The sequence below is a fragment of the Procambarus clarkii genome, chromosome 18 (genome assembly GCF_040958095.1).
Source record: "Procambarus clarkii isolate CNS0578487 chromosome 18, FALCON_Pclarkii_2.0, whole genome shotgun sequence".
Lineage (NCBI taxonomy): Eukaryota > Metazoa > Arthropoda > Malacostraca > Decapoda > Cambaridae > Procambarus > Procambarus clarkii.
Window position 1 is genome coordinate 42679214 of NC_091167.1, and position 144179 is coordinate 42823392.

General features: G+C 45.4%; 2 protein-coding genes across 4 annotated transcripts; both read left to right on the plus strand.

The window, feature by feature from the left end:
- The first annotated feature begins 28836 nt into the window (after positions 1-28836).
- GCS2beta (glucosidase 2 subunit beta) lies at positions 28837-107407 on the plus strand. Of its 3 annotated transcripts, none has more exons than XM_069326547.1 (11): positions 28837-28858; positions 66431-66568; positions 66962-67212; positions 70715-71017; positions 80231-80398; positions 85397-85459; positions 90412-90456; positions 92961-93096; positions 96964-97154; positions 104980-105123; positions 106444-107407. In XM_069326547.1, exons 1-11 carry the CDS (start codon positions 28852-28854, stop codon positions 106597-106599), a joined length of 1602 nt encoding a protein of 533 aa, XP_069182648.1. In that variant the 5' UTR covers positions 28837-28851; the 3' UTR covers positions 106600-107407. The 3 variants fall into 3 exon arrangements, with proteins under 3 accessions (XP_069182648.1, XP_069182647.1, XP_045592819.1); XM_069326546.1 differs by lacking the exon at positions 28837-28858 and adding an exon at positions 60448-60670; XM_045736863.2 differs by lacking the exons at positions 28837-28858; positions 90412-90456 and adding an exon at positions 60448-60670.
- A 7621-nt stretch (positions 107408-115028) lies between these two features.
- On the plus strand, positions 115029-135696 carry LOC123754444 (zinc finger protein ZFP2). The gene is made up of 3 exons (XM_045736864.2): positions 115029-115118; positions 124234-124681; positions 133841-135696. The coding sequence occupies exons 2-3, from the start codon at positions 124256-124258 to the stop codon at positions 135560-135562; spliced, it is 2148 nt and encodes a 715-aa protein (XP_045592820.2). The 5' UTR covers positions 115029-115118; positions 124234-124255; the 3' UTR covers positions 135563-135696.
- The last annotated feature ends 8483 nt before the right edge of the window (positions 135697-144179 follow it).

Genomic DNA, 144179 nt, shown 5'->3' on the forward strand with positions numbered 1-144179 from the left:
GTCATCAGCATATATGATCGTCGTGACCCCTGGAGGATACATCTCTGATGCTAATCTGTTCATTAATACATTGAATAAGGTGGGACTTAATACTCCCCCTTGTGGGGTACCTAACTGAAACCTCCGTTCCTCAGACATGTATCCCTGGTAATACACCTGACCTTTTCTGCCCTGTAGATAATCCCTTATCCAGTGTAGCAATCTCCCTGTTATTCCCAGATTGGCTAATTCGTATAAGATTACTTCCCCATTGGCTTTATCAAACGCTCCTTGTAGATCAACAAAAACTCTACAATTGTCATCCACATTAGACAAGCACTTTAAGAGACAATCCGCAGTACTTTTGCCTTTGATAAAACCAAAGAGATTACTGGACATGTTATCACCTACAAGGTAGAGTAGCCTATTTAACAAAATCCTTTCCATCATTTTACAAAAACAGGATATTAAGGAGACAGGTCTGTAGCCACCGTTTGACTTAGGGATAGGAATGATGACAGCCTCTTTCCATTTTCTTGGTAACTTTCCCTCTCTATAACTCATATTAAACAAATCAAGTAAGGGATTAGGTTTCATACCGGCTAAATAATTAAGTATGTCATACGTTACTCCATCTTTTCCCGGAGCAGTGGAACTGCCACTTTTTATAGCATCCAGTAGCTCATCGTGGGTTATCTCAGTGCATGTTATAGATCTTGTATTTAAGGCACATAAAGTTACTCCATTTCTAATATTTTCCCATGACTCAATGGTGACTCTCGTGTCTGCAGGTAAGGACTCCATACCAGCAGCACTTGCCCATTTATCTACTAACTCATTAGCAACTTTCCCTGGATCTGAGTGAGCAATGAATTTGGTCTTACAACCCCTGACTTTATTTACTGCTCTCCATATGTCTTTAAGGTTCTTAGTATTACCAATGGACTGAGCAAATTCTTGCCAGTATCTGTCCCGCGCCTCCTTCCTCACCTGACTGCATTCCCTAGCCACTTCCAACATTGTATTTTTCTCTTCATCCCTCATTCCATTTTTTAACCATGCTTTATGCGCACTCCGTAGCATTCTCTCCCATCCCTTGACTTGCTGATCATTGGAATATTTAAATTTCTTAGGTCCGTGCGTCTTGCTTCCCCTGCCCCCGTTATTTTCCCTCTGTACTAATTTCTCTATGTTCTGGACCATATCCTCGTAAAAACTATCAACGCAGAGCGGCGTGTAATGTTGATACCAATCTCCCATATTTTGAATAAAGTAATTTTTCATATCTTTATTAATATTTAGCCTTTTCCTTTGAAAGTGGACTTGTTTTTTCCCCAGTGGTAATTCAACGTTCAAGGCAAAGTGGTCACTAAGTAGTTCCCGAACAACCCGAGCCTCTCCCATAATCCCCTGAGAGTTTAAAACGCAGGCATAGTCAAGCCGTCCTCCCCTGATGTGAGTTGGTTCATTGTTTCCCAAGAGACAGGTATCTGGATGATCTTGTAGAAACTGTAACCACTTGACCCCATTAGTATTAATACTACCTACTGTCCCAAGGCTTGTGTGCCGAGCATTAAGGTCCCCAATGACCAGTGAAGGATTAGTATAAATGCAGTCAGGTAAATAGTTAGCGTCGAAGCAGTTCCTGGATACATACAAATTAACTACAATAAATTCCCCTTCCCTTAATGATAATTTAACACAGACACTCTCTATACCTTGCGTTTTTGATGGCGGTTCTACTAACTCTGCTGGTATGGAGTTCTTAACATAAATCGACGTGCCTCTGATGTTATTTGCGGCGAAGAGGTGAAACCCTTTATAGCCATTTAATTTCAATAATCCTTCATTCCTATCCCCTGTCTCCTGGAGAGCTACAACATCAATATCATTTCCCATCACATAACAATGAACATCTGTAACCCTGTTTCTCAAACCATTAACATTCCATGACAACACTTTCAGTCTAGGGTGATCCATTATTAATCAATTCAGTGCCTAAGTCATCCCCAATAAGTTCACTAAATGATAGCCATACCTTGTATAACATCTCCCACCTCCTCCCAAGTTCACCAGTAAAAGCGACATTGCGATTCTCAAGAGATTTTTTCAGCCCTGAGATGTCCATTATTGGCCCAAATGATTCTTTCATTTTATGTGTAATTATAGGGTTCTTCCTTTCCCTACGACTATCATCATTCACACACACTTCACTTTCCTTCATTTCATCACTCAATATTTCATTTTTGTCCTCAACCACTATATCCTGACTATCCTTCACCGTTTTGTGATTTTCCTTGACCTCCTGAACGTTTAATTTAGCCTCGATGGACTCGATTCTCTGCCCCAGATTTTGGAGGAACTCACCAACTTTTTTAAGTTCAGCCCACACTTCCTTGACCATATTATTATGACCCTCTTTCTGAGCCACAGTAGCCACTTCACTCACCGTTACACTGTCACTGCCGGAGTCCTGAGTGGTGGCGTGGCTGCTTGTTGCTGGAGCCTGCCTAAGTAAAGGTGACTCCTTTACCCACGCATTCGTCCGGTTCACTGGCACTGTTTGGGGCAGACTGTTTTGCTGTGCCAGATGTACCTAGTGTATTAATAAAAAACAAAAATAGATAAATTTCTACTTTAAAGGTAAGGTCTTCCGACATTAGTACACCCAAATCCTTTACATTGCCTTTTCGTTCTATGTTATGATTTGACTGAGTTTTGTACGTGGTTTCCGTTTTTATATTTTTATTTTTTTCAACGTAGGCAATGAGCTGAAACTTATCTTCGTTAAACACTTGCCGTGTCATCTATGCTGTCTACTCTCATCAAGATCCTAGTGTCATCTGCAAAGGATGATACAGTACTATAGGTTGTGTCCTTGTCTATGTCCGATATGAGGAAGAGAAAAAGTACTGGAGCAAACACAGTACCCTGGGGGACTGAGCTCTTCACGTTTGATGGTCCGGATTTTATTTTGTTGACTATTACACATTGGGTTCTGTTGGTCAGGAAATTGTAAATCCATCTGCCTATTTTTCCGGTAATTCCTTTTGAACGCATTTTATGTGCAATAACACCATGGTCACATTTATCAAAAGCTTTTGCGAAATCTGTGTAAATTACATCAGCGTTTTGTTTGTCTTCCATGGCATCTAATGCCAAGTCATAGTGGTCCAGCAACTGTGATAGGCAAGAGCGTCCTGTTCTGAAACCATGTTGTCCAGGGTTATGGAGATGCTGTGATTCCATGTATTTTGTGATCTTACTTCTTAGCACTTTCTCAAAGATTTTTATGATGTGTGATGTTAGTGCTATCGGTCTGTAATTTTTTACCTCTGCCTTATTTCCTCCTTTATGGAGTGGTGCTATCTCTGCTGGTTTTTAGTATGTCAGGGATAACGCCAGTATCTAGGCTCGCGGGGGCTAGGCTTCAAAGAATGTGAAGGGCCTGCGATAGCGGTTTTTTACAGTTCTTGATGAATATAGAGTTCCAAGAGACAGGGCCTGGTGCAGAGTGCAAGGCATGCTGTCTATGGCTTCTTCAAAATCCAGTGGGGATAGGGTGACATCTGATATATGATTTGATGTTGGTATCATATCCATGAAAAATTAATTTGGGTTATCAATCTTTTTGCTGTCATCTGAGAAAGTTCCATCTCCCTTTCGCAGGGGCCCGATACTAGATGTGGTTTTTTACCTTGATTTTGCATAGGAGAAAAAATATTTCGGATTTCTCTCTATTTCACTGATGGCCTTTTGCTCTCTTTGCCTCTCCTGGGTTTTGTATGATTCTTGTAGCTCTAGTTCAATTGTTTCTATTTCTCTACCTAACCTTCTTCGCCGTTCTTGAGATAGGGTGCGACTCTCAAGTTGTTCCGCGATTCGTTTTCTTCGCTTATATAGGGAACGACGTTCCCGTTCCAATCTGCATCTCTTCCTCATTTTTTCTTAGAGGTATGCGGTTTGAACATATTTCTAGTGCTACTGAGCTTATTTTTTCCAGGCACTGGTTCAGGTTTGTATTTTCTAGCTGTTCTTCCCAGTTTATTTCTGTGAAGTCCTGGTTTATTTGCTCCCAGTTTATCTGTTTATTATTGAAGTTGAATTTGCTGAAATCTCCTTCACCAGGAATCGGGACAGGTTTTGAAGGTCTGTTCTCCATGCTTGTCATAACTTCAATTAAGTTGTGATCTGAGTAACAGGAATTTGTAATCATTATGTTCCTGATTAATTCATCATTATTAGTGAAAATGAGGTCCAGCGTGTTCTCCTTCCTAGTTGGTTCTACTATTTGGTGCTTTAAGGCAAACCTGTCGCACATCCGTAGCAGGTCATTTGCATGTGCCTGTTCATTTAGGCTACTTCCTGGAGTTCTCTCTGATACAACTGTATCTGCTATGGTCTTCCATTTCAGGTGCCGTGGGTTGAAGTCCCCCAAGCAGGATGATGTTCGGGGCTGGATTGGTGAGGTTTTCTAAGCAGTGTTTTATTTTCATTAGTTGGTCTTTAAACTGCTGGTGATTCGCCTCCGGTGACTTATATACAAGAACAATAACTACATTTAAGATCTCTATTTTGATTATCAGCACTTCCACCATATTGTTTGTGGTGTTTAGCCAACCCGTCCTCTTAAAAAGAACGTCACTTTTGGCTCGTATGCGCGATATGGCTAAATTTGGACGTAATTTGAAATGAAATCCACTCACAAAAGTGACGTTCTGTTCCGTTTTCTATTTGAGCCGTCCGGCGTATGCGCAGAGGTTATAAGAGGACACTTTAAATTAACGTTTTTCATAACGTTTTGAAACTTTATGAGAATTTCCTGCCCACCTAACCTATCAGAGGACCCTTAACTTACAGTTGTTGAAAAAAAAATCCCAAATTTATTTTCATATTTTTTTCAATTTCAAATTACGTCCAAATTCGGCCATACGGGCAAACGGCCAAAAGCGACGTTCTTTTTAAGAGGACAGGTTGAGTACAAGCAGCTCAGTACAGATGAGTGTGTCTTTGATGTAGAGGCTGACCCCACCCTGTAGCCGGTGTTTCCTGTCACATCTGAAAAGATTGTACTCCGAAATCCATATTTCACCATCGTGGTAATCCTTGGTGTGAGTTTCTGTTATGGCTGCAAACACTGCATGTGCCTCATGTAAGAGGCCATCTATGAAGTGCACTTTGTTATATTTGCGTGTTTTTATACCCTGAATGTTGGCACATACAAATGATGTTATGTTTGTGGAAGTGCTGGATGCTACTGAACCAAAGACCTGTCATAAGCGGGTCGGGGTCTGCCCCATTGTCCGTCTTTAGGACGATTCGGAACCCAAGGCGCAATCTTTTGAGGGGGTCACCTAATCTTGCGATGATTTCGGGGCTCAACGTCCCCGCGATCCTGTCCTCGACCAGACCTCCTCGATTAACCCCCCCCATCTAGTTTACGAATATAAGGTATTGTTGGTTTCTTACGGCAGTATCATAGTTCAGTGTTCGAATTACCTCGTCAATAACCACCGCGACACACAAGTGCCACTTAAGTGTGAAATAACTGAGGTGCTTGTTACAGTTAGCTTCTCATCTACCATCATAACTTCCTTCAATTGGCTAGTTACTGAGACTGAGGCATAACTAGCCAATAGCGTCACCTGAACTGGCCAGTTAGATCTGAAGTAGTCTGGTAATTAAGAATGCTCTCGAGCAGCAGAGAGTGACAGTCAAGTCTAGAGAGACTGGCACCAGTCAGACCTGACAACTAGTTATCATTCGGCCTTATCAGTGTTGATGGCGACGGCCACTTGAGGAGCATGAAAAAATGTGATTTCTACGACACCAGCACCTTTCTTCCTGCCTACCAGCCTACCAGCACCTCTCTACCAGCCTACCAGCCTACCAGCACCTCTCTACCAGCCTACAAGCACCTCTCTACCAGCCTACCAGCACCTCTCTACCAGCCTACCAGCACCTCTCTACCAGCCTACCAGCACCTCTCTACCAGCCTACCAGCCTACCAGCACCTCTCTACCAGCCTACCAGCACCTCTCTACCAGCCTACCAGCACCTCTCTACCAGCCTACCAGCACCTCTCTACCAGCCTACCAGCACCTCTCTACCAGCCTACCAGCCTACCAGCACCTCTCTACCAGCCTACCAGCACCTCTCTACCAGCCTACCAGCCTACCAGCACCTCTCTACCAGCCTACCAGCACCTCTCTACCAGCCTACCAGCACCTCTCTACCAGCCTACCAGCACCTCTCTACCAGCCTACCAGCACCTCTCTACCAGCCTACCAGCACCTCTCTACCAGCCTACCAGCCTACCAGCACCTCTCTACCAGCCTACCAGCACCTCTCTACCAGCCTACCAGCACCTCTCTACCAGCCTACCAGCCTACCAGCACCTCTCTATCAGCCTACCAGCACCTCTCTACCAGCCTACCAGCACCTCTCTACCAGCCTACCAGCACCTCTCTACCAGCCTACCAGCACCTCTCTACCAGCCTACCAGCCTACCAGCACCTCTCTACCAGCCTACCAGCACCTCTCTACCAGCCTACCAGCACCTCTCTACCAGCCTACCAGCACCTCTCTACCAGCCTACCAGCACCTCTCTACCAGCCTACCAGCCTACCAGCACCTCTCTACCAGCCTACCAGCCTACCAGCACCTCTCTACCAGCCTACCAGCACCTCTCTACCAGCCTACCAGCCTACCAGCACCTCTCTACCAGCCTACCAGCACCTCTCTACCAGCCTACCAGCACCTCTCTACCAGCCTACCAGCACCTCTCTACCAGCCTACCAGCCTACCAGCACCTCTCTACCAGCCTACCAGCACCTCTCTACCAGCCTACCAGCACCTCTCTACCAGCCTACCAGCCTACCAGCCTACCAGCACCTCTCTACCAGCCTACCAGCACCTCTCTACCAGCCTACCAGCACCTCTCTACCAGCCTACCAGCCTACCAGCACCTCTCTACCAGCACCTCTCTACCAGCCTACCAGCACCTCTCTACCAGCCTACCAGCACCTCTCTACCAGCCTACCAGCACCTCTCTACCAGCCTACCAGCCTACCAGCCTACCAGCACCTCTCTACCAGCCTACCAGCACCTCTCTACCAGCCTACCAGCACCTCTCTACCAGCCTACCAGCACCTCTCTACCAGCCTACCAGCCTACCAGCCTACCAGCACCTCTCTACCAGCCTACCAGCCTACCAGCCTACCAGCACGTCTCAGCGCCACGAGTGACAAACTCTCGCAGCATCACTAGTAACAAATAACAGAGACTGAGCCAGGAGGTAATACTACATATAGTACCTGACTGACTCAGTACCTCAGCTTCATATGGTACCTGACTGACTCAGTACCTCAGCTACATATAGTACCTGACTGACTCAGTACCTCAGCTACATATAGTACCTGACTGACTCAGTACCTCAGCTTCATATGGTACCTGACTGACTCAGTACCTCAGCTTCATATGGTACCTGACTGACTCAGTACCTCAGCTTCATATGGTACCTGACTGACTCAGTACCTCAGCTTCATATGGTACCTGACTGACTCAGTACCTCAGCTTCATATGGTACCTGACTGACTCAGTACCTCAGCTTCATATGGTACCTGACTGACTCAGTACCTCAGCTTCATATGGTACCTGACTGACTCAGTACCTCAGCTACATATAGTACCTGACTGACTCAGTACCTCAGCTTCATATGGTACCTGACTGACTCAGTACCTCAGCTTCATATGGTACCTGACTGACTCAGTACCTCAGCTTCATATGGTACCTGACTGACTCAGTACCTCAGCTTCATATGGTACCTGACTGACTCAGTACCTCAGCTACATATAGTACCTGACTGACTCAGTACCTCAGCTTCATATGGTACCTGACTGACTCAGTACCTCAGCTTCATATGGTACCTGACTGACTCAGTACCTCAGCTTCATATGGTACCTGACTGACTCAGTACCTCAGCTTCATATGGTACCTGACTGACTCAGTACCTCAGCTACATATAGTACCTGACTGACTCAGTACCTCAGCTTCATATGGTACCTGACTGACTCAGTACCTCAGCTACATATAGTACCTGACTGACTCAGTACCTCAGCTTCATATGGTACCTGACTGACTCAGTACCTCAGCTTCATATGGTACCTGACTGACTCAGTACCTCAGCTTCATATGGTACCTGACTGACTCAGTACCTCAGCTTCATATAGTACAATTGTAACACCTTCCAACTCCTACTAATCCTCCCCAGTAATCCACCCTGGTAATCCACCCCAGTAATCCACCCTGGTAAGCCACCCCAGTAATCCACCCTGGTAAGCCACCCCAGTAATCCACCCTGGCAAGCCACCCCAGTAATCCACCCTGGTAAGCCACCCCAGTAATCCACCCTGGTAAGCCACCCCAGTAATCCACCCTGGTAAGCCACCCCAGTAATCCACCCTGGTAAGCCACCCCAGTAATCCACCCTGGTAAGCCACCCCAGTAATCCGCTCCAATAACGGTAAGTGAATCATCTCGTGTCTGCAGGTGTCAAAATCAGGTGGGGTTTTCTTCAGTTTCATGGGAGATGGTACAGGAGTTGAGGCGCCCTGTCACTCCTCCTCATCCACGCTGACGGCCCGGTCTCCACCCCCAGGCTGCCGGCCCCGTCTCCACTCCCAGGCTGCCGGCCCCGTCTCCACCCCCAGGCTGCCGGCCCCGTCTCCACCCCCAGGCTGCCGGCCCCGTCTCCACCCCCAGGCTGCCGGCCCCGTCTCCACCCCCAGGCTGCCGGCCCCGTCTCCACCCCCAGGCTGCCGGCCCCGTCTCCACCCCCAGGCTGCCGGCCCCGTCTCCACCCCCAGGCTGCCGGCCCCGTCTCCCCTCCCAGGCTGCCGGCCCCGTCTCCACCCCCAGGCTGCCGGCCCCGTCTCCACCCCCAGGCTGCCGGCCCCGTCTCCACCCCCAGGCTGCCGGCCCCGTCTCCACCCCCAGGCTGCCGGCCCCGTCTCCACTCCCAGGCTGCCGGCCCCGTCTCCCCTCCCAGGCTGCCGGCCCCGTCTCCACCCCCAGGCTGCCGGCCCCGTCTCCACCCCCAGGCTGCCGGCCCCGTCTCCACCCCCAGGCTGCCGGCCCCGTCTCCACCCCCAGGCTGCCGGCCCCGTCTCCACTCCCAGGCTGCCGGCCCCGTCTCCACCCCCAGGCTGCCGGCCCCGTCTCCACCCCCAGGCTGCCGCCTCCGTCTCCCCTCTCACGTTAACTAACCGTCCATACCCGCTCTCCATCACCCGTCTGGCGAGAGTGTGAGAGTGGGTGAGTACCTTATTAGCCGGGGTGGTGGTGGTGGTGGTAGTGGTAGTGGGGGTGGGGGAGGGGTGGGGGTGGTAGTGGTAGTGGTAGTGGGGGTGGGGGTGGGGGTGGTAGTGGTAGTGGAAGTGGGGGTGGGGGTGGGGGTGGGGGTGTGGTGGTGGTGGGGGTGGGGGTGGTGGTGATAACTTGGTACGATAACTTTCCTCTCGCCTTCGCTGTCCTTCCTCTGGCCTCAAGGCTGCACGGGATGAATGAATGGATGAATGAATACATGGATTAGATAATGAAATAATACATGATTGTCAGGCTGTGACTGGTCGTGGCAGGCTGTGATTGGTCGTGGCAGGCTGTGACTGGTCGTGGCAGGCTGTGACTGGTCGTGGCAGGCTGTGACTGGTCGTGGCAGGCTGTGACTGGTCGTGGCAGGCTGTGACTGGTCGTGGCAGGCTGTGACTGGTCGTGGCAGGCTGTGACTGGTCGTGGCAGGCTGTGACTGGTCGTGGCAGGCTGTGACTGGTCGTGGCAGGCTGTGACTGGTCGTGGCAGGCTGTGACTGGTCGTGGCAGGCTGTGACTGGTCGTGGCAGGCTGTGACTGGTCGTGGCAGGCTGTGACTGGTCGTGGCAGGCTGTGACTGGTCGTGGCAGGCTGTGACTGGTCGTGGCAGGCTGTGACTGGTCGTGGCAGGCTGTGACTGGTCGTGGCAGGCTGTGACTGGTCGTGGCAGGCTGTGACTGGTCGTGGCAGGCTGTGACTGGTCGTGGCAGGCTGTGACTGGTCGTGGCAGGCTGTGACTGGTCGTGGCAGGCTGTGACTGGTCGTGGCAGGCTGTGACTGGTCGTGGCAGGCTGTGACTGGTCGTGGCAGGCTGTGACTGGTCGTGGCAGGCTGTGACTGGTCGTGGCAGGCTGTGACTGGTCGTGGCAGGCTGTGACTGGTCGTGGCAGGCTGTGACTGGTCGTGGCAGGCTGTGATTGGTCGTGGCAGGCTGTGACTGGTCGTGGCAGGCTGTGACTGGTCGTGGCAGGCTGTGACTCGCTGTGGCAGTCGTAACATTACAGCAGTCGTAGCAAGAGTCGTAACACCTAAACAACGACCTCCCTCACCTTAGTCAGCAGAGGTTTGGGCGACGACACAGGAAGTCGCTGGCCAGTAAAGGTGTTCAGAGTTCAAGCCCAGATTTTGAGGCCTGGTTTCGGAGAGTGATGCAAATATACATTGACGAGGACTAAATAAGACCCCTCTTCTTGTTGTCCGGACAGGACAGAAGCGCTTGGGCACGTTTCCTTTCAGCTGAAGCTACTGTTAACCTATGTTATTACTATTAATAACAGTCAATAGATACCAGGGAGTTAGGTAATAGGTGTGGACTGCTATCTGATTAGGTCATTTCTGTTATCGACAACGGGAATTATATTCCTCAGTATAGAGCCCAGTATACCCAGTATACCCAGTATACTCAGTATACAATATTTGGGATGGGACGAGGGAAAGGAATGGTGCCCAACCACTTGGACGGTCGGGGATTGAACGCCGACCTGCGGAATCCCCACGGAGGTGTCGTATCATCTTTCGAGAGGAATTTGTTTCTTCTGAAACTTAAAAGAAAGATGCCTAGAAACCTCTCTGTGGTTTCCGACCCCTTGGAGGTGAAGATATGGCAACGGCGCAAAGCAGCGGAAGGGAAAAAGGAGGAGTGGCGAGACGTGGCACACCAGCACCACAGAGCACAAACAGCCTGGTGGATCGGCCGTGATACCCGCCATTATCTACGTGACTTAATGCCACTCTCCCTACCTTATCAATACTTCATATATATACTAGAATGATTGTTTAATTAATTCTTTCTGTGTACAACACGACCCGTCCTCACCAACACGACCCGTCCTCACCAACACGACCCGTCCTCACCAACACGACCCGTCCTCACCAACACGACCCGTCCTCACCAACACGACCCGTCCTCACCAACACGACCCGTCCTCACCAACACGACCCGTCCTCACCAACATCACGACCCGTCCTCACCAACATCACGACCCGTCCTCACCAACATCACGACCCGTCCTCACCAACATCACGACCCGTCCTCACCAACACGACCCGTCCTCACCAACAACACGACCCGTCCTCACCAACACGACCCGTCCTCACCAACACGACCCGTCCTCACCAACATCACGACCCGTCCTCACCAACATCACGACCCGTCCTCACCAACACGACCCGTCCTCACCAACAACACGACCCGTCCTCACCAACACGACCCGTCCTCACCAACACGACCCGTCCTCACCAACACGACCCGTCCTCACCAACATCACGACCCGTCCTCACCAACACGACCCGTCCTCACCAACAACACGACCCGTCCTCACCAACACGACCCGTCCTCACCAACAACACGACCCGTCCTCGCCAACACGACCCGTCCTCACCAACACGACCCGTCCTCACCAACAACACGACCCGTCCTCACCAACACGACCCGTCCTCACCAACAACACGACCCGTCCTCACCAACAACACGACCCGTCCTCACCAACACGACCCGTCCTCACCAACACGACCCGTCCTCACCAACATCACGACCCGTCCTCACCAACACGACCCGTCCTCACCAACAACACGACCCGTCCTCACCAACACGACCCGTCCTCACCAACACGACCCGTCCTCACCAACACGACCCGTCCTCACCAACACGACCCGTCCTCACCAACAACACGACCCGTCCTCACCAACACGACCCGTCCTCACCAACACGACCCGTCCTCACCAACATCACGACCCGTCCTCACCAACACGACCCGTCCTCACCAACAACACGACCCGTCCTCACCAACACGACCCGTCCTCACCAACAACACGACCCGTCCTCACCAACACGACCCGTCCTCACCAACACGACCCGTCCTCACCAACAACACGACCCGTCCTCACCAACACGACCCGTCCTCACCAACACGACCCGTCCTCACCAACAACACGACCCGTCCTCACCAACACGACCCGTCCTCACCAACAACACGACCCGTCCTCACCAACAACACGACCCGTCCTCACCAACACGACCCGTCCTCACCAACAACACGACCCGTCCTCACCAACACGACCCGTCCTCACCAACACGACCCGTCCTCACCAACAACACGACCCGTCCTCACCATCAACACGACCCGTCCTCACCAACACGACCCGTCCTCACCAACAACACGACCCGTCCTCACCAACAACACGACCCGTCCTCACCAACAACACGACCCGTCCTCACCAACACGACCCGTCCTCACCAACAACACGACCCGTCCTCACCAACACGACCCGTCCTCACCAACAACACGACCCGTCCTCACCAACAACACGACCCGTCCTCACCAACAACACGACCCGTCCTCACCAACAACACGACCCGTCCTCACCAACAACACGACCCGTCCTCACCAACAACACGACCCGTCCTCACCAACAACACGACCCGTCCTCACCAACACGACCCGTCCTCACCAACATCACGACCCGTCCTCACCAACAACACGACCCGTCCTCACCAACAACACGACCCGTCCTCACCAACAACACGACCCGTCCTCACCAACAACACGACCCGTCCTCACCAACAACACGACCCGTCCTCACCAACACGACCCGTCCTCACCAACAACACGACCCGTCCTCACCAACACGACCCGTCCTCACCAACAACACGACCCGTCCTCACCAACACGACCCGTCCTCACCAACAACACGACCCGTCCTCACCAACAACACGACCCGTCCTCACCAACAACACGACCCGTCCTCACCAACAACACGACCCGTCCTCACCAACAACACGACCCGTCCTCACCAACACGACCCGTCCTCACCAACACGACCCGTCCTCACGCAACACGACCCGTCCTCACCAACAACACGACCCGTCCTCACCAACACGACCCGTCCTCACCAACACGACCCGTCCTCACCAACAACACGACCCGTCCTCACCAACAACACGACCCGTCCTCACCAACACGACCCGTCCTCACCAACAACACGACCCGTCCTCACCAACACACGACCCGTCCTCACCAACACGACCCGTCCTCACCAACACGACCCGTCCTCACTAACAACACGACCCGTCCTCACCAACACGACCCGTCCTCACCAACACGACCCGTCCTCACCAACACGACCCGTCCTCACCAACAACACGACCCGTCCTCACCAACACGACCCGTCCTCACCAACACGACCCGTCCTCACCAACACGACCCCGTCCTCACCAACAACACGACCCGTCCTCACCAACACGACCCGTCCTCACCAACAACACGACCCGTCCTCACTAACACGACCCGTCCTCACCAACAACACGACCCGTCCTCACCAACAACACGACCCGTCCTGACCAACACGACCCGTCCTCACCAACACGACCCGTCCTCACCAACAACACGACCCGTCCTCACCAACAACACGACCCGTCCTGACCAACACGACCCGTCCTCACCAACACGACCCGTCCTCACCAACAACACGACCCGTCCTCACCAACAACACGACCCGTCCTCACCAACACGACCCGTCCTCACCAACACGACCCGTCCTCACCAACAACACGACCTGTCCACACCAACACGACCCGTCCTCACCAACACGACCTGTCCACACCAACACGACCCGTCCTGACCAACACGACCCGTCCTCACCAACACGACCCGTCCTCACCAACAACACGACCTGTCCACACCAACACGACCCGTCCTCACCAACACGACCTGTCCTCACCAACAACACGACCCGTCCTCACCAACACGACCCGTCCTCACCAACACGACCCGTCCTCACCAACACGACCCGTCCTCACCAACAACACGACCCGTCCTCACCACAACACGACCCGTCCTCACCAACACGACCCGTCCTCACCAACACGACCCGTCCTCACCAACAACACGACCCGTCCTCACCAACACGACCCGTCCTCACCACAACACGACCCGTCCTCACCAACAACACGACCCGTCCTCACCAACAACACGACCCGTCCTCACCAACACGACCCGTCCTCACCAACAACACGAACCCGTCCTCACCAACAACACGACCCGTCCTCACCAACACGACCCGTCCTCACCAACATCACGACCCGTCCTCACCAACAACACGACCCGTCCTCACCAACAACACGACCCGTCCTCACCAACAACACGACCCGTCCTCACCAACAACACGACCCGTCCTCACCAACAACACGACCCGTCCTCACCAACACGACCCGTCCTCACCAACAACACGACCCGTCCTCACCAACACGACCCGTCCTCACCAACAACACGACCCGTCCTCACCAACACGACCCGTCCTCACCAACAACACGACCCGTCCTCACCAACAACACGACCCGTCCTCACCAACAACACGACCCGTCCTCACCACAACACGACCCGTCCTCACCAACAACACGACCCGTCCTCACCAACACGACCCGTCCTCACCAACACGACCCGTCCTCACCAACACGACCCGTCCTCACCAACAACACGACCCGTCCTCACCAACACGACCCGTCCTCACCAACACGACCCGTCCTCACCAACAACACGACCCGTCCTCACCAACACACGACCCGTCCTCACCAACACGACCCGTCCTCACCAACACGACCCGTCCTCACCAACACGACCCGTCCTCACTAACAACACGACCCGTCCTCACCAACACGACCCGTCCTCACCAACACGACCCGTCCTCACCAACACGGACCCGTCCTCACCAACAACACGACCCCGTCCTCACCAACACGACCCGTCCTCACCAACACGACCCGTCCTCACCAACACGACCCGTCCTCACCAACAACACGACCCGTCCTCACCAACACGACCCGTCCTCACCAACAACACGACCCGTCCTCACTAACACGACCCGTCCTCACCAACAACACGACCCGTCCTCACCAACAACACGACCCGTCCCTGACCAACACGACCCGTCCTCACCAACACGACCCGTCCTCACCAACAACACGACCCGTCCTCACCAACAACACGACCCGTCCTGACCACAACACGACCCGTCCTCACCAACACGACCCGTCCTCACCAACAACACGACCCGTCCTCACCAACAACACGACCCGTCCTCACCAACACGACCCGTCCTCACCAACACGACCCGTCCTCACCAACAACACGACCTGTCCACACCAACACGACCCGTCCTCACCAACACGACCTGTCCACACCAACACGACCCGTCCTGACCAACACGACCCGTCCTCACCAACACGACCCGTCCTCACCAACAACACGACCTGTCCACACCAACACGACCCGTCCTCACCAACACGACCTGTCCACACCAACACGACCCGTCCTCACCAACACGACCCGTCCTCACCAACACGACCCGTCCTCACCAACACGACCCGTCCTCACCAACAACACGACCCGTCCTCACCAACACGACCCGTCCTCACCAACAACACGACCCGTCCTCACCAACACGACCCGTCCTCACCAACAACACGACCCGTCCTCACCAACACGACCCGTCCTCACCAACACGACCCGTCCTCACCAACAACACGACCCGTCCTCACCAACAACACGACCCGTCCTCACCAACAACACGACCCGTCCTCACCAACAACACGACCCGTCCTCACCAACAACACGACCCGTCCTCACCAACAACACGACCCGTCCTCACCACCAACACGACCCGTCCTCACCAACACGACCCGTCCTCACCACCAACACGACCCGTCCTCACCACACGACCCGTCCTCACCAACACACGACCCGTCCTCACCAACAACACGACCCGTCCTCACCAACACGACCCGTCCTCACCAACAACACGACCCGTCCTCACCAACACGACCCGTCCTCACCAACACGACCCGTCCTCACCAACAACACGACCCGTCCTCACCAACAACACGACCCGTCCTCACCAACAACACGACCCGTCCTCACCAACAACACGACCCGTCCTCACCAACAACACGACCCGTCCTCACCAACAACACGACCCGTCCTCACCAACAACACGACCCGTCCTCACCACCAACACGACCCGTCCTCACCAACACGACCCGTCCTCACCACCAACACGACCCGTCCTCACCAACACGACCCGTCCTCACCAACAACACGACCCGTCCTCACCAACAACACGACCCGTCCTCACCAACACGACCCGTCCTCACCAACAACACGACCCGTCCTCACCAACACGACCCGTCCTCACCAACACGACCCGTCCTCACCAACAACACGACCCGTCCTCACCAACAACACGACCCGTCCTCACCAACAACACGACCCGTCCTCACCAACAACACGACCCGTCCTCACCAACAACACGACCCATCCTCACCAACAACACGACCCGTCCTCACCACCAACACGACCCGTCCTCACCAACACGACCCGTCCTCACCACCAACACGACCCGTCCTCACCAACACGACCCGTCCTCACCACCAACACGACCCGTCCTCACCAACACGACCCGTCCTCACCAACAACACGACCCGTCCTCACCAACAAGGACTGGTGGACACTCACCCCCCCCCCCCCCCCCCCCACCACCCGCTGGTCTATAACATGTTGCTTCAGGAAGTGTTTGTCAGAGGAGTCTACCAGATTTTTGTTTATTTGATTTATTAATACAAGAGTATAACCATGAATGGTGCCCAACCATGCAAGTGGTTGGGCACCATTCCTTCCTCCCGTCCCATCCCAACTCCTTATCCTGACCTCTTCCAAGTGCTATATAGTCGTAATGGCTTGGCTCTTTACCCTGATTTTTTTGTTTGTCTTCCTGTCACCAACTATTACTATTCCAGGTATTTACTTTTGCTTATCAGTTTCCTCTGATACTTTAGCTTCGTGAAAGCTCCGAAGTGTGGTGGTAGCAGCAGGGCTTCCCCACCTCCACCTGTCTTCACACTATCTTATCTTATTGACTGATAGCCTAGTGGCAAGATTTAATTTCCTATAACACTTGTTAGTTTTGTTTCTGTTATTGTTATAATGTGCGGCTGTTCTTCTGCCACACTTTCCTGCAACTCTGCCCCTTTATTTCCAGTTCTATCTGCATTCATTTTGACAATTTTAATGCTACTCATCTCTACTGACCTGCTTTGGTTTCCACCACTTTGTTCCTGTTGGTCCACGACCAGTTTCACTAGGTGCCTAATCTTTCTGTACTCGTGCGCTGCTTTTGCTGCTATCATGGTCTCCTAGATATATTTACTTGCTTTTCTTCCCACTATCTTTACTTTCTCACTATCTTCTTGTGACATGTCCTGACTAAAGAATATAAATACGGAAAAATACTGGAGGGCCAGGTTCTAAATATACACAGAAAAATAACAACATACTGGAATGAACGATATGGAAGGAAATGCACAATAGAAACAGTAAAGAGGGCCATAGGCACAATCAGAGAACACTGTATGAACATCAGAGGTCTACGGTTGTTCAATATCTTCCCAGAAAGTATATGAAATATTGGTGGAACAAAGAAGACTTCCACTTCTTGAAGTCTTCTAGGAAAATGCTGGGCAGTTTTCTGCAAGAAGTACTGGACCAACCGGGCTGTAGTAGATATGTGGGCCCGCCGTCTGCTCCAAGCAATAACCTGTTAGACATAGCCCTCACAATTCATGCCTGGCCCACGGCCGGGTTCGGGGAGTAGAAGAACTCCCAAAACCTCAACCAGGTACATCCAGGTATGTCATGATCATGATAGTGCTCTTTATCCCTCAATTTCCTCTTTTCAGCTTGTATATATTTAACAGGAGTAATATTCTGAAAGATCGTTTTCACTGGTCGATTATGTCCAAGTTGGAACTTCCCTAATCTACATTAATGTTCAATTTCCCCTGGTTGTCTCATTAGACTATGTTTTGGTGAGAATTTACGTAATCTCTTTCTGGTATCACTGCCTTCTCCTTTGCCCTGTATCTTCATGTGTCAATGTGTCTTCCTCTTGGTAGTGGTGGTGGAGGAAGCAGGCGGCGGTGGAGTGCCTCTAGGTGTTAATTTGTGTCCTATCTTAGTGGGCAGATGTGGCGCTAGTGATACCCATTCTCCCCCTGCCCCCCCCCCTCCTCCTCCTCCATCACTACTCCCTTGCACCTCCGTCTCCTTCCTCTCCTGTCCCTCCCCTATTATTCCCCTTCCTTTCTCCTCCTCTGCTCCTTCTCCTCCCAATTGTATCCTTCATCTCCGCTTCACTTCCCCTTCCTCTGACCAGCTCCTCCTCCTCTTCCCTCCTCTAACTATCCTCAGCTCATTTCCTCCCTTATCCTCAAACTATTTTATTGATTTTGTAACGTAAATATGTTACTCCTATATTAGGACTACTGACGCTTGATACCGTGCTCCTCACCTAATACTCTTACACTGTTAATGCTAATACCTCCTGGACTGACGTATGTTCAACTCTGTAACTACTATATGTATTACACACAGAAATCACAATTGCGTGATGCATCAAATGAACAAATCCACAAGGGCCGTGACGAGGATTTGAACCTGCGTCCGAGAGCATCCTAGACGCTGCCTTAATCGACTGAGCTACGACATGGTCAAAATCGAACTTGAGCTTGTAAAAGTATCTTTAATTGCATTCAGTTGTTAAGTGCTTAATGACACACTAGTTTTTATATATGTGTTGATATATATATATATATATATATATATATATATATATATATATATATATATATATATATATATATATATATATATATATATATATATATATATATATATATATATGCAGGTCCCCAGCATGGAGGCTTCTGGTATGTTGGCCCCCAGCATGGAGGCCCCTGGTATTTCTTGCATATTTGGATCCTAGAATAATTTCCCCCCCTAGTCGTTGGGAAATAGGGTCGCCACGACCCCTCCTCTAGTGTGGTGGTAGGGTGGTAACCACGACCAGGATGTGACCATAGGCGGATGTGGTGGTGGTGGAGGTGGTGGTGGTGGTGGTGGCAGGAATTACTTAACACCCACTCCACGTGCGCGCGTACGCCCGCCCGCGCGCCTCCACACACACACAGCACTTAATGACCACAAAAAAAAAAGAATTACACTACCACCTTCGCCCCGTCTCACCCGGCAAGGTCACCTAGGCATTCCGTCCTCCTTATTTGTTCATTAATTACTCAGCTGCTTAATTGCACCTCCTGTAGCAGGTCCCTATAGCTGCTGGACACACACACACACGCGCGTCTTGGGAGACTTATTAGCGAACGTTTTAAGTATTTTTGTGTACTTTTGTACTTATGAAAGGATGATGACATATTTGTCTCTGTTCTTAGTTTGTTGAGCTGTTTGGCTGAGCTAGGCTGTGCCGTGCTAGGCTATGTTGTGATGTGCTATTCTGAGCTGTACTGTGTTAAGTTGTGCTAGGCTGAGCTCTGCTAGGCTGCATTATGCTAGACTGTGTTGTGCTAGGCTAGACTGAGGTAAGGTGTGCTAGGCTGTGGTATATGGTGAGGCGGGGTGGGAGGAGAGGACCCGCGGTGAGGGGGCGGGCATGCCCCCCGCGTGCCCGGCCAGCTGGTGTCAGTGATGGCCCCTAGTGACGATAATGCCCATTCCTGTGGTTTCGGGCGGAAGGTTGTAGATGGCGAGAGAAAAAAAACCCGGGTCACTCCGTCTCCATTCATTGAAGACTGGGCTTGATTCATGGCGCGGGTGCCGCCTCTTGTTTAGTCACAATAATTTCTTCTCTCGTTTTCCGTGCCTCAATGATCGTTTTGTTGTGCTCGTTTGGATATGATTTTTAGATTAATGGTGTTTTATTGTTATTGTCGTGAATTAATAAGTAGCGGGGTCACTACAGTCATGGATAGTTAAAGTAAATGTTTGTGTCTGGCAGGTTAGCATACGGGGCAGGGATGCGCAGGTGCCACATCTCCGGGGTCGCACCTCACTGGCGAAGGTAACATTCGTGCCCGAGCGATTCCCACAATACTTCGCCATCTTTCAAACATTTTCATCCACTAGGTGACCTGCTCACCGACTCATATGCACTTATATCAAATTTACACGTGTTCTCTTTTTCTGTTTTCTAAACTTATACAACTAAAGAAAAAATCCGGTTGGAAAGTGCAGCTCTGGGCGTCAGTGTGGTGTACTGGTGTGGCGGAGGTGTGAGGTGAGCGAAGCTTAGAGTGCAGGTGGATGTTATGGAAGGTGGGCGGCGGTGAGGGCGGGGACATGGCAGCGAGGCGGGCGACAGGTGAGGGCGGCTATGCGAGCCCTGGGTCGACCCCAGTGTGTGCTTCAGGCTAGGAAAGTCATCATTATCTCCCTCTCTCTCCCCCCATTCTCTCCTTATGTATGTCTCAATTCCCCCATTCATGCTAATGATGCCATCCCTGCTGCAGTTGTTTATGCTGGCATTATGACTATGCTGTCATTATAGACTTCTTGCTTCTTGACCAATCACAATGTAAGCTGCCTGCCTATCGCCTCTACTTTGACTATATCAGCCAATCAACACCCACATTACTAGAGTTCTGCCCTCACTAGCCAATCAAGCCCGGTGGTAGTCATTAAGCCCCCGGTAGTGGTCCGGTACCGCCGTTAGTGGTCGTGTAAGCCAGTAGTGGTCCACCACGACCACCACGACAACCTGTCCTCCTAACACAACTTCCCATTATGACCTAGACTTTACCTAAGGCTAAAAATTGTCGTACCAGAAAATGGTAGCGGCTCACGAAATTGGCACACTGTCCCGGTTTTTTTTGGGGGGGGGTCCTCTGGTAGGTTAGGATAAGGGCGCTTTAGTACGATAGTTTCTTGAGGTTGGGGAGCCATAGGAGGGCGGGCTGAATGGTCATCAAGTTCTCTCTAGCAGTCATTAATTAAGTACGTTTATTGAGACAATATAATACATCTCAAAGGGATAGAGTAGCTAGGCTATTTCTACCTATTCTTAGGCGGACCCGTCATGAAGCCTCACTGTTGAAGACATTAGGTTCCCGGTAAGTCTTGTACTGACTAAGCAGACCCCGGTAGTGACCAAGCAGGCCCCGGTAGTGACCAAGCAGGCCCCGGTAGTGACCAAGCAGGCTCCGGTAGTGACCAAGCTGGCCCCGGTAGTGACCAAGCAGGCCCCGGTAGTGACCAAGCAGGCCCCGGTAGTGACCAAGCAGGCCCCGGTAGTGACCAAGCAGGCCCAGGTAGTGACCAAGCAGGCCCCGGTAGTGACCAAGCAGGCCCCGGTAGTGACCAAGCAGGCCCCGGTAGTGACCAAACACGCCCCGGTAGTGACCAAGCAGGCCCCGGTAGTGACCAAGCAGGCCCCGGTAGTGACCAAGCAGGCCCCGGTAGTGACCAAGCAGGCCCAGGTAGTGACCAAGCAGGCCCAGGTAGTGACCAAGCAGGCCCCGGTAGTGACCAAGCAGGACCCGGTAGTGACCAAGCAGGCCCCGGTAGTGACCAAGCAGGCTCCGGTAATGACCAAGCAGGCCCAGGTAGTGGCCAAGCAGGCCCAGGTAGTGACCAAGCAGGCCCCGGTAGTGACCAAGCAGGCCCCGGTAGTGACCAAGCAGGCCCAGGTAGTGACCAAGCAGGCCCCGGTAGTGACCAAGCAGGCCCCGGTAGTGACCAAGCAGGCCCAGGTAGTGGCCAAACAGGCCCAGGTAGTGGCCAGGCAAGCCCAGGTAGTGACCAAGCAGGCCCCGGTAGTGACCAAGCAGGCCCAGGTAGTGACCAAGCAGGCCCAGGTAGTGGCCAAGCAGGCCCAGGTAGTGGCCAAGCAGGCCCAGGTAGTGACCAAGCAGGCCCAGGTAGTGGCCAAGCAGGCCCAGGTAGTGGCCAGGCAGGCCCCGGTAGTGACCAAGCAGGCCCCGGTAGTGACCAAGCAGGCCCCGGTAGTGACCAAGCAGGCCCCGGTAGTGACCAAGCAGGCCCCGGTAGTGACCAAGCAGGCCCCAGTAGTGACCAAGCAGGCCCAGGTAGTGACCAAGCAGGCCCCGGTAGTGACCAAGCAGGCCCCGGTAGTGACCAAGCAGGCCCCGGTAGTGACCAAGCAGGCCCCGGTAGTGACCAAGCAGGCCCCGGTAGTGACCAAGCAGGCCCCGGTAGTGACCAAGCAGGGTCCGGCAGCCAAGATGGCGGCCAGCCTGAGGCCTGGGGGCGGGCACTGATGCATGACCCGGGCGGGACCTTGCGAGGACGCGGGCTCCGAGCTGCAACTCTCGCTATTTCCTGCTTATGTAACAGTGATTTTCTCTCCCATTTTTTTAATTTTATTCATCATTATTTATTTATTTCCGTAGTATGTAAACTAATTTTTTTTTTCTGCTGGTGTCATTTATTAACATGATTTTTTTGTATATATATATATATATATATATATATATATATATATATATATATATATATATATATATATATACATATATATATATATATATATATATATATATATATATATATATATATATATATATATATATATATACATATATATATATATTGTGTTACATATCTTCATACATTATATTTCATTGTTTTGATTTTTATTATATATAATTTTTATGTATTTCTGAGTAATGTTTGACATAATTAGTCATGTTCATTGACCCATTGTCAAAGTTATTTTGAAAATAGCCTATATTTTCCCCTTACATCATATAGGACCTTTAAATGTCTCCAGGAGGACGAATATAGTGCTATGGATGTTGTATAAGGCATCATAAAAAATTATTAGTGTCATATAGGATGTATTAGGGACTGATTAATATATAAGGTTGTACATGTTATCAGGTTGGGGTGGGGGGAGTTTTGTAAATGGTCCAGAAGGCAGGGAATGTATCAGGAGAGGCTATACATTCTGCAGCCATTTAATTACTCTTGTCATCTATCTTATCATCGATATGCCGCAGATTTGATTACCCTTTAGGCTTTACATTAGGCTTTACATTGCGTCGCTTGTAAATTGTCTCTTGGATCCTTCCTGACTCATTACTCATTTTTTACTCTCATTAGTGCCTCTCAATTTATCCATGCTATTTTATAATCATTAGTAATATTAGTTTACTAGTATCTCCATTAATGTACACATACCAATGCTGCTCATTTCAATTTAGCTGGTTTGATTTTATCTGGAGAGGGGCTAGTGGTTGTGGTTGGCCATAATCCTATACCTAGCGTGGAGGAGGCATGAATTGACCCATAGTGACTCGCCTACTCATCTAGATGAGTATAAGGTGAGTTGACTCACTAGTTGACCTTGTTGTCCTCTCTGTTGCCTGACATACTCTTGCTCACTACTCTTAATGCTTTCCTTCCATTTCTTACACGTTTTTCTTTTCTGATATTATTCACAACCTCACTATTCCCAATTCCTATGTCCTCGCTTATGTAGACATTGGACGAGTGCCTATTTCCCATTTTCTAACATTATTTCACTACAGTATTATCCTCAAAGATCATCAGGATGATTACTCCTTCGCATCATTGTGTGGTAATGTTTCCCATTGATGAGAGACGTGGTGAGGCGCCTCCCCCGGGGCCAGGCTTAATGTGCCACATCCCTTTTTAATTACTGCTGGGCGGCAGGGGAAGAGCTGGGCGGCAGGGGGGAGGGTTGGGCGGCAGGGGGAGGAGCTGGGCGGCAGGGGGAGGGGCTGGGCGGCAGGGGGAGGAGCTGGGCGGCAGGGGGAGGGGCTGGGCGGCAGGGGGGAGGGTTGGGCGGCAGGGGGAGGAGCTGGGCCGCAGGGGGAGGGGCTGGGCGGCAGGGGGAGGAGCTGGGCGGCAGGGGGAGGGGCTGGGCGGCAGGGGGGAGGGTTGGGCGGCAGGGGGAGGAGCTGGGCCGCAGGGGGAGGGGCTGGGCGGAAGGGGGAGGAGCTGGGCGGCAGGGGGAGGGGCTGGGCGGCAGGGGGGAGGGTTGGGCGGCAGGGGGAGAAGCTGGGCGGCAGGGGGAGGGGCTGGGAGGCAGGGGGGAGGGTTGGGCGGCAGGGGGAGGAGCTGGGCGGCAGGGGGAGGGGCTGGGCGGCAGGGGAGGTGTTGGGCGGCAGGGGGAGGGGTTGGGCGGCAGGGGAGGCGTTGGGCGGCAGTGAGAGGGGCTGGGCGGCAGGGGGGAGGGGCTGGGCGGCAGTGAGAGGGGCTCGGCGGCAGGGGAATGAACAGACAAACGGATAGAGAGAAAGGGGAGGGATTAAGAGGGGAAGGTAAACAAGGAAATAATGAGGAAGCGAAAAGTTATGAGGAAGGACAAGCAGGGGTGTGAGGCCTCCACGAGGTCGTCACACAATATGGCTGAGAACACAGACAAATTTAACTGTTATATACGATGAAGAAGAGGAACAGTTCCGGATGGACCAGCGGATGTGGAGCGTTAAGAGTCCGGAGCCAGGAGTCTCCAGGGCCAGGAGACGAGTCTCTCCAGGGCCAGGAGACGAGTCTCTCCAGGGCCAGGAGACGAGTCTCTCCAGGGCCAGGAGACGAGTCTCTCCAGGGCCATGAGACGAGTCTCTCCAGGGCCATGAGACGAGTCTCTCCAGGGCCAGGAGACGAGAACCACCCAAAACTCCCTTGGCCCTCCAAGAGCCCCCTTCCCCATCCAGAACCCCCCCTTCATCCTCCAGAGCCCCTTTCTCCCCCCACTCTCCCGTGGTAACCCCGCCCCACAGTGAGTGTAGCTCCGCTATTGGAAGTGGGAAGCTCAATGCTGGCGCCTCTAGCCCCCTTCCCAATCACCTCCCTTCCCCCTCTTTCCCTCCCCCTCTCATCCCCCTCCAAATTTGGTTCGTGGGGCACCACCCCCTCGCGGCCAGACCCCGTGTTTCCCGCCATGTTTACACGCTTGACCCACCTCCCACAAAAAGTATACCCAGGCTTTTGTTTCCTGGTGATTCACGCGCCCAAACAACTTCTAAGCCCCCTTTGAGAGTCCTATTTACACCCTTTCTGGATTTATTGATTGGCTTCATCAGCTGGCAATTGCAAACTCAGTTTTAGATATTCAACTGAAACGATTTAGTGAAGTGTTATCATTGTGGTGGTGATGTCTGCCTGGTCAGCTGATATGGTCATTATGCAGCTATACGCTATAGTCGTGATGTCTTTCATTTGATAAGAAATACGACTCAAACATCGTCGTATTTCGTTCAGCATATAATCTGCCTTCAAAGGAGGAGTTGACTATAACTTCGGATTGCCTATAAGCAGTCCTAAGTACGGTGTTAATATTAGAATGTCAAAAATGATGTATTTAGCGTATATAAGGTCTCTGATAGACTATCATGCACCAGCTTTGGTCCTGCAAAATGGCAAAAGTATTGATAGACTGGAAAAAAATGCAAAATGAAGCACTCAGAATTATACTTGGCTGTCCTATAACTACCAAAGTTCTCAACATGCGGAAAGAATTAAATATACTTGGCATTCGAGACAGAATATTTGAAATTAATCTTATGATGGAACTAAAGCTTCTGCGTGATAACAAAAACAACATTGTGTCAGTTGCACTGTTAGAACACATACGAAATGGAACCAGCGAGTCTAAACGGATTCAAAGAACAGCCACTCATATTAAAATGATGGGACTGCACGATGTATATACAGATGAAAGAGTACAGCACTTCCTTCCACCCTGGCAGATAGTACCTTTTGACATCCTGACCCCTGCATACCCCACCAAGAAACTAATCACAAACAACCCTCATGCTCAGCTTGCTGCTAAATTAAGCACCATAGAACACATTCACAATATACAAGCTGAAAACAACATAGCACAGACCATATACACTGACGGATCACTCAATACAGCTACAGGGAGGGCAGGAAGAGCTGTTATTGCTCATCAACCCGATGGCAGCACAATTCAAAGGAATATCCGAATTAGTAACTGAGCGTCCACAATGCAAGCCGAGTTGGTAGCAATACTGGTAGCAGTCGAAATTATTGACAACACTGAAGTAGACAGCTTAATTATTTCTGACTCCCTATCCTCACTACGAGCAATAAACAGTTTGCAATCATGTAATAACGTGCTTGTCTTGGAAGCTAGACGTAGATATATAAGAATACTTAGCAAGAGGGTAAATATAAAAATGTTGTGGATTCCTTCTCACATTGGCCTGCAGGAACATGACGAAGTTGACGCCCTTGCTAAGGCTGAAGTAAATAAAGACAGTATTGAACGGAATCTTGAGTTATCAAATAGGTCCCTTAAAAGTGTCATTAGACGAGAACTCCTAGATGGATTTGAAGAAAGTAGAACAGTGCAAACTGGAACTAACAGGTCCATTGTTTATCACAATGAAATGTGTGAAGTAAAACATGTGTATGGGGCAAGTAACAAAGTCAGTAGACTAACAGATGTTGTCACAGCTCGTATAAGACTTGGTTACAAGTATCTCTGGCAGTTCGGCTTGTATAGGGATCTAGATGAAGTAAAGTGTAAAGTGTGTGGACAAAGACAGGGACACACACTCGAACACTATATCTTGGATTGTAGTAAAATTGAGCCATATAGAGATAAATCTAAGCTCACTCTATGATATGGCAACCTATCTTATTACCATGGATAAATTACCTGAAATCCTTGCACTGTATCCATGTTTCGCTTCCAGTAGATAAACGACATATGAGATGAAGAAACAAGTAGTGTATTGTGAAGACTAATAATAAACAGAAGCTCCCCTATGACTATCTCCATTGGTCAAACTATTATGTATTAGCAATAAGACCTACCATTAATGTATAATGACTTACTGTAAATATATAGCTCTTGTAATAACACAATCTCTGTAACTAGCTGACATTGTATCTATAAGGTGTGAAGGATAGATGAAATTGTTTATGTAATAATCTAAGATGAGGTCTGATAAGGCACCTTTTGTGCCCTCTGTAATGCTTTTTGCGCTACCGCTCACATGATGGGTATGGGGTGCACAATAAACTAGCTGCCTCCGGCGGCAACAATAAAAAATCAATCAGTCTGAGAACTTCGCCAACTTGTCAGACTGTTTGAGAAATTCTACAAGGTTTTGTTGAAGTTCTCATACACCAAGAACTTCAACAAAGCCTTGTAGATCCGAGCTAAAGTGAAATAAACACTAAAGATTCCCCCTATCATAGTAACCTGCAAGAAGAGCCACACATCTACGACTCATCAAATAAAATCAAGACTTATAGATGTTACTACTGCTCGGCTTAGACTCTGCTATAAGTATCTCTGGGAATTTACATTACCTGCTGATGTAGACCTGACCAAATGTAAACTGTCAACAAAATTATTCACACAAAAGTATTCACCATTGCGTAGACCTGATCAAATGTAAACTGTCAACAAAAGTATTCACACACCCTCCGTCGCTATGCGTGGAGTACGAAAAGAATGAATTTACAGTAAGGACACATCTTTATTAAATATTTACGAAATGCGTAATTTTTCACTCAAAATTATTTACACCAAACATTTTATCAAATATCCATCCCATCCTCCGAATTGACAGTACGATTTAATACTAAGTGTAATAAGTATATTTTCTTACTATCATAAACAATGCATAATTACATTTATGGGGCTGTTACATTTACCCAACTCCCTCCCCCGATTTAATTCTCCTCGTTTTCTGTTAAGACACTCAGTTTTCAATGTTATACACAAGTTTTAAATATCAAGAATTTCTTTTTCAGGTTTATTAAACAATAAAGATTTTATGCAAAATTTTAAAATATCCTGAGTTACTTTGCAATTTATTGACATATTTTAGTTTTGTTTTATTAGTTTTATAAAACTGTAATATCAATATAGCTATAGGTTAAGTACTAATTGTAATTAAGAAGCAATAAAATTATTATCTTCAAAAACTAAGAGGGTTAGGTGAGGTTGTGGTTTTCTATTCAGTTTTTCAGGTAAACTCAAATATTCACAATATATTTGGCAGTACGATTTAATACTAAGTGAAAATAAGTACAAATCTAACTGTTATGAATAGTACTTAATTGCACTGATTTGTCTCCTTACATTTACCACCCCATTTTTGGAGGACGGGGTGTATCGTAGATATATTATTATGTAGGTTTATATATATACTTGAGGTATGACTAGGGAGATACTTTGGTCTACGTCTTAAACAACCTAGGTATAACGAGCGACCGGTAACTGCTGGCAATCCCCCCCCCCCCTGGTGAACCGTCTCCAGCCAGTATTAGAAATGACTTCCTTATGTTTTAACATATATCATGATATATTCTGGTATACCTTGAGTTTTGATTTGTACTCTCCCTTGGGGAATACTGTATATACTTAGGTATTGTATGAATTAGAATTAATATTTGGGTTTTGAGCTTCTGACATGTGAAGGAGGAAAGTTGGGCGGATCTGCCATGTTGGTAACAAAGTCGTTCTCGGCCGGGTGGGCCCTTGGCCAGTCACTATCCTCCTGATTTCCCAGATAGGCGGAGGTCAGACGTCCAGCTCTTGAGTTGTGTTGTATTTTGTGGTTTACTGATTATTAATGTATATATATGGGTAATGCCCTTATAGTGGATCAGGCTACCGAGGTTCACCAGTTATGCCAGGTGGGAGGTGATTGGTTGCCGAGATGGGTATCTGAGGCTCGTAGGTGATTGTTATTGTGTTGTAGTGTGTTACGGAGTCCTCATCCACTACTCATGTATGACACCACCAACCTGTTACTTGGGTTAGTGTGGCACTGTACCAGGTTGGCGCCTGGTGTCAGCTAGTCTCAAGTGTGGGCAGTTGATGCCTGTTACTGATTTAGATAGTTGTGTTAAAGTACTTGGAGTTCCTTAATGCGATTATTTGAGATGTTTAAGCTCAGTTATGATTAGAGTATCAGTTGTGTATAGAGAACGTTAGTTCTCATTGTTTTACTGTGACCTGTTTATGTCCCAGTAAACTGGCGGCGTTTTAACCAGCCTTTTCCACTTTACCCCTAGACACACATTGAAACTTGGCCAGGCTATGGTTGGCCAGCGATGCTGTAGATCATGAGGTAATGACATACATTAAACTGTGTAACTAGCTTATCAAGACTGTAACTTGCTTAGTTAGATGAATGTTGGGGTTCAGGTCCTGAGCCCATTATGTACCTCTGTAACCTTTATCACTGCCTCCCACAGGACGGGTATGGGATCCACTGCCACCCACAGGATAAGTTTGTTTTTTTTCTACCACAGAAGTGGCAGCACATTTACAAAGTTAACCAACATGTATACATTTTCTTCTGTCCTCCATGGACATGGTTCGAGATCTGTTAGACATATAGTTCAGTGATTTATTGAACGTTCAACCACAGAAGGTGATTGGAGTGCTTTTAAGATGCCAATCTTCATACACAAATACATACATTTACGACTTTCCTACATAAATAGTTTTCGAGGTATGTTCTTTTACACAATGTGATTAATGTGCATTTACAAAGGTGAAATGCCATTCTGACCATCTTACATGTAAACATTATATATAATTTCTCCTACTCGGACAGCGTAAGATAGCTGCTAAAGAAACTGTTATTAACAACTTATCTACAGTTGTTAAGATGCTTTTACAAGCTAAAGTTATAGTTACATGATATATATTACATAACCGATGCATTACATAGTCAATCTTGGGAACATGTACAGCACATCATGTTCCAATATTCAGATAGTAGTTAGTTCAGCATACCTCAGTCCAGGAAGTCTAAAGTCAGTCAATATGAGACATTTCTACAATATAATGTTCAAGGGAGTGCATGTTCTCTCAACAAAATTGACACATGGTGTCTTGGACACTTGAGTTTTGATAGAGCTGCCAGATACGTCTATATCCCAGGCGTATTCTGCCCACTATGACATCACATTGCCGAGTTATTAGTTCCATATACTATTAGTCCCTCGTGGTATTCATCATAATGTTTCATGCTACAACTTTCGGGTCTTTTGAGTTTTTTAGATCAATAAGATTTTCATCAGATATTCGTTGAAATATTCTTTGATACTACTAATGAAACACCCGTATTAATTTATACTGCTGGTCTACTACAGGCTGAGTATAGTGCATAAAAATAAACTGATACACAAACACAACGTCGTACTTCGCTCAGAGACACTGATATGTTTGATCAATTATCAGAGGTAAACGAAACTTCAAAAGCTTTACACAGGGCCCCCGACGCGTTAGATCAGCTGACAAAGGTAAACACAGGACACACCGTACCTGTGTAGGACCTTTATAACCCCTCCCCCCAGCAACGGCGGACCCGCTGGTGAACTCCGTGCCTTCACACAACCAATCAACTCTTTCCGGGCTATATGTACGTACGTACTCGAGGGCAGACGGGACCAGACTCCGCTTATCTGTGGCGCATCAATCAGGCTCTGTTCTGTGCGGACACCGCCTTACTGGGGATGAATGGTGATCAATCAGGTCTCTATTCACTCATGTTTCTGGAACAGCTTGCTTCGTCTAGCTCCTGGGACACTCGGCCCAGTCTTGGCTTCCGTTCCTGTTCTGGTATCAGAGACACATGGCTCTCTCTCTCTGCCTCTCTCTCCTCCTCTTTCTCCCTATCTCCTTCTATCCTCATCTTTCTCCCTCTATCCTCCTCTTCCCTCTCCTCCCTTACCCTAACCTCCCCATTAGTTTCTCTACATATCATTAACTACACGCATTTTGTTAATTATTTAGTGTAAAAGTACGTGATGATTTCGTGGGACATTTCGTTTCTCTCATCATAAAAATTTTTGAGAGAGTGCTAAGAAGTAAGATCACAAAATACATGGAATCACAGCATCTCCATAACCCCGGACAACATGGTTTCAGAACAGGGCGCTCTTGCCTGTCGCAGTTGCTGGACCACTATGATATGGCATTAGATGCTATGGAAGACAAACAAAATGCTGATGTAATTTACACAGATTTCGCAAAAGCTTTTGATAAATGTGACCATGGTGTTATTGCACATAAAATGCGTTCAAAAGGAATTACCGGGAAAATAGGCAGATGGATCTACAATTTCCTGACTGACAGAACCCAATGTGTAATAGTCAACAAAATAAAATCCAGCCCATCAACCGTGAAGAGCTCAGTCCCCCAGGGTACTGTGCTTGCTCCAGTACTTTTTCTCATCCTCATATCGGACATAGACCAGAACACAACCTATAGCACTGTATCATCCTTTGCAGATGACACTAGGATTTTCATGAGAGTTGGCAACATAGAGGACACGGCAAACCTCCAATCAGATGTAGATCAGGTCTTTCTATGGGCTACAGAAAATAATATGGTATTCAACGAGGATAAGTTTCAGCTCATGCGCTACGGAAAAATTGAAAACATAAAAACAGGAACCACGTACAAAACGCAGGCAAATCATAACATAGAACGAAAAGGCAATGTAAAGGACCTGGGTGTACTCATGTCGGAAGACCTTACCTTTAAAGAACACAATAAAGTAGCCGTCACAACTGCAAGAAAAATGACAGGTTGGATAACAAGAACTTTTCACACTAGAGATGCTATACCGATGATGATACTTTTCAAAACGCTTGTGCTATCTAGAGTGGAGTACTGCTGCACAATGACAGCCCCTTTCAAAGCTGGAGAAATTGCTGACCTAGAGAGCGTGCAGAGATCCTTTACTGCTAGAATCCACTCAGTAAAACATCTAAATTACTGGGACCGACTAAAGAGCCTAAATCTGTACTCCCTTGAGCGCAGGCGGGAGAGATACATAATAATTTACACGTGGAAAATAATTGAGGGGCTGGTCCCAAACCTGCACACAGAAATAACACCACATGAGACCAGAAGACATGGCAGGATGTGCAGAATACCCCCGTTGAAAAGCAGAGGTGCAACAGGTACTCTGAGAGAGAACTCTATCAACATCAGAGGCCCGAGACTGTTCAACACACTTCCACTACACATAAGGGGCATAACTGGCAAACCCCTCACAGTGTTCAAGAGAGAACTGGATAAGCACCTCCAAAGGATACCTGATCAACCAGGCTGTGACTCATACGTCAGGCTGCGAGCAGGCGCGTCTAACAGCCTGGTTGATCAGTCCAGCAACCAGGAGGCCTGGTCGACGACCGGGCCGCGGGGACACTAAGCCCCGGAAGCACCTCAAGGTAGCCTCAAGGTGGGTGACAACGATGTGTGTCGAGGCGTCTCTGTGGGTCGGCTGTGTCGAGGAGTCATCACCACAGTCTCTCCTCTTCTTTTGGCTTGAGTATAGCTTTCTTATCCAATATTTATACCTTACCTCCTTCAGCTCAAGAACTTGCCTGGTGGCAAATCTCTGAAGTATCTCACGTTTATGTATTTACCAGGGCCTGAGTTCCAGGCCAGTGCTGCGTACTTTTGACAGGTAAAGGTTAAAAAAGTGGACAGCATTTTCTTGGAGTGCTTGACGAGGTAGTCCTTACATCCTCCAGGTTTGAATGTGTCAATAATATAATATTATATTGTGTTTCAAGTGATAGATTCTAAATAATATAAACTCCAAATTCTTTTTCTGCCTTAGTTGGAGCACTACAATATTCAGCTGTTTATGCTAGCGGGGCTTGAGCTCTTGGGTCCGCCTCTCCAGCACACGAAGCGTCACATTAACGTGGCTTTAGATATGATGACTAAACTACACATCTGAAAATGGGGGAACAAGAACGTTTTAGTCCGTGGTGGACCATTATCAAGTGTGACGAGTTGATAATGGTCCACCACGGACCCAAACGTCGTCGTCTCTCCATTTTCTGATGTGTGGTTTAGTCATTCAACTCTCAACTCTCAAATTGGGTTGATTGAGAGTTATTACTCGCTACCTGTCCTTGTCTATTACTAGCTTTCCTTGACCTTGTCTATTGACTAGCTTTCCCTGACCTTGTCTATTTACTAGCTTTCCTTGACCTTGTCTATTGACTAGCTTTCCCTGACCTTGTCTATTTACTAGCTTTCCCTTGTCTATTTACTAGCTTTCCCTTGTCTATTTACTAGCTTTCCCTTGTCTATTTACTAGCTTTCCCCTGACCTTGTCTATTACTAGCTTTCCCCTGACCTTGTCTATTACTAGCTTTCCCCTGGTTGATACCTGGTTGATGGGGTTCTGGGAGTTCTTCTACTCCCCAAGCCCGGCCCGAGGCCAGGCTCGACTTGTGAGAGTTTGGTCCACCAGGCTGTTGCTAGGAGCGGCCCGCAGGGCCACGTACCCACCACAGCCCGGCTGATCCGGAACTTCTCTTAGAAAACCGTCCAGTTTTCTCTTGAAGATGTCCACGGTTGTTCCGGCAATATTTCTTATGCTCGCTGGGAGGACGTTGAACAACCGCGGACCCCTGATGTTTATACAGTGCTCTCTGATTGTGCCTATGGCACCTCTGCTCTTCACTGGTTCAATCTTGCATTTTCTTCCATATCGTTCACTCCAGTACGTTATTTTACTGTGTAGATTTGGGACCTGACCCTCCAGTATTTTCCATGTGTATATTATTTGGTATCTCTCTCGTCTCCTTTCTAGAGAGTACATTTGGAGAGCTTTGAGACGATCCCAATAATTTAGGTGTTTTATCTCGTCTATGCGTGCCGTATATGTTCTCTGTATTCCCTCTATTTCAGCAATCTCTCCTGCTCTGAAAGGGGAAGTGAGTACTGAGCAGTACTCGAGATGGGACAGCACAAGTGACTTGAAGAGTACAACCATTGTGATGGGATCCCTGGATTTGAAAGTTCTCGTAATCCATCCGATCATTTTTCTGGCTGACGCGATATTTGCTTGGTTATGCTCCCTAAACGTTAGATCGTCGGACATCATTATTCCCAAATCCTTGACATGCTGTTTTTCTACTATGGGAAGATTCGATTGTGTTTTGTACCCTGTATTATGTTTCAGATCCTCATTTTTGCCGTACCTGAGTACCTGAAATTTATCACTGTTAAACATCATGTTATTTTCTGCTGCCCAATCAAAAACTTTGTTGACATCTGCTTGTAGTTTTTCAATGTCTTCAGCAGAGGTAATTTTCATGCTGATTTTTGTGTCATCTGCAAAGGATGACACGAAGCTGTGGCGTGTATTTTTGTCTATATCAGATATGAGAATAAGGAACAGTAGCGGTGCAAGGACTGTACCTTGAGGTACAGAGCTTTTAACATCGCTTGGACTCGATTTTATCTGATTGACTGCTACTCTTTGTGTTCTGTTCGACAGGAAATTGAGTATCCAGCGTCCTACTTTTCCAGTTATTCCCATTGACCTCATTTTGTGAGCTATCACCCCATGGTCACATTTGTCGAACGCCTTTGCAAAGTCTGTGTATACAACATCTGCATTTTGCTTTTCTTCTAGGGCTTCTGTGATTTTGTCATAGTGGTTGAGTAACTGTGACAGACAGGATCTTCCCGCTCTAAATCCATGTTGTCCTGGATTGTGCAATTCATTGTTTTCCATAAAACTAGAAATTTGATTCCTAATCACTCTTTCAAACACTTTTATTATGTGTGATGTTAGTGCAACTGGCCTATAATTTTTTGCCAAGGCTTTACTCCCCCCCTTGTGCAACGGAGCTATATCTGCAGATTTAAGTGCTGCTGGTATCTCCCCTGTATCCAGGCTCTTTCTCCATATTACGCTGAGTGCTCTCGCTACTGGTACTTTACATTTCTTTATGAATATTGAATTCCATGAGTCAGGCCCAGGAGCTGAGTGCATAGGCATATTATCAATTTCACTTTCAAAGTCTTCCGAGTTTGTGGTAATATCCGTTATATTATCTGCAGCTTGAATGTCATTCATAAAGAAGCTGTCTGGGTCATCAACTTTCATGTTGTTTATTGGTGTGCTAAACATAGCCTCATACTGGCTTCTTAGAATTTCACTAATCTCTTTGTTGTCCTCTGTGTACGTACCTTCATTTGTAATTAACGGTCCAATACTGGTCGAGGTTTTGGATTTTGATTTTGCGTATGTGAAAAAATATTTCGGATTTTTCCTTATCTCTTGTATAGCTTTCTGTTCCAATTCCATTTCCTCAGACTCCCCTGACCTTGTCTATTACTAGCTTTCCCCTGACCTTGTCTATTACTAGCTTTCCCCTGACCTTGTCTATTACTAGCTTTCCCCTGACCTTGTCTATTAACTAGCTTTCCCCTGACCTTGTCTATTAACTAGCTTTCCCCTGACCTTGTCTATTACTAGCTTTCCCCTGACCTTGTCTATAACTAGCTTTCCCCTGACCTTGTCTATTAACTAGCTTTCCCCTGACCTTGTCTATTAACTAGCTTTCCCCTGACCTTGTCTATTAACTAGCTTTCCCCTGACCTTGTCTATTAACTAGCTTTCCCCTGACCTTGTCTATTAACTAGCTTTCCCCTGACCTTGTCTATTAACTAGCTTTCCCCTGACCTTGTCTATTAACTAGCTTTCCCCTGACCTTGTCTATTAACTAGCTTTCCCCTGACCTTGTCTATTAACTAGCTTTCCCCTGACCTTGTCTATTAACTAGCTTTCCCCTGACCTTGTCTATTAACTAGCTTTCCCCTGACCTTGTCTATTAACTAGCTTCCCCCCCTGACCTTGTCTATTAACTAGCTTCCCCCCCCCCGACCTTGTCTATTAACTAGCTTCCCCCCCCCTGACCTATTTAAAGGTCTACAATACAGACATCAACATAGGTATTGACACAGATAAGCGCTTGTCAGTAATGTATTTACTATATAATACGGGGGAATACTCGGAGGACTCCAAAATATTATGCAGAAATAATACTCATCCCATAATTATAATATTTATTTTTAGTCCTATTCTTACTTTATGATACAAGAATATGCAAGTTCGAGGAAGAGGTTGAGCCGCCCTGCAAGAAGCATAAACAGCGGGGCGTCAGCGGGGCGGCGGGGCCCGTGAAGGAGCATACATATACACACGTCGGACACCACGTAAACAGACGCGCTGATTGCAGGGGGGCGCAGGGGGGCGCAGGGGGCGGGGGAGGTGTTGTTGCTACCATGTGATGATTGAGAGACACAGGTGACTAATTTTAAGACCTACCTGACGGAGGGCGTTGTATCCGGGGGCCGTATAGTCTCTTGTCCAGGATGAAGTAATGCATTTGAAAGCGGGTTTGTCCGTTGACTGAACTGTGTGTTGTCTGATCTTAATGAGATTAGATTTAGAGCTGTATAACACGATTCTATTTTTTTTTTTGTAGCCATTTGTGTGGTGTTTAGGCGCGGGTTATTATGGTGTTAGATAATGATTTGATCAAAACGTGTTTGTGTCCATCGGAGGTGAACCAGGAATGATGCAGCTGTTGTTGTCATTTATGTTGGTAGTGAACAAGTCTTTCCTCTTGTTTTCCCTACCTCTCTTGCTGCTTTCCTTGCCTATCCTTCTGCTTTCCCCATTTTTCCTCCCTTTCCTTATCTTAATGCTCAGCCGTCCCCCCCTTTCTCTTCCTCCTTCACTGCCCCCCCCCCTTCTCTCTCTTCCTGCTTCACTGTCCCCCCCCTCTCTCTCTTCCTGCTTCACTGCCCCCCCCTCTCTCTCTTCCTGCTTCACTGCCCCCCCTTCTCTCTCTTCCTGCTTCACTGCCCCCCCCCTTCTCTCTTCCTGCTTCACTGCCCCCCCCCTCTCTCTCTTCCTGCTTCACTGCCCCCCCCTCTCTCTCTTCCTGCTTCACTGCCCCCCCTTCTCTCTCTTCCTGCTTCACCGCCCCCCCCTCTCTCTCTTCCTGCTTCACTGCCCCCCCTCTCTCTCTTCCTGCTTCACTGCCCCCCCTTCTCTCTCTTCCTGCTTCACCGCCCCCCCCCCCTCTCTCTTCCTGCTTCACTGCCCCCCCTCTCTCTCTTCCTGCTTCACTGCCCCCCCTTCTCTCTCTTCCTGCTTCACCGCCCCCCCCTCTCTCTCTTCCTGCTTCACTGCCCCCCCCTCTCTCTCTTCCTGCTTCACTGCCCCCCCCCTCTCTCTCTTCCTGCTTCACTGCCCCCCCCCTCTCTCTCTTCCTGCTTCACTGCCCCCCCCTCTCTCTCTTCCTGCTTCACTGCCCCCCCTCTCTCTCTTCCTGCTTCACTGCCCCCCCTCTCTCTCTTCCTGCTTCACTGCCCCCCCTTCTCTCTCTTCCTGCTTCACTGCCCCCCCTCTCTCTCTCTTCCTGCTTCACTGCCCCCCCCTCTCTCTCTTCCTGCTTCACTGCCCCCCCTTCTCTCTCTTCCTGCTTCACCGCCCCCCCTCTCTCTCTTCCTGCTTCACTGCCCCCCCCTCTCTCTCTTCCTGCTTCACTGCCCCCCCTCTCTCTCTTCCTGCTTCACTGCCCCCCCTTCTCTCTCTTCCTGCTTCACTGCCCCCCCTTTCTCTCTCTTCCTGCTTCACCGCCCCCCCTCTCTCTTCCTGCTTCACTGCCCCCCCTCTCTCTCTTCCTGCTTCACTGCCCCCCCTTCTCTCTCTTCCTGCTTCACCGCCCCCCCTCTCTCTTCCTGCTTCACTGCCCCCCCCTTCTCTCTCTTCCTGCTTCACTGCCCCCCTCCCCTTCTCTTCCTGCCCCCCTCCCCTTCTCTTCCTGCCCCCCCCCCTCCCCCTCTCTTCCTGCTTCACTGCCCCCCCCTTCTCTTCCTGCTTCACTGCCCCCCTCCCCTTCTCTTCCTGCCCCCCTCCCCTTCTCTTCCTGCCCCCCTCCCCTTCTCTTCCTGCCCCCCCTCCCCTTCTCTTCCTGCCCCCCCTCCCCTTCTCTTCCTGCCCCCCCCTCCCCCTCTCTTCCTGCTTCACCGCCCCCCCTCTCTTCCTGCTTCACTGCAGCCCCGTGATAATTACATACACTGAAAGGTCTAGATCTCATTTACGCCTTAAGGTCAAAGGTCATTCTTAGATTATGCCCTTATTTTTGGTTGACTGTTAGGAATCGCGTTCCGTCTCGAGGCAGGGCCTACCCCTGCCCGGTGAGGCAGGGCCATCCCCCTGCCCGGCGAGGCAGGGCCTACCCCTGCCCGGCGAGGCAGGGCCATCCCCCTGCCCGGCGAGGCAGGGCCATCCCCCTGCCCGGCGAGGCGGGGCCATCCCCCTGCCCGGCGAGGCGGGGCCATCCCCCTGCCCGGCGAGGCGGGGCCATCCCCCTGCCCGGCGAGGCGGGGCCATCCCCCTGCCCGGCGAGGCGGGGCCATCCCCCTGCCCGGCGAGGCGGGGCCATCCCCCTGCCCGGCGAGGCGGGGCCATCCCCCTGCCCGGCGAGGCGGGGCCATCCCCCTGCCCGGCGAGGCGGGGCCATCCCCCTGCCCGGCGAGGCGGGGCCATCCCCCTGCCCGGCGAGGCGGGGCCATCCCCCTGCCCGGCGAGGCGGGGCCATCCCCCTGCCCGGCGAGGCGGGGCCATCCCCCTGCCCGGCGAGGCGGGGCCATCCCCCTGCCCGGCGAGGCGGGGCCATCCCCCTGCCCGGCGAGGCGGGGCCATCCCCCTGCCCGGCGAGGCGGGGCCATCCCCCTGCCCGGCGAGGCGGGGCCATCCCCCTGCCCGGCGAGGCGGGGCCATCCCCCTGCCCGGCGAGGCGGGGCCATCCCCCTGCCCGGCGAGGCGGGGCCATCCCCCTGCCCGGCGAGGCGGGGCCATCCCCCTGCCCGGCGAGGCGGGGCCATCCCCCTGCCCGGCGAGGCGGGGCCATCCCCCTGCCCGGCGAGGCGGGGCCATCCCCCTGCCCGGCGAGGCGGGGCCATCCCCCTGCCCGGCGAGGCGGGGCCATCCCCCTGCCCGGCGAGGCGGGGCCATCCCCCTGCCCGGCGAGGCGGGGCCATCCCCCTGCCCGGCGAGGCGGGGCCATCCCCCTGCCCGGCGAGGCGGGGCCATCCCCCTGCCCGGCGAGGCGGGGCCATCCCCCTGCCCGGCGAGGCGGGGCCATCCCCCTGCCCGGCGAGGCGGGGCCATCCCCCTGCCCGGCGAGGCGGGGCCATCCCCCTGCCCGGCGAGGCGGGGCCATCCCCCTGCCCGGCGAGGCGGGGCCATCCCCCTGCCCGGCGAGGCGGGGCCATCCCCCTGCCCGGCGAGGCGGGGCCATCCCCCTGCCCGGCGAGGCGGGGCCATCCCCCTGCCCGGCGAGGCGGGGCCATCCCCCTGCCCGGCGAGGCGGGGCCATCCCCCTGCCCGGCGAGGCGGGGCCATCCCCCTGCCCGGCGAGGCGGGGCCATCCCCCTGCCCGGCGAGGCGGGGCCATCCCCCTGCCCGGCGAGGCGGGGCCATCCCCCTGCCCGGCGAGGCGGGGCCATCCCCCTGCCCGGCGAGGCGGGGCCATCCCCCTGCCCGGCGAGGCGGGGCCATCCCCCTGCCCGGCGAGGCGGGGCCATCCCCCTGCCCGGCGAGGCGGGGCCATCCCCCTGCCCGGCGAGGCGGGGCCATCCCCCTGCCCGGCGAGGCGGGGCCATCCCCCTGCCCGGCGAGGCGGGGCCATCCCCCTGCCCGGCGAGGCGGGGCCATCCCCCTGCCCGGCGAGGCGGGGCCATCCCCCTGCCCGGCGAGGCGGGGCCATCCCCCTGCCCGGCGAGGCGGGGCCATCCCCCTGCCCGGCGAGGCGGGGCCATCCCCCTGCCCGGCGAGGCGGGGCCATCCCCCTGCCCGGCGAGGCGGGGCCATCCCCCTGCCCGGCGAGGCGGGGCCATCCCCCTGCCCGGCGAGGCGGGGCCATCCCCCTGCCCGGCGAGGCGGGGCCATCCCCCTGCCCGGCGAGGCAGGGCCATCCCCCTGCCCGGCGAGGCGGGGCCATCCCCCTGCCCGGCGAGGCAGGGCCATCCCCCTGCCCGGTGAGGCAAGGCTCTACTGCGACTACAAGTTTGAGACTGAACACACGTCGTTCTCTTATTGTGAAGAAACTTACCCCTGGTGGCCGGCTAGTACAAGCTGCGTCCACTGGCCGTCTAACTCTGGTCCGTCAAGTGGCCCAGCTGTGCCAGCAACAGCCTGTTGTCCAGCAGCATGCACGCAGTAGAGTGCTTGACCGTGACTGTCAAGGTGTAAGATCTGAACTGATCTTGTGTCTGACTGTTGTGGTGAGAACTTGCCTTTTTGTAGTCGTGATCCGCTGTCAAAATGTGATGGTTGACAGCAAGCATCACACGGGATGTGTGGGTTGTGGCTCTTAATTCATATGATGGATAATAAACAGGTGCATAAAAGTTAGAGTACCTGTATGCACACGAACCTGCTGTGTGCGGCACCGAGGCTCGCTGGAGTGTAGATATATTATAGATAAGCGCCACGCATAAGGCTTAGATTAATGCGAACACTTTATCAGCCCGCTGGATGAGTGGCAGCTAGGACGAGTATGGGGTGCACAATAAAGTAGCAGCCTCCGGCGGCAACACTCGGAAAGCATCATACAGTGAGCAAGGGGCAGTTAGGGTGACCTCGGGGTCACGGCCCTCACATTATACAGGGATTAGCGACCCGCCACGAGGCTCGACTCCCAGCTTTGGAATCGTGTGATTGTTTGTGAGGCAACCCACAACAGTTCCCTAACTCCCATTACGTATTATGTCATTTTTGCTAATGATAATAACTATTGTATAAAATTTGTGTGGATCCCATCCCATGTTGGAGTTGTAAAACATGACTTTGTAGATCCAATGAGGCTTGCAGGAAAGAAAACACTGATTATGACTTTGGACTATCTGATGCAGTTATCAGAAACATAGAAATTAAAAAAGATATTAATTCAGATTTAGAAGAACTAAGAAATGCCTTGAGACCTGAAAGCTGCAGTATTAAAACCTATGACAACTTTTGTAATAATAGGGCTGTAGGCACATCTGGCAGGTTAGTGAAGCTGAGCCACTACCAGAAAACTCAGATTCCAAACTCTGTGACAAACCTTTAATGCATTCACTAGAAGACTATATTGTTGAATATGAAACCGTAAAAGATTTTAGACCTCCTGGCCTATTGTACCTCTAATGTAGTTGATTGTAACCATGATACATATGTGTCTTAGCCTACAGTTTAGACCTATTGTCTTGTGTATAACCCTCTGTCCTGAGGGACAGTGAATACCAGCGTTATCCTCACTTTAATAAGACAATTGAAATCCTCAGATTAGGCAAAATTGTAATTAATTTTGTCAATAAAGATGTTAATAATAATGTGAACAGAGGTAAACAATGAAACGTTTGTCCCGCTCTTGAACTGAACCCTGAACCTATAGTAATGAGTCCACTACTGCTACAACACCCATATATATACATATCTATATCCAGTGACATTGTGAAAGAATACTCTGCTGAGCAAATTATAAGATCTTTGATCACGCTGAAGTGTGAATATTAATAAAGATTTAATAATTCAATGTATAAAATAAGAAGTAGTAACATTAAATGTTTTTTAACTGACCATTTTATGCATAATTCAACATGGCTCACGAGCAGAAGGATCGCTGACTTTCCTGAAAACATTTGGCTTGCTCTGAAGATCATGCAATAATTCTGTATATCTGACAAATCTTTATATCCGTAGGTATTCTATACATCCCGGGCGGGCCTGAAACGATTGGGCATATTTCCTTTCACCTAATGTCTCTGTTCACCTAGCAGCAAGTAGGTACCCAGGAGTTAGTCAGCTTGTTGTGGGGTTGCATTCTGGGCAGTGTGAGAAAAGCCTAACGTGTATGAATATACTCTGGCTTCTTGTCCCCCGACACAATGAATTGAAAACAGAGGACACGCCCTTCAATAAATTCTTTGCTCACTACGACTGTATTTTCGGTTTCTGGGCAATAAATCTACATCAATGTGTACAGCGTCACATTACTTAAGTTGAATGTTGACGTGTTGAGTAGCCTCATACAGTGGCATGAGTAGCCTCATACTGTGGTTCGAGTAGCCTCATACTGTGGTGTGAGTAGCCTCATACAGTGGTGTGTGAGTAGCCTCACACAGTGGCATGAGTAGCCTCATACTGTGGTTCGAGTAGCCTCATACTGTGGTTCGAGTAGCCTCATACAGTGGCATGAGTAGCCTCATACTGTGGTTCGAGTAGCCTCATACTGTGGTGTGTGAATAGCCTCATACTGTGGTGTGAGTAGCCTCATACTGAGGTTCGAGTAGCCTCATACTGTGGTTCGAGTAGCCTCATACTGTGGTTCGAGTAGCCTCATACAGTGGCATGAGTAGCCTCATACTGTGGTTCGAGTAGCCTCATACTGTGGTGTGTGAGTAGCCTCACACAGTGGCATGAGTAGCCTCATACTGTGGTGTGAGTAGCCTCATACAGTGGTGTGTGAGTAGCCTCATACAGTGGCATGAGTAGCCTCATACTGTGATACCTTCTCTTAAAAACAAAGTCTAACAGATTCGTACAAAACTTTATAACATTATTAATTTAATAATGGTATAAAGTATAATAATGATTAATATGACATTAATATATTATTCCAATATGTTAATGTCATCATTCAAGTACTATGAGAATGAATCAAATAATCTACGACATTCTCAAGCAGGGAAAAGGTTAGATAATTATTGATTGCTGATATGAATCCATGACTGAACCGGCCCTTTTCTTAAGGAGCCTGACAACTGAGTGGACAGCGCTTCAGATTCGTAGTCCTGAGGTTCCGGGTTCGATCCCCGGTGGAGGCGGAAACAAATAGGGCAGAGTTTCTTTCACCCTGATGCTCCTGTTACCTAGCAGTAAATAGGTACCTGGGAGTTAGACAGCTGCTACGGGCTGTTTCCTGGGGGTGTGAAACAAAGAGGAGGCCTGGTCGAGGACCGGGCCGCGGGGACGCTAAGCCCCGAAATCATCTCAAGATTACCTCAAGATATAATTAGTACGGAAGGGCTTCATCCCTACCCTCTGCGTTGTCCAAATCCGTAGGAAAATTATACATAAAGACAATAACAAATACTATTGAGAATACATTCCAGCATTAGAATGCCTTCCACAACATATTAGAGTGGTCTCAACTTTATTTATATGGTTTTTAGAAAAAGGGGAGTAATAAATTATTTGATTTTATCTTATGTTCTGGCAACAGCATGCCATTTTATCCTGCAAGAGCACGGCCAAAGGTTACTGATGTTAGGTTGCGTACTTGACCGACAGATTTTCCAGTGGTAAATGTTGCTTGAAAATTTGAGATAAAAAAAAAATGCAGAATGCTGTATACAATTGAATTAAATAATATGTTAACTTGATCAAGATATTTGAATTTGAAAGGGAATAATTTTTATAGGGTAAGTAATGCTTACCTTGCTTCTTAGGAATACTCATCAGCCAGTGTCATTGTTTATAACATAGCTCGTTTGTGTGGTGTTGCCAGCCACACGCTTGGGGCCATCTTTACCCAACCTTAACACATGACACATGGCCGGTATGTGTCGCAGGCCAGTCCGGGGCAGCACACATGTCAGGCTGTAACAAATATTGGTATATCTTGATTGCTTCGCTCTTTGATTTTTGTGAAATCCTGAAATAAAATATGTCATGTGTTTTCTGTAGATTTTGGATGGACACTCCTGCTGGACTCTCATGGTTTACTCAGACACTACGAATGTGAATTTATTCGGGCTAAAGGAGAGAGTGGGAAGGTGAGAGGGGTAGATTGGGAGAGAGAGTGATGTTAGGGAAGATGGAAGAAGATGAGAAGGGTAGAGGAGGGATGTTGGGAGGAAAAACCAGAAAGATAAAGAAAAAATATTCAAGTGTGAATACGAAATTCCAAGAATCCTCGTGAGGCCCCAAATACCTGATTATGACTTCTAATATGACCCACAGTGCTGCAGTGACAGCTGAAACTCCACTGAGAGGTGTCAACACAGTGACACAGGTCTTGTTATCGTGAACAATCGAGTTCTTAATGAACTTAAGACTTTGCTTGACCCGTATGTCCTGATTTACTCGCCTCTCTTTGCTGACGGTCCTTAACTAATACAATTATCTTTACAACCATATTCATGTATCGATGCTGTACCCGCAGCCAATGACAATCCGTCCTCTAGACTGATGTAAGTGGCAAGACCTACAAATCTATAAATGAAAGGTATCGTTCATTGCGTCTAGCTCGTTCCCTTGATTGGACGCTTCGTAAAAAATCCGACCTCCTAACCTAACCAGAAGTGTACGAGCCCAAGCTACTCACCGATCTAGTCCGTAGCTTAGAAAACGTAGATATTTGTAAACCGTTATTTATCATAAGTTGCATTTGAAACGTTGGTCACCATATGGTACAAAGCACCACTAATTAGCTGCACCTTTGGGTCAACACGAGCACACTTCAGTATGACGCTGCGGCCAATACCTTAACTACACCTTAATTACTTCCACAGCTCCGACCTGAGGTGGATGCCTATTTGTAATATTTGCGGTATACAGATTTGGGATATCAATATGATTTTTTTTGTAATGAGTTTCAATGAAACGGTCAGTAAAAGATTATATCAGACTTCACTGATTTTCAAGCGAAATGCGAGATTTCAGCGTGAAAGCCTGTCTTCCAGTCATGAGCAACAACTGTTACTCGCATTAGACGAACTAACACACCTAGAGGCCTATGTGAAGGTGGCATGAGGGGTGGGTGTGTGCTGCATGAGGGTGGGTGTGTGCTGCATGAGGGTGGGTGTGTGCTGCATGAGGGGTGTGTGTGCTGCATGAGGGTGGGTGTGTGCTGCATGAGGGTGGGTGTGTGCTGCATGAGGGTGGGTGTGTGCTGCATGAGGGGTGTGTGTGTGCTGCATGAGGGGTGTGTGTGTGCTGCATGAGGGGTGGGTGTGTGCTGCATGAGGGTGGGTGTGTGCTGCATGAGGGTGGGTGTGTGCTGCATGAGGGTGGGTGTGTGCTGCATGAGGGTGGGTGTGTGCTGCATGAGGGTGGGTGTGTGCTGCATGAGGGTGGGTGTGTGCTGCATGAGGGGTGTGTGTGTGCTGCATGAGGGGTGTGTGTGTGCTGCATGAGGGGTGGGTGTGTGCTGCATGAGGGTGGGTGTGTGCTGCATGAGGGTGGGTGTGTGCTGCATGAGGGTGGGTGTGTGCTGCATGAGGGTGGGTGTGTGCTGCATGAGGGTGGGTGTGTGCTGCATGAGGGTGGGTGTGTGCTGCATGAGGGGTGGGTGTGTGCTGCATGAGGGGTGGGTGTGTGCTGCATGAGGGGTGGGTGTGTGCTGCATGAGGGGTGGGTGTGTGCTGCATGAGGGTGGGTGTGTGCTGCATGAGGGTGGGTGTGTGCTGCATGAGGGTGGGTGTGTGCTGCATGAGGGGTGTGTGTGTGCTGCATGAGGGGTGTGTGTGTGCTGCATGAGGGTGTGTGTGTGCTGCATGAGGGTGGGTGTGTGCTGCATGAGGGTGGGTGTGTGCTGCATGAGGGGTGTGTGTGTGCTGCATGAGGGTGGGTGTGTGCTGCATGAGGGTGGGTGTGTGCTGCATGAGGGGTGGTGTGTGCTGCATGAGGGGTGGGTGTGTGCTGCATGAGGGGTGGGTGTGTGCTGCATGAGGGGTGGGTGTGTGCTGCATGAGGGTGGGTGTGTGCTGCATGAGGGTGGGTGTGTGCTGCATGAGGGTGGGTGTGTGCTGCATGAGGGTGGGTGTGTGCTGCATGAGGGTGGGTGTGTGCTGCATGAGGGGTGGGTGTGTGCTGCATGAGGGGTGGGTGTGTGCTGCATGAGGGGTGGGTGTGTGCTGCATGAGGGGTGGGTGTGTGCTGCATGAGGGGTGGGTGTGTGCTGCATGAGGGGTGGGTGTGTGCTGCATGAGGGGTGGGTGTGTGCTGCATGAGGGGTGGGTGTGTGCTGCATGAGGGGTGGGTGTGTGCTGCATGAGGGGTGGGTGTGTGCTGCATGAGGGTGGGTGTGTGCTGCATGAGGGGTGTGTGTGTGCTGCATGAGGGTGGGTGTGTGCTGCATGAGGGTGGGTGTGTGCTGCATGAGGGTGGGTGTGTGCTGCATGAGGGTGGGTGTGTGCTGCATGAGGGGTGTGTGTGTGCTGCATGAGGGTGGGTGTGTGCTGCATGAGGGTGGGTGTGTGCTGCATGAGGGTGGGTGTGTGCTGCATGAGGGTGGGTGTGTGCTGCATGAGGGGTGTGTGTGTGCTGCATGAGGGGTGTGTGTGTGCTGCATGAGGGTGGGTGTGTGCTGCATGAGGGTGGGTGTGTGCTGCATGAGGGTGGGTGTGTGCTGCATGAGGGTGGGTGTGTGCTGCATGAGGGTGGGTATGTGCTGCATGAGGGAGGGTGTGTGCTGCATGAGAGGTGGGTGTGTGCTGCATGAGGGTGGGTGAGGTGAGGACTCGCGGGCAGCGCCTGGATACTCCAAACATTTACCTGGTCCTGGGCGGGTGAGCGGCACTCTTGACACCTTGCCAGAGGCGGGAAGTGTCAGGGTCACGGGGGGGGCGGGAAGTGTCAGGGTCACGGGGGGGGGGGCGGGAAGTGTCAGGGTCACGGGGGGGGCGGGAAGTGTCAGGGTCACGGGGGGGCAAGTGTCAGGGTCACGGGGGGGGGGGGGTCGGGAAGTGCCAGGGTCACGGGTGGGGGGGGCGGGAAGTGTCAGGGACACGGGGGGGGGGGGGCGGGAAGTGTCAGGGACACGGGGGGGGCGGGAAGTGTCAGGGACACGGGGGGGGGCGGGAAGTGTCAGGGACACGGGGGGGGGCGGGAAGTGTCAGGGACACGGGGGGGGCGGGAAGTGTCAGGGACACGGGGGGGGGGCGGGAAGTGTCAGGGACACGGGGGGGGGCGGGAAGTGTCAGGGACACGGGGGGGGGCGGGAAGTGTCAGGGACACGGGGGGCGGGAAGTGTCAGGGACACGGGGGGGGCGCGGGAAATGTCAGGGACATGGGGGGGGCGCGGGAAGTGTCAGGGTCACGGGGGGGCGGGAAGTGTCAGGGACACGGGGGGACGGGAAGTGTCAGGGACACGGGGGGGCGCGGGAAGTGTCAGGGACACGGGGGGAAGTGTCAGGGACACGGGGGCCGGGAAGTGTCAGGGTCACGGGGTGGGGCGGGAAGTGTCAGGGACACGGGGGGGGCGCGGGAAATGTCAGGGACATGGGGGGGCGCGGGAAGTGTCAGGGTCACGGGGGAGCGGGAAGTGTCAGGGACACGGGGGGACGGGAAGTGTCAGGGACACGGGGGGGCGCGGGAAGTGTCAGGGACACGGGGGGAAGTGTCAGGGACACGGGGGCCGGGAAGTGTCAGGGTCACGGGGTGGGGCGGGAAGTGTCAGGGTCACGGGGGGGAGCGGGAAGTGTCAGGGACACGGGGGGGAGCGGGAAGTGTCAGGGACACGGGGGGGAGCGGGAAGTGTCAGGGACACGGGGGGGGGGGGCGGGAAGTGTCAGGGACACGGGGGGGCGGGAAGTGTCAGGGACACGGGGGGGCGGGAAGTGTCAGGGACACGGGGGGGCGGGAAGTGTCAGGGACATGAGGGGGGGCGGGAAGTGTCAGGGACATGAGGGGGGGCGGGAAGTGTCAGGGACATGGGAAGGGGCGGGAAATGTCAGGGACACGGGGGGGGGGCGGGAAGTGTCAGGGACACGGGGGGGGCGGGAAGTGTCAGGGACACGGGGGGGGGCGGGAAGTGTCAGGGACACGGGGGGGGGCGGGAAGTGTCAGGGACACGGGGGGGGGCGGGAAGTGTCAGGGACACGGGGGGGGGCGGGAAGTGTCAGGGACACGGTGGGGGGCGGGAAGTGCCAGGGTCACGGGTGGGCGGGAAGTGTCAGGGACACGGGGGGGCGGAAAGTGTCAGAGACAGGGTGGGCGGAAAGTGTCAGGGACACGGGTGGGCGGGAAGTGTCAGGGTCACAGGGGGGAAGTGTCAGGAACGCGGGTGGGGTGGGAAGTGTCAGGGACACGGGGGGCGGAAGTGTCAGGAACGCGGGGGGGGGGGGCGATAAGTGTCAAGGACACGGGGGGGCGGGAAGTGTCAGGGGACACGGAGGGGCGCTAAGTGTCAGGCACACGGGGGGGGGGCGGGAAGTGTCAGGGACGCGGGGGGGGGGGGGTGGCGATAAGTGTCAGGGACGCGGGTGGGGCGGGAAGTGTCAGGAACGCGGGGAGGGAGCGATAAGTGTCAGGGACACGGGGGGCGGGAAGTGTCAGGGGACACGGAGGGGCGCTAAGTGTCAGGCACACGGGGGGGGGCGGGAAGTGTCAGGGACGCGGGGGGGCGATAAGTGTCAGGGACGCGGGGGGGGGGGGGGTGTCAGGGGACACGGGGGGCGGGAAGTGTCAGGGACACTGGGAGAGGGAGAGAAGTGTCAGGGACACGGGGGGCGGAAGTGTCAGGGCGCTGCAGGGAGGCAAGTGCCAGAGATGTGGAGGTACATTAAATGTTGTGTTGTGTAAGAAGTTGGACTGCCACATAGCACCGTCCGTGCATGACGCCGCGTATGGTGTCTCTTATCATCATGGACGTTAACGCTAGCGAAACACACAGTTGACAGGCGGGACCATAGAGTCGACGCTCAACCCTCGCAAGCACAATTAGGTGAGTATATGTAACAAAATAGCTAAATTTCAACATTATTTCACAAATACGAGATCATCATCTTGTATATTCCTGGAGATGCGCCATCTGGTGTTGTACCTTACCTTAGTTAAGGTAAACGGCTGCCTCGCTGTGCTTACGTAATTAGCCAAGCTGTAAGACAGCTTAGGGGAGGTTTGACAACGCTGTACCTAGTGGCTTTATGTAATATATAATTACTGTATCGTACATAACCACTGTAAAATGCCCCTTTGTATTTTTATAAATACAATATTATTATTGGGAGTACCACCTCTGGCTGGAAGAAGGGGGACCCATAGCCTCGGAGGAAACCACACATAACGCATTGGAGGGAATGTAGGTCCCCTCCAATACAATTTCTGTGTGATTTTCTTCTACCACCCCCTTCCCTTTTTTTTTTTTCCTTTATTCTGTATTTAAAGGACATATTATTAAAATTATTAAATGATCGGGATGTGACCTAGTTTCTTGCAAGAAGTACCGGACCAACCAGGTTGTAAATGATATTTGGGCCTGCTGGCCGCTCTAAACAACAGTCTGTTGGACCAAACGTTCACAAGCCTAGCCCCAAAACGAGCTTGAGAGGGACAACTTCTAGAATCCACTCCAGGTATGATCCAGATATCCCAGTGTGACTGAGCAGTAAACAGGGATAACCTCTTTAAAGTGAGAGAACATAAGAGAAGAGGATACAAATGGAAGCTGGAAACGGGAGAAAAATAAATGAGTGGAAGAAATGTAAGGAAATCCACGTTCCCTATACGGGTCGTCAAGTGGAATACACGAGAAGTTGTAGAAGCCACCTCCACCCACAATTTTAAAGATAGATTCGACAAAGAATTTAAGTGTAAGAATAGTGAGGTTATAACACAACAGGTTCAACAAGGCTAGTTAGGCGGGCATGAGGGCACGAGGAGTGGGTGCTGGTACTTTACCGTAGTCACTGATATATATATAAGCACCTACTGACAGACAAGCACCTACTGACAGACAAGCACCCTTATGAGCAGAGAAAGCCTACAAGTTAGGCCTATATCACCCCCAGGCAGGACGGCAACAAGCCTAACGGTTTCACCTAACCTAACCTAGAGGCCGATGCTCAGAAAACGTCAACATTACAGGACTAATTTTGACTAAAACCCCCCAGATTTTGACGGCCCGGTTGATACCGTTTAAAATGCGACGTATTAAGTGAGAGGACAGGTTTTAGCACGTCTCTTCCTAGTTTTGTGTCGAATAGTTTTGTATTGTTGTACAGTAGGACCATTTACCGATCAACAGCATTTTCCACAAGGATATATATATATATCCTTGTGGAAAATACAAGGATTTGTTTAATATATTGTATAGTATACTATACCTTTCTGTATACTATATATTAGTATACAGAAAGGTATACCCCCGGGTATATACACTGAGAGTTTAGCCCTGGACTATATTCACTATTATAGTATACTTGCTGGTTGGTCAGTAAGGACTTGTGGTGGCCTTGATAACCCTCCAGAGGATTAAGCCAACACAAAAGTAACTTTTTCTTATGCGACGTAATAATAATTCTTGGTTGTCGGGGGCAGAAAGCCTGTACTTAAATCTTATCTAGGTTCACCTAGGTCCCCCTTCCACCCCTTTACTGATTTCCCCCCAGGATGCAATCCACAACAGTTATCTAAGTTCCGGGTACCCATTTGCTGCCAGGTGCATTAGGTGAAAGGAAACATGCCCAGCTATTTCTGTCCCGTAGGGGTGCGCTTGGACTTGTCTGCTGTAAACTGAATGGTTGGTTTACATCGCTAGAGTAACAATAGTGTCATGTAACGACAGTGTCACGCTAGACCAAGTACGGTGTCACGATACATAAAGGTACGCATTATGTACCCAAATTTCAACAATGTACACTCCGTGCATGGCTCGACCTCTCTCACGGCGAAATATCCATCCTATCCTCCCAAAATAAAAGTACTTATTGTAACTATGTGGTGGAAAGTACCAATATGTAGTGATGAACCACCCAAAAATTGACTTTTGTATTATTTTGGACAAACCAGAAACTTTTTTAACCGAAATATGACCTAAACAAGACCTAAACCAAAACAAGACCTAACCTAACCTCTCCTAACAATCCTAGGTCTAATTAACTTATCTTAAGCCTAATATAGCACAGGTATGTGCTATACTAGGCCTAGAAATATTTAAGGTTGGTTTTTAACTTATTTTTTCCGGACTAAAATTACTAGTATAAGAGGCAGTTTATTAACTTTTTGGGTACTATAGACCAAATAGTTACTGCACGTACTATAATTTCAGGAGGATGGTCTGGTAATACAGTGGAACTACATGCAAAGATCTATACTTATATAGAGGAAGGTTTTTATGCTCCTGCGAAAAACAAAGGGTGCTGGATCTTCTGAATATCTTACCTGTCACGTTTAAGATAGCGAGTTACTCGGACAAATTACCTCATTTTCGTGTTGGTTAAACATATGATGATGTTTGATTCAACATATGACGTTGAAAGTAAAATTAAATTTATATATAAAAATCAGAGAAGAGAAGCCTACCGCCTTAATAATGCATCCTCTTGTTGCGCAATAAAGGTCTTAGGACAATTGTGAAGAGATTTTCCATGCCTATTGTGAAGACCTCCAATGCCTTTTCTTTACTGGAGGACGAGTGCTCGAGAAGGTAACAGTTCCTCTTATAGGAAGGACAACGAAAGGAGCTAAACAAAAAAGAAGTTTTTTTTTCAGGATTCCCAGCTGAAATGTTTGGGCAGGGCTTTTTGGGCTAAGGCAACGAGAAATTTATCAATAAATCTGTAATATCGTCAGCTATATGGAAAATATTAGAGCGGGTAATGAAAAAAAAAAACGTTATTTGTTATGCAAGGGGGAAATAATTTAAGAAAAAATTGGAATGAGGCACTAATGCAAGTATAAGACAACTATAAAATTAGTGAGGAGTAAGCGAGGGACAGCAATCACATATTCGACAGTCTTCCAATAACGGGAGATGACAAGGAGTGGTTGCTTAAGGCATCTCCTGCCTTAGACCCAAAAGTGATTCCATGCACCCGCCAAACCCCCGTGTTTATCAATGAAAAACAGTTTACACACGATTCACAACTGATTTCATTCGAACATTTCCGGAACAAGTGCTTCACTGACGAATTTTGTTCGAACCACAACGCTGTAAATGCAGCCCGTCCTCCAAACAAAGATCCAAAAGTGATTCCATGCACCCGCCAAACCCCCTGTTTATGAATGAAAAACGGTTTACACACGACTCACAACTGCTGACGTTCGAACATATCCGGAACAAGTGCTTCACTGACGAATTTTGTTCGAATCACAACGCTATAAATGCTTCACCCACGTACTACAAATACAAATAATCGCCAACAGAACCTAAACACCTAACCTAACCTATGCATATATATGCACAATATGCTAATATATTATATTATCAATTTATATTTGAGAAAATTCCAGTTTTGAATGAACACCATGTCAAAATTTATAAATGCGTCTGTGGGGTCGACCGCTGGATGTAATGGACTTGAATCGAGGACGGGTTGAAATGCTGTACCCACGTACTTCAAATACAAATAACCGCCAACATAACCTAAACACCTAACCCATCCTAACCAGTGCCTAAATATGCACAATATGTTAATATATAATAGTATTATTTTGTATTTAAGAAAAGTTCTGTTTTGAATGAACAGAATGATAAAATTGATGAATGCATATTTGGGGTCGACCCCTGCATAGAATGGACTTGGTCCGAGGACGGGTTGCCTCATAACCAAAGGCCAAAGTTCATTCCATGCATTGTAATTTACATATCAATGACCTAGTCACTGTTATGTAAATACAGACGTCTGGGACAAACCCACACTATTTTTCACAGACAGTGAGTCAAGTCGCTGTGCCACAGTTTGATAGACGCCTGGTACAAGACACTGTGCCCAGAGTATTTCTCACAGACGTCTGGGACAAGTCGCTATACCTACAGTGTTTCATACATTGGCCTGGGACCAACCATTATAACCAGTGGGGCAGTGATGTCGGAGTTCGCAGAGCGCCGCTCCGGCACCTCAGCAAGTGCATGATGGAATGGGGGAAAGGGAGAGAGAATGAGGGGAAGTAGATTCTCTAAATCAAAAGGAATTATCTGAATGTGCCTCTCAACTTGAACAACAGATTTGCAAAATAGGCCGTGTTCTGAGCACCAGGTGGGTGGTCAGGTCATTTCCAACAGTTTCAGCACTGTGGAAAAATTATGAAGCACTTTGTTTTCATTTTGAAAAAGCAGTGAAAGATGTTACATGATTTGGAAGTGATAAAAAAACCTATGAAGGTCTGTTGAAAAAGGTAACTTCAGAACAGTTTCTATTGTATTTAGCTCTAATGTATGACACGTTGCATGAACTTGGTTTACTGTCAGAGTGTCTACAGAAAGCCACTACTTCGATTATGTACACAGACAAACTGAGCCACCGGAGCATAAGGTCATTGCATGGACTAAAAGAGAAACCTGGCACTAGAACTTTAGAAGCTCATAAGGCAATTGAAAAGGAGAAGTTTGGAGGAATTACCATAACAAGCAACAAGAAAATTGTCTACGTTAATTATCAACAGTCTCTTACTAGTCTTGTGAATAATTTGTAGCACTGTATGCTCACGACAACATCCATGTAAGGCTCTCAAACTTCAGAACCTGGAAGTATGTATAAATCACCGCTAAGTAACATGTGTGTCCTTGAGAAGGACTACTGGCCTGATGAAATAATAATAAATATATAGAAAATAAATAAAGGGAAACCGAAATAATATATCTCTCTGTAAGAGGTTTAAGCTTTCTTCTTACTCTACATTGAATGCCTTTAGAGACTATGTGGAGGATCATGGACGCCGCATCCCCCAATATTTACACCCATTACTGAGCTGTTTACAAGTTATTCCTATTAGTACTGCTGAGTGGGTGACGTTATTTTTAAGAGGACGGGTTGGCTAAAAGCGACGTTCTTTTTAAGAGGACAGGTTGGTTGCACCAGAGCTCCGGCACATATAAAATTGTCACTGCACCCCTTATTATACCCACAGTGTTGTTCTCAGACGTTTGGAAAAAGCCACAATTAGGGGGCCTGGTAGCCTGGTGGATAGCGCGCAGGACTCGTAATTCTGTGGCGCGGGTTCGATTCCCACACCAGGCAGAAACAAATGGCAAAGTTTCTTTCACCCTATGCTCCTGTTACCTAGCAGTAAATAGGTACCTTGGAGTCAGCTGTCACGGGCTGCTTCCTGGTGTGTGTGGTATGGAGAGAGAGAAAAAAAGTAGGTAGTAAATAGTTGATTGACAGTTGAGAGGCGGGCCGAAAGAGCAGAGCTCAACCCCCACAAACACAACTAGGTGAACACAACTAGGTGAACACAATGCTCACGGTGTTTCTCACCTCCAACAGGTTAAGATGCTCGTCTCAAAATAAGACCTTCTGAGCCCTATTTATAGATAATGATGAAAGTGTATATGCCATGGGGATGAAATTCGTGCCAGGAGAACCGTAAACTGTTTGTTACATTGTTTCTATCACTTAATTACAATGTTGGTGAAACTCTGAATGTAATCACCCACACGATCCGCACGCGGATACGACGTGTGGATGATGCTGCAAGATAGAGAAAGATAAAAGATCGATGAGGTGCCTTATGTGAGAAGCGGAACGAAGAGATAATTTAGGAAGAAGAGGATGTAAACAGGTGTATGGGTGTTTGTAGTGAGTGGCGCCGCAGAGTAACCAAAAGCTCCCACCAACAGACACAACAGCGTCACCTACACGCCTAGCAAGCGTTGTTTTATCACCGTGCAATACCCACACCTTGCAAACACAAGTCCACGACCCTACCAACATACACACCTTACAAATACTAGCTTATAATGCTAACAACATTAACACCTATAAAGAGTTATGGCATGATATTATGCTAGAGATTCAATAATGTATTATTAGATTGAATTTGTTATAATAACAACTTATAAATAAAGACACAAAGAATGTTATTAGTGGTTAAGTAGTAGGTACAGCGTTTATTTATTTCATAAAACCAATGATAACCCATAAAACGTTTCGACCATAACGTAAAATAATTTATTTTATCGAGTTTTACATTTTTGGGCTAATAATACGTCATGAAAAGTAAAAAGAATATACATCTGAAGATTAAAGAAAGTATTGCAAAATAATACACAATTTTCTACAGTAATACTTAATGATGAAACAATAAGTTGTGTAGGAGTTGCCTATAGGGATGAGGAATTTTTTTTTTTTTATTATTTTTCTACCACAGACGTGGCCACACATTTACAATGCTAACCAGCATATATATATTTTCTTCTGTCCTCCATGGACAGGGTTAGAGATCTGTTAAACATATAGTTCAAAGGTTTATTGAACAATCAACCACAGAAGGTGATTCGGTGCTTTTAAAATGCTAAGCTAACCTACATACGTAAATACATAGATACACAGATTTACATATGCCCTACATAAAGTGTTCGATGTGTCTTTTACATAGTGTCATTAATGTGCATTTACAAAGGTGAAATGTAATTCTGATCAGCTTCCATATATACTTTATACACATACATATACATACACACACACATATACATACACACACACATATACATATATACACACACATGAGGATTGCAGGATCCTCCAAGAGGACCTGAACAGGTTGCAGAGATGGTCAGAGAAATGGCTACTGGAATTCAACACGAGCAAATGTAAAGTTATGGAAATGGGACTAGGAGATAGGAGACCAAAGGGACAGTACACAATAAAGGGGAACAGCCTACCTGTGACGACGCGCGAAAGAGACCTGGGTGTGGACGTAACACCTAATCTATCTCTTGAGGCACATATAAATAGGATAACGACAGCAGCGTACTCTACACTGGCAAAAGTTAGAACATCATTCAGAAACCTAAGTAAGGAGGCATTTAGGGCGCTTTACACTGCCTACGTGAAGCCAGTCTTAGAGTATGCCGCCTCATCATGGAGTCCCCATCTGAAGAAGCATATAATGAAACTGGAAAAGGTTCAGAGGTTTGCAACGAGACTCGTCCCAGAGCTACGAGGGATGGGGTATGAGGAGCGCCTGAGGGAACTGTGCCTTACGACACTAGAAAGAAGAAGGGAGAGGGGGGACATGATAGGAACGTATAAAATACTCAGAGGGATTGACAGAGTGGACATAGACGAAATGTTTACACGGAATAGTAACAGAACGAGAGGACATGGATGGAAGCTTGAAACTCAGATGAGTCACAGAGATGTTAGGATGTTTTCTTTTAGCGTGAGAGTAGTGGGAAAATGGAATGCACTTCAGGAACAGGTTGTGGAAGCAAATACTATTCATAATTTTAAAACCAGGTATGATAGGGAAATGGGACAGGAGTCATTGCTGTAAACAACCGATGCTCAAAAGGCGGGATCCAAGAGTCAATGCTCGATCCTGCAGACACAACTAGGTGAGTACACATGCATTCACATACATTTGTCTCTTTTACTCTGACAGAGTGAGATAGCTGATAGAGAAACTAGTGTGCAATTAAGCACTTAATCACTGAAAGTAATTAAGGTGCTTTTACAAGCTTAGGTTATATAGTTACATCACATACATACATTGTATAATTGATACATTACATGGTTAATCTTGGATACAAGTCCAATATATCATCAAGTGTTCCAGTACTCATATAGTAATTACACAGTTCAGCATATCTTAGCCCAGGAGGGCGAAAGTCAGTCAATAAGGGACATTCTACAATATAATGTTCAAGAGAGTGCATGTTTTCTCTTTCACAAAGTTAACACATTGTGTACTCGACATTTGAGTTTTGAGAAAGGTGCCAGATACGTCTATATCCCAGGCGTATTCTGGCCACTATAACATCACATTGCCGGGTTCTTGTTCTATTAGTCTCATATGTGAATGTCTCCTCACGATATCTATCATAATATTTAATGCTACAACTTTCAGGTCTTTGAGAATTTGTTAGGTCGGTGAGATCTTCATTAGATATTTGTTTAAGTATTCTCTTTGTCACTGTTAATGAAACACCCATATCAATTTCTACCACTGGTTTTCTACAGGCTGTCTTAGCAAGCATATCAACAGTATCATGCCTTGAGATGTGGAGAGGAGAGAGATAATGTATGAGAGAAGTCAAACCATGCAACACTACATGTATGTGAGTCAAAACACCCATTTCACTTATGGTAAAAGGAGAAATGCTTGGAGTGACTCTGTGTACATGCGGCTCAGGCTTGGGTACAAATATTACTGGGAATATGGGATAGATGTTCATGGTAATGACACGAAGTGTAAACTATGTGGTATGTTAAGGTCTCACACCCTTGCCCATTATATTCTTGATTGTCCGTTGATTAATGTATATAGAAACACTGAGATACGGACTGTTCCTGAACAAATAGCCTGGATGTGTCACAACGGAAAGGTTGATGATATTCTTGAGAGATATAAGAATTTTGCACCAAGATTGTAATATTTTGTTGAATTATCTGCAGGTGTCTTGCAAATTGTCTATACAGTATACCTAGGTCATAAAAGTATTTGTGTGTACGTCTGATACCATACTACTTGTGCAGGAGGAAATGTATATTTTTACCTCTCAGAATGTTTGGTAATGTGTTTATTTGTGATGTGTGTCTATGTATATATTAACACGTTGTACTGAATGGGGTGAGAATAGCTTGAGCTACCTCATCCCTTTGTGTGTATTTTACCTCAATAAACTTATTTCAATTTCAATTTCAATTTCAATTGACGCGCTTCATTGCTGTATGTACGAGTGAAGATTGTTCAAATATGTTACATGCACATCCGGTACATCGTCCACCTTCTTCTACAGAGCCGTCGGTATAGCACTGATAAACATCGTTACCCAGACTCTGAGTACTTTCAGTGATACTTTTCAGTGTTAACTGTTTTAATAATGTAGAGTGCACACTATCTTTCTTGGGCGCATTTGCAAAATCAACTGATAGATCCCAGTTATCCCATGGAGTAATTGGTTGATTAATCATTAATTAAGTTGGGTACATATTTAATATTTTGATGGAGTTGGCTATCTTGTAAAACCAAAATACATAATCAGATTTCGTTCTTCTTCTATAGACCTCAGGTGAGTGCAGCATATTAGAAAGTTTAGCTTGAAACTTCATGTGTTGTCTAGATCTACTCAATGCCTTCACGCCGAAAACTGTGCTAATAGACAAAATTCTCTCACTTATGGTAGGTAATTTTAACTCTGCTCTCATATTAACTATTCTCGTGGACTTTGGAGCCCCAAGGATGAGACGCATAGCTTCATTTTGCAAGGTTTCAAGAGATTTCAGCTCTTTGTCAGTATACAGTGTGAGATGTAGAGCATTGTAGTCAATCACAGAGCGTATAAATGATACATAAAACATTTTAGCAAGTCTCACGTTAATTCCATGATTGACACCAACAAGGACCCGCAAGGGCTTTAATCTCTCCCACAGTCTCCTCTTGAGAGAAGAAAGGTACCCAGGGTCGTTAATGGGGACACCAAGGTATCTGTAAGACTCGCAGTTCTCAAGTGCTCGCCCATCTATATGATAATTGGCTGGTGGAATACCACATGGAATGAGGGCACGAGTTTTCTGTACAGAGATAAGGAGGCCACATTCCTCAGCTCTAGTAGCAAAAGCGGATGGAGAGTCTGCGGCCTTGAGGACGCATGCGCCCTTTCATGGGGCTCAGTGCAGCCTTCGAAAGCTATTTAAAATTCATGTGAACTACTAGTAAAATCTTGTATAATTATTTAATTATATAATTAATTATAATACATGTACAGTGGCCTTACCCTAGATATGTTCCAGTGCTGACAGATACACGAACCTTCCTGTACTAGGTAGATACATTGCTGTGTATACAACCCGTCCTCTTAAAAATAACGTCTATTAACGTAAGTTAATCTTCTTCCGTGTTAATTTCACTACTGATTTTTGTATCATCGGCACATTTGCAAATGTTGCTACTAAATCTAAATCATTAATATATATTATTATAAACAACAGAGGTAACAGTAATAGTTTAGTTTAGTCATACCTGCGCGTTGCAAGAAAAGTGACGCTTACAGTACCCGGGGACACTTCAACAGGTGCGAATCACGGGTCTTAAGATAAATAAGCTTGGACAGTACGGCTAGCCCTACTGTTAAAAAATACATCTTAAATATTCATGAAGCAAAAAATAGAACCCTTCTCAAGCCGCTGTTTACCATACCCATTGCGGACAGGTAAATATCCTTTCATTGTATGTTGACTTTATGAAAAAGAAGAGAGTTATTCATCTGAATTGATTTGTGGTGCTCCCCTACTTGAATTATTGTATCCAAGCTTAGAAACCTCATCTTCAGAAAGACATATCTGCTTTGAAGAAAGTTCAATACGGGCGACGAAGATCCTTCCAGAATGGTTGAGGGCCACAGGGCAGCACTGCAAACTAGATATGACAGAGATGATCTCATAAAAACTTTTAAAATACTGAACAATTTTGAGGACATTTTACACAAAAACTCGTCTTTTTATTTTACACAGGGAAACACTAAATTTATGAACACGTAAGAAAATTAAACTCAGAACAAATGCACGAGTGTGTATATAAACGACGAATCTTTGAGTTCTTCTATATAAAAGAAAACAGAACATAACTTGGCCAAAGAAATTAAGTAAAAAATCACAAGCATTGCTCTAGTGATCAGCCGGAATATTTTATAGTAATAATAATAATCATGCAGAACTGTAGAAGGCCTATTGGCCAATACGAGGTAGCTCCTATTTATAACCACCCAATCCCACTCATATACATGTCCAATTAACTCACGTTTGAAACAATCGAGGGACCCCACATCCACCACGTTACGCGGTAATTGGTTCCACAAATCAACAACCCTGTTACCGAACCAGTATTTACCCAAGTCTTTCCTAAATCTAAACTTATCCAATTTATACCCATTGTTTCGTGTTCTGTCTTGTGTTGATACTTATAATACCCTATTAATATCCCCTTGCTATGTCCATTCATCCACTTGTAAACTTCTATCATGTCACCCTTAACTCTTCGCCTTTCCAGTGAATGCAATTTAAGCTTTGTTAATCTCTCTTTATATGACAGGTTTGTAACTTGTTATCTTAGAATTAACTTTGTCATCCTACGCTGGACACGTTCAAGTGAACTTTTATTCATTCTATAGTACTACGACTAAAACTGAACTGCATAATCCAAATGGCTGAACTAAGGACGTTTGATAAAACGCCGGCTTCTTTTTCTTATCGAGGCCACTAAAGAGATAGTGGTCCTCAAGTAAATTCAGGGAACGTACCGTTTCTTAGGGAGGTGGACCAAATCAGAGAACACACAGCACTTTCTCATAATTAATTTGAGAATTATTTGAATAATTACGCTTTAATTTGTTTAATAGTAAATATATTGGATATTTACCTATGGGACACTGCACTATTTGGATATAGATCCAAATATAGTTGCTTCCGAAAGAGATGCAATGTCAGGAGGGCAATCTAGGCGATAAAAATGAGAGTTATCCCTGTGAGGTACAGAAAACTATGCCAAGTTTTCTATGGTGGTGGGCTGCAGCCAATGGGGAAGGTCCAACGCGACGTAAACAACAGCAGGCGGCCAGCTGACGACGGCACGCAGGGTGACGCCGGCCACGCCATCCACCATTGTATCTCCTGCTATATTAGCCTTATTTCTGCCACCACAATGAAGAGCGTTTTAGCCTTCTGGTTGTTGTGCGGGGTGGGGGCGACGGAGGTGCTGAGGCCGCGTGGAGTGGTGCTGTCCAGTGAGTGCTGCTGGAGGCCGCTCTAGCACCTATCACTGCTCTTGTGCCCAACTTGTATTTTTATTTTTATTATTATTTTATTACAGTATATATATTAACAAAATATAATGTCTATCGATATTGTAACTAATAGACAGAATGCACTACACGGCTTAGTATGCAAGGCCTGATTTGCCTAATAGACAGTGATTTTCATTAGATTCAAAAATTAGTTTCCAATTGGGTTATTTAAATTAATATTATTATATTATATTAGGAACATGAATTACTGACTTAGTTATGATAGGTCAGTTTAGGGTAAGAGAGGTTAAGTTAGGTTAGTTAAGATTTGGTCATATTTCTACATTAGGTTTAAATCAAATTAAAAATAATAAAATCATATATTATGTAATGTAAAGCTTTATCATCTCACAAGAAAAAATATTTAGCAACACACACACAACTTTGAGAAAACTCGGCTTATTAGGCAAATCGGGACATGTATTTTACAATATAGACATATAACAAAGTCTATATTGTAAAAGCATTTTTAGTAAAACATTAATGTTTCAAATTACAAAATCATGTAATTTGAACTTTAGTCATGGTTCGTATTATTTAGATCCATTTTTGGTAGATCAGTTCAAAGGGAATTTGAGTGGGATCATTGATACATTTATCTCAATAATACCTTATTAATACTATATTCTCTTAACTCATTAAGACATTGTTTCTCACCTCACCTCATTCCTGCTTATATATCCACACCACTGAATTGTAAATCCATCCTTCTGAAGATGAATTATTAAATACAAAGGTACTCAAGGAAATTTCAAACAGTGGTAGACAGTTGGAACAAGCTTAGCTCTCATCCTGTAACTACACTTAGGCAATTACACTTGGTAATTACACACACACATCTAGGGTGGACAGAGCAGAAGAGATGAAAATCATAGAAAAGTAGGTTTAGGAGAAGGCCTCAATTCAAAGGAAAATGTCAGAGATTTTAGGAGAATAGGAAAATATGAGAAAGACAAAAACTGCCCCTTAAGGGTGATATTTAATGGAGTGAAACCAATGATGGAAGTGTTTAGAAATGCCAGGAAATTGCTGAGTGATGAGGTTGGTAAACTTTGGTCAATAAGACAAAGACCTCTCAAAGGAAGACAGGGACAAGCTTAAAGCAAAATGAAATATAAGAAATGAGATAAGACATGAAACTAGATTTTTTTTTTTTTTAAAGAGGTACACTGTATTCCCAAGGGGCTTTTGATACAGTACCACATGAAAGACTGATTAAAAAGATAGAGGCTCATGGTATTGGGGGTGCTATATTAAGCTGGATTAGGGCATTGCTATACCAAAGGAAACAGAGTTTTAGTATAAATGGAGTCAAGTCAGAGTGGGAAAATGTTGTAAGTGGAGTGCCTCAAGGCTCTGTCCTGGGACCTCTGTTGTTTATAATATATATAAATGATTTGGATTCAGGTTTGAGTAGCAACATTTGCAAATTTGCCGATGATACAAAAATCGGTAGGGAAATTAATACGGAAGAAGACTCACTATCACTTCAAGTTGATCTAAATAGTTTTGAAATGGTCAAAGGATTGGCAGATGCAGTTTAATGCTGATAAATGTAAAGCTCTGAGGCTAGGTAATGATGATAGTTAAAACATACGAGCTAGATGGTGTTGAGATTGCGAAGTCGGATTGTGAAAGGGATCTGGGAGTTATGATTAGTAAGAATTTAAAACAAAAGGATCAATGCATGAATGTTCGTAATAAGGCGAATAGGACACTGGGATTTATTAATCGAAGCGTTAGTAAGAAGATACCTGGTGTGGTTCTTAGGTTATATCTAGCTCTGGTTAGGCCCTATTTAGATTATGCAGTTCAGTTTTGGTTGCTGTACTATAGAATGGATATAAATTCACTTGAATGTGTCCAGCGTAGGATGACTAAGTTGATTCTCCATATTAGAAATCTTATATATGAAGAAAGATTAACAAAGCTTAAATTGCATTCACTGGAAAGGTGAAGAGTTAGGGGTGACTGATAGAGGTTTACAAGTGGATGAATGGACATAACAAAGGGGATATTAATAGGGTATTAAAAGTATTAGCATAAGACAGAACACAAAACAATGGGTATAAATTGGATAAGTTTAGATTTAGGAAAGACTTGGGTAAATACTGGTTCAGTAACAGGGTTGTTGATTTTGGTGATATGGTACAACAGTTTTGGATGAGGTGAACAAACTTGTGACAAACACAAGACAGAACACAGAACAATGAGTATTAATTGGATATATGAGAGCATAAGAATGGAAGTAACTGAAAAGGGCCTATTGGCCCGTACTTCCTCTTCGTGCTTCTATATTGGTACGGAGTCTTGAAGTGGGTAGAGCGGAGGTTTCCACACTGCAGTCTACACTAAGGAAACAAACATAAGAATGTGCCTCAATGCCAACAGTGACTGCCCAGACAGGTACAAGAGGAGTGTTGTCAACACTTACGTCGATTGTGCTCTCAGCCACAGCTCAGGATGGAAGCAAGTCGATGAAGAACTCTGTAGGGTAAGGCAGGTCCTAGTTAACAACGGCTTCTCCAATGGTTTTGTTGAAGACATCATACCTGGTTGATACCTGGTTGATGGGGTTCTGGGAGTTCTTCTACTCCCCAAGCCCGGCCCGAGGCCAGGCTCGACTTGTGAGAGTTTGGTCCACCAGGCTGTTGCTTGGAGCGGCCCGCAGGCCCACATACCCACCACAGCCCGGTTGGTCCGGCACTCCTTGGAGGAATAAATCTAGTTTCCTCTTGAAAATGTCCACGGTTGTTCCGGCAATATTTCTTATGCTTGCTGGGAGGACGTTGAACAACCGCGGACCTCTGATGTTTATAGAGTGTTCTCTGATTGTGCCTATGGCACCTCTGCTCTTCATTGGTTCTGTTCTACATTTTCTTCCATGTCGTTCACTCCAGTACGTTGTTATTTTACTGTGTAGATTTGGTACTTGGCCCTCCAGTATCTTCCAGGTGTATATTATTTGATATCTCTCTCGGCTTCTTTCTAGTGAGTACATTTGGAGGGCTTTGAGATGATCCCAATAATTTAGGTGCTTTATTGCGTCTATGCGTGCCGTATATGTTCTCTGTATTCCCTCTATTTCAGCAATCTCTCCTGCTCTGAAGGGGGAAGTGAGTACTGAGCAGTACTCAAGACGGGACAACACAAGTGCCTTGAAGAGTACAACCATTGTGATGAGATCCCTGGATTTGAAAGTTCTCGTAATCCATCCTATCATTTTTCTGGCTGTCGCAATATTTGCTTGGTTATGCTCCTTAAACGTTAGGTCGTCAGACATTATTATTCCCAAATCCTTTACATGCTGTTTTCCTACTATGGGTACATTTGATTGTGTTTTGTACTCTGTATTATGTTTAAGGTCCTCATTTTTACCGTACCTGAGTACCTGGAATTTATCACTGTTAAACATCATGTTATTTTCTGATGCCCAGTCGAAAACTTTATTAATATCAGCTTGAAGTTTTTCAATGTCCTCAGCCGAGGTAATTTTCATACTGATTTTTGTGTCATCTGCAAAGGATGATACGAAGCTGTGACTTGTATTTTTGTCAATATCTGATATGAGAATAAGGAAAAGCAGTGGTGCAAGGACTGTACCCTGAGGTACAGAGCTTTTCACTGCACTTGGACTAGATTTTATATGGTTGACAGTTACTCGCTGAGTCCTGTTTGACAGAAAACTGAGTATCCAGCGTCCTACTTTACCGGTTATTCCCATTGACTTCATTTTGTGTGCTATCACGCCATGGTCACATTTATCGAAAGCCTTTGCGAAGTCCGTGTATATCACATCAGCATTCTGTTTCTCTTCAAATGCCTCAGTGACTTTGTCGTAGTGCTCAAGTAGCTGTGAGAGGCACGATCTTCCCGCTCGAAATCCATGTTGGCCTGGGTTATGAAGGTCATTGGTCTCCATGAAATTGGTGACCTGACTCCTAATCACTCTCTCAAATACTTTTATGATGTGCGATGTTAGTGCAACTGGTCTATAATTTTTTGACAATGCTTTGCTCCCTCCCTTGTGTAGAGGGGCTATGTCTGCTACTTTAAGTGCATCTGGTATCTCCCCCGTGTCCAAGCTCTTCCTCCACACTATACTGAGTGCCTGTGCTACCGGCACTTTGCATTTCTTTATAAATATTGAATTCCATGAGTCTGGACCTGGGGCCGAGTGCATGGGCATGTTTTCAATTTCTTTTTAAAAATTTAGTGCGCTCGTGTTTATATCAGTTATATTTACAGGGGTTTGAATATCCCGCATAAAGAAATTGTCTGGATCTTCCACCTTCATGTTGTTTATTGGAGTGCTAAACATGTCCTCATACTGCTTTTTTAGGATTTCACTAATTTCTTTGTCATCCTCCGTGTATGAACCTTCACTTGTACGAATAGGTCCAATACTGGCAGTGGTTTTTGCTCTGAAGAGCCTCTGAAGAGTCAACTAACACAACACCTGTAACCTGTACCCCCCCTATTAGACTACAGTATTTTACAGGAACTTCTTTTCGACAGCTCATAAAACGGAGGAAAGGGTCCTGAAAGATAGTGTGTGTGTGTGTGTGTGTACTCACCTATTTGTACTCACCTATTTGTGCTTGCAGGATCGAGCATTGACTCTTGGATCCCGCCTTTCCAGCTATCGGTTGTTTACAGCAATGACTCCTGTCCCATTTCCCTATCATACCTAGTTTTAAAAGTATGAATAGTATTTGCTTCCACAACCTGTTCCCCAAGTGCATTCCATTTTTCCACTACTCTCACGCTAAAAGAAAACTTCCTAACATCTCTGTGACTCATCTGAGTTTCCAGTTTCCACCCATGTCCCCTCGTTCTGTTATTATTACGTGTGAACATTTCATCTATTTCCACTTTGTCAATTCCCCTGAGTATTTTATATGTCCCTATCATATCTCCTCTCTCCCTTCTTTTCTCTAGTGTCGTAAGGTTCAGTTCCTTCAGCCGCTCTTCATATCCCATCCCTCGTAACTCTGGGACAAGCCTCGTCGCAAACCTCTGAACCTTCTCCAGTTTCTTTATGTGTTTCTTCAGGTGGGGGCTCCATGATGGCGTGGCATACTCTAAGACGGGTCTCACGTAGGCAGTGTAAAGCGCCCTAAAAGCCTCCTCACTTAGGTTTCTGAATGAAGTTCTAATTTTCGCCAGTGTAGAGTACGCTGCTGTCGTTATCCTATTTATATGTGCCTCAGGAGTTAGATTAGGTGTCATATCCACTCCCAAGTCTCTTTCTCGAATCGTTACAGGTAGGCTGTTCCCCTTCATTGTGTATTGTCCCTTTGGTCTCCTGTCACCTGATCCCATTTCCATAACTTTACATTTACTGGTGTTAAACTCCAGTAGCCATTTCCCTGACCATCTCTGCAGCCTGTGTGTGTGTGTGTGTGTGTGTGTGTGTGTGTGTATAAATAAATAAATAAAATATGCATCTATGCGAATCCTTCACTGCAACAAAATTGGTCCCATATAGTTCATTGAATCGGGGTTGTACTATAATTACACTTAGGTCATTACACTACACACACACAACACATCAGGTATACATAACTGGAAGGTGGGGTATAAGGAGTCAGATCTCGCTTCCCTGTAGTCACTGATACGTAAGCACACAATTTAAGATCAATATTTACAAATTTTTCTAAACAGTAAATATTAATAAGTGAATATTCATTATTTCAGAAGCATCATTCTATGACCCAAAGAGAGACTTCACCTGCCTTGATGGTTCTGGGACGATCTCATTTTCATACGTGAATGATGATTACTGTGACTGCCAAGATGGAAGTGATGAGCCTGGAACAGCTGCCTGTCCCAATGGTAATGAGATTTTCACATAAATCATACTTGCCTTAGCACAGTTAGAACCATTAAAGAAGATATTGTTTTATAAATTTTGCAACTTTTCTTATAGAAGAGTAAACAAAATATCACTTTGCATGCAATTTTGATGTGCAAGTACTTTTGGTTCATTCCCCCAAAACTTGCATAATAATACAGTATTTGCAAATAATATTTAATTAGAAACTTTTATATTAATAATGATTTCTTCAGTTTTAATATTATATTTAAGCATGCTTCTGGAAATAGCTGATGGTTATTTTGATGTTTACTTCTGTGCTAAATTAGCATTATTACCCCTTCATTTGTAATCTCTTTAATTTCCTACAATTTTAGTTTACCATTTTAATTTTGGTCAAAATTTATTATCAGGATTCTTCCACTGTACCAATGCTGGCCACACACCTCTCAACATTCCGTCCTCGCGAGTCAACGATGGTGTTTGTGATTGCTGTGATGCTTCTGATGAGTATGCCTCCAGTGCCAGTTGTGTCGACACATGCCGAGAATTGGGCAAGGCAGCTCGTGAAGAGGCAGCCAAGCAAAGAGAGGAAAGGTTAAAAGGTTATCAGTTACGTCAGTCAATGATTGAAGAGGGCCGCAAAACAAGAAAGGAGGCAGAGGTTTGTGTGTATTTTGCTCTCAAATTTAGCTTTTTAGCCTTTTATTAGGATATAATACAATTTTCTAATATGCAAACTGCCAAATGCAACAGTTGGGGCATTCATCTAACAGATAAACAAAATAGAGAATGGCCTCGATAATCTAGAAATCCTGGTTCTAAATATTATATTCCTTAAAGACTTCAATCTACCCAGATTAAGTTAGACAATATCAAACAATAACATTATAACAGGAAATCAACCTGGAAATAACCAATCACAGGACTGAAATCTACTTAGCTTCTGTGACAGGTTTTTGCTCATCCAGCAGATATCAGAGCCAAATAGGGAAAAAAAATTCTCAATCTGATCTTCTCAAGCAATGACAAAATAATCAGGGACATTACAATCTCAGATACTATATACTTAGATCACAAACTCATTGAAGTTCAAACTAATATCAATACTAGTACAGTATGTCCAAAAGGATTAAGAAGCAAGAAGGGCTATCTAACAAACATCAATATGACGTGTGTCTGACCTTGAATGAGGGAGGGAGCATCAGCTGACTGTGTGGCAATCTCTGTTGTTATCTGAACTCACCATACCAGCTTAGTTGTACAGTTATGGTGAACAAAACATGTAGATAATTATATATAACATCTGTATATAGTGAATAAAAGCATAAACAGTATGATGGAAGGATGAATGTTGGTGAGGGAGGAAAGGTTGCGGCATTTGCTAGCTGGTGTGTGGCAGCCATTCTTATTGTTTTGACTCACCATACCAACTTAGTGGTATGTTATGGTGAGCAAAACATGCAGATCCTTATATATAACCTGTGTATACAGTGTAATAGCAGCAAAAGTATTTGTTTATTATTTTATGAACATTATAATTTAATCACTAATATGCACACACTACTTATGAGTATAGCGATGATTCACACATTTTATTATACTGTATAAATATTGTTCAGAGGAACCTCGGGTGATGAGCAACCTCATCTACAAGCATTTCAGGTAACAAGTGAGCCACTCACAAAAAATTTGTCTTCTTGATCAGCTTCCACTCGGTTAACGTGAAAACCACGTGGTGCTTCCTAGCGTTCCCATTGATTCTCACAAATTCTCTGACGCCTCTGATGACAGTATTATTGTTTTATCGCACAGGATAAGCATCCCTCTGCATTTATTTGTGCTTTTTTTTTTTTTACTGGTTTAATTGTATTTCCATTATTTTAAATGGGGAAATTCGTTTTGCAAGACGTGCGTTTCACATAACGAGCTCGGTGCCAGAACTGATTAAATTCATTAACCGAGGTTCCTCTGTATATCACACTATTGAATAATATTACTGCAAACAAAAACAGAGAAAAAATTAATCAGACACATTGAAATATTTTTGCCAGACTTCCCCACCCTATTGTGGTCAAAATATGCCACCTAAGATTTAATTTTTTTATTTTCCCGTGATCAGGAAACACAAATGAACACTTATAAGATGATGATTTTTTTTTTTTTTTTTTTTTTTTTTTTTTTTTTTTTTTTTTTTGCACCTGGTAGTGTTGAAGGCTATTAATAGTGGAGCAGCACAAGGTTTAATATCATACATAATTAAATTTTTTGAAAGAGTGACCATGGAGTGATAGCCCATAAAACAAGTTCAGTAGGAATTACAGATGAAGTAGGGCAATGGATGTTCAATTTCCTGTCAAACAGAATGCAAAAGTAATAGTTTTTCAAACAGAGTCAAGTACTGTACAGTGAAAAGCTCTGTACCCCAGGATGCAGTCCTTGCACCACTGCTTTTTCTTATCCTCATATCAGGTATAGACAAAAAACACTCGTCACAGCTTTGTGTCCTTAGCAGACAATACAAAAATTAGCATGAAAATTACTTCTGCAGAAGACATTGAAAAACTACAAGGTAATGTCAGTAACGTCTTATATTCAGCAATGAAACAAAAAAATTATGTTCAACAGTGATAAATTCCAGATATTTTGGTATGGTAAAAATGAAAAAATTGTATGAAATACAGGATATGAGAAACAATAAAGCATGAGAGCAAGTGTACATGGCTTAGGTGCACAGTTGAGTAAGTCTTGGGGTGTTCTCCTCAGACTTACTTCACCGAGTCTTGATCCATGTTGGTCATTGGAATCTCCTCAATGCAATGAAATACTTTTAAGGGACTCCTCTTGGGTCCTAATCACATTTGTAGTTAGTGACTTATAGGCAGTTCAGTCACTTTTGTGGTGACCTTTTCTTGGTTAGCTTGGTTAGAGGGGATATACAATCCTCTGCTACATATGCCTCTTTATGGGGGGGGGGGCCAGGTTTTGGCCTCTGGTCTCCATTAGGTTTATAAGACAAACAAGAGCGCCTGACAGCTGAATGGACAGCGCTTCGGATTCGTAGTCCTGAGATTCCGGGTTCGATCCCCGGTGGAGGCAGAAACAAATGGGCGCCATGTTTCTTTCACCCTGATGCCCCCTGTTACCTAGCAGTAAATAGGTACCTGGGAGTTTAAACAGCTGCTACGGGCTGCCTCGTGGGGGGTGGGGGGGGTGTAACAAAAAGGATGCCTGGTTGAGGACCGGGCTGTGGGGATGCTAAGACCCAAAATCATCTCGAGATAACCTCAAGAAGAAGGGCCTGGTGTGGATTGAATTGGGTAGAGCTTGCCAGGTAGCAAGCACCAAGGAGCTACCAAGGACCATCAGAAAGAGGCATTTGGTCACATTCAATGCTGGTTATCGATTAATATTTACTAAATTTTTGTCCAGATTTTTCATATTTATAGCTTGCCAGGATCTTGTATTTGCAATATAAATGGTAAATTTTTCATATACTGTATTAGACTGAAGGGTAGGCACAAAAGACATTGATATGAAAGATAGACGTTTATGGTATAAGAAGGCACCTATTAAATTGAATAGGCCATTGTTATCGCACAGGAAACAGGCAACATGAATTAGGTAAAGAAAGAGTAAACAAAATTGTAAATTGAGTGCCCCAAGAATCTTGTCTTTGAATTTTTATTGTTTAACCATATTCAATATGGTTAAACAATATGCCTAACAATGGAGGCCAGGTCCAAAATTTCCACAGTAAGATAACAACATACTGGACCAAACATAATCTACCTTTACCAAACATAACCTAACATATCAGAGGACCCAAAACAGAAAATGGGACAGTACGTCACTTTCACGAGCCACTTCCATTTTCTAGTAAGACAATTTTTGGCCTTATGTAATGTATACAATCAAAAAGCAACGTTCTTTGTAGGAGGACAGGTTGGGTGAACAGTAACATTAGTGTCACCAGTAAAGATACTAAAGTTCAGTAGAGTGGAAGGGAGGTATATTGTGGTCTAAAAAAAAATTGCAACATCTGAAAGCCCTTGATAAAAAAAAAATGTAAGATTAGAAACTCTAATGTACATTCTATAAGCAGTTGTCATATTTTTCATATTATATAATTGCATTTGGGGTATTAACATAAATTTTTCTTTAAGAAAAAAATTGAAGAACTAAAAAAAGAAAAGGGAGATGCAGAATCCACTCGTCTTGAAAAGGAAGAAATTAAGAAGACTGCTGAAGAACCAGAAAAGTTGGCATTGGAGAAGTACCTGGATGCCGAAGCAGAGAAGAAGGCCAAAGCTGAGGAAGAAGAGAAGAAAAAAGATGAGGCCGAGGCCAGGGAGGCTTTTGCTCATCTTGATAACAATGGTGATGGCTTTTTGACAATTGAAGAGCTCCAGTCCAGACAAACTTTTGATACAAACAGGGATGGACAGGTTTCCCAGGAGGAGGCAAAGGTGAGTGTACCTCTTGGCTCTCTCCATATATTTAAGTCTCTAGAAATATATATTAAGTATGAACAGTAGTATATTTAATCTTAAATATACTGTACAGAACTGTTTTATACTGTATATAGTATGAATATTCCCTTTGATCCTAAATATGCATTAGTGAAGAGCGACTGATTTACAATTACATGTACAGTAGTTAAAACCTACCTTGTTAAATGAATTAACAATTCTGTAACTTGAAAAAATCAAATGAAATGAGTTCTGTGGATATTTGATCAACCCTGATCAAATATCTACGCCTGACAGCTGGGTGGACAGCGCTTCTGATTCGTAGTCCTGAGGTTCTGGGTTCAATCCCCCAGTGGAGGCGGAGACAAATGGTCAAAATGTTTCTTTCACCCTGATGCTCTGTTCACCTAGCAGTAAATAGGTACCTGGGAGTTACAGCTGCTACGGGCTGCTTCCTGGGGAGTGTGTAACAAAAAAGGGAGCCTGGTGGAGGACCGGGCTGCGGGGACGCTAAGCCCTGAAATCATCTCAAGATAACCCTCAATTAGGACAGAAGTTATGTCATACTGTCCACCACACTAACCACTAGCATAACTTATACTCCCATTCATGTGGATATGTCATATCTACACAGAATATTTATTTTGATAATACGTTATTATGTAAATTAATTTAATACCTTGGGATTTTTGGCGAGAGGTAGTGAAGGGTAGAAATGTTGCATGCTTTATTGTGTAGTGTTAATGACAGAAATCTTTTGTATGTCATTGTATTACTATTCAGTTTAAAGTCTTTCTATGCTGAATATATACTACCTAACTAGATAACAAATGAAAGAGCATTAGTGGTTTAGTCCAAACACGTGGCAAACTGAAGCCGACATTGTTCTCACAGTATAGTACACTGTTACGATTGCTGTCTCATTTGCTGACTTCCCACCTACAAAAGTTATTTTTGCACCTCCATGCACATACTAGATGGCCCATAGAACATTTTTATTAGGAATAATTGGAAGGCTGTAGGTTATATTACTTGAGAAATTCAAATTTTAATTTCGAGGGGGGGAAAGCCTAGTGGCTATTCCCAAGTTGGCGATTGAAGATTCTGCTGCTGGTTTTAGCACTTATAGAGACAGAGGTGAAGATGCTGAAACCAGGATGAGAAGAGGGAAGATGAATGGCTGCAGTTGCTTGGAGTACGGCAGGTAGCCCAAAGTTATATCATCAGTAAGCAAGCTCTGGATGGCTTTTCATTGGGGCAGAAAGTGACATTGTACTATGAGACTTGGTGGAGAGCGGATGCACAGGTTCAGCTCTGGGATTTTAGTAGAAATTGTCGATTTGTGAGGAAGGCCGAGACTTAGTGGAGTTTCTACAGACCTTGTACCATCACAAAGAGCAAACTTGGTAACCTAGGAGAGGTTATTTCAACATTTTAAATTGCAAGTTGAAGCTGCAACAGTTAAGAAAACTATTGATCTGGGACCAAAGAGTGATGTAAGAAGCTCAGCTGAGCAAACTACATTGTTCAGAGGACCTATGTGAAGGGCTACTCATCAGTTTACTTTGAATGTACCACATTTCTCGAGGAGAATCCCAGCCCAGAAGGTCTGGTATTGCTGAGGCAAGGAGTGCAATGAAATTGTTACATGCAAGAGTAACCCTAAGTTTGATTTCCCAGTAAAAGACAGTGAGGCAGATAGTAGAGCAGAAAATGCAGAATAGAACCAGTGAAAAGCAGGGGTGCCATAGGCACAATTAGAGAGAATTGTATAAACATCAGAGGTCCACGGTTGTTCAACACCCTCCCAGCGAGCATAAGAAATATTGCTGGAACAACAGTGGACATCTTCAAGAGGAAACTAGATAGTTTCCTCCAAGGAGTGCCGGGCCAACCAGGCTGCGGTGGGTATGTGGGCCTGTGGGCTGCTGCAAGCAACAGCCTAGTGGACCAAACTCTCACAAGTCAAGCCTGGCCTTGGGCCGGGCTTGGGGAGTAGAAGAACTCCCAGAACCCCATCAACCAGGTAATCAACCAGTGTGATAGTCTATTATCACACCTGAGAGATGTACACGTGAGCAGTAAGAGGCTACAATTAGTTTTGCCAGTGCCATTAGCATTTTTGAATTGAGCAGTGCAAGTAACTCAAGTGAGCAGAGACAGTGGTTTGGTAGTGGTACTCCTTGGAAGGGGGGGGGGGGGTGACACTGGTATCCAAGTACAAGTATTTAGTGGTAGCCTTGTAGCTAGATCCTCTCTGAGTCGCAATGACAAGGCACGGTGAGGATCTTGGGTTCTCATTAAGGCATTCACATGGCTGCAATTATCGGGCAGGTAGTCTGGATTACGTCAAGCCTGCAGTAAACATCTTCACCAGTAAGTGGAGTGGTGATCGACACTAGTATCAAGCATTGTTGACAAGTTGTGGTAATAGTGCGCCATTGTCACGCCATGCTACTTTACCCGTGCACCATGGCAATGCTTTAGGGCTTTTTTTATTTCTTGAATTGCTTTCTGTTCTAGTTCCCTTTCTTCAATCTGATACGAATGCTTCAGTCTCTGTTCGATTTCTTCACTTTCCGTTTAAATGATTCCTTCTTTGTATGGAATGTCGTGTCTGTTTAAACATTTCCGTTATTCTTTTCTTCCTTTTGTAGTGTCGTCTGCGTTCTCTTTCTACGTTGGACCTCTTTCTGGCTTTCCTCAAAGGCACATGTTTCAGACAGACTTTATATGCTACAGAAGTTAGTTTTTCTGTTCCTTGTGTAGGATTTTTATTTCTTAGGACAGTTTACCATTGAATGTTTGTAAGGTCCCTGCTTATTTTCTCCGAGTCTATCCTTTTATTATTAAAATTGAATTTACTGAATAAGCCTTCTCGATTGTTGTTTCTCTTGGGCCTACTACCGTTATTAATGTTTGTTTGCAGTTCAATGATCTTGTGGTCCAAGTATATAGTATCTGAGATTGTAATATATCTGATTAGCTCATCATTATTTGTGAATATCAGGTCCAGCATGTTTTCATTCCTAGTTGGTTCTGTAATCTGCTGATTAACACTTTCGCGCGCTCGGCGCTCCAAAAAAAACAATACCCCAGATGCTTTCGGCACTTCGCGCGCCTACGCGGTAAGACCGAAAAGTGTACTCTCTTTTGACTGTCCTGACAATAATTGAAGGCGCACGTATTTAAATTTGGTATCACTGTGTTCGCAATGAAATTGTCTATAAGAGCATACCTATAAAATGCCGCCCAAGCATAAGGAGTATCAACACCAAATAAAAAACTATGCAGATCACTCGCCGAGAGCGCCAAACAGCAACAAAATGTTTCCACTCTCTTAATGGTTGCGAAGCCTACAGTTGTCCTACATCGCTAATTTTGGTATCATTGGAATCGCAATAAAATTCTCTACACGGACATATGCATATGAATGTTTAATATAGGTAATTGCCCACCCGCAAGAGTGTGTGAAGTGGAGAGTAGTTAGCCGCGAGCGCACTGGCGAAAACACAGGGGGGAAATCATGCTTGGAAAGTTTATACGTTTCCTGACCCTACTTTTCTATGTACGTATTTCTTTTTTATACCAATGTGTTCGCAATAAAATTTTCTATAAGATGAACTGTATAACATTGGTACAAAGCATGTCTAAGAGAAGCGCCAAATATAGAACCACGTCGCTCAGTATGCGTTCGCGGCAGAAACGAACGCATTGTTTTCGTTCGTTTGATGTTTGTCATGTTTATACTTGTTGAAACATTTTATAATTTGTATGACAGTGATCGCAGTAAAATTCCCTACACAGACATATACATAACACATACAAATATTTCCCACGTGTTGGATATATCAACGGCTAAAGGGAACCCACTGCCACACGCTCGCCACACCCCCAAACATACTTTGTGTATTTTTTTTTTTACTCATAGAAGTTTATGGGATATAATATTCATTCTGGTACCAAAACATTCGCAAATAAATTCTCTACAAAACAAAAGTATCCCCATCCATTTCGGTTAAAAAATGGAATTTATAGAAATATTTTTTCGATGGACGAGAAAAGTAGGCTGTTATGCGGAATCGTAAGAGAAAACGGCGACGAGTTATCTCTAATCTAAAGCGCGAAAGTGTTAAGCGAGAATTTGTCACAGAATCTCAATAGTTCCCAGTTCTCTGTCCTTTCCCTGTTGTTCGTCCTGCTCTCCCCCTCCTCCTGTTTCCAAACGTCTGAGGGTTTTGGAGTCAGGGTGAGGTTTAGTTGGTAATGAGACTCGGGTTGCTTCAGGGGCTGCCCCATCCGTGTTGGGGACGGAGGCATTTGTTCCTGCTGCTCCTGCCAAAGCTTCTGGGTCCTGCCAGCAGCCCCCCTTCTTTGCTGCCTTTTCCCCAGACTCTACGTTTTCTTCAGGGGTGAAAGGTGTGGAGGACGGCTCTGCCCCGGGGGTTTCCAGGGTCTCTGTTGGGGGATTCCGGATCTGTGGGGGAAGCCTGCTTGTAGTTCTGGGGCTGTTGCCCCTGCTTGGGCTTTGTCTTCTGGTTTTTTTTTTTTTTTTTTTTTCCTTCTCCCATCTTTGCTTTGTTTTGCCCCATTTGCTGGCGTGATTTCGGCTCCCTTGTGTCGGCTGCGTTTCCTTTTGTTGTGTTGTTGTGGTGGTCATTTTCTTTCTGCAGGTACTTTCCCGCCTCGCCGCCAGGGTGGCACTGCAGTTTGTTTACATGTGCCTGGGAGTTTGCGCTCACATTTTGGGGGCATTTTTCGGCACCGTCTGAGGTGTGTTCTCCTCCCGTTAATGTGTCTGTTTTGTTCTTTCTTTTGGGGTGTTTTGCCCTTTGTTCCTCTGTGAACATTTTTTTTTTTTGGCCCAATTTTGTCCAATTTTGTTTTCTGTCTGTGTGTTTGGGTTCTGGGTCCTGGTTTTTGGGCCCAGTGTCCATGCCTGTCTGTTCTGCTTGCTCCCACAGCTTCTGACCCTCGGTTTTCGGTCTGTTTCTGGTTGTTTTGGCTAGAGGTTCTGTCTGGGTCTTATGTTTGGCCCTTCCCTCTGTGGTGCATTTCCGCCGGCAAATGTGGTGTTTTGGGCTCCCTCCTGGGTTCCATTGGGTTCTTTGGTTTTGTTCCGAAGGTTTTTTTTTCTTCCTCTTGGGTTCCCCTTTGGAGGTTCAGGTGGCCCTTGGTGGTTACCTCCTGTGCGCCCTGGACTTGCCTCTTCTGGAGTTCCATGGTCTTCCTAGCTTGCAGACTGCACTTCTAGGGTCGTGGCTTCTGCTTGTCGAGTTGGGCCTTGGGTGCAGCTTTTCCTTTGGAGCTGTCTTCGTCAGTTTGGCACGGTGCTCGCTCTGTTCACAAGTCAGCTTCTTTTTTTCTTTTCTTTTTTTCTCGGAGGGGGTGGCAGGTGGCACTGGGGGGGGGGGGGGAGGCTTGCTCTGTTTGCCCACACTTGGTCTCATGTTTTGTGAGTAGTTCAGGTCGTGTCCTCCGGCCTGTGGTGGTGTTGAGCGAGTCCTCCTCTTTCGCTCTGTCGGGTCACCTTCTTCAGGTCTTTAGTTCATTCTGGTTTTGTCCTGTCTGTACTGCTGGCTTCTGGATGACTCTGTCCCAGTTCCGACTTCTGTTGGGGCTGGGTTATTGGGTGGTGACTGACCCTTTGGGAACCAGACTCTGTTCTGGTTCCTTCGGGAATGCCCCTTCTGCCTCTCTTGCAGTCGCTGGGTTTGACCTCTGCGGGCCTTGCATCAGTTGCTGCGTCGCCGGCTTCCTCTTCCGGTTTTTCGGGGTTCAGTGCCTTTCGCCTATCCGAGCCCTCGCTTGATGTGTTCACTGATGCGTCGTCTCTTGGCTGGGGTTTTGTGACTAGTGCACACCCTTCTGGTCAGGAGCGGTGGGGTCCATCCCTCCGTCCGGCTCACAGCATGGTGCGGGAGTACATGGCGGTTTGGCTGCCACTTCGGAGAGTTCTGGTTACTCGGGGTTCGACCTTCCGGTTCCATTCGGATTGTTCTCCAGTGCTTCATTGCTTGCACCACGGGGGGTTCCCTTCGGTCCTTGCCTCTTTGGGGCTGGTGCTTCAAGTGGCTTCTGGTTTCTCAGGGTTTGGTTCTCCGTGCGGTTCATATCCGGGGAGTGTCCAACGTTCTGGCGGACTGCCTGCTTTGGTTCATTCCTCTGTCCACGGAATGGATGGTTGACGCCAACTCCTTCTGTTGGCTCTGCCGAAGGTACGGGCTCCCAGAGGTAGACCTCTTCACAGTCTACCTCTGGGTAGACCGCCTCAGACATTTCCCAATGTCTGAGGCGCCTTCCCCGACTGCGGAGCCTTTGTGGTGCACGCCTTTCAGCAGGACTGGTCAAGGTGGGGTTACCTGTACCTCTTCCCCCCAATCCAGCTGTTACTTCGGGTTCAGGCTCTGTTGGAGTCTTTCCACAGGAGAGTAGTTCTCTTGGCCCTTTGTTAGCTTTGGCCGGCCACCGTGGTTCAGGTGCTGCTTGCTCGGTGTCCAAACTCAGGGTGGAGTCCGGTACACAGACTTGAACCAGTCCTGTACGCGGCTGATTTGGTCTTCTCCTCCACTCTTGGTCTTATTGATGTGGGTTTATCACCATTTGTATGGTAATCAGGTGACTGCTGTTGTCTCTCCCACCTGAGAGCCTCGTTTCTGTGAAAGTATGAAGTTTCCTGGCGTTCTTTCTGCCATTTTCTCTCTCTTCGTAGGTTGTCTTGTCATTTCTTTCTTGACTTTTTCAGGACCGTCATTTAATACCTTTTACTGTCGCCTCGTATTGTGTAGTGAAGGTGAAGCCGCTCCAGCTTGCGTTCGGGGTGGATTTCACTTCTGCCCAATTTCATGAGCTTTCTCATGCTTTGTTTCGCCTCCAGCCTGCTCATGCACCACCTAAGCCGTCCTGGTCCTTGGACAGGGTGCTCTCTTATCTCTTCTCCTCGGTTCATGGTGGCCCCTTTGGTTCAAGATTGTTTTACAAGGCTATCTTTTTGTTGGCATTGGCTTATGAGGGTCAGGTTGGAGAACTTCATGCTCTTCTCCCGCAGAGGGGTTTCTGCTCGTTTGGTCCTGGTCAGTGGTTTGTTCGTTTGCAGCTTTCTCCTTTTCTGGCGAAGAACGAGATGGCTGCTTTCCGGAGGGGCCCTTGGGTTGTTGATGCTTGGTTGGTCATGCCGGGGGTATTTCATGGTTTTTTGTCCGGTTGCAACTCTTCTCCGTTACCTGCGTGCCTCGGCTTCTGTGGCCGGGTATGCCCTATGGATTGATCCAGTTTCTCTTGTTACCTGTTTCAGGGCTCGGGTCTCTCAGGTCTCTCAGGTCGTCCCCAGGGTTAAGTCAAGCCAGCCTGTGGTCTATCCTCGTGCCTGTGTCGTTCGGAAGTTACTGCTTTGGCTGCTATTTTCGCCAACATGTCTTTGGCTGATATTCGTGCGCGGGGATGTTGGAGGTCGAACAGGATTCTGGCCGCCAATTATTTGGTGAACATTCCTGGTCCTTGGCTTCCTTGTGCTGTTTTAGGTCGCTGGTTGCTGCCAGCTGTCTTGACTTCAAGTTTAGGAGCGAGTGGCAGCCGCCCCCTGGGTAAGTCCCTCTTTTCCTTACCTTTGGTAAGGTAACTCCAGGGAGCTAAAGGGGCTCCCCACAGAAAGCCACTTTCTTGGTGAGCTCCGGAGGCTCCCTGGCATCCTTCCTCCCTCTGGTCAGAAGGGTGCCTTTCCCTGGTGATGGCAAAGATGATATCACTTTAAATGTAAAGTGATCATAGGCCTCTCTGAGGGGGCCAGGTTCTGGCCTGTGGTCAGTGGGGAAAACTGACTCGTAGGATTTATTGATTTATTTACAAATTACTAATTTATACAGGTATAGTAATTTATTTCTTACGCTAATTTATTTTTCGATAACGAAGTGTATGATGTTAATGTGGACTGTATGAGTTTATTCCCACAAATTGTTTTGTACACAAGCTGGGATTTTTATATTATATAGTCTATAAATTGAAATTATAGATTCATGGACATTTACTACAAATGTTAATACTAGGTTATACCACACTATAATGTAAACTTTAAGTTTTATCTGACTAGAAGGCTTCTACATTAATGGATGTAGAACACATGAGCAGCCAACCACATTCAGGTCTTGTGCTCATGGTGTCGCAATGGACAGTATGGGGGCGGTCAGTAATGTCGTCTTAACGCCACAATAGTAACTTCACTTCATAATTACCTGCCGACGAATCACACTGTAAATTTTGGCACATATAAATTATTTACATGTATATTAATGATAATCTTTAATGAAAGAGATGAGAATATTGCTTACCCTGGTGTTTGTTGTTTATGTATGGCATAACCATAACAGTAAAATTACACAATGAAATAAGAGCTCTACCAATCATGTAGTATATGGTACGGATATAATGCCTTTCCTGGATACGATGGTGTTGATTAGTGCTGTCTAACTCTTCGATGATAACTTGTTTGATGCAAATAATAGAGATGGCAACACGACACATTTGAACTGTCCAGGGTTAAAATGGCTATTCACTCCTCTCCCACTTACACATTCGGCTGTTCTCCAGATGTGTTTTATCAAGATGTGGAAAGAAGGGTTTATATTTAATCTATTTTAGTACTGATAATTAAAAGTTCATTTAAGGGAAATGGTTTTATGATTACATTCCAGAGACTGATGTTTTAAGAAGAATTCCCAATATTATTAGCTGGTGAATTTAATAGCGACATGGCAATGATATCCCCCGTTTCCTTCCGGGGAAAATTTCACTGGACTCCTTTTCTATGAATAATTAAAGCACTATTTCTCAAGTTAATTTGCAAGTACAAAACAGCAGCAATATTAACTGCATATTGTATTGAAAGCTAGTAATGGTGTTTGTTTTTTCTACATTTTCTCCTGGTAGGCAAAAAGAACGTCGCAACTGATAACACTTGGTAGGATGGCATTTAATCATGGTAGCTTCAGGGAGTCTCCGGGACTCACTCAGAAACTGGCATTTCATTACATTCAATGCTGGTTTTATGAATGGTGTTGCTAAAGATAAATTTTTTTTTAAATGTTTCAACATTCTTCATTTTTCTATAATTATTTGTACTTCTGGCAAGTGTGATGCATCATATTTCATTGTGATGAGTAAGGATAGGATGACCAAGTAAGTTTTTTCTAAAATATTAATGTCTACCCATAACAGTTTTACCTGGGTCAAGAGGATAGCATGTCGAAGGACACCTTCCTCAACTCAGGATGGTTAATGATGCGACCAATCTATACCATGGACAAAGGAATGTTCACTCCCCCTTCATCCACACCATCCCCTCCCGAGAAGACCCTCGCTCCTCCCCCACCTGTGTTTGATGAGGTATATATTGCTTTCATTTTTGTATCTATCTTGATAGTGTTTGGAATTGCAGCAGTTTTTAATTATACAAAGGAACTCTTAATTACGTTTACAAATTTATTATGGCATTTATTAGGTAAGGCAGCCCCTTAAGGCAGAATGCAGTATTAGTGCTGGTTTATTTGACTAAGGCCTGTCCTGGGAGGCTTTCATTTGAATAAGCTTGTTTCAGATTGTTGCATGTGGACTTGCAACAAAAAAACTGCAATCTTAGTATTTGTTGACTGGTGATCTAAAAGTAAATTTAAGAATGTAGCAACTTCATATTTTAGTGATCTACTTCAGAATCTGATGAATAGTAAAGCCTCCCTAATAGTTTTATTAAAAGTATTATTTAATTTTAGTAGTTGCAATGGTTGTGCTCGGGGCTTCTTGTGTTGGTCAACTAAAACAGTTTGAACTTATGGTTGCACTTTATCTGTTAAAGTAGTGCAGATGATATAATGATATTAGTCACAATATTTTTTATTCATTTTTTTCTCTTTTTCTCTGGGCTGGTGCCTCCCCACCTTTATGATAGTGGGCAATAGGTTTTGTCTCCTTTTTTATACGTTATGATAAAGGTCTAATATAACACGAACACATTTATTTTGCTCACAATATGTAGTTGGTTATAGTTTCTCACTTTACAACCAGCATGTTAAGAGATTTAATAGTAAACATCATCTTCACAGTTATGTTTATTATACTGTATAGCAAATGTAAAAAAAAAATTGTTTTATCTTTTAGAATATCTTCCATTTGTTGTGTTTTAATTTACATGTATTTGTAGGGTTCAGTAAATACTTAGCCCATGTTGGAAGCCAGTGTGATGTATTTTTTCTTAATTTGTGGACTGAGAGTACAATAGATTTTTCTATGAGGAGCCCTGTCGGCTCCCTGAAGCTATCCAAACTCATATATATAATATCCACTCAATTTAACGACCTAAATGGGGCTGTACCCAGGTCGTTAAATCCGCTTTTTTAACATGTCTGACATTTTAGTCATATTTGGGAGAGCAACAGGATGGATGTGGGTGGGCAGGCAAGTGGGCTGGATGGATGGATGAATGGGTAACTGGCTAGCTGGCTGGCAGACAGGCAGATAGGAGTAGGGGTGGGCAGGTGGACTGGCTGGTTAGTGGGCAGGCAGGGTGGGTGAAAGGATTGGTTGCTGCCTGGCAGGTTGGCCAGCAAGTGAGGAGCATGGATTGGTGGCTGACTGGTGGGTGGATGGGCAGTGGGGGCAGGTGGGTGGGCAGGGTTTATGGCTGGCAGGCAGGGTTTATGGCTGGCAGGCAGGGTTAGCAGGTGGGTGGGCAGAACGGGGTGGATGGATTGATGGCTGACTGATTAGAGGGTGGGCAGGCTGGCAGGGTAGGTTCAGGCTGGTAGGCGGACTTGGGTTTGAGTAGGTAGGCGGGCGTAGGTGGGTTCAGGTAGGTATCGGGTAGACAAGCAGGCTGGCTAGCAGGCTGGTGGGATGGCTGGCTGGCTGGCTGGCTGGCTGGCTGGCTGGCTGGCTGGCTGGCTGGCTGGCTGGCTGGCTGGCTGGCTGGCTGGCTGGCTGGCTGGCTGGCTGGTTGGCTGGCTGGCTGTGTGGCTGGCTGTGGCTGGCTGTGGTTGGCTGGCTGGTCTGGGCTGGGTGGGTTTTTGGCCAGGTAGGTGGGCTTGAGTGGGTTTAGCCGGGTGGGCGACTTTTGGGGTGGATTTGGCCGGGTGGGCGGGTTCGGGCATGAAAATGCCCGAATGCTTATGCTTAACCAGCCCACTCCCATGAAGAAAATAACATGATGTTTAACAGTGATAAATTTCAGGTACTCAGGTATGGCAAAAATGAGGATCTGAAACATAATACAGGGTACAAAACACAATCGAATCTTTCCATAGTAGAAAAACAGCATGTCAAGGATTTGGGAATAATGATGTGCAACAATCTAACGTTTAGGGAGCATAACCAAGCAAATATTGCGTCTGCCAGAAAAATGATAGGATGGATTACGAGAACTTTCAAATCCAGGGATCCCATCACAATGGTTGTACTTTTCAAGTCACTTGTGTTGTCCCATCTTGAGTACTGCTCAGTACTCACTTTCCCTTTCAGAGCCGGAGAGATTGCTGAAATAGAGAATACAGAGAACATATACGGCACGCATAGACGCGATAAAGTGCCTAAATTATTGGGATCGTCTCAAAGCTCTCTAAATGTACTCACTAGAAAGGAGACGAGAGAGATACCAAATAATATACACATGGAAAATACTGGAGGGCCAGGTCCCAAATCTACACAGTAAAATAACATGCTGGAGTAAATGATATGGAAGAAAATGCAGAATAGAACCAGTGAAGAGCAGAGGTGCCATAGGCACCATCAGAGAACACTATAAACATCAGAGGTCTGCAGTTGTTCAATGTCCTCCCAGCGACTATAAGAAATATAGCAGGAACAACCATGGACATCTTCAAGAGAAAACTAGGCTGTTTTCTAAAAAAAAAAGTACCGGACCAACCGGGCTGTGGTGGGTATGTGGGCCTGCGGGCCCGCTTCATGCAATAGTCTGGTGGACCAAACTCACAAGTCAAGCCTGGCCCGAGGCCAGGCTTGACTTGAGTTTGGCTGTCCGCATTTCATAACTGGAAATATGCGGGAAACCCAGCTGAGAGACGAGGTCATTTCAACCATGTCCCCCAACGAACCCACTCCGAAATGACTGGACCGATGGATCGGGAAGAAATTTACTCTTTAGACCCAATCCCCTGAAGGGAAGAGGGGCCTCCCAGTGCCACCGATGTCCGCAAGAAATAACCAGAAAAGCCCATGAATAGTGGGACCAGGCATGGGCAAAACGATCCAGCCCCCAATCGCTGGGATGGAGCTAGAGCAACTACTTGCCCAAATTCACCCAAGCCTGCCTATCTGCCCAAACCCACCCGAACCCACCCAAGCCCGCCTACCCAGCCAAACCCACCAGAACCGTGGAAAATAATTGAGGGGCTGGTCCCAAACCTGCACACAGAAATAACATCACATGAGACCAGAAGACATGGCAGGATGTGCAGAATACCCCCCTGTTGAAAAGCAGAGGTGCAACAGGTACTCTGAGAGAGAACTCTATCAACATTAGAGTCCCGAGACTGTTCAACACGCTTCCACTACACATAAGGGGCATAACTGGCAGACCCCTCAGTGTTCAAGAGAGAACTGGATAAGCACCTCCAAAGGATACCTGATCAACCTGGCTGTGACTCATACGTCAGGCTGCGAGCAGCCGCATCTAACAGCCTGGTTGATCAGTCCAGCAACCAGGAGACCTGGTCGATGACTGGGTCGCGGGGACGCTAAGCCCCGGAAGCACCTCAAGGTAACCTCAAGGTAAGGAGCCCGCCTACCCGCCCTGCTTGATAACTGCTTGATGGGGTTCTGGGAGTTCTACTCCCCAAGCCCGGCCCGAGGCCAGGCTCGACTTGTGAGAGTTTGGTCCACCAGGCTGTTGCTTGGAGCGGCCCATGTACCCACCACAGCCCAGCTGATCCGGAACTTCTCTTAGAAAACAGTCCAGTTTTCTCTTGAAGATGTCCACGGTTGTTCCGGCAATATTTCTTATAGTCGCTGGGAGGACGCTGAACAACCGCGGACCTCTGATGTTTATACAGTGTTCTCTGATTGTGCCTATGGCACCTCTGCTCTTCACTGGTTCAATCTTGCATTTTCTTCCATATCGTTCACTCCAGTACGTTGTTATTTTACTGTGTAGATTTATTCTACTGTGTACATTTATTCACCTCCGGGTTGCTCATGTGCCTGCCTGAGCCTTCTTGTTCAGTGGACTGGGTTCTTTCTATTTTTTCTTCTCCTCGGTTTGTTGTATCCCATTCGGTTCATGATTTTTTTGAAGGGTGTTGTTTTTGTTGGCAATGGCCTCTGGGGGTCGGGCTGGGGAGTTTCATGCTCTTCACTGCTGCTGGGGGTTTTATTTCTTTGGTCCTGGTGGTCGTTTTGTTTGTTTGTAGCTGTTTCCTTCTCTTCTGGCGAAGAATAAGTCGATGGGCTTTCGAAAGGGTCCGTTGGTTATGGATGCTTTGTTGGTTAGACTAGGGGTGCATCACATTGTGTGTCCGGTAGCTGCTTTACATCACTATCTGCAGGCCACCGATTCTGTGTCGGTGGATGCACTTTGGGTTGATCGGGTTTCCCTGGTTACCTGTTCCAGGGCTTTTGTTTCTTAGGTTGTGTACAGTATTATTAAGTCTAGTCAGCCTGCAGTCTACCCTTGCACCGATGATGTTTGAAAGTAGAACGCTCTTTCGGTTGTCTTTGGTAATGTGTCTTGGAATGATATTCGGGTGAGAGGGTTTTGAAGGTCGAACAGAGTCCTGGCTGCCAGGTATCTCGTAAACATCAGTTACTCTGTGGCCTTGTGTGGCCTTGGGACACCTGTCGTGGCCAACTGTCTCGTCCTTGCTTTGAGACCTGCAGTGCTGCTGCCTTCCTGGTAAGTCCCTGTTTGCCTTCTCTGTGGATAGTTACCCACAGAAAAGCAGAGTTGAATGTAATGAAATGCCAGTTTCTGGTGAGTTGGTGAGTCCCAGAGTCTCCCTGACACCCTCCCTCCTTTTTGTCGGTGGCTTTTATCATTCCAGAACTGAAGTGGTGGGTTGCCGGCTCACCCAGGCCGGCTTCCATTTTCCCCGTGTAAGGGAAAGGGGAGCACTAATGAGTTGGAGGGGGTGGGGGACGCTAGTTTGGACAGCCAAACTAGCCGATAGCTGAGTTCGTATAGCTTCAGGGGGGCCTCTGGGGCTCGCCCAGACACTGACGTTTCATTACATTCAACACTTTTTTTTTGCCAGTCATCTTTAACATCTATCTATATTCAATAAATTATATACCGCTGTTAAGCACATTGTCTTTTAAGATTTAACTATTCAGTATATATTTTTGTTTGCTTTTATTCACCATGTTTTCTCACCCCTACAGGACAACTACCAGACAGAAGAGGAAGAGGAGCCTGAAGATTTTGACTCTAACTTGGACCCTGAGGTATTTGTCATTATGACACAATGAATGTGTTTCTGCCTGGTCCTTGTCTCTTGGTTGTCATGTCTTTGCATTGCTATGGGGTTCATTGCTTTGTCTTGCTTAAGCATCATCTACATAGTAAACCAAAGTATTATAAATGTATTTCTGTGGGGAGCCCCTACGGCTCCCTGGAGCTATCAGGCTAATATGAGATATTAGACCAGGCCTTTAGTCAATGAAGTTCAGCCTACCTGGGACCACAAACCAGAACCTGGCCCCCTCAGAGACAAAACAATGGCCTGTAGAAACCCCCCTATGTGGTGGGGGCATTCTATGTCTGCCATTGACCAGGGTTGGCACCCAGAAAGGTAGGCATAACAAAACAAACCCCACTTGGTAACAAAATGCGACCGAAAACTGAGCAGGGAGGCAGAACTCGTCCTACAACTTAAGAAAATGAGCAAACAAGCAAATGTTACACCTCACTGCCATGCTGCCTGTCTGCTCCGCTCACCCCCCCCCCCCCCTCCCGATGTGGTGTGGGCTCCCAGCTGATCTGCTTGATTGCTCGCCAGGGGTGTGGTTCTTTCCCAGCTTGCTGGGAAAGCTTGCCGGTTCTGGTTCCTGGTGAACTGGCGGAAGTCCCATCTGGTTCCATTCCAGGTTCAAACCTGGCTGGGTCTTGTGTGGGACTCTTGGACCACTTCCTTGTCTCGCCTTCCGGAGTCGTTGCTGCGGCTGCAGTCCCACCTTCTGCTGTTTCGGGTGGGGGTTTCCGGGTCACTCGGTGGTTGCTCGTTATGTTGTGTGGGAGTCTGAACTTTGCCATGCTGGTTTACCTGCCAGGTCAGGTCTGGCTTTGGTATCTGTTCTGGTTCCTTCGAGGTCCTCCCTTCCGCCTCTCTCACGATTGCTGGGTTCGGCCTCCAGGGCCTTGCGTCAGTTGTTGCGTTGCTGGCTTCCTCTTGGGGTTTTTCGGGGTTCAGTGCCTTGGTGCCTACCTGAACCCTTGCTCAATGTGTTTACGGATGCTTTGTCTCTTGGCTGGGGTTTTGTGACTAGTGCTCACCAGGCCGGCCAGGGACGGTGGGGTCCATCCTTCCATCGGTCTCATAGCATGGTGCGGGAGTTTGTGGCAGGTTGGCTGTTGCTTCGGAGGGTTCGAGTCATTCGATGGTCGACGATCCGGCTCCATTTGGACTGTTCTCTTCGGTCCTTGCCTCTTTGGGCCTGGTCGCTTTGAGTGACTCGTCTGTTGGATTCTCTGGGTTTTGCTCTCCAGGCAGTTTATGTCCAGGGAGTGCCCAATGTCCTGATGGACAGACTGCCCCGGTTCATTCCCCTGTCCACAGAATGGATGGTTGACGCCGACTCCTTCAGTTGGCTCTACTGGACAAAGAGGTGGACCTCTTCACGTCGGCGTGGTCTCGGCGTCTCCTGACATGTGCCGCCGTTGCAGTAGACGCCTTTCAGCAGGACTGGTCAAGGTGAGGTTACCGGTCTCTCAAATCCAACAATTGGTTATGGGCTTGCCTTATGTGGAGGTTTACCAGGGGAGAGTTGTTCTGTTGGCCCTTTGGTGGCTGGCCCAACCTTGGTTTCAGGCGCTGCTTGCTCAGTGTCCAAACCCGTGATGCTTTCCGCGGCTCCGCCTCTTTCAGCAAATCGGTCTGGTCAGGAACCGAGCTGGTTCGGTCTTCTCTTCCGCTCTCCGCGTCTGGTCTTTTTGACATGGGGTCTATCACCATTTGTATGGTGATCAGTTGGCTTCGGTAATAGTGTCTCACCTGCGAGCTTTGTCTCGGCGAGAGTATGAACTTTCCTGGCATTCTTTCTGCCATTTTCTCTCTCTTTGTAGGTTGTCTTCTGTTTGTGATCGGGTTGTCTTGTCCTTTCTTGTTTTTTTGAGGGCCGTCATTTGATGCCAAATACTGTCGCCTCATATTGTGCTGCACTGGCGGAGCCTCTCCTGCTTGCATTCAGGGTGGATGTTACTTCGGCCCCGTTTCGTAAGATTTCTCGTGCTTTGTTTCACCTCCAGCTTGCTCATGTGCCACCTGAACCATCCTTATCCTTGGACAGGGTGCTCTCTTTTCTGTCGTCTCCGTTCGTGGTGGCCCCTTCGGTTAAAGTTTGTTTTCCCTAGGCCCTCTTTCTGTTGGCATTGGCCTCTGAGTGTCGGGTTGGTGACCTTCATAGTGTCCTCTGGCACAGGTTTCTCCTCTTTTGGTCTGGGTGGTAGGTTTGGTTGCAGTCTTCTCATTCTTTTCTGGCAAAGAACGAGACAGCTGCTTTCAGGAGGGGTCCTTGGGTGGGTTGTTGATGCTTGGTTGGTCAGGCCGGGAGTGCAACATGTATTGTGTTCGGTTGCAGCTCTTCTCCATTACTTGCACGCCTCGGCTTCTTTGGCCAGGGATGCACTTTGGGTTGATCCATTTTCCCTGGTTCCCAGTTCCAGAGCTCGGGTCTCCCAGGTCGTCTGCAGGATCATTCAGTCTAGCCAGCCTGCGGTCTCTCCTTGTGCCCACGAAGTTCGTAAGTTTGCAGCTTTGACTGCCATCTTCAGCAATATGTCCTGGGCTGACAATCGGGCACGAGGATTTTGGAGGCTGAACAGAGTTGTAGCCACGCGTTATCTCGTCAACTTTCCTGGCCCTTGTCGTCTATGTGTGGCTTTGCAGCCAGTTATCTTGACTTCGAGTTGAGGAGCGAGTGGCATCCGCCTCCCGGGTGAATGCCTAATTTTTTCTCTTTGGTGATGTAGCTCCAGGGAGCCATAGGGGCTTCCCCCATAAGAAAACCAGCATTAAATCTAATGAAATGCCATTTTCTGGGTGAGCCCCAGAGGCCCCCTGATAGTCCTCCCTTCCTCCGGTTGGTGATTCCGTTTCCTTTTTGATTCCTCAGCTTCCGAACTGAATGGCTTGGGTAGCCGGCGTGGAGGGGTCCGTGGCTCCCCCTCCCCCTCCCGGGGGGAGGGGGGGGGAAAACTCCCCGGATAGGCAGTGAGGTGTGACATTTGCTTGCTTGCTTGTTTCCATAAGTTGTAGGGTGAGTTCTGCCTCCCTGTTCGATCTTCGGTCGCATTTTCTTACCAAGTGGGGTTTGTTTCATTATGCTTATGTTTCTGGGTGCCAACCCCACTTGATGGCAGGCATGGAATGCCCCCAACCACATGGGGGGTTTTGCTCTCTTTGCTCCCTTTGCCTCTCTGAGGGAGTCAGGTTCTGGCTCGTGGTCCCTGGTAGGCTAAACTCCATTGACAAAAGCCGTGGTCTAATGTATCGCATACTGGCCCAATAGCTCCAGGGAGCCTCCGGGGCGCCTCCGGAACCCACCTAGAAAATGGTGCTTCATTACATTCAACGCTGGTTTTTTATTCATATTCTTTTTTGAATTAAAAGAAAGTGGTGATTGGTGCAGATATATGCAAAGAAGTATGAAACTGCATTGCCATAAAATAATTTTTCTGAAGGTGAAGGAAAGACCCAATTTATGTGTTAAGGTATTAAAACTACACATTCGAATGTAACCTTCAATCTTCCAAGGTACTGTATACAATGTTTGTATACAGTACAAGAGAACATTGTATGCAGTATCTTGATAAAGGATGTAAAGATACATCTAAAAATTTGTTTTTTAATACACTTAAATATAAATTGGGCCATTGAAAGAAAACTTTCTTTCAACTTGATTCAAGCACTATGGCTTTATAGTAGGTTTCTCCATCATTTTATTAGTCTTCCAGGTTTTAGATAGATGTTGATTTAGATATTCTCAGTGTTGGAGTGGTGGCCTTATTTGGTGCTCAGTGGTTCAAATTTTTGGCACTTTGAAATTAGGCAGATTTTTTTCCATGGGTAATGGAAGATAGGTCAATATATAAATAGTTGTTAAAATGATCTTTGATAAGTTTTGAAAATTTTCAAGATATCTAGAGGTACTGTACATTTAGGTCAACACTAAAATGAGAGATGATGATAATCGAGCTCTCAAGTGGTCACAATCTTTGAGTAAGCCTTTGATCAGGTATCCAAAGGATACCTGATCAACCAGGCTGTGACTCATAGGTCAGGCTGCGAGCAGCCGCGTCCAACAGCCTGGTTGATCAGTCTGGCAACCAGGAGGCCTGGTCGACGACCGGCCGCGGGGACGCTAAGCCCCGGAAGCACCTCAAGGTAACCTCAAGGCAAGCCTTGACTGAGAATTATACAACTTTTTTTTTAAATTAACACTAAACCCCCACATTATATGTGAATTGAAAGTGATATTTTCATCCATTATCAATCATTATAGAATACTCTACGCAAAATTAAAAAGATACGATAGAACATTGTCTAGTTTAGATATTTGGTAATTTTTGCTTTTACATAATTCATATTTTTGTTTTTTTTACTAGTGTTAGGCTGTCGTATGTGCAATAAATGCATATATTTAGTTGTTATTTGATTGGCAGTAACTGTGAAGTACACTGAAGCATTTCCAGGTTTCCTAAGTTTTGTTTTGAAGACGAACAATTTTACTGTTGCTATTTAACTTGAAGTATTTAATAATTGTTTGTGCAGCATTGCAAGAGTGTTACTACAGCACATCACTAGTGGTGAAAATGCAGCAGGCCAGGGATAAGGATGGGTTGATCTTTGCTAAGACATTGTTAAAGATTAGGGAGGCAGATGTTCAATCTTTTATATTGCAAGTAGTGTCCAAATTGGGGGGTCACAATGGTGAGGTTATTTAAGTCAGATGATTTGAGATTTCCATACTGAATTATCATCTCAACATTTAAATAACTCATTAGATTTCTATATAGACAAATTATATGGAACATGATTAGCTTCACTTGGAAAAGAATTTTGAAATCCTTTGCTCAAATAGCTATCAAAGAAAAAAAAGTTTGTAAATATTATAAAACTATTTTTCACGTTAACAGATACTAACCTGACCAAATTTTTCTTGCCATCATTGTCAAGCAGATATCACGCTACGTAAACTCCAGAGCTAACTGGGACCTTATGTCGGTGAGGGGTGCTGACGCTTGGTGCATGATTAATGTTGACACTGTTTGATTTTATAATTTCATATGAATTTATTTTGATTACAGGAGCTTGTTGGCTTTTCTTTGCACAATAAATGATGCATGAATTTATGCTGCTAGAGCATTTCCATTGTTTCTAATAGATTAATAGTCTAGTTGTATAATTTTTTGAATTTGTTAGTGCACATTTGAGCTATATATTATATAAAAAGCTAACTATTTTAAAAAATAATTGAAATCATTGAATAATAAAACCTGAGAAATTGTCAGTCCAAGTACATACATTGGTATGTTCCTTCCTTTTCATAGGGTGAGAAGGTATCAGTCTGGAAAAAACTGATAAGTATAATAGTGAAGGTTTTAAATTTAAATACAAGATTCAGAATTATCAGCACATTCATTTGTTACATAATAATTACCACCATCAGTGGTACACATGGCCCAAGCCTTGTGAATGATTCTGGCTGAATTTGAGCCCTGGACAGGAGGGAGAGATCAATTGGGCACTGGCCCTTAACTTTGCCATTTCACCCAGCAGGAATTTTGGACTCTGTTATAACAAATTTGGCACATCATATTCCATAGAAAATTATTAAAGGCAAAGGTTAAGCGAGTTATAGGAAGGAAAAGCTCCAAGCCTGCCAAGGCAGGATCATTGACTTCTGTACCCATTTGTTACAAAAAAATTATCAAATGCTATACATTGGATGCACTGGACAGTTTCACAAAAATGTTCATGCCAAACTGGTAGGTATTTTTGGTTATCAGAATTTGCATATTAATATCGGCAAAATATTGCTGAATGCAATTTTTTTTTTTTGTGCCAAACTAAAGTCTTTTGGTTCAAAGTGCAAACCAAAGAGCAGAAAGCTTCTTGTTCCAGTGCTTCAGTGTCACAATTCAAAGGAGAAATGCCTGCTGCATCTTGGGAACCCGTCCAACCTCGAAGGAGTTTGAGGATGTGTTTGACTTCTAACAATGAACGAATCTATTTGTGACATTTATTAATGTATCATGTTGGTGTTTTTTTTTTTTTTTTTTTTTTACTCATAAATTATGTTACGTATTTGTTAATGCCACATTTTGTAATCATGTACACTAAAGTTACATATATAAATATATATATATATATAAATATATATATATATATATATATATATATATATATATATATATATATATATATATATATAAATAAATATATACACATATATATATAAATATATACACATATATATATAAATATATACACATATATATATATAAATATATACACATATATATATATAAATATATACACATATATATATATATATAAATATATACACATATATATATATATAAATATATACACATATATATATATATAAATATATACACATATATATATATATAAATATATACACATATATATATATATAAATATATACACATATATATATATATAAATATATACACATATATATATATATAAATATATACATATATATATATATATATAAATATATACACATATATATATATATAAATATATACACATATATATATATATATAAATATATACACATATATATATATATATAAATATATACACATATATATATATATATAAATATATACACATATATATATATATATAAATATATACACATATATATATATATAAATATATACACATATATATATATATATAAATATATACACATATATATATATATAAATAAATATATACACATATATATATATAAATATATACACATATATATATAAATATATACACATATATATATAAATATATACACATATATATATAAATATATACATATATATATATAAATATATACATATATATATAAATATATACATATATATATATAAATATATACATATATATATATACATATATATATAAATATATACATATATATAAATATATATATATAATATATATATATAATATATATATATATATATATATATATATATATATATATATATATATATATATATATATATATATATATATATATATATATATATATATATATATATATATATAATATATATATATATATGGTATGAGAAGGGGTGGTATGAGAAGACAATGTGGTCAGCACATGTGGGGGGAGCCCGACAAGGCTTCCCCAGGTGTTGCATATCATCTTCGTGCTGCATATCTTCTCGTAAAACTTGTTATAAGTTCAATCAAGTAGTTTGTAAGTACTGTACTGTTCTCGTACGTGTTGTCAGAATTAGGATGATCGTTTAGTAAGGTAAGAAACTATAATGTTTATCGTATTTTTATCAATGACTTAATCCTGAAAATATGGTTGCACTGTATTTGCCATCGTAAATGCAGGAACCAGTATTAATTTTTTTTTAACAAAGTTTAACATATAATACTAATATTTTCTATATCTAAACTGCACTGTACATTAGTTGATAAAAACATGCAAGAATATATTAAACTAAAGTTTGTATTGTTAGGATGACTCTGAAGACGATGACAGTGAAGAGTATGATCCTCCTGAGGATGAGCATGAGGATGTTGGCAAGGAAGGAGAGCAAAAGGAAGAGGAAGAAGAACCCAAATATGATGAAGAGACTCAGAAACTGGTTGATGGTAAGGTTTTCACTCCAATGGGTTTTATATGCACCATGTTGATTAATGGCATGCATGCCCGCCTCAGAGCAGTGCAGGCCCCCCCCCCCTCCCCATGCAGGAGACTTCCTGCAGTACCCATGTTGGCAATGGGTATACATCTAGATCCAGAATCCCTTTGTGTAGCAGTGGCCCTCCACTATGGTGCACCAATTGACACTGAATACAAGTGTAAAGTGGTACCTCCATTTATGAATTTAATCTGTTCCCAGAGACAGGTCATAACTCGAAAATTCGTAACTCTAAACAAATTTTGCCATAAGAAAATGTAAGTTTAAATAATCTGTTCCACACTCCTAAAAATATTAACTTCAAAATTCATTTCATACATAATACACACACACGCACACACATTTTGTTCTATAGTACAGGTATGCACAAGTTACGGTATAGCTTACATTTATTGATGACTCTTGTTGTGTATGGAAGACAGGGAGGAGGAGAAGTGTTACTGTTTGGAAACGGAATCCCCTTCCGTTATAACATCAGGCAGTGATGACTTCTCTGGGGTACTCTCTCTCCTACATTTTGCAGGAGAGAGACACTTGTTTTTCCCTACATTTTAACACTTGGCTGTAGTGAGACATCACATTGTCATTCAAAAGGTCAATGTAACGGCCTGCTACAGCTTTATCTGGGTGAGTTTTTTCAACAAAACTTTGCAGTTCTTCCCATACTTCACACATTTTCTTAATGAGAAAGGGACATTCTCTACTGCCTCTTACTGCCTCTACTCACAACTATTTTCTTAGGTTGAACCTTACCACTGACTTCCTTGGGACCCATGGTGTTATATATAATAATTTTATGTTCGAAAACCCCCAAAACAGGAAAAACGATGAAATTCTTTACAAAGAATTCAAGTGCGATTGTCACTAGGCAAGAGATACTGGTAAACTGAAGCGCACCACACATTTGGTCGATCCATACGACCCATCAACAAAGTTGCAAGTTGAGGCAAAGGTTGTAAGTTGAACGGAATTTTCAGATGAAATATGGGTCGTAACTCGAAAAAGTCGTAAGTAGGGGCATTCATAAGTCGAGGTTCCACTGTATTTGCAACAGGGGTGGAAGCAGACCAATACGGACTGCATGGGTTGCACTGCGGAAGCTTCAAGGGGCTGGCATGCAAGATTCATTGAGATTAATGACATCATCAAGAGGAGCCTTGTCTCTGGTCATTACCCAGCAGAGAGAGAACCATGCATCCATGTGAATTGAGGCACCAAGGCGCAGGGTCACTGCTACATGAAGGGATTCTGGATCTAGACGTGTGCCTGTTGCCGACATGGGTACTGCCAGAAGAAAATCCCCTGCATGGGGGGGCATTCGTTGCTCTGAGGTGGGCTTTATCTTTATTTGATGTTTCGATGCTGAGCATGGCATCAGCGATGTTTTGCACTAGTGGGTGGTCCCATCTGAACTGTTTGTGTTTTCTGGGGAAAGCCTCTTCGGCTCCCCGGAGCTACCCCAGGCTGATAGGAATGTATTAGACCCTGGCATCAATCAATGCACATGGAGTTCTAGGCCTACCGGGGACCATGAGCCAGAACCTGGCACTCAGAGAGGTAAGAAGAGCAATGGCCTATAGAAACCCCAGTGTGGTTTGAAGGATTCTGTGTCATCGACCGGGTCTGGCACCCAGAAAGGTAAGTGCCATAAAACAAACCCCTATTTTGGTTAAAATATTGCTACTGAAAGCCAAACTAGTGGACAGAACTCCCCAAATGAAAACAAGCAAACGAGCATGATGTCACAATGTTACAGTGCCGCTGTCTGCACAACCCCCCTCCCCGGGAAAGGGAAGCCCCATACCCCAGCGCCGGCTCTCCACCCTACAGTTTTGTGGCTAATGTGAACTGGCAAGGTCGTGTGTCTCTGGCTCCTGTGTTTCCAGTTTTGTGCCTTGTTTTTGTGGTGCTGTCCCAGTGGTGGTGTGCGAGCCAGGAATTAATTCACAAGTACTCGGGCTGCATGCACCTAGGGTCTCCTTCCCTAGGTGCCCAGTAAGTGTCCCAAGGTGTCCCTTGGGGACACCTTCCACAAATTACCTTAGGGGTCTACTGCCGCAAAGTCTTTTCTGCTCGGTGATTGTCCGCCCTTGGAGTCAGCTGGGGTGTTTCATGCACAACTGTTTGCTTCTGGGTAGGGGGTAGTTTTGTCATTGGTTACGGGTACTGTGCAGCTAGTTTTCACCTCTCATAGCGGCCGGCTCTGTTTCGCCTGGTTACGTTGTCCTCTTGTGGGGTTTATCTTTTGTTTTTGTTTTCCTGTCTGGTGGAGGTCTGCCCCTTGGTTTTGGTCACACAAATTTATATCTTGGTGCTCCTCCACTAGGCTGCCATGAGTGTACACATCCTGGGGGTTCAGCTTTGGCAGTTTAATTGATAACTTGGGCACCAGTTAGCAGTACCCTGCCTGGGCTTCCCTTAGCGAGATTATGCGACTAAGGGCCCTGTGATATTCCACACGGGGTTCTTTGGTCCGATGGATGCGACCATTGGGTCCCCTCTTGCTTCGTGCGCATTTGATGGTTGCTCTATCCCCCTTGTCTCAGAGTGACACTCACCGGTTGTGCCTCCATCATGCTGCCTGTTGGGTCAGTGATACCTTTGACCCGGAGTCCTGTGAGTATTGTTCCTTATTTGTACTCTAATACACCAAGTCCACTGATCATGATATTCGGATGCAGGCAGCTTCAGCGTTGCATGCTTGGTATAGGTTGCTGCAGCACGCTAGGTTGGTTGCCACCCCAGATGCTCTGAGACTGCCTCGTTTTGGTTATAGGGACCCGAACTTGGCGGTTTTAGTCGCTTCGACTTTGGTTCAGTCCGCGCTCCCATGTTCTTCCCCTACTGTTGTTCATCCTAGTCCTTTTTTCCCTACTTTTGGCTCCGAAGCGTCTGAGGGGTTTTGGAGTCAGGGCAGGGTTTAGTTGGCATCCGTTTAGTTGGTTTAGTTGGAAAGGGGCATCCCCTGAAACTGCCCGAGTCTTAATGCCAACTAAACCCTGCCCTGACTCCAAAACCCCTCAGACGCTTCGGAGCCAAAAGTAGGGAAAAAAGGACTAGGATTGTCTCAATCGACTTGAGAATGGTCCAGGACGGACCGAAACGTCGTTGTCCCTTCAACTTCTAGTGTGTGGTCTGGTCAACAGGTAAGCTATAATTTGTACATACTATAGTACAAAATATGAGCATGTATTATGTATAAAATGTATTTTGAAATTAATATTTTTGGGAGTGTGGAACGAATTAATTCAATTTACATTATTTCTTTTGGGAAAATTTGTTTCGAGTTACAAATTTTTGAGTTACGACCCGTCTCTGGGAATGGATGAAATTTTTAATGGAGGCACCACTGTATGGTCATTTCCTAAGATGTTGATAGGGGCCTTGTCAGTAATGCTGCTGAAAACATCTTGGTTTTCTTGTTGGTGCCCTGGAACCATATTATGATTTTGTAGATGATTATACAGTAGTACCAATTAGCAAAATTAGCAAGTATGATAAGGCAAGTACAAAGTGCACCTTTACAGAGGTTCAGCTGTTAATACTTCAACAGCTAGAAGTAACAATGAAGGAATGTTGTGTATTCAATGCTGTCCCCTTTTCAGGAAATAGGTACTTGGGTAGCATGCTGGGGAAGGTCGATGTTGGCCAAGGGGATTCTCGATGAGCCAAACGGGCTTCCTGACCCACACAATAGGAAACCATGCTGGAAAATATTAGAATAAGTAATAAATTATTAACACCAACATTGCCTATTTCCTCAGCTATTGTTACACACATGTTGTATTTATTTATGTATTTGGTTACCCCAATACAGTGGCTAATGCAGCTCGTGAAGAGTTCGATGAAGCAGACAGGCGTGTTCGAGACTTGGCCAGGGAATTGCGCACTCTGGAAGAATCCCAAGAAAAGGATTATGGCCCAGAAGATGAATTCAGGGTCTTGGAAGGAAATTGCTTCGAGTACACGGATAGAGAATATACATACCGACTTTGTCCCTTTGATAAGGTTGGTAAATTACTTTGTAAATTTGCTCATTGATAATAAAAATAATTTATTGTGTTGAGAGAAGCAAAAGAAAATGGAAAGGAAATGTGTGCATTGAGATAAAATGTTACATGAGTGACTGTCCGAGAAACAAATCCCATTGTCATATTTGCAATAGCCATTTGCAGACTTGGCTACAGGTGATGCTGGGAGGTAATGGACCCAATAGTGTTAGTTTAAAGTTAAAAAGTTACAAACTAGCTTAGAATAAAAATTTAAATTTTTGAAAATAGTAAGCTTGTTTTATATGGACAACATAGATTGCAAGATTACATTTCCTGTGACTTCGCCTCTTCCAGCAGGTCAGACCAGTCCGGTACACAACTGGTTCGGTCTTTTCCTCCTCCGCTCTTCATGTCTGGTCTTTTTGACGCAGGTTTATCACCATTTGTATGGTGATCAGGTGACTTCGTTGATGGTGTCTCACCTGAGAGCTTCATCTCGGTGCCCCCTCCCCTTCCGGCCCGTTGGCGTCGTGAGGGGGCTTGGTGGACGGCTGCCGGAGTGTGATGCTCCGTTGGGCAGTCCTCTGTCCTTTTCTGGCCTTGCACTCCTGCTGCTGTCTTCTCCAATTGTGCCGGATCGCTTTTCCTTTTCCTTATGTTTCGTTTTTCTTCCCCCTCTTCTCCTATCTGCTTGTCGTTTCCTGCCGACCTTTTGCTTGTTTTGGATTATTTCTTTGGACTTCTTCTATTTTGACGCCCGGGTGCTTGAGGAGGCATACTCTTGCACCCGTAGAACTGTAGTACCCGACGTCTCGAGCGAGGGGAACCTTTTATTGTCAATCCCCCTTTCGTCGCTGAACCCGATCTCGACGGACTGACGGTTCTTAAGGTGGCGTTTGTGGGGCGTATACTCACGACGCACCCCTAGGGGGCCCCGGCATGATCGGCGATAGCTTCCTGTTGGGTGTCCTGCCTCTAATTGTGGCTCCATGGTGGGTATGGGGGCACATTCGTGGATGAATTTGTCACTTTTCGTCTCTATGTCGTTGAATGTTTCCGTTGTACCCTCTCAGGCTCGTGGGGTGGGCGACCAAGCCCCCGAGTCGGCCTGTATTGGAAGACCAGGCTCTGTAGCTCCCGCTGCATTGGGCCCCGACCTTGCTCCTCCTTTGACCGTCCTGACTTCTTCCCCCAGCTCCCCTCCCTCCTCTGAGGTTGGGTCGAGCCTCCAGCCCCCGGTGGTGACCACTTCGTCCCCTGGTGTGGCTAAGTCTTTCGTTGTGACTACTGCGCCTTTTGACCCCTCTCTCTCTAGGGGTTCTCAACGCCGTTCGCGCCCCAACCGCACTCGCTCGATTCCTTCCCGTGCTGATGCGTATCAGGCCTTATTTGGTCCTGCTTCATGGGCCTGGTTGATACCTGGTTGATGGGGTTCTGGGAGTTCTTCTACTCCCCAAGCCCGGCCCGAGGCCAGGCTCGACTTGTGAGAGTTTGGTCCACCAGGCTGTTGCTTGGAGCGGCCCGCAGGCCCACATACCCACCACAGCCCGGTTGGTCCGGCACTCCTTGGAGGAATAAATCTAGTTTCCTCTTGAAAATGTCCACGGTTGTGAACATTTTCAAGAGCCAAATACTTTGATCTCCTCCCTCTTGATTCTGCGCCTCCTGACGATTTCTCCTCCATCGGCATCTTGTAGATTCCGTGGATGCGTGTGTTACTTTCAACCCCACTCGTCTCGGTACACGTGTCGTTGCTGCTCCTTCTCAGGATGCGGCTTCCCGCTTGGCTGCCTTATCTTGCCTTGGCGAGATCCCTGTTCGGGTCTCCAAGAACGTTCAGATGAATTCCAGTGTTGGCACTATTCTCCTCCCACCCCATGTTGCAACCGGTGTTCGGAATCTGCAGGATTGCCACGATGATATTCGGCATATCCTTGATGCCCAAGGCCATTCTGTCCTCCAGGTTGACTCGTTTACTCGTCCCCCTCGTGGTCATCGCCGTCAACCCCTTCGCGTTGTGAAGATCACCTTTGATGGTAGGACCCTTCCATCCTCTTGTCATTCTTGCTGGTGCTAGGTGCTCTGTCCAGGAGTATATTCCTTCTCCTCGACTTTGTAATAAGTGCTGGAGGTTTGGGCATGGTGCCCTCCGCTGCTCTGGGACTGTCTCTCTCTGTCCTTTGTGTGGGAGTGAAGGTCACTCTAAGTCGGAGTGCACTTCTCCCCAAGCTCGCTGCCTCAACTGCGGTGAGGCCCATCCAACGTTCTCCCGTGCCTGTGTCCATTACAAGCTTGAGGCGGCCGTCCTTAACCTGAAGCACCGGGAGCGTTTGTCTTTTCCTGAGGCGAGGCGCCAGGTTCGCCGGCTCCCGCCTTATACTAACATCTCTTATGCTCGCGTGTTGCGCTCTTCCTCTCCTCGTCCTTCCCCCCTTCCTCAGACTCTCAACCGTTTCCGGGCCTTGGACCCTGATACGCCCACTGCCCCCTCCTCTGTTCCTTTGAGTTCTTTCCCGAGGGGTCCCCCTCCTGGTCCTCTGTCTGGGGTTCCCCTTCTTTCAACCCGGTCTGTCATGTCTCCTGTGTCTTCTTCCTCGTCCCCCTCCGATCCTCCTTCCCATCCTCTTCCTCCATCTATCGGCTCTCCCCGCCGCCTGTCGGTGCAGGCGGATGTCCATCGCTCTCCTAACGGCCGTCGTGTGTGCTCTCGTTCGGCTTCTCCTGTTGAGACACTGGAATCCGTTGCCCGGTACGTGGTTGCTGGGACACCTGTCTCTTTAAGTCAGAAGCGTAAGCCTGGCTCCTCTCCTTCCTCTTCCCCGGCGGGTAAGAAGGCTTCGCTTTCTTCCTTAGCTCCTACTTCTGGCTCTGTTGCTCCTTCCCCTCCCGTTTCAGTGGTTGCGCCCCCTGTTCCTGCTATGGAGGTTTCTTTGGCCCCTGCTTCCCTTTCGGTTGCTGCTCTTGCTGGGGTGCGCTCCCCTCTTTCTACTCCCCCTCTTCCTACTGCTGTCCTTGACTGCTCCTCTCCGTTGTCTCCTCCTCTTCCTCCTCCTCCTCCGGACCCCGCCCGCCCACCTCTGATCTGTTCTCCCGTTTCCTTCCCTCAGTCTTTGCTCAGTTTACCCATGCCCCCTAACCCTGACTTTGCTGACCCTGATCCCGACCCTGATATTCTTTAACGTGCTCTGTTGCTCTTTCGCCTTTGTTTCTTCCTTGTTCTCTGTTTTTGTCCTTTCTCTTCTCGTCGTTGTCCATTCTTCAATGGAACGTTCGAGGTTATTACGCCAATTTCCTCAAACCCCAACTTCTGATTTCGCGGTTTTCGCCCCTTTGTGTCTGTCTCCAGGAGCCAATGCTTGGTGCTCGTCCTGGTCGTTTTCGTGGCTATTCCTTTCTCTCCCCCCCCCCCCCCCAGCCATTGCTGGGGCTTCTAATTCTTCTGCTCTCTTGATTCGTGCAGATGTTCCCTTTGTTCCTTTACTTTTTCCTTCGCCTCTCCATTGTTCTGCTGCTCGTATCTTTGTGGGGAAATGGTACACAGTTTGTTCCATTTATCTCCCCCCGAGTGTCCCGCTCTCTCTTCCTGATTTGAAACACCTCCTAGACTCCTTGCCGGAGCCTGTGCTCCTGCTGGGTGACTTCAATTGTCGTCATTCTCTTTGGGGTGACGTTCTGACGAATACCCGGGGTCGCCTCCTTGAGCCGTTTCTCCTATCTTCTTCCCTGTCTCTTCTGAATTCTGGTGAGCCCACTCATTTGGACTCTCGGACTCGCACCCTTTCTTGTCTTGATCTTTCTCTCTGCTCTTCTTCTCTTTACTTAGATTTCACGTGGCAGGTTCTTGATGACCTCCATGGAAGTGATCATTTCCCCATCCTTGTTTCCTTTTTCTCTTTTCGCCCTTCCCTCTCTTTCCCTAGGTGGCAGTTTGCTAAGGCAGACTGGACCCTATTTACCCTCAGTGCTGCTCTCTCTGACCTCTCCCTTCTGCCTCTCTCTCGTGCTCTCCTCCTTTTTCATGACACTGTCTTCAACGCTGCCCTCTGCTCTATTCCTCGCTCTTCCTCTCGGGGTCCACGGAAGTGCGTTCCCTGGTGGAATGCGGACTGTGCTCGGGCTGTCCGCTGTAAGCGTGCAGCCTGGAAGAGGCACCGCCGTAGGCAGACGACCGATTCTTTTCTTTTCTTTCGGAAAGCGAGTGCGGTGGCCCGTAGGGCCATCCGTACGGCTAAACGTGAATGTTGGGCATCTTATGTCTCAACAATTACGTCCGAAACCCCTCTGGCCCAGATCTGGAAGCGTATCCGCAAGATAGCGGGTAAGTTCGTTCCCGATGTTTCACCGGTCCTTCACCTCCATGATACTCTTGTGGCGGACCCGTTGCAGGTCGCTTCCGAACTGGGTTCCCACTTTTCTTCTGTTAGCTCTGGTCTTCATCTTCCCCAATCTTTCCTTCTTCGTAAACCTGTCCTTGAGTCTCGTCCTTTAGATTTCTGCACTCATCTTCAGCTTCCCTATAATGATCCCTTCTCTCTCTCTGAACTTCGTTCTGCCCTGGCCCTCTGCGGTTCTACGGCGGCGGGCTCCGATGGTATTCATTATGAGATGCTTCGCCATCTCCCTCCGAGCACGTCTCAGTATTTACTGAGTCTGTATAATCGGATCTGGGAGTCGTCGTCAGTCCCTGAGGACTGGCTCGATGCCGTTGTCCTCCCTGTTCGCAAACCGGGGTCTCTGGGTACTTCCCCAAAGGACTTTCGCCCTATTGCTCTCACAAGTTGTGTCTGCAAACTCTTTGAACGTATGGTTAACGTTCGTCTGATGTGGTTCCTGGAACACCATCACCTCTCCCCTTCTCAATTTGGTTTCCGCAAGTGCCGCAGCACGACAGATGTCCTGGTGAACTTGGAGGTCTATATTCGTACTGCTTTTGCTGCGAAGACCTCCGTTGTTGCCGTCCTTTTTGACCTGGAAAAGGCTTACGACACCATTTGGCGTTATCATATCCTATCTCAACTTCATTCTTTTGGCCTTCGTGGTCATCTCCCTCTCTTTCTCCGCAGCTTCCTCTCTCGTCGTTCCTTTCGGGTGCGCCTTGGTACCGCTCTCTCTCCCACTTTTCAGCAATACGAAGGTGTGCCCCAGGGTAGTGTTCTGAGCACTACTCTTTTTCTGGTTGCCCTCAATGGTCTTCTTTCCTCTCTTCCTTCTGGTGTCTTCTCCGCTCTCTATGTCGATGATCTTACCCTTTGTTGTCAGGGTGATGATTCGCCTCTCCTTCAACGCCGGCTTCAACTTGCAATTGATGCCGTGTCGTCTTGGGCCACTGATCATGGCTTCAAGTTCTCTACTTCTAAGACTTGTGCCATGACATTTACGCAGAAACGGGTTGTTCTTCGTCCCTCTTTGTCACTTTATGGTCATCCCCTTGAATACAAAGATTCCGCGAAGCTTTTGGGGTTATTCCTTGACACTCGTTTGTCTTGGTCTCCCCATATCTCTTACCTCCGTGTTGAGTGCTCTAAGGCCCTTACCCTCCTTCGGGTCTTGTCCCATACTTCTTGGGGGGCAGATAGGCGCACTCTCCTTGCTTTACATTCCTCTCTCGTCCTGTCTAAGCTCGATTATGGTTGCCCTGCTTACTCGTCTGCTTCTCCTTCTACTCTTCGCCGTCTTGATGCTTTGCACCATACTGGGTTGCGCCTCAGTTCTGGTGCCTTTCGTTCGACTCCCGTCCTTAGCTTGTATGTTGACACTGGCTTCCTGTCTCTCCAGGACCGCCGTGATCGCTACTGTCTTCGCTATCTTGCGCGGTCCTTGCAACATCCTTCCTCTCGCCTCTGTCGTGCTTTAACTTTTACCCCTCCTGCGGTTCCTGTTCCTCTTCACCACCTCCCTCTTTCTGTCCGGTTATCTCGCCTGCAGGATTCTCTTTCCGTTCGTATTTCTGATGTTTCTCCTCGTGTTGTTCCTTCTTTGCCCCCGTGGAGGGTCCCTCTTCCGCGGTTTTGTACTTCCTTGCCCCGTATCACTAAAGCTTTTACCCCTCCTACGGTTCTAAAACGCCTTTTCCTCGAGCACTTTTCTTCTCACTCCCGCTCCGTTTCTGTCTTCACCGATGGGTCTAAGTCAGCGGACGGTGTTGGCTACTCTGTTGTTTTTCCTGATCGCACTTATATATGTCGCTTGCCTCCGGAGACTAGCATCTTTACAGCGGAACTTTATGCTATTCTCTATGCTCTTCGTCTCCTACTTTCTCGTTGTCAGTCTTCCTTTGTAGTTGTTGTTGACTCTCGTAGTGCCCTCATGGCTCTCGGGTCCTTTAATCCAGTTCATCCAGTGGTTGTCGAGATCCAGCATTGGCTGTTTCTCGTTCATAGTAAATTTAAGTCGGTTGAGTTTTGTTGGGTTCCCAGCCATATTGGTGTGTCTTTAAATGAGCGTGCGGATGCTGCCGCCAATGAAGCTGTCCGCTCTTGTCCCATCTCTCGTAAGGGCATTCCGTATTCCGACTTTTACCCGGTTATCCATTCCTCAGTCCTTACCCGTTGGCAGGCTTCTTGGTTGTCTGTTACTGGTAACAAGCTACGTACTCTTAAATGTTGTGTTTCCTCGTGGCAGTCCTCCTTCCACCGTAACCGGCGGTGGGAAACAGCTCTGGCGAGGTTGCGTATTGGCCATACTCGCTTAACCCATGGTCACTTGATGGAGCGCCGCCCTGCTCCTTATTGTCCTAGTTGCATTGTCCCTCTTACGGTCGTGCATGTCCTTCTTGAATGTCCTGACTTCCAGGACGAGCGTATGTCTTGCTTTCCGACCGCCCCTCGCGGTCACCTGTCCCTCGATAGAATTCTTGGTGACTCGGATACTTTTGATATCGTTCGCCTTATGCGTTTTTGTTCTCGTATTGGCATCCTTGGTGATATTTAGCGCCCTCTGATTATTTTGCGTCTTTGATGGTGCTACATAGTCTTCCCGGTTTGGTGCCTTCTTTTGATAATTACTTACTTACTTACTTCATCTCGGTGACAGTATGACGTTTCCTGGCATTCTTTCCGATATTTTCTCTCTCTTCATAGGTTATCTTCTATTTTGGATTGGGTTGTCTTGTCCTTTCTGTCTTGGCTTTTTCAGGACAATCATTTGATGTCTAATACTGTCGCCTCGTGTCATGTGGCACTGGCGGAGCCACTCCAGCTTACGTTCGGGGTGGATGTCTCCTCTGCCTCGTTCCGTACGCTTTCTTGTTCTTTGTTTCACCTCCGGCTTGCTCATGTGTCGCCTGAGCCGTCCTAGTCCTTGGACAGGGTACTTTTCCTATCTTTCCTCTCCTCAGTTTGTGGTGGCCCCTTCAGTTCAAGATTGTTTTTCCAAGGCTCTGTTTTTGTTGGCATTGGCCCTTGGGGGTCGGGTCGGGAGCTCCCTGCTCTCCTCCGGCGCAGGGGTTTCTGCTCTTTTAGTCCTGGTGGTAAGTTTATTCGTTTGCAGCCTTCTCCTCCTTTTCTGGTGAAGAACGAGAGCTGCTTTCAGGAGGGGTTCTTGGGTCATTGATGCTTGGTTGGTCAGACTGGGGTGGATCATGTGTTGTGTCCGGTTGCGGCTTTCTGCCGTTATCTGAAGAAAGTCACATCATCATTGTGACTTAAATCTCTGCAGTGTAGGTATTCAATACCAGTGGCTAAGGTAACTAACAAATGAATGCTGATATAACATATGGTATCAGTACTAGGCTTTGCTCCCACAAAGGGTGTATGTATTGCCTTATATTTTAATGAAGTTTGGCATGATGATTCATCATTATAATTTTTCTTTAATTTTATTAAATTTCTCATTAATTACAGGCAATTCAGAAGCCCAAATCAGGCCATGGTGAAACACGGCTTGGTCAGTGGGGTGAGTGGTCTGGACCAGAAGAAAATAAATACAGTAGAATGCTGTACAATAATGGTCAAGCGTGCTGGAATGGGCCCACCAGATCGGCAGATGTGAGTTAATTGCATGTAGTGTACATACAAGAATATAATTAGACTGTTTCAAGTGGAAACTGCTTCAGTATAAAATCTGCAGTTTGCTTTGTTACTATATAACATGTCTCTTTTGGGCAAAGATAACCGATCATTCTCTTTCCAATAAAGTAAACAGTCATGTAAATAGGACACAGATTGATTTTTTCTTTCAACAGGAACCTGGGAAGGTATTTTCCATTATATATTATTCCAGTTACAATGCATAGCTGTATAAATTGGATTAATAGGTTTTTTATTATTTGTATTTCAGTGGCTTATATCTGGCTTAGTGTTTGGTACTGTGTGTCTGTTTTCTTAAGTAGTATTTAAATAGTAAATTTTCTTAAATAGTATTCAGGTAGTACAACTGGAACAACTTTTGATATCTTACTCTTACATTCTTGTATTTTCTAATGAAATTGTTTTGATGTATAATTTATAATTACATAATTTATCATATGTGCTGATTATTCAAGGCCTGACTAAGCCAACAGTGAAATTAAAATTTGGCGATATAAAGAGAATAGCAACAAACATTCTTAGTTTATTAGGCCTGTTGTGTGACTTGGAGAAACTTGGAGTGTACAGACTGGTGTCATGCACAGGCAAATTGAAACAAAGGTCACTAAAGCTGGTATATGTAAATGACACCCACGATCTTGATGAAATGGAAAAATAACTCTTGGGAATATAGGATTCATAAAGTTTGTCTGGAAAATTACATAAATAAAGAACATGAGCATAAAACAATGTAGGGATAAGGCAGGCTAAAAAAAATAAAATTCTGCATACATAAACTTTTCATCATCTGACCTACCATATGTCATATTAATCTCCCTCCCCATGTTTCTTGAGAACCACTGGCATCCACCTTCCACATATCAAGTCTTACTTCATCCATACCTATATCACCCAGTCCAATAACAATTTTTCTTGATACTGATGACTTGCATTGGCAAAGAAGTTCGCAAAAAAATCAGTTACTGATTGTGCTAAACATATAAATAGCCAAGGCTTTGACCTAGTATTGATGATGTCTACATTAAATCTCCTCACACACAAATAGAAGTAAACTATCTCAACCCTCAGTTACAGTAATTCTGTCAAACAATATCAAGATTGTTATTTGCTGCTTAATATTAATTGACGTAGTGGCTGCTTCGTAAGTTTAATGCTGAGCAGAAACTTGACTAATGTGAATTTAGTTTTGTTATACTATTTATGCATTGCAGCTGAACTGTGAATCTAATATCATAATCATTTGAAATGCTGATCTAATACTTGTATATCAAATTTCAGGTTCACATATCATGCGGAACAGAGACAAAACTTATGGGTGTTTCTGAACCAAACAGATGTGAATATTTATTCCTTTTAAGCAGCCCGGCTGTATGTACGAAACCAGAAGATGTGAATGGCGATGAGAATACAGATCACAGTCACATCGAATTGTAGGGATCCGCGTAATATATTACCAGTATTTTGTACATTTTTTTTTTTAATAATTAAACACGAATTTAGTTTTTTAAAACATAATTTTTTTTAGTTGCAACATCACATTGTGTCTAATTTCTAATTTCAAGGTCCACATTGGCCCTAAACCTTTGTATTATGTATGGTTATCTTTAAGCAGACGATGAGTTCCAATAACGTGGCTGAAGAGTTGATATTCAACCAACACATCTGAAAATGAAGAAACGACGACGATTCAGTCCCTCCTGGACCATTGACGATGGTTCAGGAAGGACCAAAACGTCATCGTTTCTTCATTTTCAGATGTGGTGTTATCTTTAAGTTTCTTTAAACTTGCACTTTTATTTGGTATATTGTCGGTATAAAACAGGAATATTTCTGTTATTCTTTAGTAAATACATGGCTTAGATTATATTACTGGTAAATTGAGATTGATTTATATAAGTCTTGCTAAATAATCTTGAATGTACCACTATATTTGAATATGTTTGGCATAAACATGCTCTTATTACAAGCTATTGTTTATTATAGCTCTTGAAGTTTATTGGCTAAATTTTAACCTAATTAAAATTAACTTAGGCAATATAATAAAAATGTATTAATTGGACTGGACATTTTTTCATCTGTTGTCCATACCTGTTAATTTTTAGGTTGAGGGAACTATTGAAGTTTCATTGATTGTATAAGCTGGTATCTGTGATGATAACATTCCTGTAAAACTTTGTCAATAGCATTTGTCTGAGTTTATTAAGATAAAATCACATGTTTTCATAGTAAATCTAAAAATTCTTGGGTGACTTTTATTTGCTTAGAAACTTGTATACATTCTGAGCAATGGCATTATAACTAGAAGCAAATACTGTTCTTGAGAATGAATGTAACTCATTCTGTAGTTAATATTCTTTTCATATTTATATTTTTTGTTTATTTAGCTAATGTAAGTTGAGCAGGAGTGAGCCAGAGAAGGAAAGTAGCTCTCGTAATGAACACTCCTTAGAAAAACAATATTGGACAGAGGCATTTCGAAGGCTGCATTACACAAGTAATTATCAAAATAAGGCACCAAGCTGGGAAGATATTCAAAAGGTGCTAAATGTCAGGGGGTTTCAATATGAGAACAAAAGAACAAGGCGAGCAACATTTAGGGTATTGGATTCGCTAAGAATTCTGTTGAAAGAAATGACCACAAGGGACATTCGGAAAGCAAGACATGTGAACATCCTGAAAATTGAAGACATTCTACAAGGAAATGTAAGAGGGGAAACTGCAGTTCAGATAATAAGGAGCAGGGCAGCATTCCATTAAATGCCTGTTACTGTGACTTAAGCATGTATGGCCAATATGTAACTTAGCCAGAGCAGTATCCTACCACCGATTACCGGGTAGGAGGAAGGCCAGGATGGGGAGGGGGGGCAGGCTACCCTTAAACTATGCCAAATGTTATATGATGTGTGACATTGAAAGGGGTATAATTCAAAACATATATGAATTATGTAAAAATTACTTAAAAAAAAAATTATTTTCTTGTTTTTCAAGTTACACTGGTATTATTTAGACAAAGTAGGAGCATTTGCCTAGTAGATTATACACAAAACATTTCAGAGTTTCTGAAAATTTAAAAAACCAAGTTCAATGTCACACATCATATTACTTTTGCGCAGTTTAAGAGTTAAGAGCATGCAGGTTGTTACCTGTAACACAAGACAAACAACGCTACCAGTGGTCTTGGATCGATGAATGAATAGTTAAAAATAAGTAATAAGGAATGCCTTTTTTGGGAAATGGGACAAGTGCAGATCGCATTTAGTGCATTAGCGGCTGTGTCTGTACACCCATTTAAGGCAATACCATTATGGCTGGGAACCCAGCAAAATGCAACTCTCTCTCAAATCTGCTAGAAATATGAAATGGCTAATGTTGGATTTTGACTACCACAGGATGCATTGGATTAAATGACTCCAGAGCCATGAGAGCACTGCGAGTCAATCATAATGGTGAAGGAATATTGATGTTTGGAAAAACGGTTGCTGACAAGCATTCAAAATCACATACTATTTAGCCATGAAAATGTTAGCCTCAAGGGGCAGGCATCACATGTAGGTTTGATCTGGAAAGACCAGAGAGTTGCTGACACCGTCAGCAAACTCGGAACCAACGGTGAATAGAACAATGGAATGTGAGTGCGAGGACAAATGTTCAAGGAAAAGGCATTTCATGATAATTGGAGGGGTAGAAGCCTGTACTATATGGGTCAACATCTTGCAAAACCTCGCAAGTGGGACCCTCCATGGGGGGCAAGGATGGAATAACATGAGGGAGACATTGCTAATACAATCCGAGATAGAAGCTGGTAAGTGAGACATCCGAACAGAAAAAGGAAGGAGGTAAAAGGGAACAGCCCACCTGAGGGGGCTGCAGCCAAATCCTGGCAAAAGCAAGAATGAGGATGTTGCAGAGACCATGCGAGGTAGCAAAGGCAGTAATGATTCTGACAACCTTCGAGTGACACGACATCCGTTTCAACATGTAAGCTCTGGATAGGAGCAAACGACAGGTTCTAGAGTTGAAGCACAACCTAGCATGGTGCAGAGCTTGAAGACAGTGATGGATCGAGTGGGAGAGAGAGAGAGAGAGAGAAAAGTAGGCAAGTTAGCCGTAATCTAGTTTAGACAGCATGAGAGGAATGCATCTATCAGCACCCCAGAAAGTATGGGATGACTCTAAGTAATTTATATGGGCCTTAGAGTATGCAACTCTGAGGTATGAGATATGGGGTGATCAAGACAAATGAGTGTCAAAGATAAACCCAAAAAGTTTGCAGAATCTTTATTCAGAAGGGGACTGTCATAGAACAATAATGGGAGATGAAGAATGACCTGTTTCAGAGTGAAAGTCATAGCACAGGCTGCTGAAGATATCCTTTTTATGTGGGCTTCAGGAGACAGGGCTTGTATGATATTAACTCCTAGATCCTTCTCTGTCCATTTCAGGAGGACTTCATCTCCCATTGTTTGACATGATCCCTTCACTTGGCTTCATTACCTTGCATTTATTGGAGTTAAACTAGTAACTATTTGTTGAACTATGACTAATTTGTCCAGGTCATCTTATAGCCTCTTGCTATCTTCCTGTCTCAATCCTCGTAATTTTCGTCACAGCAGCTTTAGCTGAAATCCTGGATGGAAGTGGTGGTTGTGTTGTTCCTTGGTGTACATGTGCAGATAGAGCAAAGATGCATGGAGGAGAGAGCATGTGACATCATCTGGAGAAGAGGCTGCGGGTGCAAGACCCAGCCATAAGTACCCGCCAGAGGCGCTGTGGATAACTCCACCTCTTTAAGACTGCAGGTGGTCGTTTCCTTTTCCAATATATAAAAGCTCATACCTTGTTGCCAAACTACATATGTTTCTGAGATGAACAGGGAGGAATATTCCAACACTGCTTCCTAGCATGGGTGGTAGTTCCTCCCCTCCGAGACATCTATATAAGGCAGTCTCGAGTCATACTTCCCTTTACGACCAAAGGTCACATTCATACCAAAAATCTACCACTTACGGGCTATTCATGCCTGTGCCACTTCTTGGGTGGTTTAATCTTCATCACTCAATCATACTCCCCCTTATTTTCCCTTACTTGGCTCTCTTCTCTGCACAAGTTGCCCTTCCTGTGCTCTGTCAGCCCACTAGGCCTGTGCGCCATTAGCTCCTGATGGAGGGGGTTGGTCTATACCCCAATCCTTGTGCCTCCACATGTGTCAACCTCCAGCTAATTCGGTTTCCAACATGTTTCACAATGCAATCTGTTCCACTATGTTTTGTACATTTAGTACTACGCTTAACTTACTCAAATGCACACCTCTTTTAATTACGATATCCAGCATTGCCTGTTATCTCCATGGATTACTGTTCCATTATTTTATGTCTTGTAGTATCACAATTGTATGCCTTTCATTTTCAACACATTAAATTCATTTTAGAGGCTCCTTTATAGCCTCTTTACTTTGTGTTCATTACAGGTAAGGGAGGAGGAGGTCGACTGCATACACTTAAACATCTTCAGGTCAAGTGAGGTAACTAAATTTTATCCCAGTGTGTTTAACAAAAATTTGCTCTTTGCTCTTCTGAAAATGCTGTGTCTTTCGACATGCCAATATGCAACTGAAAACTCCACACCCCAGAAGGATTCGAACCCAGATAGCCAGGAGCACTATGCACCTTGGTGTACCTGGTACCTTAACCACTATCTTATCTTGAGGTAATCTTGAGATGATTTTGGGGCTTTGAGACCACACTGACTGTACAAAAGTCTTAGTAGTCATGAGACTATTTATCCAAGATCTGACAGTGCTCAGTGGTCAACTTGGGTATAGATATTTCATCGAATCACCTCACTTGGTGGGGCCATGTGAGCAAAACAAATGCGAACAAGCTTGAATGGGTCCCAAGCCAATATGCAACTGAACTCAGTTGTATATTGGCTTCTCCTTCAATATGCTTCTCCTGTTTCCTCCTGTAAGTGACACAGAACTCAGTTTTTTCTTGGCAATATCATTGTAATGGGGAGCTCTGGCTATCTTGATCGCAAGCTTAACCTTCACTTACTCAATTCTGCCTTTAACACTGGGGAGGGACAACGCCTCTCGTAGATTAGACATTTTAGCAGTTCTTGGAACTCCAAGAATGATTGTCATGGCTTCACTTTGTATGCTTTTGAACCTTTTCATATCGCTTTGGGAGTAGGTGCATAAAACTGGTGCGGCATATCTTGAGATGATTTCAGGGCTTAGCGTCCCCGCGGCCCGGTCATCGACCAGGCCTCCTTTTTGTTACACACACCCCGAGAAGCAGTCCGTAGCAGCTGTCTAACTCTCAGGTACCTATTTACTGCTAGGTAACAGGGGCATCAGGGTGAAAGAAACATTTTGCCCATTTGTCTCCGCCTCCATCCGGGATCGAACCCGGAACCTCAGGACTACGAATACGAAGCACTGTCCTCCCAGCTGTCAGGCGCCCAGATAGTCAACTCCAGAGTCGACGGTATAGTCTATGATGGAGTGCACATAGGCTGTGTACATCATTTTAAGCACTGCAATAGAGGCTCCATGTCCATTCCAGGTCATAGCTTTCAGTGCCCTGAGTCAACTTTTTCATGTTCCTGAGTTGGTTGAGTTTCTCTTTCTTCCCCTTGTTAGAACCGATAATGATGCCAAGGTACCGATAGTGGCAAACCCATTCAAGTGTTACACCGTTAATTTGTAGTTCTTCATTTTCTCCCGCTTGTGATGAGAGTATGCTTTTGTCTTGTATCTGGAGAGAGTGAAACCGAGCTCAAAACATTTCCTTTCAAGGAGTTCAATGGACTGTTTAATTTTTCCCAAGGTGGGAGCTCTCTTGACGGCGCCTGCGACTGGTGGGTGCTTCACTCTGGGCCTCATGTTGCACCAGTGTCACAATCCCCTGGGAAAGTGCCTGGGGGACCAGAGGATCATCAGGGCTATCTGTTGGAGCAGTACCCCCTGATCGATGAGTGTGTCGACGACGCCGGTGTTGGCTTCTTTGGGGAGAGGCAGGAGGGTGACGAGTGCCAGGCTCCGGCCGAGACAGCTTCCATGTCTGTATCCGTGGATGAGTTTCCGTCCATGTCAAGGCTACCCAGGAGGGAAAATCGATTAGCAACCTGGGCGTATGAGGCATGTGACTGGAACAGGCAAGAGCGTCTGCTAGTTCCTACTTGTGAAGAGGCCCGACCAGAGGGAACCTGGAGGCGAGAAGAAGCGATAGCCTGATTGAGGGTGCGCAACCTCTGAAACAGCTCCTGTCGAAGTGTGCCCGTTGTTTTATGATCTATATCCAACTGGAAGGCCTCAAGATATACAGGGCAACTCTTGGACGTAACCTTGTGATGGCCATGGCATAAAAAGCAGCGAGGTGCAGCAGAGCACCCACCATTATCTCTGTCTGTATGGCCTGTTTTGCCGCAGTTTGCACAGCGTGCTGCATTATAGGTGAGGCGACTGTGGCCCAATAGATGACAAGCATAACATCGTAACACTGGGAAGTTGTAGGGCTGGACCTGATACGAGGTCCTGTGTAGTGCCACCCGGTCAGGGAGGGGCCCATCGAACTTTACACGGACCATGGATGTCGACCCCGCTGCTCCGCGAATCCTGGTAACTTCCAATAATCCCGCTGATGCACTCCCTAACACCTGCAGAGTGGCCTGGATGTCATCCACATCAACACTCTGGTCAATTGGGCTAATCTTCCCATACCGGGCCCGAGACTCCTCCTCCTGCGACAATACCTGTCGGCACCTGACAGGCCAGTCCCCCAACTTAATAATGTCAGATACACGGATGTGTGTTAGAGCCTCCTTTCTGATGTGTAGCTTCAGTGCTGCACCCCTCTCCAGGGGTACGTATGGTCTCAGGCAGGCAATGTGGCCACAATACCGAAGCCTCAATTGCTGCACCTAAGGTACGAGGATTTACAAACACGCACTGACCTGATTCTAACTGGATTAGGACAACCACAAGCGAGGAATGAGGTACCACAAGAGGAAGGTCTTCTGAAGGCGAAGACATCCTCTTAGCATCTCGTTCTGGGGCAGCATCAGCCGACTCATTTTCCAGCAGACGTTTTCCTCTCTGGGATTTGTTGTCAACATCCATGGCGCCCCCGCTCGGGGAGGCGTCCATTGGGGAGGCTCCGGCCTCCCCCGGTGCTGTGAGCCCCTGGGTAGCTACAGTGAGCACACACTGGCCCAAAGAAGCCAGCTGAATTCAAAGATGAGTTCCAGGTAAGGTGTGGAAAGAAAGTCCAGCCAGGAGCGTTCAATCCGCGCGCCAGGATGGCCGACCTTCGGGCGGGAATCTCTTGACAGAGGACTGCTTCTTGAGACTGCTGCATTGAAGCAGACTTTGCATGGCTTTCACCCATATGAGGTAGTCTTCAATCCATTTCATGATGACACATGCATGCATGACATCGTGCATGACACGAGACTGATAGGTCTGGAATTGCTAGGGTCATTGGGCTTCGGTATGGGTACGATTACTGCATGTTTCCATTGTGTGGGCAACTCTCTACTTAGGAATGATTTGTTAAACAGGTAGAGTAGAGGGTTCCCAGACACTGCACATAGTGCATTGAGTATGTCGTAGGTGACTCCATCTTCACCAGGTGCAGTACTCTTACCCTTTTTCATAGTTCCTCTTACTTCTTATTATCCTAATTCTTCTGTCATTATGTCGCATGAGTTGTTCCCTGCTTATTTCTGCAGGGAAGGAGGAGGAGGATGCTGCATCACTCCACTTGTGTAATAGTTTCTCAGCTTTACCCTGGGGGTCACAAAGAGCCACAGGCCGGGTTCTGCTCGCCTTAGCTATCTAAATTTTTTCCCATACTTGCTTTACACTGTTTAATCTTTCATATTTATTTATTTATTTATTTATATACAAGAAGGTACATTGGGTTTGTGAGAATACATAGCATAGTACAGTAATTACACTCTTGTAAAGCCACTAGTACGCGCAGCGTTTCGGGCAGGTCCTTAATCTAACAGATAATTTTAAGTAGGTAAATTCTATCAGAATTAATAGAATGATAACAAATACATTGCAAGAAAAAAAATGAGATGAGAGAGATTAGTAAGTATATTAAAGCACATTGGTATATTAAAGCTCTGGTTGATTACATTGACAGCTTGATTGGTAATTTAAACAAGATTAATAGACACCATACAGCAGATTGACAGCACATATAAGAAGACAGCAATGATCGCAATGATGAAGATGTTCAGATTGGGTACATAAAGATTGGGAGATTGGGTAGCAATATAGAATAAGGTAGCAGCTTATTGCTATGTATACTTAAGCTTGTTTAAAAGAAAGTCAAATTACTTGAGCAAGTATTTGCACAGAATCAGAATTAAACGGAATAAATAGGAATTAATAATTAATTAAACATCGCGCCCTTCTTGTATTGATCGAGAAATTACATGCATCTGACAGCCTAAGGTGAAGAGTGATGTAGGATAGTCGTTATCCTGGCTAAGGTGCATATATTCTAATAATGCACATGTATACATATAATTCGAAGGCAAATTAAATTACATAGTTTATGTATTTGAAACATCTTATATAATGATAAACAAACATTTTTGAAGTAAAACATATTGTTAAATACAGTCTCACCAAAATTTGTATCATCATGCATCAGACAATACTGCAGTTTAGTCAAACGAAAGAGAAATAATGCTCAAGAACACCTCTTTCAAATTATATATTTTTTATTTTCGCATTTAAAGTTAACTTATTACAAGTAACAGAATATAAAAAATATGACTCCTTTATTTACGGCTTCGTTTTATCTATGTTTTTTAAGAAAGTTTGGTTTTCTATTGGGTTGGTGGTGGCGTTGTGTTTACATGTACTCACAGGTCGTCTGCAGCATCCTGTGGCTGACAACGAGTCATATTCAGTAGACAATCACGACACACAGGTATGACACCAGCCTCTACCTGTCAATAATGGATGTCCGAGCTGATTTTTATTCTTATTCCTTGAGATTCACTGAGGACCAATGGGGTAATGAGGGCTGGGAGCTGCCAGAGGACTGGGTGAGGGCGGCAGTGTCTGACACAATGAACGACTAGGGTTGTAATATATATAGTTTTCCTTTTTTATTTTCTGATATTATGCAGTTTGTGGCGACGTAACGCTGGGATTATTGCAGTATTCCTCTATTTTATATTAACAAATAATTGTAGTCTTGTTAAAGGGGCGTTTTATATTATAGTCAAGAAAAGGTTGGCATAAACAAAATTTAGTTTGTTTCATATTTTAATGTTTTTGTGCAGAAATTCACACGTGGTTTATGTTTATAATTGCTGAGACTGATTTCTAAGAATTTGCATTGTCTATTATGTTGTTAATTAGTGACATGTGGAACTAGGAATATAAGATAGGTAAATAATGGTCATTTTTGGTTTTAACTCTAAAACACACAAAATAAGTAATACAGGGAAGATATGTATAAACAACATGCGAGTTAAATAACTTTGTACCTTATTGTAGTCTTCAAGATAATTCACCTTAAATTCAGGAGTCAATGCTTATACAACTTCAATATATATAAGCAAAGTAACTGAGAAATAATATTTCATGTGCTGATGATTTACCTGGCTGTTGGATCTTTGAATGATGTGGCATCACATTGATGACCATACTGAATTGCTGATTTTTGGTGCTCTTCAACTGCGATGTACCGCCCTATAACAAGTGAACATGAATTTGTATTTCCTGTATCTAATATACTTATAAGAATGTAGCCTCAATTTTTGAATATACAATGCAGGTGATTTATAAAAGCTTTTGCCTTATTGACACAGACAAATATTTGAGAGCATATAATTCCAAGACCCAGTATTGATAATACCATCTTGAGAGCAAAGACCATGTATTGTGTGAATTTGTGTAATACTGTAACTATATTTATGTTAAATAAATTTTTAATTTATTAATTATCACCTGATTATTATTAATCCTTTTAATTAATATCCTAGTTTCATTATCAATGAAATTTCCAAGACCTAATTTCTTGTCAAGGATGTGGAAGTTTAAAAAAACCATGCCTAATGAAACCATTTAAAATATTTACATGGTTGGACACAGTCTTATTACTGAAGTTAATTGCATAATTAGCTTAAATAAGATTTTATGCTCAGAAAACATTTATGGTATACAGGCCAGTGTTAAATATTAGTAGCAAATGTAGGTGTATTGACCCCTCAGAGAAAGTTATATAATTCAAAAAACTAGTTGTTCCTTTCAGCAAAAGAATAACATGTGATATGTGACATACAGTATATAATTACTGTATACTGTACAGTATTAGTATATATTTGGATCCCAATAGTACAGTCGGTTTCGTTCTCGACTCACAATTGAGAATTCCGTGTTTGACTCATGGATGGCACAGAAATAGTTGGGCGCAATTCCTTTTACCTAATGCATCTGTTCATTGAGCAGTGACTAAATACTCAGGAGTTTGTCAGCTGCTTGTGGGGTTGCAGCCTCAGTGTGGTCAGTAATTAGAACTTGGGGGGGGGTTACCTCATTTTAAGTCTAATATGTATGAACACACACTGGCTGCCTGTCTCCAGACACAATGAATTATGAATTATTGCTATCAGTTTTTATGCTAAATAAATACAGTAGCTACGATACTGTTATAAAGTATTGTAACTATTACAATACAGTACATACTTTATAACTTTCGGCTTGATAATGGTCCAGGAAGGACTGAAACGTCATCGTTTCTTCATCTTCTGGTGTGTGGTTTGGTCATCATATCTTCAGCCACATTATTGTGACTCATCATCTGCACTGATATGAAGTTATGACAAATGATAAATTTTTGTATTAGACCCAAGACAAATTGCAATATTTTGTATAAAGCCTCTTGTATGCTTTCCCTATTCTAAGATACTATTTTTCATAAGGAAATGTAAAACAAAGTGAATAACCATCCTCCTCAAATTATGTGGTATTGGATTGTGTTTGAAATATATGTTAGACTCATCCAGTGTCTCCCTCTCAATTTCTCACAAGTCTAAAATCCTTTTGTGAATTGCTCATCAGAATTGCCATAAAATGTCCTGTAATACAGTAGTCTACTCACTGAATCTTTCAACTGTTCACAAGTTGCAACTGCTCAGCTCTGGTCAGCTCACAACTGAATGTCCCAGGTTCAATGTTGACCAGACCACACACTAGAAGGTGAAAGGACGACGATGTTTCGGTCCGTCCTGGACCATTCTCAAGTCGTCCCAGGTTCAATTCCTGGACAGGATAGAGACAGTTTGGCATGTCTCTTTTCACATGGTGCCTCTGTTCATCTAGCAGTAAATAGGTACCCAGAAGTTAGATCATTTTTGTGGGCTGCATTCTGGGAAAACTGTTGTTGACTGAGAGAGAACGTCGATATGCCTTAGTAAAAGCTTTCTGGCCCCAACAACGGGAAACCATATAAACACTTATATTGAACAAATTGCTAAATTTAAATGATATTATTCCATAAACCAAGTATCATGTTCTTGAACATCAAATATTGATGTTCTTGCATTCTTTCAAAGCTGTACTGCTCGGTACTCACTTTCTCCTTCAGAGCAGGAGAGATTGCTGAGATAGATGGAATACAGAGAACATATACAGCATACATAGACGTGATGAAGCACCTAAATTATTGGGATCGTCTCAAAGCTCTCCAAATGTACTCACTAGAAAGGAGACGAGAGAGATACAAAATAATGTACACATGGAAATTACTGGAGGGCCAGGTCCCAAATCTACACAGTAAAATAACAACATACTGGAGTGAATGATGTGGAAGAAAATGCAGAATTGAACCAGTGAAGAGCAGAGGTGCCATAGGCACAATCAGAGAACACTGTATAAACATCAGAGGTCCGTGGTTGTTCAACGTTCTCCCAACGACTATAAGAAATATTGCTGGGACAACCGTGAACATCTTCAAGAGAAAACTAGATTTTTTTCTAAAAAAAAGTGTCGGACTAACCGGGCTGTGGTCGGTATGTGGGCCTGCGGGCCGCTCCAAGCAACAGCCTAGTGGACCAAGCTCTCACAAGTCAAACCTGGCCTTGGGCCGGGCTTGGGGAGTAGAAGAACTCCCAGAACCCCATTAAGCAAGCATCAAGCAGGTATCACTAACACACACAAATTTCAGGCAGAGATACATCAAGAGGTGTACCCTGCTTCTTGATGTATATACACTGAGAGTTTACTTTAATCCTGGACTATGTTCAGGACTCATCCTGTAACTATACTTAGGTAAATACAGGATGAAAGCACGGCAAATTGCAGCACCATCCAATTCCAAGCCCATTTTCTGGCCCAGAGTAACAATTTTCTCAACAATAGGCACTTCATTTACAGGCTCAAACCCCCTCAAAGTCTAAATCTGACACACACTTTAAAGCACTACAGATGTTAAAATGGTGTTTCCAGAACTCTCTGAGGGGTGAGGTTTGTGGCTTCAGTCACTTCAAAACATTTCCGGAAAAGTGCCGTTTCATAAAGTTTCTTAAAATTCGCTATGATTTTCTGGTCCATAGGCTGAATTAGAGGAGTGATGTTAGGAGGAAGAAACTTTACTGTGAGAAAATTAAATCTGTTCAACAATGCATCTTCCAAGAATGGAGGATGAGCAGGAGCATTGTCGAGGAGAAGCAGGGCAAACTTAGTGGCAAACTTTTCTCCTGAAGATATTTTTGTATGGCAGGGCACACCACATCATTCACCCACTCCGTAAAAAAATTCCTAGTCACCCATACCTTATTATTAGCCCTCCACATCACACACATTTGGTTTTTCTGCACACCATGCTTTTTGAAAACCCTTGGATTTTCAGAATGAGACACAAGCAAGGGTTTAATTTTCAAATCACTCGCATTTCCACACAGTACAAGTGTAAACCTATCTTTCATAGGCTTGTGTCCGGGCAATGATTTCTCCTCCTTGGTAATGTATGTCCTCTTAGGCAGTCTTTTCCAGAACAGTCCTTTCTCATCACAATAAAACACTTGTTGCAGTAGGTATCCCTCAGCCTCTACAAAATCTTTAAATTCTTCAATAAATCTTTCAGCCGCTGGTTTGTCTGAGCTGGCAGCCTCCCCATGCTTCACAACACTATGAATACCACTTCTTTTTCTAAATTTGTCAAACCATCCCCTGCTTGCCTTAAAGTCTTTCATATCTGCACTCGTTCCAGGGGTTTTCTTTACAAGGTCTTTGTGCAATACCCTGGCTTTTTCACAAATTCACAAATGTTGGCCTCTGAAGCACTATCACCCGCTAATTCCTTGTGTATCCAAATTAATAACAACTTTTCCACATCCTCAAGTGTTTGTGGACTTGATTTCGTGATCGTTGATACGCCTTTTGCCACTTTAGCACTCATAATGTCCTTTTTCTTGACAAGTACAGTGCATATCGTTGATGTGGATTTGTTGTACTGCCTAGCTAGTTCAACAACACGAGTACCATTTTCATGCTTACAAATGATCTCTTGTTTTTCCTCTATGGTCCTTCTCACATGCGATTTATTGCATTGAACCTTACCACTGGCTTTCTTGGGACCCATAGCGAGATATATAATAAATTTTATGCTCAAATGGCCAACAATCCGACAAAAAACTGTAAATTCTTGTGAAGAATTCAGGTGGGATAGTCACTGGGCGCGAAGCACTGTTAAACTAAGGAGCGATCGCTGTGCCACCATGTGCTAGGTCGGCCGTACACATATCAACAAACTCGTAACTCGTATCCAAATGCAAAGTTCGTATCCCGACTCAAATTTTCCGAACAAATCGGGCTCATAACCCAAAAAGTTCGTAAACAGGGATGTTCGTAACCCGAGGTACCACTGTATGACCTCTCGTTCTCGAAGTTCCAGGTCTCGGGAAGTCCTCCTTATTAATTTTATCAATTCCTGTTACTATCTTATGTGTAGTGATCATAGTGCCTCTTCTTCTTCTATCTTCTAGTTTTGGTATATTTAATGCCTCTAACCTCTCTTCGAAGCTCTTTTTCTTCAGTTCTGGGAGCCACTTAGTGGCATGTCTTTGCACCTTTTCCAGTTTGATGATGTGCTTCTTAAGATATGGGCACCATACAACTGCCGCATATTCTAGCTTTGCCCTAACAAAAGTCGTGAACAATTTCTTTAGTATTTTGCCATGCATGTATTTAAAAGCAATTATGAAGTTAGAAAGTGTAGCATAGGCTCCTCACACAACACTCTTTATGTGGTCGTCAGGTGATAGTTTTCTATCTAAAACCACCCCTAGATCTCTTTATCAGAAGTCTTTAAAGATTTTCCACATTTATTTATAGGTTGTGTGGGGGTGTCTCTGTTCTTCTATTCCACATTCCATAACATGGTATTTATGCACATTAAATTTCATTTGCCAAGGGGATCTCCATATACATGTACTTATTTTGTCCAGGTCTTCTTGAAGGGCATTACAATCATCTAAGTTTCTTATCCTTCCTATTATCTTAGCATCATCAGCAAACATGTTCATATAATTCTGTATTCCATCTGGCAGATCATTTATGTAGATAATGAAAATCACCGGGAACTGAACCCTGTGGTACTTCACTTGTGACATTTCTCCAGTCCGATACTTTGCCTCTGATTACTGCCCTCATTTTTCTATCAGTCAGAAAATGTTTCATCCGTACTAGAAGCTTGCCTATCACCTCTCCAATATGTTTCGGTTTCCAGAACGACATTTTATGTGGAACTCTGTCAAAAGCCTTTATTAGGCCCAGATAGATGCAGTCAGCCCAGCCATCTCTTTCCTGTAAAATCTCTGGTTCGATCATAGAAACTGAGTAAATTCAATACACAGGATCTTCCAGATCGAAAACCATATTGTCTGTCTGGTATTATAGCATTTCTCTCCAGGTGTTCCATCCATTTAGTTTTAATTATTTTTTCCAATATTTTGACTATTACACTTGTCAATGATACAGGTCTATAATTGAGGGGGGGTCTTCCCTGCTGCCACTTTTGTAGATTTTAACTGTTAGCCTTTTTCCACACATCTGCTACAACTCCTGTACATAGGGATATCTGAAAAATCAGCTGAAGTGGAATGCTGAGCTCAGGTGCATTTCCTTTTCATTTTCCGTGAATCTGTCTCCCGTTTTCAACCTCTGAATATTATCCTTTTCCTGCAGCTTGCTTTTTAATGAATTATAGAAAAGACCTGGATCTGATTTACATTTGTCTGCTATATCGTTCTCAAAGTTCCTCTCTGCCTCTCTCCTTACTGATGTGTAGTTGTTTCTTGCATCTTTGTATCACTGGTATGTTTGAGGGTTTGGCCTCTTCCTATAATGATTCCATTTTTGTGTTTTTTGATCTCTGGCCCTCTTGCAATTTCTGTTGAACCAACCCTGTTTCCTAGGTCTACATCTCTGTTTTGGTATGAATGTTTGTGTGCCTTCATCGTATATTTAGCAAAATTTGGCATACATCTCATTTACTTCCTTGCCCTAGCAACAAGTCTGTTCAATTATACCCATGAAATTCTTTTTTAAGTTTCCCATAGCGTCCTCTCTTCAAATTGAGTTTATCAACTGTTTCAATGTTCCCATTCTCAACTAGTTTATATCGCAAAGTGTATATAATGTCCAATAGGACATGATCACTCTTTCCCAAGGGAGGAAGGTACTGGATGTCAAATACCTCTCTTTCCTGGTGAATCCAGTACTGAAGGAACATTCCCTTCCCTCAGTTTTGTGGCCTGCTTGATGTATTGATACATAAATGTCTCCAAAATAAGGTTTACAAATATACCTGTCCAAATGTCCTCCGTTCTTGCCTTATAGGCCTCCCAGTCTATTGCCTTAAAGTTGAAGACCCCGGATACCAACAAAACAGTACTGAAGGAACATTCCCTTCCCTCAGTTTTGTGGCCTGCTTGATGTATTGATACATAAATGTCTCCAAAATAAGGTTTACAAATATACCTGTCCAAATGTCCTCCGTTCTTGCCTTATAGGCCTCCCAGTCTATTGCCTTAAAGTTGAAGACCCCGGATACCAACAATCGGGATTTATTTTTGTCTGCTCTTACCATAATCTCTCTCATGATCATTATGAGGCCCTCTCGTTTGTCATCCAGTTCTTCCTTTGTCCACGTGTTGCTTGCTGGTGGACTGTAAGCATTTACAATTATCAGCTTATCATCCTGATTCCAGACCTGCAATGCCATTATGTCAACATCTCGAGGGTTTTCAGTTATTAACACTCTTACCTTCAGGTGTTCTTTCACCAGCGCAGCCACTCCTTCGCCCCCTTCCTAATTTTCCTGTCACGTCTCTAAACTGAGTAGCTCCTTGGGAATGCAACCTCTTTTAAAATATTTTCTTCAAGTTTCGTCTCTGTTAATGCGACAATAGCTGGGACCTTGAGCTGAATTATATCCTTCAACTCCAATATTTTTTATTTCACTTCATCTATGTTGGTATATACTATTTTCAGGAACATGTTCCCCTTCCCTTTGTTCTTTACACCTCCTCCTTTTAATGATTTTGCTGCTTTGTCTTTATGTATCATTTCACTAGCTTTCCAGTCCCTCACATTTTGTAGAAAAAAGAATTCCTTTCTTTTTCATTCCCATATAGACATTTTGCTTCAATGAGGTTCATTTTCAGCTTTTCTCTGTTCTCCTTTGAGAGGTCTTGTCTTATTGACCAAAGTTTGCCATCCTCATCACATTGCAATTTTCTGGCATTTCTAAACATTTCTGTCATATGTTTCACTCCATTAAACATCACCCTTAAGGAGCTGTTCTTGGCTTTTTCATAATTTTTCTATCCTAAAATCACTGACATGTTCCTTTGAATTTAGGCCTTCTCCTAAACCTACTATTTTTTATATGATTTTCATCTCTTCTGCTGCTCTGTCCACCCCTAGATGAAATTTCCTTCTCTAAACACCCAAAAATTATTATGGACTTACTTCTGTCTGCAGTGTTTTGTACTAGTTTACTGTTGGTAACCAGTTCTTTCCTAATTGCTTGCCTAGGTTCTGCTTCTTGTTGTTCATTTCTGGTTTTGACTTCCAAACACTCTTCCTTGATCGCCTCTTTCTCTTGTATAACTTGCACATACGTCTCTTTTTATTTCTTCTTAATACTTTTCCAGTTCTTTATTAACCTCCTCTATGTGAGTTGACAATGAAGTTTCCAGTTGCAGATCCTTACCTAACTCTGTGTTAGCTCTCATGGTCCCTTGGAGTAGTTCACTGTATGAGTCTATTTTCTTGTTTATTTCCTCAAAGTCACCACTCTTCAGTTTCCATATCTCATTTTCTGTCACTAGTTCCTTGATTTGTTCCTCCCGATTTGTTACCTTGTCCATTAATGCAGTAATAATCTTACCTTGCTGAAGAATACTTCCTTTTAGAGTGCAAAGCTCACTCCTAAGAGTTCCATTGTCCTCTTCCAATTTAAGCACTTTTTCTTCCTACTTCTTTTTCTCCTCAATTATCTCTAACCTGCCAAGAAAACTTCATTTTCTTATATCTTGTGGTGTGAATCCTTTGAAATAATCATCTCTTGGCAGCCATCTTTGTTATTGACACTTGTTTGTTGTAGAAAGCAAACTTTTCCAACTCAGCAATTTTCAATCACTTTCACTTCTTTATTGTATCTTATTTGCTTTTAAACTTCCCTCAACCTTTATGTAACCTGGGACACCACTGTAGCCCTCAACCTTTTTCCAATACATACTTTAGGTAATTCAGTATTCCAGGAGCTTGCTGCAATGTGACTCCTGCCTCCTCCATCTTCAATGTGTATCTGGACAACAAAATAAATTGTATATAATTTACCTGAATTTAGCTTAGTGCACCATCCTCTATTGGTCTTGATGGGGACAGAAAGCTGGTGGCTTGTCGTGGCTTGTCATAGGTTCCCCCCCCCCCACCCCCACCCCCACTGCTTTTATGGGTTTTTCCATAAATTTATTAGTCCCTAACCTTGAAATTTAAGCTAATGTATTCTTACAACTGTGTTTCAGATCAGTGAATAAAAAACTGAAGATGGAAACCTGTCCTTCACCACCAACAAGCTGCTATTCTATTGTCAACATACAAAACTGTCACAGAGAAAATGGTACAACTGGTCTTGTGTCTGCGAGTGAGATCACCATGAAAATAGAGAGTGTAGTAGAAGATAAATTTATACAAGAATGCTTAGCAATCACTGAACTGGAAAATGAGGATGAACTGATTGACATTAAAAAGGATATGGAAGACAGTGATAAAGATAGTAATGATGAAAACATAGGAGAAAGCTCAAATGGTAGAAGGGGCCTAAGAATAAAAAAGAATAAAAGACCAAGAAAGAAATATGAGAAGATTCAGCGTCTTACTAGAATCTACACATGTGTTGATTGTCCAGAGACATTCTCCCGACTCAGCCAACTGCGGGCTCACTCCAGGATACACACAGAGGATCAGACTGAGGTTGGTGTATTGAGAGGGTTGGAGCTCATATGTAGCTTTATGTTACTTAGGTTTCTAAATTTGTTGAAAGCCATAAAAAATTGTGTGTAGTGAGTAATTATCTTGATCTGCATCAAAGAGGAATGTTTTAACCCTTTGGATGCAGTAGTCAGTAGAACTTGTCCAGCAAAAAATAATTTCTACATCCTGTAACATTCGTATAAAATGGCTTCTAAACAGAAATTTGAGTTCAATAGCTCGTGCCTTCTGGCAACACCAGAGAAGAATGTCATGCCATGTGGTAAATCTAAATCCTTCAGGAATACTTTGTTCTTGTTCAAAACTCAGTTACCATTATGAGTGCTATATAATGATTGAGTGTGAATATGAAAAAGAACCTAATTTCTGTGAGGAGCTCTGTCAGCTCCCTGAAGCTATCCAAACTAACATGTGCAATCATAGTTTGGGGTCATCAGTCATGGGAGTTCTTAAGCCTACCAGGAACCACGAGCCAGAACCTTGTCCCCTCAGAGAAGCACGGGAAGCAATGGTCAATGAGCACTCTGCATTTAGAGTACTCTATGTCATCTTTGTCATCGAATGGGAAGGGCACTCAGAAAGATAGGGCGAAACAATACAAACCTCCAGCTGGTAAAAATTGAAACCTACATCCAAACAGAGCAAAATACCCCCCCCCCAAATGTAAACTAACAAGCAACACCTCATCCAACTATCATATTCACTCGTTAGCGCCTCCCACCCCCAAATGTGGGAGGGGGGCCAGCTCAGGTGAGCCGACAGCTCACCCCTTCAGTTCTCAACTGATGTGCCTGGTGGTCAGAGAACAGGTGGCGGTTGTGGTTCGTCCTACTCCCCCCCCCCCCACCGTTTCCAACTCCCAAAAGTCTGAGAGTTTCTGAGTCGGGACAGGGTTTAGCTTGGGATGAGGCTTGGATGGCTTCTGGAATTGCTCCTTCCGAGTTGGGTGCAAAGGTGGTTTAGCCCGATTTTCCTGCCGAGGCTTCTGGGTCAACCCACCAGATTCCCTTCTTTGAAGCTTTTTCCCCTGGACTGGACCTGTTCTTTAGGGGTGGTGGGTGTGGATGAGAGCTCTGGCCTTGGGCCCTGTGTCGGGGGTATCCGGAGCTCGGGCTGTCCGTATGGAGTGATTGGGCTCCTTTTGACCCTGCATGGGCCCTAGTGCCTTCTGGACAGGGATTATTGTTGCAGGGGTGGGGTTTTTGTATCCTTCATCCCTGTATGAATTTGAATTAGGGTACGGTTCCCCTAATGGGTTAGTTTCCTGGTGCCTTTGGTTTCTCCGGATTCGTCCTTCCGGAGGTTTACTTCCTCACAGATTTCCCCTGCGGAGGTTTGGGAGGCGCTTGTGCTTACCTCCTGCGAGGTTCCGGAGTCTTTCTGGCGGGCAGACTGCCCTTTCTTCTCGCATTGAGTTTGGTGCGGGTTTTGTTGTACCTGCACACTTGAATGATGGAAGGTAGCTTCTGTGTTTCATGTATTCTTGGGTAGATCATTGGAGTTCCTCAATGAGTGCCTCTTCACCCCTGCACTTTCTCATGATGTGGGAAAGCTACATGCTCAGGTCACCACTCTTTTGGCTGCCTTGGCAACTGAGGACTATCGAGCTTGTGGGCATTTGGCCTCGGTCTTGTGCTTCTTCTGTCTTTTGGAGCTGTCTTCGGAGGACATGGGGGGGGGGGGGAGGAGGCGTTGCATGAGAGGCCTTTGTCTGGAGTTCTGGTTTTGGCTGCTGAGGCATCAGCTGCCCTGCTGAAGCTCTTTGCACCGATCCTCTGGGAGGTAATTTCTCTATTCTTCACTTCCCGTCTCCTGTGTTGGGAGATCATCCTTGCTCTCTCTTTAGGTTCTGCCTGAGCCTTGGCTTGGCTTTGTAGTCTTCGTCTCTGTTTTGTCCACTGTTATTTCCAGAGAACTATGTTGCGCAGTTTTTATCGGTGGCTTCTACTAGTTGCCGCCCCATCTATGACTTGGTGTTCTGGAGGGGTCATTCTTGGGCTTTTCAGGGTGGTCATGCCAGGGCTCGGGCTTCATCATATCAAGGTGGGCCTTTGGTGCCAGTTTTGGAGCTGGTGTGTTCCCTGGGGTCTTCTACGTCTGTCCGGCACAGTGGTCGCTCTGGGCAGAAGTCGGCTTCTTGGCGGGCTCGTCAGCCCTTTTGCTGGTCGCCCCGTTGATGGGGCTATGGGTCAGGTCATCTTGAAGTGGGTTCGCTTGGGTATGGTTGAAACGACATCATCCCTCAAGTGGGTTTCCCGCTTGTTTCCAGTTCCTAAACGACTTTATCCCTCAAGAGGGTTTCCCGCTTGTTTCCTTGTTCTGAAACGGATTGTGCAGGTCTTCAGTTCATTCTGGACTTATCCTGTCTGAACCGTTTGATTCCTTAGCACTCCTTTTGGATAACCACATTGTCCCAGGTCCAGCTTCTTCTTGAGCCTGGCTCTTGGATGATTTCTCCTGGACCTCAGGGATGCTTATTGGCATGTTCCTATTCATCCATATCAGATGAATATTCAGAGATTGGTTGGGGTTCAGAGATTGGTTGGGGTTCGTGGTGGGTCGACTGGCTTACCGTTTTTGTTGTCTTCCATTCGGTCTGAATCTGACACCTCGTGTTTTCACGTGATTAACCAGGGTCATGGTGACCCGTCTGCATCTGTGTCTGCTAGATTTGCGGGTTCTGGCCTACCTCGACAACTAGTTGGTATGAGCTCCCAGCTGGTCTGCAGGTCTTGCAGAACCAACCTGAGACAGTTGGTTCTGTCCCAGGTTCGGACTTGGCTGGGCTTCGTATGGGATTCTTGGATGGCGTCCGCCTCTCTCCCTCCAGCGGCTTTGCTCTAGCTGCAGTCCTGCTTTTAGCTGTTTATGAGGGGGATTCGGGTCACTCGGAGGTTGCTCGAGTGAGCCTGAACTTCACAAAGCTGGTTTATCTGCTGGTCAGGGTTTGGCTACGGAGATTGTTCTGGTATCTTCTGGGCAGCCTCTTTTACCACTCTTGCGACTGCTGGGTTCGACCCCGGGTGTCCTTGCATCGGTTGCTTTGTCTCCAGCTTCCTCTTTGGGTTTTTCGGGGTTCGGTGCCATTGCACCTTCCCCTTCCCTTGCTCAATGTGTTCACGGACGCCTCAACACAAATAGTGCCAAAAATACATACATTTCACCTACAGTAGTGTTTTCCAATGCTGTGATCATGAAAATTCTGTTATCTCTTTTTCAATGAGATGAGCCTCATAAATGTTCGTTTCTTGTACAATATATTGGATGTGCAACTCATCATAAAATGCTGTAAAATAGTCCATTTCACACATGTCCTCACCAGTATCAGGAAAAAAGTCTGTAACCTCAACATCTTTATTGTCAAAGGCAGGAATTAGAGGAACAAAATTGTCACCACTCCACACAAGTACACCTGGTGTCCTGCGAGACGAAACAGCTGCACCACGGCGAGGAATAGTTGCACACCGTGGACCAGGAGCTGAAGCCCATCTACGCAAAGTACGGGCGCTAACTGAACATGAGGTAAAATCACGTGAACATGAGGGTCTTGGTTCCTCATGTGGTGCCATGCGGCGGCACTTGGCTGGGCGAGACGCTGCTGTCGCAACAAAATCCCGCATGGTAACACCACTGGCACTAGCGACAGGCATGGTAATACTATGCTCTGATTCCACTTCACTGAAACCAAAAAAAAGAGTCACCTTCCTCTGACTCGTCGCCAAAAATATCCTCATACTCTAAAAAAGTACAAGAACTGTGTGGTCGTGCGCAAATTGGGGTAGACACTGGGTAAGGAGGCACTGGTGAGCATATAGGCCTCGCCATGGGAGCAAGCTGTATCTCAAATTCACTCTGTACTACTATTATCAGTCATTTGTGTGTAGCCCTTATCAGTGTCAAGAGTCATCAATATCACTTTCCTCACCATCAGAAAATAATTCACTAGTTATTTGGTCTTGAGTAAGTCTGTCTGTCTGTCTGTCTGTCTGTCTGTCTGTCTGTCTGTCTGTCTGTCTGTCTCTCTCTGTCTGTCTCTCTGTCTGTCTCTCTGTCTGTCTGTCTCTCTGTCTGTCTGTCTCTGTGTAATTACCTAAGTGTAGTTACAGGATGAGAGCTACGCTCGTGGTGTCCCGTCTTCCCAGCACTCTTTGTCATATAACGCTTTGAAACTACTGACGGTCTTGGCCTCCACCACCTTCTCCCCTAACTTGTTCCAACCGTCTACCACTCTGTTTGCGAAAGTGAATTTTCTTATATTTCTTCGGCATCTGTGTTTAGCTAGTTTATATCTATGACCTCTTGTCCTTAACGTTCCAGGTCTCAAGAAATCTTCCCTATCGATTTTATCAATTCCTGTTACTATTTTGTATGTAGTGATCATATCACCTCTTTTTCTTCTGTCTTCTAGTTTTCGCATATTTAATGCCTCTAACCTCTCCTCGTAGCTCTTGCCCTTCAGTTCTGGGAGCCACTTAGTAGCATGTCTTTGCACCTTTTCCAGTTGATGTGCTTCTTAAGATATGGGCACCACACAACTGCTGCATATTCTAGCTTTGGCCTAACAAAAGTCGTGAACAATTTCTTTAGTATATCGCCATCCATGTATTTAAAAGCAATTCTGAAGTTAGAAAGTGTGGCATAGGCTCCTCGCACAATATTCTTTATGTGGTCCTCAGGAGATAGTTTTCTATCTAAAACCACCCCTAGATCTCTTTCTTTATCAGAATTCTTTAAAGATTTCTCACATAATATATAGGTGTGGGGTCTATGTTCTCCTATTCCACATTCCATAACATGGCATTTATTAACACTAAATTCCATTTGCCAAGTGGCGCTCCATGTACTTATTTTGTCCAGGTCTTCTTGAAGGGCATGACAATCATCTAAGTTTCTTATCCTTCCTATTATCTTAGCATCATCAGCAAACATGTTCATATAATTCTGTATACCAACTGGTAGATCATTTATGTAGACAATAAACATCACTGGTGCAAGAACTGAACCCTGTGGTACTCCACTTGTGACATTTTTCCAGTCCGATACATTGCCTCTGATCACAGCCCTCATTTTTCTATCAGTCAGAAAATTTTTCATCCATGTTAGAAGCGTACCTGTCACTCCTCCAATATTTTCCAGTTTCCAGAACAACCTCTTATGTGGAACTCTGTCGAAAGCCTTTTTTAGGTCCAGATAGATGCAGTCAACCCAACCATCTCTTTCCTGTAATATATCTGTTGCTCGATCATAGAAACATGGCTGTGCGCTCGCCATGATGACTGTTGGGTAACTGAGGCCTCCCACGCGTTGGTGGCGGAGCTGGATTTTTTTCAAAATGGCAGCTGTTTACTATAGCCCCTGGGCAGCGTATGGGGGCCTGCCCCCCCCTACCCCGCCAGCCATTCAAATCTTGCGCGGTACTCCATCACGTCATATGATGTGTTGCGCACTTTTGTGTAAGTTTCTCAACTCGTCATATGACACGTTGCGCAGTTTAAGGGTTAAGGGTTAAACCACTTCATTCCTTGTTCAACTTTTCACATGACTAATTTCAGACACTTGGATGGTGTTCCTAGACCTGCGGGATGCATATTGGAACATTGCAGTTCATCCCAGGTTCATAGTGTTCAAAGCCATCTTTGTTATGACTTTCAGGCTCTCTTGTTCAGCTTGAATGTAGCGTCTCAAATTTTCACCAGGTTGATGTAGGTCATGGTTTCTCATCTTTAGTTGTTACGAGTCTACATCTTAAGTCTACCTTAACGACTGACAGTTTTGGTTCCCAGTCGGTCCACATTGTCACGTGCCCGTCTAATAATGCTCGAGAATAGCACAGAACCCATTAGTTTTCCAACTCCAAGCAGGAGGCCTAGATAGTGATGGTTAATGAAAGATGGGACGGCCTAGCTCCAGTATACTCACAGGCCGCGCACACAATAAAAACAAGTAATCAAACAGAGACAAGTTAGTTACATCACGTGGCTCCCTCTGAAGGACACAGAGACACGTTTAAAGAGTTATCTATGAATTAAATTACACAAGTTCCACTCATTGGGAACGGACAATAAAATAGGCTGGCACTACGCACTAACACACTGTTTTAAACTTATATCCTACTTACAAACAAAAGTAACAACCTAATAGCCACACGGCTTCCGCAGAGATCAGATCACCATCCTCCACCTTGCACCGGCCACAAATGAGAAGGCCTGAGTGCTTCTTCCTCATATGGACACAGTTACTGTGTTCGAGCATGCAGTGCGTTCGGACATGGTCTAATTAGTAATTACCATACTAGTCCATCTTCTTTATCATTTGCTTAGAACTGTTAAGCAGATCTAAGCTAGTAATTTTAGTAACAATCATTTTAGACAAATTTAATAATACTATTAACAATAGCCTATTTAGGACACAGAACATTTCCCAGGACCAGTGGTAGGCCTGGTACAACTATGGGTTGCCAGATGCATGATAAGGCATCAGTCATTTCTCTATCTTAGAATACTAGAATCCAAACTTCCACAATGGTTGGCAAAATGGATTTCTAATTACATGCAAGTGCTTTCTTTACTGAAGTTAATAGGTACATCATAAACTTTACAGTTAAATTGAGGGTTAAAACAGCATGGCTGCAGCCGCCATGTTAGGTGGCTAAGCTACCTACATTATTTGTATTAAAATCCATTGGTCCAACATACACTGGGACTCAATATAGTTGGCCTTAATCCACCATCAAAGTATTACTAATCAATCTAGATTCCTGGTAACATTCTCTCTGGTTCCAGAAATTCGATATTACTATTATTTAGTAATTCCTGTTTTCTTGGAGTTGGTCATGCCGCCCTCAAGGCATGGTGCTTAAGCCGCTTACAATACCCACTCGCTATTCTCAGCGTGTCTGTACATATACTGTAACTACCAACACCTACTCTAATTCATGAAAGCATTTAGGTTCTTTCCTACACACACAGATAATAAGATAAGGTACTACCATAAGGCAATGCCTAACATTTTTATTCCTCTGAAGTTCTACTTCTACTTATAATAGAAAGTTACGAGTTCGTTATTCTTTCAACTGGGAATAACGGATTCGTAACACATGTCTGCAAGCCAGGGGATATGGTTCTTTCCCAGCCTGCCAGATTTGGGTTTCTGGTGACCTGGTGGAAATTCCAGCTTCTTGAGGTTATCTTGAGATGATTTCGGGGCTTTTTAGTGTCCCCGCGGCCTGGTCCTCGACCAGGCCTCCACCCCAGGAAGCAGCCCGTGACAGCTGACTAACACCCAGGTACCTATTTTACTGCTAGGTAACAGGGGCATAGGGTGAAAGAAACTCTGCCCATTGTTTCTTGCCGGCGCCCGGGATCGAACCCGGGACCACAGGATCACAAGTCCAGCGTGCTGTCCGCTCGGCCGACCGGCTCCCTCAGCTCCCGGCTCCCCAGTCAGCTGATTCTGTTGCAGGTTTGGATCAGGCTAGGCCTAGTCTGAGATTCTCATTCGGCTTCTCCTTTTCTTGTGTCAGCCAGCCCTGCTTCATTTGATTACACAACTTCGGTTGGAGAGTCCCTGGATTACTTGGCAAACGCTTGAGCAGCTGTAGGATACTGAACTTGCCTGCTTGGTTGCAGGCTTGTCGGGTTGATCCATCATGAGCCATGCAGAAGACCCGCAGGGAATTACTAGGGCCTGAGGGTAATTAGTCAAGCAGGACACCTAGGCATTGGGAATGCTTACTGAAAGAACAGACACCACACATAGCCTGTAACCACATCACTATAAAGGGTGTCCATGACATGCCATATTAAACAAGGCATGTGTACACCAGCACACTCCACTCACAACCATCTAGAGTGCGCCAACCCAAGACTTAACCAGAGGAATCAAGACTCCTGAAGTGTACCAGGTGAGGCTGTACCAGGTGACCTCCCAGATACACCAGAGAAATAAATCTGTCAGTACATAAGCAGTGCAAATGAGCACCCAAGAAAAGGAGTCCTGAGTGCAAGCAGCTAAATACATAAAACAGGCCAATTCCACACTAGATGCATGAACACACACACACACACACACACACATGAAGCAAATACTAAAATATAAAGAACAAAACACAAGCAAATGGCCCCTGCAGGACAATGTTCAGAGAATGGCTAGCACTTAGTTGAAAGGCAAAGGGACTTTCCTCGATATCAAGCAACCTAGGGGGAGGACAAGTACCAAGTGTAAAGAACATTGCATCAGCAACAGAACTGAGGGGTGGCAGTTATCAGTACTAATAGATTGGCGCTCATTAGAGTGATTCGCTCATTTCTACTGAATAGTTTTGCAGAGCCATTAGCTTTAGCCATTTTGGTGATTTTTTTTCTATAAACCTTGCAACCGTCTGTAAAGCTCCTCTTGAGTTTCTGTTTGTTTTCCAACAGAACTCAACAATGCTTTTCCATGTTAATAGTCCACACTCCCTGTGCCTCTTTTGATAGGGGGGCTAGGTTCTGGGCGCTGGTCTCAGGTAGGCTAAACAGGACTCATACGACTGATGTGAACTAGTAGTGGGGAGCCATCTCGGAGAGATAGCTTCAGGAAACCACCAAAGGGCTACCCCAGAGAAAAAGGGAACATAAAACAAAAATTTGAGTTAATTTTTTGGTAGTTACTATATATTTATTGTTTTACTGGAATGTGTTTATAATATCATTATCATGGAAACACTTATGACCTGGGATTGAGTTACTTGATCATATTTTCTTTTAGCAAATACAGACTATAAAAACTTTTTCTGGGGGAAGCCCCTTCGGCTCTCCAGAGCTATCCAGACTGATATGAATGTATTAGACTGCGGCATCGGTCAAAGCGAATGGAGCTCTTATGCTTACCAGGGACCATGAGCCAGAACCTGGCCCCTTCAGAGAGGCACGAGGAGAAATGAGCTACTGTTCCTCGTGCCTCTCTGAGAGGGCCAGGTTCTGGCTCGTGATCCCCGGTATCCCCGGTAGGCATAAGAACGCCATTCGCTTTGACTGATACCACAGTCTAATACATTCATATCAGCCTGGATAGCTCCGGGTCTCACCCAGAAAATGTCTTTTCATTACATTCAACACTGGTTTTGTTCCATTAAAATTTTTCTCTTCTCATTTATTTCAGAAATATGAATGTGATCTTTGTGAAGAAGTCTTTGATAGATTGAAACGTCTCATGTCACACCGAAAGAAACACCACCGAGCCAGCTTGTCTTGTAAAATGTGCACAAGCAAGTTTACACATTATGCTAGCTATCGCATCCATATGAGAGTCCACAAAGGTGAAAAACCTTATGTGTGTCAGGAATGTGGTGCTGCCTTTGTACAAAGTGGTCATCTTAATATTCACAAGAGAACACATACCGGTGAGAAACCTTACACATGTGATATTTGTAATAGTAATTTTAAGCAAATTTCACATTTGAAGACTCACGTTAGAACCCATACTCAGGTTAAACCGTATCAGTGTGATGAATGTGAGGCTTCATTTACACAAAATAGTAGTTTGAAACGGCATCGGCGGTCCCACACAGGTGAAAAGCCATATAAGTGTGCATTCTGTGATATGACTTTTGTAGTTAAGAGCAATATGCAAAGACATTTATATACTCACACTGGTGAGAAACCATATCAGTGTGACTTATGTCCAGCCTCTTTTGGACAAGCGATTGATTTGAAAAGGCACAAGATCAGCCATACAGGAATAAAACCCTTTAAATGTGATCAGTGTGATGCAGCATTTAGTCGCAAGAATAACCTTAAGTGGCATCAGATGACTCACAGTGGCAACACTCCATTTAGATGTGAAGTCTGTCAAGTAGGGTTTTCTTCGCCTGGTGATCTCAAAGTACACAAACGAATTCATGCACCTCCTAAACCATTCCGCTGTGAATCATGCCCAGCTTCCTTCCAGCAGTTTAGTTCCCTTACTCGTCACAAGATGATACATACAGGTGAGAGACCCCTGAGAAAAAAACCGGAAAATAAACCAGGGTCATTTAAAGAAACTGGAATTAAACCATATGCCTGCGAGATTTGCAATGCAACTTTCTGTGAGAAACGAAATCTTAAAAGGCACATTATATCTCTGCATGATGATGTGCAACGGATAGTTGGAAACACACTTAATGATGCAGAAATTAAGGAAGAAGGAGTAATTGATAAATTTATAAAGCTACAGCAACCAGTTCAGATAAAAAAGAGACCTCCAGAACAAATTACATATACTATTAACTACCAAAATCCAGTGGTGATCACTCAGCCACAGCAGCATCACCATATACAGCATCACCAAGAAGGTCAACAAGAAATACAGCAGCCAAGTATTACCTTGCAGCATGTAGTCATACAGCAGCCTATAAACACAGAGGAAGTGATAACAGGAGGTACTCAAACCATTACACACATGCCACAGCTGATGCTTGCTCAAGGCCCTGGGCAAGCTCCTAAGCCTGCTAAACCTGCTAACAACTGCCAAAATCATCATGCACATGTTTTGACTTTTATAGAAGGAAGCTACAATCAGTGGCAAACTTGGTGCTTCTGTGACCCCCCAAACCTAATAGACCAATCTAGTCAAATCATCAGCACCGTCCCTACAGCCAATGCCATAATAACTGCTCCACCCTCCACAGTCATCCCTCCCGATGCTTCTCCTGCAGCTACAGTTACATCTGCTGTAGCTGTGTCCACTGTTACAAATTCTCCATGTGCAACAGTAGAACAATTGGAAGGTCAAATAATTCCTGCACAAATACAGGTACAAATTCCCATAAACAGCACACAGTCCACGGTCGTTAGGGAAGATGTGCTACGGGGATGGTTAGGTGGTTGGAATAAATGTTAATTATATGTAAATTTTATGAATAATATTTTAATGTATTCTGTTATATTATTAGTGTAGTTTATCATATAGGTAATTTTATTTTCAGAGTTTAAAAGGCATTAGATTATATTTCGTGTATGGTCAGGTTGGGAAGTAGACGCTTTTTTTATATGTAAATGTGCTATATTTATTTTGTACTGTGCAAATATGTATTTAGTTATACTACTATTTCCAAAGAAAAATGGTAAAATGATGCTGAAATATTTAGAAACAAGAATACCAAAAATTGTCTATGGTTAAGGTATTGTGCCAAGACTATGATATAAGAGATGTTATCAAATTTTACTAAATTTGTTTTATCTTACCACTGTATTGACTTTTTAGGAAAATTTTGTATTACAAATACTGTTTGTAGCAACTAATTTTGTTATAATAAATTTATTTACTTACATTCCAGCCAGAGTAAAAAGAAAAAGATACATTCCTTATTATGAAAAGGTAGTATTTATGGCATGCTAAAGCTTGAGGCCTGTGCAGATTAGAACCAGAATTAACCAGACACATCATCTGTATACATTATTACAACATATGACTAATTTTATGTGCAAAATTATCTTTCTCCGTATACTGTACTTTTAATGGCGAACAAAAATATGTAATGAAGCTGTATTTTTCAGCTTCCGTTATCAGTTTATCAGCTTGGGGCCTGACAGTTGAGTGGACAGCGTTTGGAATTCGTAGTCCTAAGATTCCGGGTTCGATCCCCGGCAGAGGCAGAAACAGATGGGCAGAGTTTCTTTCACCCCTGATGCTCCTGTTCACCTAGAAGTAAATAGGTACTTGGGAGTTAGACAGCTGTTACGGGCTGCTTCCTGGGGGGTGTGTAACAAAAAAAGGAGGCCTGGTTGAGGACCGGGCCATGGGGACACTAAGCCCTGAAATCATCTCAAGAAGATCAAGAAGATCACTGAGAGCACAATTTGTAATTACATTGTTCATTTAGTAAATAGTAAAATCAAATAGAGTGAATATAATAAGACATGTATTTTGTAATATTTTCTTAAAATGTAATATCTGTAGGTGGTTTATCTTGGGAAATGACATAGGTAATTATACACACGTATCACTCTCAACAGCTTATAATGTGAGCGGATGTGCTGGTTTCTGCTGATGACTCTGATATCAAAAGACTTCAAGCTTGCTCGTGACACTGTAAACGATTATTAATAAAACACATACTGTCCTTTTAATTATAATTGATGTAGGCTTTTAGTTAAGTGTGATTTTTGTAGGATTGTCATAATGCCTGCACTTTTTTTTTCAGCTTGAAAATTGTTATAAATTATAATTTTAGATGAAGTATACATGTACACAGTTACTGTGCTTACAGTATTTATATTCTAGCAAATATGTAATTACATTTGTGTGTATGTTTATTTGCATGCTCACATGCATATGTGTACATATGTGCTTTGTGTATATCTTTGCATGCATATTTGCATATTTGCATATATTATATATATATATATATATATATATATATATGTACAGTATATGTATATGTATATGTATATGTTTAAAACAATTATTTCTTATGATTCAATTCGAATCTCTTGTGATAATGTTTATAAAATGTATTTATTGGTTTACAGATTATTTGTTTTAATTTTGTCAAAATTTATTTTGTGAAGTATTGTTCATGTATATTATATATAATAGAAATACTAATTATTTATGATACATAGTTACACCTGTTAGATATCACTGTCATTAGTTTTAACCATTCAGATGGAATGTCAGTTAATGACCAAGATTATTTTTTCAAGTGAACTTTATAGAAAAATCTATTTCTAGTCTTTCCATAGTTTTGTAGGTAAATTTGTTTTCCAAAGGTAGCATAATTCACAGGTTAGAATTAGGAAAAAGAAAAAGTTTTATATGTTAAAGCAAAAATCATCGACACCTTTCGTATCATCAGAAGTTTGATACTTTAAACATTAAAATAAGTGTACTGTACTGTACATGTATGTGAAAATTCAAGAGACAAATACTGGAAACCCACTTGACATACACTTTAGTCGTTGTCAGATCAACTGATGAATACAGTATAGCCTCAGGTTGAATTTGGAAAGTTTTTAAGACATTTTTTCTCCTCCATATTCCTAACTTCAACATATTTTATGCCATAATTCTTCTTATTTATTTCATTAGTTATTCTTATTGTCTGGTCTTCTTTTCTAGTGTTGGCTCCCTGGAGCTATCCAGGCTAATGTGGATATATATTAGCTTTCTGGCATCAGACAAAGTGCATGGAGTTCTTGTCTACCAGGGACCACGAGCCAGAACCTTGCCCCCTCAGAGAGGCAGAAGGAACAATGGCCTATAGAAATCCCCCCATGTGGTTGGGAGAATTCTATGTCTGCCATTAACCGGGTCTGGCACCCAGAAAGGTAGCCACCCCAAAACAAACCCCCTATTCTGATGAAAATATTGCTACCAAAAGGCGAACGAGTGGACAGAATTTCCCAAACGAAAATTAGCAAACGAGTATGACGTCATCACATTGCTGCGCCGGGAGGGGGAAGGGGGAGCCCCAGACCCTGACACTGGTGATCCACCCTTCAGTTCTTGGCTGATATGATACTGGCAGGTCATCTGCCTCTGGCTCCTGGTTTGGTCTCAGTTTCTGTGCCATGTGACATGGTCTGTCTCTACAGGTGGTGTGCAAGCCAGGAGTAATATTCTACAGTACTTGGGCTGCATGCACCTAGGGTTTCCTTTCCTAGATGCCCAGTAAGTACTGCCCTTGGGCTTGGGACCACCTTCCATAAGTCGCCTTGGGATCTACCTCTTCTGTGTCTTTTACTGTTCGGTACTTGGCCACCCTTGGAGTCAGCTGGGGTCTTTGTTGCCTTTGTTTGCCTCTGGGTAGGAGGTGGTTTTCGTCACTGGTAGGGGTGCAGGGTACTGCACAGCTAGTTTTCACCTATTATAGCGGCGGGTCTGTTCTACTTGGGTACATTGTCCTTTTGCAGGGTTTTATTTTGTTTTTGTTTTCCTGCCTGGTGGGGGTCTGCCTTTGTTTGGTTACCCCTATCTACATTTAGGTACAGGTATATATCCATATTGGTCTTCTTAGTGGTACTTTCCTAGAGTCGTGCGACGTTTGTTGTTTGTATGTGCTCCAGTTCACCCAAGCTACTGAACGGGATATGTGGGGTGCAGGCAGCTGAGGCATTGCATGCTCAGTTTAGATTGCTGCAATGCAATAAGTTGGTTGCTTCCCCTGATGCCCCAAGACTGCCCCATTTTGGTTATAGGGATCCGGACTTGGGGTGGGAGTCTCTTCGACTTTTGTTCCGTCCGTCCTTCCTTCCTTGTCCTTCCCTTTCGGGTGTTCCTCCGGTTTCCCCTTCCTCCCTGCTTCCGGCTCCGAAACGTCTGAGGGTTTTGGAGTCAGGGCAGGGTTTAGTTGGTGTTGAGACTTGGGCGGTCTCGGGGGAGTCCCCTTCTGGGGTGGCGGCGGAGACATTCGAGCCTAGTCCTCCAGCCGGAGTTTCTGGGTCTGACCAGCGGACTCCCCTCCTTCATTCCTGCTTTTTCGGCTGCTCCTGCCTTTTCTTTGGAGGTGGGGGGGGGGGGAGGGTTGGAGGACATCTCAGCTTCGGGTCCTTGGAGTGAGGTTCTCGGGACAGGGAAGGGGTTGACTTGGGGGCCTTGGGCCCCATTGAACCCAGCCTGGGTTTTTGTACCCTTGGAGTGAGGCTTGGTGTTACAAGGAAAGGGGGTTCTCTTTTGCTCCCTCCTTGTACGAATTGGATTTGGTGTTGACCCCTTCCCGGGTTCGGTTCCGTGATTCCGTGGGCTCTTCGGTCCCGTCCTTCAGGAGGTTTTCGGCTTCCCGCGTCCAGTCCCATGTTGTGCAGGAAGCCCTTGTGGCTTATCTCCTGTGAAACCCAGATTATGCTTTCGTGATGGATTCGTGTTCTTTCGTGTATGGATATTCGTGTCCATACGGGGTTTGTTATGAAGTTCCGGAATCGTCCTGGTTAGCAGACTGCCCTCTCTTCTTGTTGGAGGCTTAGCATATGTTCTGTTGGTCCCGCACGCTTGAGTGGAGGGAGGCTTAAACGGTGTTGCAGGTTTTCCTGGGGTGGAGGGCGAATTTAAGCATCTCAATGCGTGTTTGTTCACCACTGCCCTTCTGCAGGATGTTGGTGTGATGCAGCTTCACATGCAGGTTCCTTCCCTTTCGGCTGCTTTGGGCACAGAGGATTTGTGCGCATGTGGCCTGTTGGCTTCGGCCCTGCGGTTCTTCTCCCTTCTCAAGCTGTCCCGAAACTTGCTTGAATTGGATGTGGAGGAGCTTGGGGCCACTTCTGGGTCTGGTGTGTTGCCCTCGACGGTATGTGCATCATCTGCATTGTTGAAGTAGTTCGCGCCGCTCCTGCGAGATGCGGTTTCGCGTTTTTTTGCTTCTCGTCTTGTATGTTGGCAAGCGGTGCTCGCATCTTTCTTGGAATTCTCTTGGGCCCTGGCTCTTAGGTTGTCTTCTCCTTTTTGTCTGTATCTGTTTGCAGAGTCTGCAGTTGTGCAGTATCTGCAGGCAGCTTCGGCTAGTTGCCGTCTAATGTCAGACTTACTAGTCTTCCGGGGGGGCCTCGTGGGGGAGCCTTCCCAGAAGGGTAGTGCCTGGGCTTGGGGTTCTTCCTATTTGTGGTAGGCCAGTGGTGCTAGATTCGGCGCAGGCACAGCCTTCGGTACTGTCTGTTCCAGTTCGGCACGGAGATCACCTTGTGCGCCGCCGCTTAGGTTCTCGTACGGTGCGTCGGCCCTCTCATGGTTCATCCCACTGACTGGGCGATGAGGGGGAAGCTTGCTCTGTTTGCTCGTGCCTGGCCTCACGATTTGTGGACCTTTCGGGTCATTCCGTGTGGTCTGTGGTGGCGTTGGGTGGCTCCTCCTCCTTCGGAGGGTTCGGGGCTGGCGGGGCAGGCCTCTTCTTCTGCGCTCTGTCGAGTCATCTCAGAGTGGGTTTTCTTGGGCTTGGTCGAAACGACCTCATCCCTCAAGGTGGGTTTCCCACCTGTTTCTGGTCCCGAAACAGGACTGAACTCGCTGGGCTCGGGTTCCTGGTGAACTGGAGGAAGTCCCATCTGGTTCTCTCTTAGGTTTGGTCTTGGCTTGGCTCTTCAGCTTCAGCTGCTTCAGCTTCAGCGTGTGGGACACTTGGACCTCTTCCTTGTTTCTTCCTCCGGCGGCTTTGCTTCGGCTGCGTTCCCATCTTCGTCTGTTCCTGAGGGGCTCCCGGGTCACGTGGCGGTTGCTTGAGGGTTTGTGCGGGAGCCTGAACTTTACCATGATGGGCTACCCGCCGGGTCGGGTGTGGCTTTATCGACTGTTCTGATTCCTTCAGGGACGTCCCTTCCACCTCTCACAACTGCTGGGTTCGGCCTCCAGGGGCCGTCAGTTGCTGCGTCGCCGGCTTCCTCTGTTTTTTTTTTTTGGCTTCAGTGCCTTTGTTCAGTACCCTCCCTTCGGTCGGTGGTGTTTTTTGCGTATTTTGACATCCATCCTTAGAACTGAAAGGTGGATCGCCGGCATGAGGGTCGGGCTCCCCTGGGAATTGTGCAGACAGCGGCAACTTGATGATATCATGCTCGTTTGCTAATTTTTGTTTGACAAGTTCTGTTCACTCGTTTGGCTTTTGGTAGCAATATTTTCACCAGAATAGGAGTTTGTTTTGGGGCGCCTATCTCTCTGGGTGCCAGACCCGGTCCATGGCAGACATTGAATGCCACCAACCACACAGGGGTTTCCATAGGCCATTGCTCCTCATGCCTCTCAGAGGGGTCCCTGGTTCTGGCTTGTGGTCCCCGGTAGACAAGAACTCCACTCACATTGATGCCAGAAAGCTAATATGTCCATATCAGCCTGGATTTCTCCGGGGAGCCTCCGGGACTCACCCACAAAATGGCGTTTCATTACATTCAACGCTGTTTTGTTTTTTTTTATTTTTTTTTATATACTTTGTCTCCCTCACCTGTTTCTGTGCCCTACTGTTGGATTCTACTCCTCTCACTCAGTTGGCAGTTGTCTATACATAATCCAGAAATTCCTCAGCTTCCACTCATCAGGACCTGGATTCATAAAGCAGTTACACACGCACTGTACATCTACATCTGTAGACTGAACCTGTACATCTTTTCTCAATCTTTGGCGGCTTTGTTTACAATTATTAAACAGTTAATGAGCTCTGAAGCTCATTAACTGTTTAATAGACTCCTTGTGGCACCAGGAGGCTGTTTATAACAATAACAACAGTTGATTGGAAAGTTTTCATGCTTGTAAACTGTTTAATAAATGTAACCCGAATCCGTCAAAGATTGAGGAAAGATGTTCACATTCGTAAATACTGTACTATACTTGTGTAACTGCTTTATGAATCCGGGTCCTCTTTGTCTACTTAACCCTTAAACTGCGCATGGCGTATATATATACACCATGAGTAACATGTCCCACCGAGCGCATAGCGTATATATACTTCATAGGGTGCCAGGCACGATTCAAATAGCCCGCAGCTACACGGGATTCACATCAGCTTCCTCAGGGCTCTTGTAAACAGACCCCATGGTTAAAAAAAATTATGGGCAATATTCTCCGATGTGAGAGCCACAGTACTGTGGGAGCAACCAAGACTGGGGCACGCAGCATGAGCTAACAGCATTGCTGTTCAGCATGTGACCACAGCATCTCCTAAAAATGTAAAAATAAATATGTAACTTGCTATTATTTAGCGATGACAGTATTACAGATGACCCCTGACTGATAAAAATGACCAGGATTGTTGTGATAATTAACGCTGTGTGGGAGGAGTAATGTTGAGGGAGGGAGGAAAGGTCGTGTCGTTTACCGACTGTGTGGCCACCTATTATTGTCTGCATTCACCATAGCAGCCTAGTGGTTCTCTATGGTGAACAAAAATGTAGATACTTATATATAATGTATGTGTTAGTGTAATAACAGCAAAAGGGAGCCATTTCGGTGACAGGTGGCGTCGTCTGCATGACTTGCCTAACTGTCTAGATGGTGGCCATTATGCTCTTTGGGCACCCTACAAGCTTAGGTGTAGAGTTACGGTGCATACAATATGTAGATACTTATATATAATGTGTGTATATAGTGTAATAACACCACAAACAGTATTGTTGGGGGAGAAATTTTAGTGTGCCCGATCTTGAATGAGTGAGGGAGGCAGCCACCAGCTGACTGTGCGTGTAGTGACGTCTCTTAGTCCCTGAACTAAATATATCAGCTTAGTTGTACAGTTGTGGTGAACAAAACATGTAGATACTTATATATAATGTGTGTATATAGTGTAATAACTGCAAAACTATTTGTTTATTGTTTTATGAACGTAATAATTGAATCACTAATATGAACACCTCACTACACACTATTGAATAATATTACTGCAAAAAAACTAAGAAAAAAATAAATCAGAGACATTGAAATAATTAGGTAATAATATCTTTGTGGCAACTCTCACCTGACAGCTCGGGTGACGCTGACCGCCTCTGACGACTGCTCTGTCAATGCCCACATTTTGCCAAACTTCCTCGGTTTATTGTGCCCAAAATATGTCCCCCACAATTTTTTTTTTCCCATGCTCAGGAAACACAAATTAACATTTTTAGAAGACGAAAACAAATTAAAATTTTTTTTCTTGCGCACAGGGGTGTAAATCTCCTCAGGACTCCTTAGCAGCTTAAGGGTTAATGGCAACAATTTATTCTACAATGAAGTCTTTATTTGTTTTATGTACTTATCTGAGTTATGCTTATATTATTCACATGATGGTGTTTACATATACATTCAGTATTTACTCTTGAGTATTTACTTTCGTAGAGCATATCCTTGTTATTCTTACATTGCTTCAATGTTTCATTTATAATACCTGTACTGTACCTCATTTATATTACTACTACTACTCAAGTTTATATTTTTTTGTTCACCTATTGCTCATCTCTCGTTTGCTTCTCCATATTCCAAAGCTTCTATTCTGTCTTCCTGGTAGATTACCCTGCCTCTCCAGTTTTTAGTTTGAACCACTTGTACACATTTACAGTCCATTGCCACCGAGTATATGATGCTTAAGTGTACTATCCTTTTCTTATTTTGTACTCTCAGTAGGGGCAGCTGCTGTTATATTCTCCACATTTTTGATGAGTGAAAAAATAATCCTGCCAAGAGTTTGTATATACAGTACAGTATATATTATTGTGTAGATGGATGCATAAATGTGTAGAATCAGGTGTTGTAATATCATTGTTTATAACTTGTATTGTTTGCTGCTAGCTTTTATACCCAAAATTCTATTTTAATATTCATTGTATTTTGAGGGTACTGATGACATGGACAAAAGACCTGGATTTGTATGGATTCAATTTTGATGATTACATACAATCACAGCAGACATTTTCTAAGGGAAAATGTGGAAATGTTCACATACGCAAGTCTTTATGCATTGTGTTGTTACATTTAGTTAAGGAATATCTTTGTATACACTAGTGATCTGCTTTGTATATACCCATTGATAATGTTCTCATGAATATATCCCATGTGTATACCAGACTGA

Coding starts and splice junctions, on each gene's coding strand:
- GCS2beta (XM_069326546.1), top strand. CDS start 60,463: ATGGGGAAGGTCCAACGCGACGTAAACAACAGCAGGCGGCCAGCTGAC. Junction 66,569..66,961: donor AACAGCTGCCTGTCCCAATG/GTAATGAGATTT, acceptor ATTTATTATCAG/GATTCTTCCACTGTACCAAT. Junction 71,018..80,230: donor TTTCCCAGGAGGAGGCAAAG/GTGAGTGTACCT, acceptor TACCCATAACAG/TTTTACCTGGGTCAAGAGGA.
- LOC123754444 (XM_045736864.2), top strand. CDS start 124,256: ATGGAAACCTGTCCTTCACCACCAACAAGCTGCTATTCTATTGTCAAC. Junction 124,682..133,840: donor ACACAGAGGATCAGACTGAG/GTTGGTGTATTG, acceptor CATTTATTTCAG/AAATATGAATGTGATCTTTG.